The sequence below is a fragment of the Patiria miniata genome, unplaced genomic scaffold (genome assembly GCF_015706575.1).
Source record: "Patiria miniata isolate m_02_andy unplaced genomic scaffold, ASM1570657v1 HiC_scaffold_2, whole genome shotgun sequence".
Lineage (NCBI taxonomy): Eukaryota > Metazoa > Echinodermata > Asteroidea > Valvatida > Asterinidae > Patiria > Patiria miniata.
In genome coordinates this window covers 2074255-2200453 of record NW_024037058.1, presented here as the reverse complement: position 1 = coordinate 2200453, position 126199 = coordinate 2074255, and the positions used below count along the sequence as shown (strand labels likewise).

The window sequence follows — 126199 nt, the reverse complement described above, 5'->3', positions numbered from 1 at the left end:
AAAGGGTTATTTTTGGAATTATTCTAAGCATTGTGAACAACCTTTAACTGTATTAAACACTCTAAAAAGTGACTGTAAAGGACAAACATATAGCATAAACACTTATAAATTGCGAAAAAGCCCTGTGTTCTGTTTTCAAACAGACATACATCTCTTGTTGTTTTTTTTCGTTTTTTTCTTTTTCAGCCCAAGCCCATAGCATTTGTACACGTTTTTTTTGTTACCGGCACTTTGGGCACTAAAATCAATCTGATTGCCTTCATACCTGGCACTCACTTTGACCACCATCCACAGATGTGTGCCTAACATTGCCGTCATCATGACGTCATCACGAGTCACGTGACGTCACAATATAGGTGCATATTTTGATAAAGGCCCATATCTCCATAACGACATGAAAATTATTATAAGATGGAATTTTTGCGCCGGGGTGATATAAATCAAATTAGGTTTTGCCCTTCACCAACGTTTTTAAACACTGTATACCCAGTGTGTTACCTCCCGAGTGAAAGTTGGAAAAAATCACTCGGGTGGGACTCGAACCCACGACCTCCTGCTTTCTAGTGCAGATGTCTTACCACTCGACCACACGGGATCGGTTGGCCAGTTCGAATCTCATCGTGAAAATTGATGTGACGTCATCATGACGTCATCACGTGACATGTGACGTCATAATTCAAAGCCCTATGAGAATGAATTCACATATTACATGTATATGCCACCATTTATTATAAACAGAACTACACATCCTTCCTGGATGGAACTTATACTTGAAACTTTACATGTCGCAAAAAAAGTTACCGAAACAGCCCTGTGTTTGTCCACAAACATAAGTCTGGTAGCGCCAGTATCACAACACGAGTGATACCACTTATGACAATTTATGCGGTGAACAGTTGCGTCTCAAACTTATGAATTAAGTACATCCTGGCTGCCCGGCCCGCGCGTTCATATACAACTAGATGTACAATGCGGTACATTGTTGTACATTGTAGCTCTATACAACTAACACACATGTGCACACGGCGACGTCCCAGCACGGTCACATCACATGTGGTTTGGTACGTGCCGGCTGTATCTAGTGCCACTTGGAGGCTGTACCCACTACCCAAATTGGGCCACATATGGGAGATTCGCGATACGTTACTCCACACGTACATGTGGGCACGTGTGGTCTAGCAGTAGAGCATTCGCTCGCACCCCCCGCCCTGCAAACAGGACGCTAGGAAGGGCTGACGAATTAACGCTCTGATTGGATAGATTTTGCGTGACCTGTGACCTGCAAGTCATCACGACCTTGACCCTGCAAGGTTTGAAACGGCCGTTAAGACCATGGAGGTTAAGACTGAGTCATTCATCACTTTTTTATTCCCGGCCCATTCATAAATGCGGCGCCCTTTTTTGGTTGAAAAGCATAATAATAAAATCTGTAAAACTTATCTTTTTTGTAAATTTTCCACTCCCATCATTTGCTCAGGCTCCGTTTCGAATTCACGAAGGGTCGAAATGCATTTCCATTACAGAAAATACCTCATCTCTGTTTACCTACATTTGCATATCAGCGCGCATGCGCACAAACATTCGCTGAAAAGAATAGCGCCCAAGCCACACCCTCATTGTCCACTGCATGCCCCAAGCCCACAAAGGACCCTGTAACGTAATAGCTCGTCCTAGTTTTTCAGCGACGCATAGCGTCAACACGTACAAATTAACAGTACTCGCTGTGCCTGTAAAAATTATGGCGGCCTCCGCAAAAAAAACCCCAAAAAACATATTGCTATTACTGTTAGCTCAAGTCGTTCTTCTAAAGGAAATTAAATCACCCTCCATCGTACACTCCAAGCGTGATATTTCCGCCACTACGACCGGATTTAATTCCCGGGTTCCACGGTAGGAAATACCCCGGGAATAGGCACGTCTCTCCAGCGAGAGTCACTGCAAGATTCCCGGAAAATCCCGCCACTACGACCGGATTTAATCCCCGGGTTCGACGGTAGGAAATACCCCGGGAATAGGCACGTCTCTCCAGCGAGAGTCACTGCAAGATTTCCGGAAAATCCCGCCACTACGACCGGGTCTAATTCCCGGGTTCGACGGTAGGAAACACCTCGGGAACAGGCACTTCTCTCCAGAGAGAGTCACTGCAAGATTCCCGGAAAATCCCGCACATTCGACAGTCTACTACAGCACATGCAAGCAGCAGAATCAGAGATCGCCACTCATGTGCTTGCGGGTAGGCGAGGCTTGGCGTTCGAAACCCAGAGGTCCCTCGGTAATTCGACCAGCCCGCCCGGTCACAGAGGTGGGGCACCACCCACCACCGCCTTCTTCATCAACACTACACGCAAGTACACACGTACACCATGATCAAGCTTTCCGGGCGAGCCCGAGATTTCTCCATCGCCTTCGACAGAATCAACATCAAGTGGACCTTTTCGTGTATTTTAAATATTTTATCATGTTCTTACGCTCAAAATACGGTTTGATTTACTTTATTGTGAACACTGGACTTAAATGAACTGAAATTTCAAATTTTGAGAACATTTACAAGGACAGCTTGCACTGCACTGGGCCCCCAGATCCTGGGGTTGCTGTCAGTGTAAGCTCCGATAACCCACCTATGCCGGGCCACGATTGGGCGCCCCAGATATCGCAGGTGAAGATTTCTTTACACCTGTGTATGAATTTGGGCACCTCTGTTCAAGATGTTCCTGACATACATGTAGATAATGCTCACCCCCATTCCACTCACTCACAAGACGTGTGTTCCGGGGATGAAGAGGTCACCGACCTTGGTAATTTTACACCATTTGAGACTCAGTTGACACTGGTTCAAAAATATATGGTTCGAGTACTGCAACTGCCATAGAGCAGTATTAAGCCAGAGACCACCCGTCATTCTTTCAAACGCCAGACTGGCACGGAGGAACCTTGCGATCCATCCTTTTTCGCTATGCCAGTGGATCGTTTATGCGCCGATCGCATCCAATGCATCGCCGATGCAAAGAAATGAACTGCCTTCAACACAAGATCAGCAGCCTATTTCCAGTTTCCAGAAAAGGACTGAGAAGATTTCTTTACAGTTCCTCTTAATCCGGATACTGCCAAAGACAAATTGACTGGGTTTAGCGGCAAGGCCCCAACCAAGTCAATATTTGTTAATAAGGCTAGAGCTAAGATATAAGATACAATGAAGAAAGTTGATAGGGCAGCTAGATTTGGCTCAAAAACAAGTGCATTTTTTATAATATATTATCTGTGCATGTGAGGAAGATTCACGAGTCCCGGCCGATATGTTAGCAGCAGCCTTCAGATCTGGACGAAATACTTTTCGAAGTGACGAAATGTTTTTCCTTTGATCAGTTTACGAGAATCTCTCTTTTGTCAACCAGATCATGTACATAGAAATGTACACAAAAGTGCTAAGAAGCAGTTAGAAGACCTTCCTCTTATGGGCAAAGACCTCTTTGGAGACAAGGATTGACGCCCATGGCGTCATGTAGATCAATGAAATTTTTTTTAGAAACTCAAAATCTCAGTGGGGGGTGGGGGGCGACTGGGGGGGGGGGGCGACAAGGTTTCATGGGGGGGGCTGTCGCCCCCCCCCCCCCCCCCCCCCCATGGCTACGCCACTGATTTCAAGGAATTTTAATTGGTCTATTATTATTATTTAGCTTATATGAATGGAGAAAAAAGTTTGTGCGTGGCCGATTCGTGTGATATCGCTGACTGAAACTGTGTGACCTGTCTATAATACGTGTTCCGTGGCGTAAGCGACCAGTGCAGTGGGTGTTAATACGCATTTTAGATTATCATTATGCGCTATGTCACGCCGGTTGTCGGCTTACTGGTCCGCGGTCGCCGGTCGAAGGGTCGTTTCTCAGTGGTCCTCATGTGGATCATTCGCGACTATTTAGATTTAGATCAATGATAATTTTTTTAGAAACTCAAAATCTCAGTGGGGGGGGCGACTGGGGGGCGACAAGGTTTCATGGGAACATCGGTTCCGACAAGCACAAACACCTAACTCTCGAGCAAGAGATATCGTCCCTTATCGAGAAGAGAGCATTCCACTTGGTGCCACCAATGGAGCAGTTCACAGTCTTTCTGTCCTTCCTAACACCAAAGAAGACGGCTGGCGAATGGCAGCCGATCATCGATCTGAAACTGCTCAACAAGTTTGTCAGACCCAAGCATTTCCGAATGGAAAGTCCCAATATACAAAATGTTGTTCTAGACTCATTACTAACACCAGCTTGGGGTGTTTACCAGGGTTGTGCGGGCAGTAGCATCACTTCTCCAGCACAAGAACATCATTATTTTTATGTATCTTGATGACTGTCTGATAGTGGGGAAATCAAAAGATGAGACTCTTCTGAATTTGAGGGACACTTATACGTTGACGATGAGTCTAGGCTTCATCCTCAACGAGAAGAAGTCCCAACTTATCCCGTCCCAGGAAATCATCTTCCTGGAAGCGGACATCCTTTGCAGGGGTATAGCCGTCCCCACAGGAGAATGTATTACCAGCCTGGGGAAATGGGTCAAATTATTTCCATCTGCTCATGTCGCTCCAGCGTGAGCTTGGCTGAAACTTCTGGGGTTCATGGCCAGCTTAGTGGATCTGGTCCCCTGGTGCAAACTGAGGATGCGTCCTTTGCAAATGCACCTTCTGACACATTACAGACCCCAGACAGATCCAATCTCTCTATTGGTCTCGATCGACGAAGTCATTTTACACACCGTCGGTGGTGGCTATTGGAACAGAATATTCTGTGCAGATGGAGCTTCCCTAAGGGGGAATCCTCATGTCATAATCTCCACCGACGCTTCCAACGAGGGCTGGGGAGCCTCCCCTCCCCCTCAACAAGCTACAGGAACATGGGACGACAACGTTTGGTCCCTACACATCAATGTTCTAGAGCTTCAGGCCGTAGTCAATGAACGCCTTACACCACTTTCAAGCAGACGTAGTGGACCGGTCTGTTCTAATCAAAACCCACAACATGATGGCGGTAGCACATATCAACAAGCAGGGCAGTACAGGATCACCCCAGCTATGCGACCTGACGTGGGAGATGTTTCAGTGGCTAATCAGACACAAAGTCGATCTACATGCCATCCGGATATGGAAAACGACATGGCAGACGCTCTCTCCAGGGGCAAAATAATGCCCATGGAGTGGTAATTAAACAAGAGGATCGCAAGTACAATCTTCTCGATCCTGGGTCGCCCACACATCTGTTTGCCTTAGCGATCAACACCCAACTCCCGGTGTGCTGCTCGAGATCCCATCATTCTCAGGCATGGGCCTCGGATGTGCTATCAATAGACTGGACAAATATGTTCGCCTACGCCCTCCCTCCGATCTCGATCCTTACAAAAGTCATCGAGAAACTGGAGAGAGAGATTTGGCATGCACTAAACCACTGGGGGGTGGTTTCACGCAGCCTTTTTTATTACAGCAACACAGCCACATGGCCCCGACTCAAGGGATACCATTGCGTGTGGGTAGTCTCAGCAATCTAATTTGCTAACTCGGACTGGCCGTCCAAAAGGATGTTTCTGTCCAAGGTCTTGTCTGGGCCCATGACGTACGTGCCATAGCGAAGTCCTGGGCATTTTTTAGGGATCCCTATCTCAGAAATTTCACAGGTAGCATGCTGGAAGTCGGCCTCGACATTCACATGCTGCTCCCTACGTGACATACTCCAGACCGGAGGTACATGTAACACAGGGAAGACGATACTGACATCTCAGCAGTCCTCGTCTAAGAACCCTACCCTGTACAGTGGTCCTCCCTGGCTTTGCCAGGAGACCAACTTAGCAGGTAATACACCATGCTTTTTGGCATTTGTATTCAATCTAAATGGTTTAAATCATGATGTATATAAACCATTTATGTTTTAAGGGAGTGTTGCCTACCCAGCCACCAGTTGTCGGTGCCACTCTATGCATATGTAGTAGCTATTTGGGTAAGTGAATGAAGTAGACTCCCCCCCCCCCCCCCCCCCAGAAGTGTTGGATGAGTCTACGATTGATACTCACCCAAATAGCTTCCTGCCCCCCTCCCCACTCTCGGCTCACGTTACGATGGTTTGTCACCTTTAGGGCACAAGAAAAAAAGAGGACGTATAATGGCAGATTCATGACGTGGCATAATGGGTAGGCCCCGAGAGGGCGCTCGGTGGTTCATTAAATCTTTTAGCGTTTGAGCCTGTCGGCTGAATAAATATGCATATGTAGTAGCTATTTGCATAAGTATCATTCGTAGACTCGTCCCACACTTCTTTGGGGGGATTACTGTTCCTTAGGTTCCTACCATGACTTGCTAGCCTCGTAGGGGGAAGTATTGAGTTGTTCTTGAATTAGTGCCAAGTGCATTAGCAAATTTTTAAGTGCCCATGAAATGTAGTTTTTTTTAATGCAATCCTTTAAAATTCACCTTTGTGTCTCTTAACCTTATTTTCAATTTTCATTTTGCCATTTTCAAGGGTAGTTTTGTGCCTTTTTGGTTTTTATGCTAACAAAAATTTCCATATTCATGAGCAAAAGTGTGATGTCATATCAGGCAGAAACCTCAATGTTGCATTTAGTTTATGCACAAAAAGTTGCCAACATTTTGGATATTTCGCTGTCGTAAACTTTCTTTTCATTAGTGGTTTGTTGTGTCAGTTCATAGCAGTAAGTCAATGAGCAAACTTGTTTTCAATGAGCATTTTTTATTGGATTTACACTATTTCAATAGAAAACCGCCCAATATGAACAGTGCTCCCTGAAATGACATCACGACAACAGCGCCCTCAGTTGTCCGGAAAAGCATGGACAATTTTTAATGTTTAAAGAAGTGCACTTTTAAACAAAATTAACCAAAAAGAAATATCAATTTAATGGTTTTCATACACTTAAGAGGATTAAAAAGAAGCACAAAATATGTTTCTAAGAAATATTCACTTCATGAGCCCTTTAAGCAATGTCCTACTCTTTTGCTATCTAGTGCATCCGAGTTACATAGCTTGTAGGACCATCATGCAATGGTCCTACAAGCTCGTTTCTGTATCCTGTCAAGATCATCGGTTTATTTTTTTGTAGAATGCCATATCACATCCGCATACTCAACCATAAGTCTGACATAACTGTTGTAAACAACCAAAAGTTCCTCGTGATCAAAGCCAAATCGTTTTAGTGATCTCAACATAATGAGGCATTCGTTTGCTTGTTTTACCATGTGATCAACTTGGGCCTCCCACTTAAGATCAGCTTGAAACCAGAGGCCCAGAACCTTAGCTTTGTTGACATACTGGAGCTGTTCAGAACCGATAAACAATTCAGTATGAATTGGGGCAGATTTACTGAAGCACACTTCAAGAACCTGGCATTTACATGGGTTTAATTTCAGGTGATTATGTTTTGCCCAATCTGTGAATTCATCCAAATCATTTTGTAAACTGGTCATGCCATTGATTTTCCTATTTTCAGCAAAGGCAAGATCATCAACATATTTCCAATATTTGGAATTAGCACTCAGAGCGGCATCATTAATCATAATTTGGAAACCTACAGGTCCTAAATTAGTGCCTTGAGAGACGGCTCCAAAGCTCCATTCAGAAAAACATAATCAGAAGTACCATTGTTAAACCTGACACATTGCTCACGGTTGTGAAGAAAGTTACATATCCAAGGAATGATACTTATGATGCACTCCAATTTGAAGAATTTTGCTAATGAGCACGGAGTGGTCAACAAGATAAACTCAAATTTTAATCTACAACAAGTGCTTGGAAAAAACACCTTCCCACTCCATAGAAAAATTAGATTTTTCACCAGTGTTTTAGTAGAGACCTCCATGTCCGAGACTGAGGCATTCGAGACCGAGACCAGCTCTTTCGAGACCGAGACCGGACTTCCGAGACCAAGACTTTTGAGACCGAGACCGAGACCAAGCATAAAGAAAAAACAAACAAAAGAAATCTCACATTTCCAAATATAGTATTGGCAGGTTGAAAAAATTCACAAATATTTAGGATGAGTTTCCTACCAGTACCCTATTGATTTTTAATGTAAATATAACTAACACACTATGCAAGACCTTGCCCCGAAAAACAGCTTCTGAAATGTTGTCAGTCAGGCGAATTCCAATTTTAAAATTAGGCCCTTTAAATTACTGCCTAAATTGCAGCCAACAAAGTTTAGTGAAGTCGGTGTACAACTTGCTGCAAACAAAGGTAAAACTTTACTTGTAGAAGGCTTATTGTTGAACGTAAAGTCTTGCAAATTCTCCCTAAATGTCGGAAATGAAGCACAAGAACGTGTAACATTTGCACGTGCAAGCGCTGGTGATCACGTCTAGGACAGTACAATGTGTACCAGTGAAATACGTTGGCAACGTAACTGTGCACCGAATTGACAAGCTGAATTGACTGGTCTTTATTCCAGCTTCAATCTCATTCTTCAGCATGAGACTTACATTTTGTACACTTAACAAATTCTTTTATGTTTGGAATAAAGACTAGACTTGTACTCATTTCAGTATGCAAATAAATAAAGCCATACGTAAATGGTGCATTTTGTTGTGGTCTTGACAGGTCTCGGGGTAAAACCCGAGACTTTGGCATCCGAGACGGAGACCGAGACCAGAGCTTTCGAGACCGAGACCAGCCCTTCCGAGACCGAGACTTTGATAGGACAAGACCAAGACCGAGACCGAGACAGCAAAAAAAGGTCTCGAGACAGTCTCGAGACCGAGACCAGGTCTCGAGACCTACAACACTGTTTTCACATGTAGTTTGTACAATTATTTGATGCAATCACACATTGAATTGAATTTAGAATGTTGGGTTTGAGAGATATGGTGATAATCTTCATACCTTCACACGTGACCAAACTTTGATGACCACACCTAATATTTTGACACAATTTGTGAAAGTGGAAACTGCACTCTGATGTACACTGATTCAACCTGATTGAATCAGTGAAAGTAATATAATTGTCAGATGTAGTTAACAAGGGGTAAAGCTTCAAAAATCAGACAGGCCCAATTTTATGTCACCCAGTGACCAAAGATTGGCCTAACTTTGGGGAAAGGCCAAAAACATTAACAAAAACAAGAGCTCAGGGTGAATCTCGGGGTGGATGGGGGTCTATATCCCCCCCCCCCTTTTTAGACCAGGGGGATGGGCTATTGAATCATCCCCTCCCCCAAAAAAACTTTGTCGTGATGGAACAAAAAATTGTGAATTTTGAGGTATTTTGCAAACATCCCAGTAACCAAAATGTGTTAAATAGCTCTGAAAAGTTGAGAAACAAACTACACAACTTTTTAAATGCGCCGTTTTGATGTAAGCGCCATTTCTCGAATTTTCACGACCAGGCAATTTGTGGATTATGGTCATCCCCCATCCCCCCACTCGCCAGCACACATTTACACTATTGCAAGAGCTGTTTCAGCTGATTTGCCGCAACAGCTAAAAATGCTTTTCATTTTCAGCCGTCAAAGTGCAACTTGACGAAAGAGCCAAAACAGTTACACAGTTTGAAATGACAGTTGTCTACGTTGTGTTATTAGGTCCATGTTCAAACTTTACTGATGACTATCCTTTGAGCTGGTCTATCCCTTGCTACTGGCCATCAACAAAGAGGAACAGCAAATTAAAGGTGAGTACTGATAAGCCTCAAATTGATGCAAAAAAAAAACATTGTATAAAAAGTATAAGACTTTCTTGAAAATGAAGGGATTTGATGTGTTTTCTAGTTGTATACCTCTGGATCCGGGATGAACATTTGAAGTTCTAATTTTATGCAGTGCAGCTTTGGGAAGAAAACTAATGGAGACTTATTGTCCAGATTTAAACAAACGGTATATTGTTTGTACACTGTCAAAACAGTTTACAAAGCTGGGCTTTGTCCCCTGATGCAAACTGTCTGCAACCTGTTTTCCTTACTACAAGTATGTGTGTGTCCCTTTTTCCCCTTTTATTTAGCCAATAAAACAAGACATAATTATACAGTCAGAGTTGTAACGAGTCACTGAATTTTGTGACTTGAGTCAAGTCATTTTAAGGCAGGAACTCAAGTCGAGTCAAGTTATTAAGCCAAGAAGGTCGAGTCAAGTCATAGAGTGTGGTCGAGTTGAGCCACACCGCACACTTGGTGACAATGCACACTGGCACACAGGTCTCACAGCCTCAGGCACCTCCAGGGCGGCCCCCCCCCCCCCCCCAAGAACCAAAGGGCTGACCATAACACTCTGGTGAGGGACATACAAGACCTGAAGGACTGGTACTCAAGCAGTTTGATACAAGTGCTTGCCTACACTTTAAGCCAGATACCAATTACCAAATGGATGATTTACTGCGTTCAATTAGGGCCGAACTGCAAATCCACGGAAGTTTGTATGTACACAAAAGCATTTCACAAATGTACATGTAGGCCTACATGTGTATATATTGTGTTATTTTGCAATCTACTGCGTTATGTTGCAATACAATTGTGTTATTTCGGTTTTTTTAGTATTACACGTAAGTTATTTTAGTACGGCAGCTTAGTTTCTGGATGATAACTTGAGTTAGAAATGTTGTTTGGGTTGTAACTTTGGTAGGGGGTTGCCCTTGGGTGTTGGCAAGTTGGGATTGTTTTGGGGTCAAAAGGTCAAAGGTCATCGTGGTGAGTTAAAGGTAAAGGTAAATGGTTTCTGGATGATAACTTGAGTTAGAAATGAGATTTTGGTGTCTAAGTATGGTAGGGGACTGCCCTTGGGTACAGGCAAGTTTGGATTGGATTTGGGGTCAATAGGTCAAAGGTCAAGGTCACCGATGTGAGTTAAAGGTAAATGGTTTCCGGATGATAACTTGAATTAGAAATGAGATTTTGGTGTCTAACTTTGGTAGGGGGTTGCCCTTGGGAGTAGGCAAGTTGGGATTGGTTTGGGGGTCAAAAGGTCAAAGGTCAAGGTCACCGTGGTGAGTTCAAGGTGAATGGTTTCTGGATGATAACTTGAGTTAGAAATTAAATTTTGGTGTCTGACTTGGGTAGGGGGTTGCCGATTGGTACAGGCATGTTGGGATTGGTTCTGGGGTCAAAGGTCAAATGTCAAGGTCACCATGTTGAGTTAAAGGTTAATGGTTTCCGGATGATAACTTGACTCTGGCTGAGGGGTTTCAACAGCAACGCTGTTATTTTTACACCTTGCACAAATGGGCCTCCATACTGACGGTGTAAATGAAAATGCACCTGTAAAAAACTTGAAGAAATGTTGGCTCTGAGTCAAACTCTCAGGGTCCATTCTTTGAAAAAAAAAATGCATAATTTGTTCCTCAGACGATGTTCATTTTTGGACCCCTGTTTTAAACATCTTATGCAAAATAACAGCGCATGTGCACTGGTGGAAACAAACAAGCTGTTCTGAAAACCGTTAATCAGGTGATGCAACATACCGGTACATGTGCAAATGCATTGGCATGCATAGCACTAGGCACCAAGTGACCAGTTGTCTGTAAGGATTGGTCGATCATGGCCATTCACGTTCAATTGACGACGAGCACTTTAGATGCAGCAAAGCTACAGCCTTACAAGCTGTACACGTTTGGCTTGGAAACTGCAGTACATACAGAAACCAGACAAGCTGCGTCATGCACGCGTGCAAATGCACCCAAGACGTCCTTTGCGGCGTGGCTTCTTGGCGTGTATAAACTTTTTTTGTAGGTACCCCACTTTGGTGAACCACTATGTTGACCATTTTAGCCGATTTTCGGCTAACTTTGACATATTTTTTGTTAAATAACTAGTTTGATAGAAAATTTGACAGAATGGGTTTTTGGGGCAGATTTCTGTCAGACTTCTGCAAAAATGGTTGTTTGACAGAAAATCATAGCAAATTTGAAAAAAAGTATATTTGTTTACAAAAGCTTCAAACATTTTCAAACAAACCCTTTCATAGTGGGACAGGTTGGCTGGTCTATAGGTGCTGAGGTTCACTGGGAACCGGACTTCTGCGTTTTGGTTGAAATTTATGCAATTTCATAACATATTATGTAGATTGTTTATAATGTAATTTGAACCTTAATTAAGGCAACACTACAAAATTTGCATGTGATTTTAAGTGTTTATAGTGTATTTCGGGTAATTCTGTGGAATTTGGCAGATTTTTGATGAATCTGACAGATTTTTAAAGTGGATTTAGCAGAATTTGGCCATAACCTTACGGTCACCCTGTGAACCACTGCTAAGTTCAATAACCCATGAATGCTGATACATCTCACCGCTAAGGATGTCATGCAACCAAAACTATGCTGTGGTGTGCAGACAATTAATTTACCTGAAAATCCACAAACTCATAGGGTTTTAAACACATTGTGCTGTAAATCAGGTGTGTCCTGGAGCAGATGGTCGTCTCCACTACTACACCATGTGTCCTGTTAATGTCACCCAAGTGCCTGAGGGAACTCTTCCGGACATTCAAAGTACTGAATATGCCATTTCTAGTCTGAAAAGTTTGTCTTCAAAAGGAGGGAAGAAGCTGAGCCACCATGTCAAGCCATCATTTATCAATCCAGCTCCACACACTCCATTTTTTATGGCAGTGGGGTACCATAAACCACACTTGCCATTCAGGTAATGTCATTCAGTGTATTTGTCTCTGCTCTTAAGAACTTGCTTTTTCTAGCTAAATCTGATTTCAATACAGAATAAATCAACCTTACTATGAAAAGTCTGGCAAACCAGCCAGCTGTTCTGATTGTTGGCGTCCCCTTTCGGCCAATAGTCAGGTAGTGCAGCAGAACAGAGGACTTTTCCAGGCTTTTAATTATTGACCTTTATATAACACCCAAGTAAATCCTTGTCATTTGATTGAAGGATGGTAGGTCACGCGACGTTCATTAATTGAAGCATTGCACGGCCTACATCATAACCGTGCATTTTTTGTTCCATTCAACTCGGCTTTGCCTCGTTGAATGGAACATTCAATCTTTCAACTCATGAAAATATTCTCGCCATTGCACTCATAAACATTCATTATTTGTATAACACATGATGATGCTGATTATTTGGGTTTTGGGGGGTTGTTTACAAACTAGTGTAAAAGTTATACAATTATTCATTAAGTTCTTCATTTGTCTAAGATTTGTTCGTAGTTTAGAACAAATGTAGAGTATCTTCAGTCTTCTTGAGTTTGATTATTTTTTCACGTCGTTGTAAACATGAGTTTTAACCCCAAATTTCTTTAAGCGACAAGATAACATTCGTTGATAAAAAAATATTGTCTTGGAGTTCATTGACCCGTAACGTGGAATCGGTGCTAACCATGGGTACTACAGCTCCCTCAGTGGGTGAGTCTAGGGAGAAGTTCTCCTCCCAGGGACCTAACCCAGACTATGAACCTGCCCGGAGAAGTTTTCCCCTGAAATGCAGGATCAACCCTGACGACCGAACCGGGTGTGGGCATCCCCACAAGAGTTGCAGTGGGCCAGAGTGATCAGACTGTCTTGCCGCCCATGGCTATCGGGGTCAACATGAAGGGAGCCAGTAAGAACCGTTCGAGCAGGGCACAAAGCCATACTTTCTGTAAACCTCCGTTATAGCCAACACCAACAACGTTAAGTTGGACAATTAAACAATGTTAAATACAAACATTTTTAATTGGATGTGCCTTATCTTTCCCAGTCTCGCCACTGCCAACAATAATCACATATCAATCAATAAACAAGTACAAACTTTCAACTGGCAAAGATGACCTTTGACCTGGATGGTAATCCAGGTCATCATTTAATGCGCTTGGTGGTGCTGTTACTGTGTTGGGGTGTTGGCAAACTACAATTTCTGTAAACCTCCATTATAGCCAACACCAACAACAATAAGTTGGACAATTAAACAATGTTAAATACAAACATTTTAATTGGATGTGCCATAATAGAGAGGAAAATTAACAGTACTACCTACATACATGTACATGTACCGGTACTCAAGAAACATACCCCATAATAGCTACAGACATTGACGCTAGTGATAAAAACACAGATCTTGTTTTTCAGCGACCCTGATGCATAGTAATTTCTGGATCATGACCTAGATCTATTGCAGCTGTTGCACCAGTGGGCCTAAAACTTTTGACGGAAAATCCCAAATTTGCTAGGCCAGCCAATTGAATGGCTTCATTTAGGATGCTTGAAACAGTAGACGCACTGATGGGACCATGTGGGGGCAATAATGACAAAAATACTGGGTTTCCCTTGGGTCGAACCAATTGGGTCCGTACAATGTAATCACTGAGAGCTTGCACCGGATTTAATTTAGTATTATTTACCGGTTGCATTAGAACCTGAAACCCTAAACGAGCTGTGTCATTCTTAATACCGTGGAACACAATCTCATCCACACCTGTATCAGTAAATATTACATTATCAGTTGAAAATATAATAATAATAAAATATAAGATGTACCAAGTGTGTTTGTATCAAACTGTCCGATGGTCAGAGCATAAGAGTAAGAGCCATTAAAGTAATAGTTTTCAAACGCAGCTGCTTGATACTGAGTGATTCACTGTCCTGCCAGTGACAAAATAAGTCAGAGAATGGCTCAACCGGAATCACTCTGGATTTAGTCATTGGTTTCTGTGTGCCAGATTTGACGAGTGCTGTGATTAGCAGTTGGATTGGAACCAATTCCAGAGGGTTGTGCAAACCGTATGCATGATACATATGTCCAAAGGCAGCTTGGGCAATTATTAGTTGTGACCTAGGCGTATCAGAATTGTCGGCAATTGAACACAGAAAATCAGCTATGATATCTGGCTGCATGGGAGGGAAATCCAATTTCCTGTCGTGGCAAAAACAGTGGAGCTTCCGAATCGACCTGTTGTAAGCAGCAAGAGTTGTCGGGGCTAGACATAGAGGAAGTTGTAGAGTGGCTCGTTTTGACCACCGTTGTGCACTTAGTGATTGCCTCCACATACGCGCCCGGCATACACTGTCCAGGGTTCTGGTTGTCCGCAATTTGGAATGAATATGTTGCACTTTGGAACTTTTAGCGGAGGACAAACTAACGTGCTTGTAAGGCGTTGAAACCACGACTGTGCTGGCCAGTGCGGTGCAATTATTGTTGCCCATGCTCGAGTCGCTTCGATGACATTTAGTACCTGCGGCAGCAGGTGAAATGGTGGGTTGCAAAAGTTGTTGTTTGTGGACCAGTCTTTTTGTGCGAAGCGTCCAGTCTACTTCATTCACTTACCCAAATAGCTACTACATATGCATATTTATTCAGCCGACAGGCTCAAACGCTAAAAGATTTAATCAACCAACGAGCGCCCTCTCGGGGCCTACCCATTATGCTACGTCATGAATCCACCATTATGCTTCCTCTTTTTTTCTAGCGACGGCATGGTGCAGAAGCAAAAAATTTTGCTCTCGCCTTTTGACGAGTTTTTGTACGATTTTCGCTTTAAGAGTTTCTGTTTTATAGAATTTATCAACTAAGTGAGTTGTGTAAAATACTGTAGAGTTTGGTTTGAGTTAAGTAGTTCTCATTTGGAGTCATTTTGGAGTCATTTTGCTTTCGTTTTTCTTTCACGTGGCGTAGCAGGCTTTTCAGCCTTTGTCTGACACCGTGTGCGGCGGGCCAGGTCGGCACCGCGGGACTAGCCCAGTGCCGGGTAGGCATCATGGGTTCTCCCTTTGGGATCGAGTGCAATCCCCTTTTAGCCGAGTCGGCTTTCCTGAGTTATTATTATTATTTCTGTTGTACAGTTATCTAATAATAATATTTCTTTGTCAAAAAAAAAAGAAAAAAAAAAAGCAGTGCATTTCGTTTATGACTCCATAGACGGACGAATCCGTAAAGACCTTTAGGGGAGACAGTGCGTCGTATATCCCCGGAGAGAAGTGCGGTTATTCTCCACAAGGTCTGCTAGTCGCCCCACACGTGGGGCCCCTGTTCCGGAAGTCAGACTTTCGGCCGTTCAGGGGACTAGCGTAACGTTTCGAAGAATACAGCAGTTTCGGCCGTTCCCTGTTCTCCGTTCGTTTCCCCTAAGCTCGCGGTGAGCTAGGGCCTAGCGAGACGAGTACAGTGGAGGTATATCGACAGAGGTTGTTCCCTTGCCCCCTGACTGTTTCAGCTAGCTCGGGAGCTAGTAAGCTAGAAAAGGACGTTTCGTTGGGTATATCGACAGAGGTCGTTCCCTGCCCCTCGCCCGTCCTAAGCTATCTCGGCAGTGCGGCGACAAACGAGATAGCGGCGAGATATTCGTGGGTATATCGGCCGCTGGCTGTTCCCTTCCCTCGGCCGCCTCGCCCGGCGTCACCTAGCAACCCGGCGTCGATTTCCCGTGGTTTCACGGGAATTTCTTCACCTCGTCCTCCCGGTCTGCTGGCTCCAGCAATCCTCGGGGACGACCAGTCACGGAGTGGTAAAAGGATTCAATCCTCACCGGTCCCGTCTGCGCGTTCATCGCGCTCCGAGCTTCCTGCTTCCACCCGTGCGGAATGGGCAGGACTCGCGGTGACTGACTTGCCTCCTCCCCCAATTCGGGCCACAGACTCGCAGTCAACATCATTCTTTGATCAATGCTCCGGAATTCCCAGGATATTATCGGAGTTTTCATCCAGTGAATCAAGTCACCCAAGTAAGAAAAGGAAACACAAGGCAGCGCCGTCTTCTTCAGGGGATTCCCCCCGTTAGTCGACGCATCGGAAAAAGAAAAACAAAGGTATATCCACGGAAATCTTTCTAAAAGCTTACCAGGACATCAACGTTTCGCTAGCAGCCCTCACTAAACAACAACAATGGAGATCGGCCCCAGCGGTGACTCAGAGGTCACTCCCGGCGGCCACATTTCCGGACCAAAATCCGGGTCTAATCCTGCTGGATCCGGGTGTGATCCGGCCGGATCCGGGTCCAATCCAGCCGAATCCGGGCGCGATCCGGCCGGATCCAGGCTTAATTCAGCCGGATCCGGGCGCAATCCTGCCGAATTCGGGCGGGATGAGAGGGGAACACACTGGGCCCCCAGATCCTGGGGTTGCCATCAGTGTCTGCTCAGATAATCCACCTACTCCTGGCCGCGATTGGGCGCCCTCGAGATCACAGGCGGGAATGTCTTTACACCCATCTATGAATTTGGGCACTTCTGTTCAAGATGCTCCTGACATAGATGTCGATGATATTCACCCCCCTTCCACTCACTCAAAAGATGAGCGCTCTGGGGATGATGAGGCCACTGACCCTGGCAATTTTTCGCCATTTGAGACTCAGCTGAGGCTGGTTCAAAGAGATATGGTTCGGGTACTGCAACTACCAGAGAGCAGTAAACCAGAGACCACCCGTTGTTCTTTCAAACACCGGACTGGCGTAGAGGAACCTCGGGATCCAGCTTTCCCAACTATGCCAGTGGATCGCATACAACGCATCGCCGATTCAAAGAAATGGACGGCTTTCAACAAAAGGTCGGCAGCCTATTTCCAATTTCCAGAAAAGGACCGAAATGATTTCTTTACGGTTCCTACTATTCCGGATACGGCCAAGGACAAATTGACTGGAGATAGCGGCAAAGCCCCGACCAAGTCAATATTTGTCGATAAGACTAGAACAAAGATGGAGGATACAATGAAGAAGGTCGATGAGGCAGCTAGATTTGGCTCACAAACAAGCGCCTTTTTACTTGTTATCTGAATATATCGTCTGCGCATGTGAGGAAGATTCACAAATTCCAGCCGATATGTTAGCAGCAGCCTTCCAGTGTCTGGACGAAATACTCCGTTTCTCTCTTGACCAATTTACGAGAATCTCTATGCTGTCTGCCAAGTCACGTAGGACTAACGTGATGGATGCACTTTACATACCACACGAGGGCGCTAAGAAGAAGTTGGAAGACATTCCTCTTATGGGCAAAGACCTTTTCGGAGGCAAATTCCAGGAAGTTCTGGAAGTTGAAGCCAAACGAATTGAGACAGCAGACAAACTGAGCTTGAAGAAGCCTTCAGCCACCAACAAGCCCAAGTTCTCTGGGAAGAAGGCAACGAAGGGTGCTCTCTCGTTTCGCCCTGCCCTTAAGAAACCATTCAAGCCCTTTCGCCAACAAATGGCCAAGGCATCAGCTGGTGCAATGGTTTCAGCTCCACGCCCCTACTCTGCCCTGCACGCCAACTTAGCGGCCAGGGACATGGCGGTGGGCAATCAGCCCCCCGCTCTGGGTGGCGGCAGTGACGCCCCTACCGAGCCGACCCCCACACTGGGGCCCGTCGGGGGTCGCCTCAGAAATTTTGTAGGGCCCTGGAGAGAGATCACCTCCGATGCATGGGTGCTTTCTATAGTCAGCCACGGCTATCAACTAGAATTTACAAGCACCCCTCCGTCGGAAATATGTGTTTGCGAAACACCGGTTCCGACAAACACAGACAAACAATTAGCTCTCGAACAAGAGATCTCATCCCTCATCGAGAAGAGAGTGGTCCGCTTGGTGCCACCAATGGAGCAGTTCACAGGCTTCCTGTCCTCCTTCTTTCTAACACCAAAGAAGGCGGCTGGCGAATGGCGGCCGATAATCAATCTGAAACCGCTCAACAAGTTTGTCAGACCCAAACGTTTCCGAATGGAAACTCTCCATGTAGTTCTAGAGTCATTACCCACACCAGCGTGAGGAAGCGTCATTAGACCTAAAAGACGCGTACCTACACGTCCCCATCTTCCAAGAGCACTCCCGATTCCTTCGTTTCCGGTATCAGGGGCGCACTTACGAGTTCACTGCCCTTCCCTTCGGGCTATCAACCTCGCCAAGAGTGTTCACCAGGGTTGTGCGGGCAGTTGCATCACGTCTCCAACGAGAAAATATAATGATTTTTATGTATCTCGACGACTGGCTGATAGTGGCAAAATCAGAAGGCCAGACTGCTCAGAATTTGGGAAACGTATACGTTGACGACGAGGCTAGGCTTCATCATCAACGAGAAGAAGTCCCACCTAATCCCGTCCCAGGAAATCACTTTCCTGGGAGCAGAGATCGATCTACGCAGGGGCATAGCCGTCCCCACAGGGGAACGTGTTACCAGCCTGCGGAAGTGCCTCAAACTTTTCCTATCCGTTCAAGTCGCTCCAGCGCAAGCTTGGCTGAAACTTCTAGAGTTCATGGCCAGCTTAGTGGACCTGGTTCCATGGTGCAGACTGAGGATGCGTCCTTTGCAAATGCATCTTCTGGCACATTACAGACCAAAGACAGATCCAATCTCTCTATTGGTCTCGATCGACAAAGTCATTCGGCCACACCTTCGGTGGTGGTTATTGGAACAGAACATTCGGTGCGGACGGAGCTTCCCCAGAGGGGATCCTCACGTCATAATCTCCACCGACGCCTCCAACGAGGGCTGGGGAGCCTCCCTTCCCCCTCGACAAGCTGCAGGCACTTGGGACGACAACACTCGGTCCCTACATATCAATGTTCTAGAACTCCAGGCTGTAGTCAATGCCCTACACCACTTTCAAGCAGACGTAGTGGGCCGGTCTGTTCTAATCAAGACCGACAACACGACAGTGGTAGCATATATCAACAAAAACAGGGCGGTACAAGATCACCCCAGCTGTGCTACCGGACTTGGGAAATGTTTCAGTGGCTACTCAGACACAAAGTCGATCTACTCGCCATTCACATTCCTGGTGCGGAAAACGACATAGCGGACTCTCTCTCCAGGGGCAAAGTAGTTCCCACGGAGTGGTCATTGAACAGGAGGATCGTAAGTCAGATCTTCTCGATCCTAGGTCGTCCACACATAGACCTGTTCGCCTCAGCAATCAACACTCAGCTCCCGGTGTTCTGCTCGAGAGCCCATCAGCCTCATGCATGGGCCTCGGACGCACTATCAATAGACTGGACAAACATGTTCGCTTACGCCTTCCCTCCGATCTCAATCCTTACAAAGGTCATCGGGAAACTGGAGAGAGACAGATGCAAGATCCTGCTGATCGCCCCCTTTTGGCCGCGTCAGCCCTGGTTTCCCCGACTGGTGAGGCTCCTAGTGGGCTCCCCTCTAATCCCTACATATCAATGTTCTAGAACTCCAGGCTGTAGTCAATGCCCTACACCACTTTCAAGCAGACGTAGTGGGCCGGTCTGTTCTAATCAAGACCGACAACACGACAGTGGTAGCATATATCAACAAAAACAGGGCGGTACAAGATCACCCCAGCTGTGCTACCGGACTTGGGAAATGTTTCAGTGGCTACTCAGACACAAAGTCGATCTACTCGCCATTCACATTCCTGGTGCGGAAAACGACATAGCGGACTCTCTCTCCAGGGGCAAAGTAGTTCCCACGGAGTGGTCATTGAACAGGAGGATCGTAAGTCAGATCTTCTCGATCCTAGGTCGTCCACACATAGACCTGTTCGCCTCAGCAATCAACACTCAGCTCCCGGTGTTCTGCTCGAGAGCCCATCAGCCTCATGCATGGGCCTCGGACGCACTATCAATAGACTGGACAAACATGTTCGCTTACGCCTTCCCTCCGATCTCAATCCTTACAAAGGTCATCGGGAAACTGGAGAGAGACAGATGCAAGATCCTGCTGATCGCCCCCTTTTGGCCGCGTCAGCCCTGGTTTCCCCGACTGGTGAGGCTCCTAGTGGGCTCCCCTCTAATCCTCCCAGATCGTCACGACCTACTCGTTCAACCTCAGTCCCGGTTCCGACACCCATCTCCGGGAGATCTCCACTTAGCGTGCTGGCCACTGTCAAGCGTGCTTACCGAGCAGCAGGTCTTTCTGAAGACGCTGCAGCCCTGGCCGCAAAGGGACGTCGTCTCTCAACACGACGAATCTATGACAGTCGACTACGACATTATAGTAGGTGGTGCGCAGAACAGACTGTGGATCCGCTCTGTGCTTCTTTAAACTATTGTTCAGAATTTCTACTGTTATTGTTCAGAGCCAATTTGTCCCATCCTGGGATCTGGGTCAGGTCCTGAACATTTTGGCCAAGGCTCCATACGAGCCCTTGGGCCAAGCACCCCTTATTCATGTATCTATAAAGTTGGCCTTCCTGCACGCCGCGGCTACTGCTAGGCGAAGCAGCGAGATCCATGCGCTGACTTTAGATTTGGGACATATCCGCTGGGAACCAGGTGGGGTCCGCCTGATCCCAAAGTTTTAGCCCTCCTGATATTTTCCTCCCCAAAATAGAGTCGACCTCCTCTGTCCCCTCAGACAAATTATGGTGCCCGGTGCGCGCCCTAAAATGGTATCTGGCACGCACTAAGGTAAATGCATGCAGCTCTTTATTACAACCATAAAGCCACATGGCCCCGCCTCAAGGGACACCATTGCGCGTTGGGTAGTAGCTGCTATCAAATTCGCAAATGCGGACTGGCCATCCAAAAAGGATGCTTCTGTCCAAGGCCTTGTCCGAGCCCATGACGTACGTACCGTAGCGGCGTCCTGGGCATTTTTTAGGGGGGTCCCTATTTCAGAGATTTCTCAAGCAGCATGCTGGAAGTCTGCAACGACATTCACATCCTGCTACCTACGTGACGTACTCCAGACTGGAGGGAACACGGGGAAGACGGTACTGACGCAACACCAGTCTTCGTCTATGAACCCTACCCTGCGTAGTAGTCCTTCCCGGCCTGACCAGGAGACTAACTAAGCAGGTAATACATTTCCATGTATATTCAATCTAAATGGTCTAAATCATTATGTATATATATATATATACTGTTGTTTAACCATTTGATTTCAGGGCGTCTCGCCTACCCAGCCACCGGTTGTCGGTGCCACTCTATGCATATGTAGTAGCTATTTGGGTAAGTGAATGAAGTAGACTCCCCCCCCCCCCCCCCCCCCCCCCCCCCCACAGAAGTGTGGGACGAGTCTATGAGTGATACTTACCCAAATAGCTTCCCGCCCTCCTCCCCACTCTCGGCTCGCGTTGCGATGGTTTTTCACCTTTAGTGCGCGAGGGAAAAAAGAGGAAGTATAATGGCGGATTCATGACTTAGCATAATGGGTAGGCCCCGAGAGGGCGCTCGTTGGTTGATTAAATCTTTTAGCGTTTGAGCCTGTCGGCTGAATAAATATGCATATGTAGTAGCTATTTGGGTAAGTATCACTCGTAGACTCGTCCCACACTTCTGTGGGGGGGGGGGGGACACCTGCTGAAAGTGGTTCGGCGAACCTGCTGTTGAATACTGGCAACTGGGGATTTGCGAGTGTTGCAAATCGGGCCACTGAGTGAGTCGCCCCCCTGCCTCACTGCCAACTATCTACATTCTCTCATCAGTAAAATTTTTCTGATTCAGATGAAGATTTGACAGTAGGAGATGTGAGATCCACATAGCCCCCACGTGGCGGTGGGAATTCCACTGGTCAAGCTGAGGCATGTTCCAGAGACCAAGGTTCATCTGATGAAGATGTTATTGATGCACGACATCTCTCTCCCTTGGAAACGTAACTCCGTCTGGTCCAACAGGATGTGATCCGTGTTCTTGGCATACCAGACACAGGCAAAGAGGAACATGAGCCTCCACCTCGGCAATCCTTTAAGCGCTGAACGGCACCAGGGCCACTACCTGGAAAGCTTCACCCTTTCCAATTTTACCCTTGGATCAATATTGCACCAAGTACATCCAATCTGTGGCCGAAGCTAAGAAATGGAAATCGTTTGACAAACAGTCAAGCTCGTATTTCGCTTTCCTACAAAATATTTTGAAAACTACTTGTCTGCCCCTGCCGTTCCTCACCCAGCCAAAGATAAGCTGACTACAGACAGGATAGGATCAAGTTTCACAAAAGTACTTTTAGCCGACCAAACCAGAAATAGCTGGAAGACACCTTGAAGAAAGTGGATTGGCCTTCTTGGTTTGGATTACACACAACATCCTTCTTCTTAGTTCATTCAGAGTATCGTGATAAAACCATGTGCATGTCCATGAAACAGGTTGCTCAGATCTCGTACAGAAAAATGCATGGAATCACTCCTTCTTCTGCAGAGATGCCATTTTTTTGGTTTTAACCGGAATTCAGGTTTTTTGTTTAAATCTCACACAATTCCAGTTTTTCCGGCCGTCAAAATAAATCGGAAAAAAGAGAAGAAAACCTGTGGAAATGCGTTGATTTTTACCTCGTTAGCGCTCTCGATTTAGTACATTTAGGTGCACACACGGCACAACGTCTTTGTTGTTGCTGAGCCTGCATGCGGTACAGGCAGGCAATGTACTTGCACGCAGTATACAACGGCGCCTCGCGTGTGCTTCACCACCTGCGGGCGTGTTGTGCGCTAAGCACAGGTAGCATTCAGCCTGGAAATCAAGTCTATCATTTCAGTTGTCAGTGGTTTCCGATCAGTGTTGTGGAATCATGCATGTTTCATGTCCAATATTACTTGGAAATTCGGTAGGCAAAATTAATATTAGGAATATGGAAAAAGTCAAAGTGATTGAACAAACCGACAGCTTGAACGCCATAGAAGCAAAGTTAAAAAATAAACAGAACTGGGCTTGGCTGGAAGATAAAGATGAAAACAGGGACTTTGTGTTGGACTCGGAGTGGCTTTTTCACACACACAAAAAAAGTTACTTTTTTTTTTCCAAGCAGCCGTTCCTGTTTTTTTTCAAGCAGACCCAGTTCCTGGGTTTTTTTTTTCAAGCAGACCCTCAGGCATCTCTGCTGCTGGGTCCCGATTTTTTTGCCGGGAAGTTCCGGTTGCCAAGCAGGACCAGACTCGACGAAAACCAGGTAATCAACGGCGACTTTCCGAGTCCGTATATGCCATGCCCCAGTCACGGAGCACTTTCATATCAACCAAGCAGTACCATGAAAATTAATCCGCTAAACCAAGTGGCCAGACAGAAAAGGCCTCCCGGTTTCATGGGGGATGGTGAAAATGACATCTGTAGCTAGCTGGACCCATTTTTCGTTTTCGTAGATCCACGGGAAGAATCACCAGTATGAGATTTTAGGCTTTGCATGGTGGAGTATCGGTATCGTTTCGGTTTGCGGTAACACCATGTGGTAATAACTACTGCTTAGAAGATATTTAGTTCTGAAATGAACTTGTCCTGTTTATTATCAACTTTCGCTATGTAGTTTTGTTCTGATAAGAACAGTCCTGCTTTAAGTTCTAAAAGAACTTGTCTTTGGTCTCAACGTTTCCACTAGCCTGCTCTATTCATCGTCAGGAGAATGAAGAGAGTTGTGGGCTATATTAAGAGAAGTACGCTGTGTTAGGATTGGGAGTGCTTATGTTGGTAGATTCTGATTGGTTGTCTATTGGGCATTGTGTTGGGAGTGGGATGCCCTGCTCGTTCGGGTGTGTCAGTTGGCTGTGAGCACTGTGCATTGTGTTGGGCTGGGATGCCCGCTGAGTGTCCTGCACCTGATTTCATCAAACTTTTTGTAACTTATGATGCATCACAGCGATGCGACGCGTCGTATCTCTACGATGCGACGCAGCTGGACGTGCCCTGCGATTCATTTCATAAAACACGTCGTAACTGCGATGCTTCATAGGTGTATTTATAGCACAACTCGATGACTGTTTTATGTATTTAGTCAGCGTACAGTAAATAGTCGTCAATATAACAAAAATTCGTCGGATCTCAGCTGGAAATTTGTTAAAACGTAAAACAAAATGGCGGCCGTGCGATGCAATTTTGAAGGAAAACAAGCTCTCATTGGACTGTATACAGGCATGCAACTTTTCCTCGGATCAGCTGATTTCCTCTTTTTTTTACCTCCCATGTGTGCCATTGAAAATAGAAAGTCTGGGAAAAATTTGAATTTCCTCTTTTTTTGTGATTTCCCAGTTGCATGCCTGTGTATAGGTACTTTGAAATTTCAACTCTAATATTCCGGTCTCATTCATAATTATTCAATTAATTTTCTATTTGCAACTTTACACACATTGCCTCGCTATTATAATCTCGTTTATGTGATGTTTATGGCTTAAAACTGTCTTAGAAAAATGACTCTTCTTATTTTGCGATGACCACTAGACACGTCGTAACTTGCAACATGTTTTAAGCCGTTGTCAAGGAACTTACGATGCGTTCAACACATCGCGACTTTCGTGAAATGGATGATACGATGCGTCGCGAGTTGCGGCGTGTTACACGTCGTAACTCGAGTTGCAACTCGGCAGCGCTTCGTGAAATCGGGTGCTGCTTGCTCAGTGTGTCAGTTGGCTGTGAGCCATGAGTGTTGCAACTTGGTATTAGTGAATGCCATATGTTGCTAATGAAATAGCCGATGTCTTGTGGTACAGTATCATGTTTGTGGATCTCAATAGCTTCTCTGATACGACGGGTGTACCAATGTTTCACTGGGGCTATGATTTACGCTTGTTCCCAATCAACAACATGATCTAAATCAGCAGAGTGTTTGACAAAGGCAGATTTGTTAAGTTCCCCTCTGCGCCCGTGAGCTAGGTATGTGTTCTTTAAGCCTGGTAGTAAGGTCTCTGCCGGTCTTCTCAGTGTACACTTTGCTAAACGAGCAAGAAATTCGGTAAACTCCTGCTTGAATGCTCACATTGTGTTTGTCTTTGTGGGTGTACAATTTCGTTTCTAGTTTATTGCGGGTTCGGTAGTAGACCTTAATATCCGCTTCACGGAGGGAACGCTATATCTTGTGTGATGCATGGCCAATGTATGGAAGGATGGCAGTCAGCATGTCAGATGTGTTCGGGATCTGAGACTAGTTAGCATTCGGTGCGAAGTTTTGATTTTTAGGTCTGTACCCATTGTCTCTTAGCACTTTATTGAGGAGGCTTCAATTCGGATGGTAGGTGTTCTGTGATGATGTGTGCCCTTCGAAGTAGGGTGCTGTTTACCAAGGTTTTTACTGACGGTGGGTGGAATGAATGAGCATTAAGGTATCGGTCTGTATGTGTGGGTTTCCTGTACACAGAGTGTCCAAGTGAACCATCGGCCCGTTTGGAAATTACAGAAACATTTACATTTACATTTACTATATTTCTCGGGATAAACAGTAAAAACCAATACCTACAAATTAAAGGACAATAACAGAAAACCAAAAAAACCTAACAGCTCCCGAAGGATTTCCCAAAAGAGACAAAGTCTCTGTCAAGGGGCTCTCCTGACTAAAAGGTTCACACACTCAAAAATTAAATTACATTAAATCAATCCAATTAAATTAAATAAACAAAATTAAAATTAAAATCTTCAAAGAAACCTCAAAAACAAACTGAGTGCATGTACATGTATTAAAGGGAAAATACAACATTTGCAAATACATGTATCAACGATAAAAATGATCAAATTATCACGAAACACCTTACTGGATTGTTAGGGAATGACAGTCTTAGGCATCCTGTAAAATCGTGGCTCCTAGTGTGCTGACATTTTTAAGAAAAATTGTATTTTTCCAACAATGGTCGGCCGACCAGCGTTGGAGAAAACTAGCCTTTTTTTTCTCAAAAACTGCTCCTACATTTGCATATTTAGTTATTCTGCATTTCTGCTCTTTGCAATTGATTACACACCAGGCTGTGAAGGGGTACAAGCCTGCTAGACTGATTCTCTGACCTTTCAATTTCCCAAAGTCTATAATTGCTCCGTTTCATCTTAATTGGGGTCAGGGAACCAGACTACAATAGACTATGGGCCATGGGATCAATACGCCTCTTGTTTTTTGATTCAGTGGTCTACATCTGGGGTGGGAGGGAAAAGGGTAGGAAATGAAAGCCCATAGTACCAGGAACAACATACTACTTTTCACAAGTGGTAATGTTGTACACTACTGAGAACCGCTTGCTCAAACCCGCAACATACACCAACTACACGTTATTAAATAAAAAGAAAATCACAACTCAAATAACACAGAACGAATGCAATTTATTTTAAAATACTTATTGTACACTTTTTTATTAACCATAATAATCCCAAATTCTCCATTTTCAATACATTTTGTACACGCTCAAGGGAGTTATGGTTTTTACTTGACATAACAAGTCAACAAAGCTTTTACAATGTGCAAGTAATGTGCAGTTCATGTATTATGTGATAAATACAGGTTCTTGCTGGTCTATACCCATAAAAAATATCAAACAGCTTAATGCTGATTTTAATGTATAATTAAAAATAATGATGAGAACAAGTTAAAACTTGCTTGGAGCATCAATTGCAGGTGAATAACAAAAAAATAACACGATAGCATGATCAACATCAAGTGACGTCATAACATACCAGGTAGTTACCCCGCAATGTCAGTTGCTCCAAGCCTATTTTTATCTGGTTGCCAAGATTTCGTTTCTAATTTGTACCATTTTGAAATTAATATTTGTGAAACTTTGTTTTGCCCTCTCCCCCACAGGTATATTGTGGCTAAAGTTAAATGGTTTCTCATTTCTACGAATCTTAAACCTTACAAACGAGATTACGAGCAATGAATGCAACATTAGGAAGTCAGTAACAAACAACTTTTGAGGGATGACAAAGACAATTCTGATAAAACCACTGCTGTACTGAATTTATGATAATATAATTTAAGATGTCACAATGTCAGAGACTTAATTTAATTGACTTATGTATTCCACAGAAAAGATACATGTATGGCTTCCTTTTATCTACAAATTTTATGCAGATCCAGTGATCACGCCCTTATAAATAGAGCTTAATTTGTTTAAAATGTACATGCTGGAAGTAATTTGAAGAAAATTTTTCTGCTTAATCAGGGAATTTGACCTTGCAGGCACTGGAGGTCTGCCCATGCTGGAACGAAGAGCTCTTCTCTTTCTGGCTGGTTGAGGACTTTCACCAATGTTGTGTTCATCATCAAGTTGTGATGTGGTTGCTGTTTTTTCTACAAAATAAACACAAGAAAGAAAACAATAAGAAAAAATCATGGTTGCATGATACATGTACATGAACGACTTACGAGTACGAGTGACTCGCCCCTTACCGACTCGCCCCCTGACCGACCTTGCCACTTACAAGCTAGCACCCTGTCCGACTCACCTCCTAGCCGACTCGCCCCCTCGCCAACTCGCCCCCTGACTGACTCGCCCCCTGACCGACACGCCCCCTGGAAAATGATGCACCATACGGGGACATCGTGAAAAAAAAATAATAAAGACAGTGGAGGGTAACACAGAGGGTCCAGCAAATCAGCTTCATTTACCTTAGTTTTGGGATTGAACTTTTACGATTGCCGGGATGCCCAATTCAATATTTGGTTCTGCCCTGGTTTTGAAAGTTCCATTACGAGCCTCTTTTATAACTTTTTCAAAACCGTTCAGTATGTTTGATAAGAACACCACTAAACCAAAAATACCCCAAAAAACATACATGTAGGCCCTACCTCATTTATTCTAAAAATATTTTTTAATGAAACTGAGGACCCAGAGTCGAGATTAACAAGTTATGTCAACAAACGGTGAATGATACCTTCCGCATGCCGGCAGTCACCGTGAATGCTACGTGCACAGGCCCAACGCGGGCAGTGTGCCGCGCCATGGGCACTCTGCGAAAAATCATGCTGCACTATATCGGTAAAGCTGTGCTAAGTTGTTTCCCAACACATATAATTTTTTTTCACGATGTCCCCGTACGGTGCATAATTTTCTAGGGGGCGAGTCGGTCAGGGGGCGAGTCAGTCTGAAGGCGAGTCGGCTAGGAGGCGAGTTGGCGAGTCAGCTAGGAGGCGAGTCAACCAGGGGGCGAGCTTGTAAGGGGCGAGCTTGTAAGGGTCGGTCAGGGGGCGAGTCGGTAAGGGGCGAGTCGGTCAGGGTGCGAGTTGACCTGCAATCGAATAGGCCTACTCACTGTTCATGTTCTTTAATTTATTACATGGTCACAACCCTAGTTAGAAAGTAACTTACGAAGTGGCTATTGTTAAGGCAGCCGTTGTTTAGCGCCCTCTACGATACTTTTTGATACGCACGCAGGTATATAATTATTTGTTTCCCCACGTTTTAGCGAGCAGTGCGACAGCTCAGTCGATAGAGGGTAGGATTTTGCACCGCAAGGTTGCGGGTTTGCATCTCAGTTTTGCACTCAAATTTTTTTCCTTTTCTAACCTAAGGCCAAAAAAAAAAAGTCTCCGGTTTCTGGTATGCGCGCGCTTCGCCGTAGCCATGCACGTCGGCAAAATGAAAAAGTTTTTTTCAATGAAAGATGATGTCTCAAAACCGCCAAACTCACTGGTTTGACTGGAATCCAGCTGCTGCACAATTTTAACGTGTTTTTAGATTGGGTTATGGTCGAGAATAAGTTTTATGTGGCCTCTCTGGACTCCCATATATTTGCACTAAGTTTAGTCGGGCACCATTTGCAGTCATCAGCACACATATGAAGCAAAAAAATTAGGTTTAAAAAAAAAAAAGCCGCGTCGCCGCACCACTTTTTGGGCAAGCTCCATACCAGAAACCAGAGACTTTTTTGTTTTGGCCTAACTAGGCTTTGGAGGATTTTTTTTAAAAGGGAAATAAAGTCCGAATTTCATAACGTTCAAATTCACTTTTTCCTTCTAATTTTATATTTTCTTCTCATGTTTTTATAAAAGTTGCAGTACTACCGTAACGATAGAAAATGGGAAATACGTTATGGCTGCCGTAACGATAGCCACTGCGTTATTATTAGATAGTGGATATTTTGCCGGAGGTAATGACGGCAAACTAACGTTTACTCAAGGTTTGCCGGCGGCAATCCATATCAACAGAGTGCGCTGTACTCTTTAAGATAGGGCTGAATTATAAGATGTATTAAATTCCCACCAAAAGTTGTGTAGCACGTTTGGTACAGTGGTTAAGCAAAAGCACTAGTGAGCGGGATGACTCAAGTTCGATCCCGATCTCCGCCACATTTTAAAAAAAAATTTTCCCATCTCCAAATAAATAAGAATATTCTTCTTTTATTATTTTAACATGTCTCAAACATTTTATTGCAGAGTAATACATTTTCTTTTTCAGATTTGTGGCTCTGGAGGATTTTTTTTAAAAGGGAAATAAAGTCCGAAATTATAAAATGGTCTGAATCCCATCTTGTGAATACGAGGTTACAACGAAAATATTGGCATGGAGCCAGACTAAAATTTGTTCACGGAAAATGTTTAAGTACAAAAAAACAGTAACTGCGCATGTTCAGTGCATATTCAGCAAACTAACCTGCTAACGTTTACTAAAGGTTTGCCAAAATATCCACTGCCTTATTATTACTCCTTGTGTCCTTGAAATTACTGAAATCATGCTCATGATTATTAAGAGTTTATTCATTTTAGGACTAGTATCAGCAAGATTTAGACATTGGCTTGATTGGGCTTATGACATGACATGGACAACAACAACGACAGAGTTTGAGTTTTGTTATCGAAATTATCGACAGTAATTTAGTAAAACTTCAGTTTACCTGTTTACATGATGAAGTTTTAAGCTTTCTTAACATGCTTAAAGAAATATTGAGCTCACCTGTAGAAGCTGCTGCATCGGCTTTCTTTCTCATGCTTTTCGTTGTTCTTTCAATGCGCTGAGAATCTGTAAATCGTGCGTAGCAAGTCGTGTGGTATCCACCGTGTTGTGGTATTGCTGCACTACAAAGTTGTGCGAAGGCCTGCCACTGCTGCAGCTGCCGAGTTGTCGGCGGCAAAATCTATCACAATTTGTGCTTTAGGACCATCCAAATCTTTCCATTTGATGACGTACTCTAGGAAGCGTGTCCATGTTTTACCAGAGAACGCCGTCATTCTGCACTTTTTTGACGGGGAAATGCACATAAAACACGATATTTCATGTGTATTTTCGTCGCTTGAAGACGAAATGTCTTCCTCACAGGAAGCCGCCATGTTGTTTCGACGCGATATACTGGACCACTCCACTACCGCGATTGTGATTGGCCAATCGACTATGATCAATAAAATATGTCTTCTGATTGGCTAATGTGCGTTCGAGGCTGAGCGGTATATTTTGAACATTAAAAAAATTTGAAAAAAACAATATTACTAATTAATGTAACCAAATCTCGCGGGTGAAAAGTAACCGAACGTTTCTTGGATTTTTCCCTGCAAAACCATACCAAAATCATGCCCACCCCATTTGTAGACCAGGTAGAAGAGAGAAATGTGGCCATGGCCTAGGCTCTACGAGAACATGATTGGTTTTCTTGGTTTTTCTAGCATCTACAAGCCCAAAACTTGAAACAAGTCTGTTTAGCAATATCTGCTATAGCATGCTAATCCTCCTTATCCATTTATTTCTGAAAATTGCAGCAAAAGCAAATGTTGTACATTCCCTTTAAAACTAAATTAGATTAAATTAAATACATTAAATTAAACTAAGAAAAATAAATTGCTAAAAGAACGATAAATAAAATTACCAAAAAAAGCGAGTTTGCAGCCCTTCTATTTGGGCATTCAACATCTCCCTGGGTCTAGGGATTGCGAAAGCCTTAGGTGCTGCCCTCTACAGACAGAATATCATGGTGTTCATGTATCTGGACAATTGGCTGGTGGTCGGTCGGTCAAAGCAGTAAGTCAGCAAAGCATTCAATTTGACCTTGCGTATGGCGACTCAACTTGGATTCCTCATCAACGAAACGAAGTCGCAACCAACTCCCACACGGACCCCAACTTTCCTGGGAGTAGTGATAATCTCACAACAAGAACTGCCTTCCCTACAGATATACGCACCCAAAACTCCAACAATGTGTAACATTGTTACTCAAAAAAATTGTGGTCCCAGCAGCAGCATGGCTAAAACTACTGGGATTAATGGCAAGTATGGTGGACCTGGTGGCTTATTGTCGACTTCACATGCGCCCACTTCAACTCCACCTCCTTGCTCACTATCAACTGAGACATATCCCAATCAGCCTCATGGTACCATGTTGTCTACCTACAGCCACACCTTCTATGGTGGCTAGATCCTGTCAAATTGACAAGCAGCCTAAAATTCCCAAAACGGCTACCAACAAAAGTCCTAACCACAGATGCCTCTCGGTCAGGCTGGGGAGCCACATTTGCTTCTCGTCAAATAGCAGGATGTGGCTCCAACATCAACAAGCTTGGCACATCAATGTCCTAGAGCTGCAGGCAGTTTTCAATGCTCTCAAATATTTCTAACCAAGCATTCAGATTTGGATGGTCTTGATAAATGCCACAACACCACAGTTGTTTCAAACATCAATCGCGAGGGAGGCACTTGGTTGGGACAACTTTGCCTCCTCACATGGGAACTACTCCAATGGTGCCTGAAGTTCAACATTTCATTGATAGCCACGCATCTTCCAGTCAAGTACAATTGTATCACCAATGCATTGTCCATTGGGATCATCCGTCCAACAGAATGGACACTGCAACCCCAGGTAGTGCCACCGTTTTTTTTTGCACACATAGACTGACCGCATATAGATCTGTTTGCATCAGAGAAAAAATCACCAAATTCCGGTCTCTTGCACCAGATACCCCGATCCACAAGGGTTGGACACAGACATTCTATCATAAAGGGTGTACTGATGGCTCCTCAGTGTCTAACAATCAAAACTTTAATCCAAATCCTCTGTGGGATGTTCATCCAGAAACCTCCCACTCAGAATCTAATTCCATCATGGGGCCTCACTCTTGTTCTAGGAACACCGTCACAAATGCCGTATGAACCAATTGGGCCACTATGCTCAACCTGTCAATTAAGCCTGCCTTCCTATTGGCTGTAGCAATAACTCGATGACGTCGCAGCAAGCTATATGCCATGTCAATTGAACCTGGCTACATCATATGGGAACCAAATGATGTTCGTCTAATCCCCAACATATGACAGAAATGTATCAAATCACCCAGTGTGAGGAAATATTGTCATTACAGTGGGACAGAGTGAACAAGTGTGCATGCATGCCTATATCACACACATTGTTTATTTTTCGTGTCATTTGATGACGATTTAGGGATCACATTCATATCATTAATACTTAATGAGTATTTCGGAAATCAGGGAAAATCTGTTTCACTGTGGCCCTTGTGTGAGAAATATTTCCAGTGTAAATAGGACAGCTGTGGTAATTTTACATGTTGAATTGAGGAATTGGTCTTGTCAACCACATTCTGTTTTGGTTGCTCTTTAAAATTAAACAATCAAAGAATGACATCAGTATAATGTCACTTCTAAAAAGGACTACAGAAAAGAACAAATTGGAGAACAAAATTTAGCTGAAAATATTAGTAATGTCTTTTCTAGGTTTATTTAAGGGAAAAGCCAAACTCAGCCCCTTCAAAAAACAGCATTTTATACATGCTCTAGAATTTTAGAAATATTTTTTCCAGTAGCAGTACTTAGAGCTGAAGTATGTTGTGTTCTTGATCCTTAGGTACCCAAAGGAATACAAATCATTGTACCCTTTGGATTCAATGAGTATGGCCCCCAACCCATACTACACCAAAGGCCTGCCCCCGCCAGCCTGGGAACATTGGAATGATGTTCGAGTTGGTGAAGATATTCCACTTTCCAAGGACAAGCCATACTATGGACCGTTGCCACCCAAATACCATGTACGTATATTTTCTTCCTCTTGTTTTCTCAACTGAAGCTTTAGTTACAAAGAAAATGACAGCATTTGTTAGCACTTTAATTAGTGGGTATCACATGCAATTAAAGTGGAACTTATCATTAAATCTATTCAAACCCAATGCTGAATTTGGTCAAATGATTAAATTGAGAATTGTGTATCAAGTCCACATCCCACCATTTGTCATTAATCATGACTGAACTAAACAAAAGTATTCCATATTTGACAAAGCATTGATTTCCTCACTAATGACTAAGGCCGCGGTCGAATCACATGGCTACAGTCAGCAATAAAAGTTGAGTCAGTAGGAAGTGGCTGCAGCCATTGACCAGTGGCTTCGATATGTGCGTATGTTTTTTCAGGCCCAAGCAATGTGATTCAGACGCAGCCTAATAGTTGACCTTCAAGTAAGACTGCAAATAAGCCTGGGTCTCCAAGTACACTGTTTCTGTATTGATAAAAAAAAAAACCACTTTAACATGCATCTGAAGATCAGTAAACCCTCGAGAGGACTAAGCAGCTCAACTTCATGATTTGTTTTCATGGAAATTCCAGGTCTACTTCACTCAATTTACTTGTAGAGCAACCTACTTATGCATATTTCCCTAAACCGGCAGGTATTTATGCTAAGAGTTTACACGATAGCGCCCTCTGGTGTCCTACCCATAGTGCCTTGCGCTCTTCCTCTTTTCTCTTAGCGGCCGGTCGGGTAGGATGTGCATAAAATACGCTCTGTATTTCTCGTCAATTTCTGCTACCCTTATCACTTAAGAGAAGATTTTGATTAAAGAATTTATAGTAGAGTTATTGTATCGTCTTGTTGTGTGATATTGCATAGTAATAAAGCGTTTGGAGAGAACTGGCTCTCCCTCAGAATGGACCAAATTCTCGGGGGACTCTGCCGTTAACGCTACATCGTTATTGCGGCAGCGGTCTCCTGTCCAGCATCCCCAGCCACTGCCGGCTGCGGGCTCTGGCAGTTCCGTTGACCAATGAGGGAACCATCGGTTGCCTTCTCCGGTCAGCCTAAGCGGAACAGCCAAACGAAAGGGGTGCTCCGGGAAGGTTCCTCCAAACTTATCTCATCTGCCGGAGCCAAACCTAAAAAGGGTTGACATGGTGAATGAGGCTCGGGTCCGGGCTTCACTACACCCTCTGTCCCATCCCCAAACACGGGGCAGCCCGAGGGGACTAGCCTTCACAGTTCAGTGGGCTTGAGTCACCCATGTCCTCCCAACACAGTGCCTAACACCACTGAGTGCCTGGATGGACTATTGTACAGGCCACCGGACAACGCTCACACCCAACCCAACCCATGGGGCTTAAAGCGCTGACGGCCAGGAATGACATGAGCAATGCAGAGCAAGCCGCCTGGGGGACCGTGGACCGGCGGGCTCCGTATTATCTCGCTCTCAGGGACCCCCCTTGTCGGATTTTATCCGTTGTTCGGGGGTTCCGGTGCCCCTAGTGTCATCCAACTTTTCCTTGGGTATACCCCAGGGCCACTTCAAATAAAAAGAGCAAGAAGAACTAGAAATGTGTTTGTGGACAAACACAAGCTGTTTCGGATATTTGAAATACTCTGTGCACGTGATGAACACTTGATGAAGTCACTTCGAATGTCATCTGCCAAGTGAAAAGTCAATCAGACATATAGTGCCAAAGTATGATTTGAAGAAAAACGTGTACAAACCCTATGGGGAAAAATGCATCTTAAATGTGAAGTAACCTTACACCTGATGATGTCACGATCACGAATTTCTTCTAGGACCATCTGTAGGTGGTAGTCTAAGTGTGTACCAAGTCTAACGTCGATCAGATTTACGAAAGTGCCAAAGTAGAATGTTTTAAAACGTGTACAAACCCTATGGGGAAAAATACATCTTTAATGTGACGTAATCCAACACCTGATGACGTCACGATCACAAATTTCTTCTAGGACCATCTGTGGGTAGTGGTCTAAGTATGTATCAAGTCTGAGGTCGTTCGGATTTACGAAGAGGCCAAAGTGGAGTGTTTTAAAACGTGTACAAAACATATGGGGAAAAATGCATCTTTAATGTGACGTAACCCGACACCTGATGACGTCACGGTCACGAATTTCTTCTAGGACCATCTGTGGGTGGTGGTCTGAGTATGTATCAAGTCTGAAATCAATCGGATTTGAAAAAGTGGCAAAGTGGACTGGTGGAAGAAACGTGTGTTAAACCTATGGAGAAAAAGTCTGAAAAAGGAGGGGGGGGAAAAAAAAAAAAAAAAAAAAAAAAAATCTTAACGAAAACAATAGCTGTTTCGGTGAGTCACCGAAACAGCTAATAAGGTGGGTCGTCGACCACAACATTATACCTCAGACTCGGACGACTCCTCAGATCGATTCCACCGGGACAAACGCTCCAGGGGTGAGGATCCGATTTCTAGGGCAGGTTTTTTGCAAGCCTTTCAGTCTGACTCGGCTTCATTATCGGCCCTGTCTGCCAACCACCAGATGGGCCCAGTTGGCAACCCCTCTGAGGCGGCAGGCCAAGCCCGCAACCCTCAGTCGTTGGTCAGGGATGGGCGGCTCAAGGACAAAGGGACATACCGCACACGGTTAGCCATGCTTCAGTCTTCCCACCTGCAGTGAGCACTCCGCAGTTGTTACAGTGCAACCAAAAAACCTAGATTATTTTACCTCATCTGTGTGCTTATTGTGCCGTGCGAGTTGTTTGGTTTTTATTAGATACAAAATGTATACGTTACACCCCACATTAAATAGATCTGTCATAAAGTTTTTAACCAAAAACGTGTTATTCGATTCCCTCGTAGACTTTCCGCAACCGCTTACAACCTAGGCGTGGTCGACAGTGTTGGAGGTCTCGAGGCCGGCCTCGGCCTGGAGGCCGATTTTCATGGCCTTGGCCTTGGAGTGCAAGGCCTCGGCCTTGGCCTCGGCCTCGGAGCCTTCCGGCCTCGGCGAATCGGTCGAGGCCGGCTCGAGGCCGCCCATTTTGATGTGTTTTCTATTCTAATTAATTTAAATTTGTTACCTTATCAAACCCTTGAGTTTCTGCCGCAGTGGGTTCCGTGAAACGAACGCATATAAATGTACGCACGATCGAATGAACACACTGGTAATGGTTGCATTGAACGTACGTACGTAGCATCTTCGCCTAGCCTGCGCTTCAGCTTTCCACGTGCGTGCAAGCGTTATAACTGTTACCGTGTGCCAGACTACATAAGTCTGGCACCAATCTCATCCGGTAGTAGACTAGTCTGGTTGCAGTGTTGCATTTCGCCTCTGTACCCCGACCTTTAAAAATGATTTGCCGCAAGGTGCCGCAAGCTTAACCATTCCTTTTTATATAGGCCACTATTTTAATAAAAGTCTGAACTTTCTGGGTGCTATCGAGTGTACTAGTCTGTACCATTTTCTTTTCATAAAGATATGATAAAAACAGTTACGATTTATCAAGTAGATTTTATTTTTACACGGTGGTTTAAATGAAAGTTCCGGCTCACACGGTAATGTTTGGCGCAATTGGTCGATATGGAAAGCGCGATTTCAGAATTCGTTTTTCCATCAAAATGAATGCAAAGTTCTGAATTAAGTCAGTATTCCTCGTGGTACCAGGATACTTGGTATTTTTAGAGCCATGTTGATACTTACTATATGTATTAGCACGGTTTGAAATTGACTAATTTTGCGTGGTTACAGATATACGGCCAAAACCACTGGACTCTTGCCATGAACTTAAAATTCTTCGAAGCCATTGGATCCCAATCGGATGATCCGAGAATTCGTGGGCATTTTGATGAACTGAATGATATCATGCTTGCATGTTCCGTGTTGCCGTGTTGTTTGGAGCGGGATCGGCCATTGCCAGACTTTGTCTTGCACCGCGGTATTAACAGTGATAATGCGTGGATACTTCTTCCGTTGTGTGGAGTGGGATTGGAACTATACTTTGCCCGTGCCTAACGGCAGGCAGTCTGGCACTGTCTGGTCGCATCGCGGTGTTTGCTCGGCGCGCGCCTGGACAGTGCGAAGGTCCAGGGGGGGGGGGGGTCGTAACTTATGGTTATTAGTGGTAAAAACATGATTCAAAAATCAAGTTGTTGTTTATTTAATGGGGATTCCTATGATATTAAATATTGTGATAGGTTTGGAAAATAACATTTTATAAAACATGCTAAAAGTAAATAATGTAAATCTTACAGAATAGAAACTCAAAATTTGGCCATTTAAATTGTATCTCCAATGAGGCTGATTCAAATGCCATTGATTTTGTTGTATAATTCGCTTTTCAGTGTTACAAAACTTGAGATTTCTTTCTTTAGAAAAATTAATTCGCCAGACTCCCTACAAGAGGAAACACATTGCAAGCTGTAAGCCAGGCACTCCAAAACTCAGTGAATTCATCTAAAAAGATGTTAAAACTCCAACATAATCTTAGCCTTGTTTTAGTGATTTATATCTTATTACGTGTTTTAATAGTCGGCCTCGGCCTTGGCCTCGGAGGTGGTGGCCTCGGCCTTGGCCTCGGCCTCGCGGTTGTGGCCTCGGCCTCGGCCTTGGCCTCGGAGGTTGTAGCCTCGGCCTTGGCCTCGGCCTCGGAGGTTGTGGCCTCAACTACAACACTGGTGGTCGAGTCGTGAATACCCCATCCCATCTTACATAAGAACTCTTTGTACATAGGCCATGGTAATTGTGATAGAAAGCTCTTCTTAACAAAATCGCACCAATTAGTAGATAATAGATAGTATTGTATTGAACCGAATGCAGCGTTTAGGACCTATGATCGTGTGTTTCAGAGACCGGTTTCAGCTTGCCCTGAACCTGAAATCTAATGACAGCAGATTTAGCTCTTGGTCAGTTTGATCCGGGTCTGTTTGATCCGGTTGGAAAATGGAAAGTTCAGTTTTGTTTCCCAGAATTTGGCAATTCCGTGGTCTATTATGCGTGAACAGATTAGCTGATTAATTAGGCAAGACCCCGCCTCTTGACCTCCTAGATTTTGACCAATCAGCGGGCGCTATCATTGCGCGTCATAGACAATGGATAACAAAAATTGTCACGCTCTCTGTATCATGTTACAAAATATCGCGCCCCCGCTGTTGTTGTATTACAAAACACTACATTCGAATTGACCAATCAAACCATTTAGTCCTGATTTAGGAATGAAATGACGTCACGATTTAGTAAAGTCGACTCCAGTTGGCTGGCAGGCAGCTTGCATATATGTACATGTATATGTCTAGACATATCAGACGTTATACGTGAGACTTGCTCTGTGGATAACGGGTGATACTCAGACTAGCCAAATTCTAGCGTCATCTAGCGTCCCGGGCATCTTGACATCTGTTAGCAATAGTCGGCCTCCCCAAGTATTCGCACAGCTAAATTATCCGTAAGTGTCGATCAAGTTGTTGTTATGGAGTTTTGCATAAATCTTTATTGATGCCCTATGGACACAATATTGAGTGATCTTTAAGATTTATGGTGTTTAATTGATTTTGAAATGAAGATTTGATTGATGTTGAGAAGATATTGTGTACCAACATGATTTTAAAATGACCAAGAGAAGTAAAAATTCATAGAAATGTAGATTTCTACGTAGATCATTAACAAAAATCTTGAAATCGACGTTAAGAATTACTTTGACGCCGAGAATTTTGATTGAAGATTTCGGTAATGGAGAAGTCAGCGATTTTAATTGAGAATTTTGAAGTTAAGGATTTTGAGTGCTTGAGGATTTGGAAAGCAAACCAGATCATGTAGAGATGGTGGGGATTTTGAAATTCATGCATAACGAGAAAACATGAATGGTTTTGGATCTTATATTTATTTTAGATGGCCTTTTTGGGTACTGAGTGATCCGTCGGCACTAACACCAACTGAAGAGGAGTCTTCCATTGGCTAGCAGCAGCAGTAGACAAGGCTTTTCATGAAGCAGGCTCATTGAAGAGTGGTACTGATGAACGTGGGCATCTTTGGGACTTTGCCTGCCATCTCAGAATTTGGAGAGTATTTAAAATAAGCTTTAATGAAATCTGTGAATCACACGATAAATAAGTACAACTGGTGGAGTTTAGAAAACTTTAAATAACGTAACACAGAACAGCAAATTCCTCATGTAACTGAAATTATCCTGAGCAAATTAGACTACTGAAAAATTAGTTTGTGAACAAATAAGAATATACTGGAAGGGGAACCCAATATTGAATCCTTTGATAATTGCTGGAAATAATAATTTTGAGCAAAAGTGTAAATAAGAAATTAGAGGAATTGAATTTTAAGGTATTTGTTGTATATATGTGAAGAAGAATATTTGAAGTTTTTTTTTAATGTAATAGAAGAAAGTAAGAAGTTGTTTTCATTCCCTGTCTTATAATTTGTCTGTTGGTGTGTCTGTTGGGCCAAAAAAAAAAATATTCGGTCTCTGGTCAGACCAATGTTCCGGAATTGACGCGGAGATGCGGCTTCTTTTTTTTTTCTTCAAGCTTGAATTGTACAGACAAGGTGGGGTACTATTTTGCTTTTTTGGTGTCCTCATGTACATTGGTGTCCTCCATAATTATCCTTGGTGCTTTCGATCATTTGCCTTGGTGCAATTTCCCATTCCTTGGTGCTAATTGGTAAAAAGAAATGAGGAGGTGCGGCAATAGAGGCCACTGTTGGAGCTACCGCGGAACATTTTGGAAAAAAAAGAAGATTGACGCGCATGATTAAAATCGACGCGCGCGCTAATCAGAGACTGACTTTTTTTTTTTTTGGCCTTGGGGTTGCCATTACACTTTTACAACAGACCCGGCAGTTCTGGTGGACATGCGGACCGCTGCTTTTCACTGTCTTGACCACGGTCTTGGCTCAGTGCTTGTCCAGTTTGAACGAGTGATGACCTTAGCAACCTCCACCTGCCAGGGTAATGTGCTCAATGCACTTTTTCTCCCGTCACAGGGTGCCCGCAAGAGGTTCGAGACCTTCTTTCTAAAGGGCAAGGATCTCTTTGCAGGGAAATTCGAGGATTGCATGCAAGCTGAGGCAAAGCGGTTGAAGGCTAGTAAGAAGCCATCAACCCCAATGTCCAGGGCAGCGTGCGCCAACTCAGTCATTTACCGGACAAGCACGGCCCCAACTCGGCTGCGGTTCCCAGTCGCCTGCTCCCCTTTATCCCGGGGGCTGACATAAATACTTCCCCACTCATAGCGGCCTCCCACCATCGGACCCGTGGGAGGCCATCTTTGAGAATTTGCGGGGTCCCGGGTGTTAATTACGTCCAACCAGTGGGTGCTCGATTTAATCAGTCGCGGTAAATACTCACTCCAGTTCTTGAGCACGCCTCCCCCCCCCCCCCCCCAGGCATGCTTGTTCAGCCGACACCAACCCAACGAAGCACTGCTCCCTCGAGGGGGAGATAAACTCGGGTGCACCCCCAACTTTTTTGATGGGGGTGCAGGAATATGCTAAAGCACCCCCTACTTTTAGTGGACATGAATGCACATCTTGTCATAACAATCATCTTTCGACTTACCTAAGCAGCCACAAAATGAAAAGTATCTGAAAAAAGTAATTATATTTCCCGTCATGTTGGCACTGTCGCCCTAATTAATGCAAGCTGCGCGCACCCGCCCGCTCACCTGCCCACTCATACTGTACTAAACTAGCCAGTAGCCACTTAACCACTGCGTCAGTTTAATAGTCTGGTTACAGACCTATCTCGCTTACACAGTAAGTAAGTAAACCTTCGTTGTTTTTAAGTTCACTTCACGATGACAAGTTTGCAATTCAAAACACGTGTGTAATGCTCAGTGCAGTGATGACTGCTTCCTGCCACGCCTCCAAAGGGCCAAAGAAGGCACAATGGAAAAGCAGTAACCGGTAATCTATTCATGGCCGCGGTGCACGGTTGCAGCATAGGTACGGTCGAATTAGACATCGTAAAAATGCCAAGAAAACACCGATGGAGAAAGAATATTTTTTGCAAGTTAATTCACAGAACTTGATCTGTCATGTCTGTGTATGTATTTTCCGTGTTCATGAATTTATTTTATTTCGAGGTTGTGACGTACTACTCACAATTTGATGCAGCGTGTTTTCCCGAAGTTAAAACGAGGTTATCTATGCTTATACCGCGCGCGATTTATGGACAGTGTTGGCCATGCAGTTTCCCCTTTTGACTAGCTTTGTACTTATGGTGTGCATGACCTGAATTTTCAATTGTTTAAAAATATTTATCGACTGTTAATACTCTAATAATTATTAAGGTAATCTTTACTTTTTGTGGCCATTTTCGTATAGCCTTTCGTAGTGCAATGGAAATAGTCCAGGCTGAAATTCGCATATGACTGAATACCCCATTCAATCAGCACAAAAAATTGGCAAAAAGAAAAATTTCCGACCTACCGACCCTATTTTTTAGAGGTATGCGGAAGCAGAAATATTTCTTTTTGGCCTTTAATAGGGAGTCCATTGAGTTTTGGCCGAGTAAGCTGTAAGGCAATTTCAAACCGTGCTAATATGTAAGTGTCAACATGGCTCCAATATCGACCGATTGTGCCTAACATTACTGTGTGCGTCGCCACTTTTGTGTAAACCACATGTAAACTAAAATCTATTTGATTTAACGGTTTTTGTCAGAACTTTATGAATATATATGATTCTATATATAGCTCAGCCATGATTCAATGACTCCGAACTCAAAAATGTTAAAATGATCTTTTTAGCTAAAAAATAAATTGATTTTAGTGGTCAGAAATTGCCTCAGATTGCACCACAGAGCGTTTAGGGTCCAGATTTTTATGCCCCGCGGCGAAGCCTTGTCCTTCCGTGTGTGGGTGGGTGGGTGGGTGTGTGTGTGTGTCCGGACAAATCTTGTCAGCGCGATAACTTGACAAATACTTAACATATGAACTTCAAATTTGGTTTGTGTATTGTTCTTGGTAATCCTAAGAACCCTTTTGCATTTGGGGCCGAAAGGTCAAGGGTCAAGGTCACAGTGACTAAAACAAAAGAAATTTTGTCAGCATGATAACTTGAGAAATACTTTACGTATGAACTTCAAATTTGGTTTGTGCGTGTATTGTTCTTGATAATCCTAAGAAGCCTATTGCATTTGGGACCAAAAGGTCAAGGGTCAAGGTCACAGTGGCTGAAACACAAGAAATTTTGTCAGCGCGATAACTTGAGAAATACTTTACATATGAACGTCAAATTTGGTTTGTGGATTGTCCTTAGCAATCCTAAGAAGCCTATTGCATTTGGGGCCAAAAGGTCAAGGGTAAAGGTCACAGTGGATAAAACAATAGAAATCTTCTATTTATTCTGAGATCATAGGGATTAGGCATTAATTCATATAAAACCTACAGAAGACACTAATGCTGTCAATGAACGTTCCATGTGACCAAGGTACATGTAAAGTTGATGTTATGTCACGGGAACAGTCACGGTTGCGGGGCATTTGTGTTTGTAAACACACCTGACTTGTTTTGGGGGCCCTTAAGCGGGCCCCGAACCCCACACCATTAGGGCTTCATGCTACGCGCTCACATTACTTCTTATTCCAGGTATCAAGGTATGTCCCCCCACTTTTGAGAAGTGATTGACGCCCTTGGCTAAATATTTTATTTCAACAGCACTTTATAGTCTTCTACAGTTTTGATAAACAATGCGTTGGGTCAGTTAATAAAATATTCACAAAAAGTGCATAATGGAAACAATAATTATTATTGGGTTTTTTTACATACATGTACATGGTTCATTCTGGTGTAAACTTTCTTCCCCCCCCCCCCAAAAAAAGGTGAAATAGTGCCAAAAAGTGGCCCCCGGACCCGGACCCATGCCGAAATGGCTTCGCGCTTTGCACTCGCCGATTGTCTTAAACAAATTCCAGCACCCCCTGTCAAAAATTTGATCTGAACAGATTTATTCATCCAAAGTGCTTCCGTATGGACACACTCAAGACTATCCCGAGTCAATACACAAGCCAGCATGGGGGGCCAGCCTAGACCTGAAGGACGCATACCTACTCGTTCCTATCAGGTGGGAGCATTGGGAATTCCTTTGGTTCCAATACAAAGACATCTGCTACAAATTCATGGTGCTCCCATTCGGCCTTTCTACCTCGCCCCGAGTCTTTACCCGATCCTAGCACGTGGCAGAAGGATGCACTGATGATACGGTGGGATGGGCTGCTTGTCTACACCTTCCTCCCGTACGGGTACTGACCAAACTTGAGCAGGTGGACTACAAAGTCCTCCTCATAGCTCCCTTCTGGCCCGCCAACCATGTTGCCCAAGGCTAACCAGACTCCTGGTTCACCGGCCAATGGTACTTCAGCGGAGAGCGGACATTCTGTTCCAGCCCAGCTCGGGTTTTCTTTGCCCAGCTCTGGGCAACGACAACCCAACCATATCGGCTGCCTTCTCGCTACACAATCGCCCATTGGTTAGTTACAGCCATCAAGTCAACCGTGGACGCATCACCGGCAGGGGCGGCTTCCACCATTTGGGCCTTCTTTAAGGATGTCTCTTACATCACGCAAGCGGCATGTTGGAAAACTCCCAACACATTCACCGAGTGTTACTTGAAGGACGTTCTCCTGACAGAGGGCAGAACAGGGAGAGCAGTGCTGAGGGCAGCTAGCTGAACCTTGTCATGGTCACAAGACCATCTCCAACCGAGGACCTCTCTAGCATAGATGAGTCTCCTTACTCTGATTCCTTATTTTAACCTTTTTACATATGATAGATATGAATTATGTCATAATGGTTTTGCCTATAGTGATCATTTTTGCCCCACCGTGCACTTATATTATGTACCGGTGGGCTGTGGTTCAATATTGTACAATTATACAAGAGCATCTCGCATAACCCACCGCCTAATACCTGGTGCAAGTCTGTGCATAAGTAGATTGCTCTACCCTCGGTTAGTTGAGTGAAGTACCCCCCCCCCCCCCCCACAGAAGTGTGGATGGGGTCTACGAACAAAAATTTACCTGTAGAGCATCCCTTCCTCCTACCCCACTATTCTCGATCTAGAGAAACATGGGTGCTCCGACTTAGCGCTCGAGAATTGAGAAAGAGTGAGGGGCACTATGGGTAGGACACCAGAGGGCTCTTTTGTGTAAATCTTAGCGTAAATACCTGCTGGTCTAGGGAAATATGCACAAGTAAGGTAAGTGTTTGTTCGTAGACCCAATCCACACTTCTGAGGGGGGGGGGACTTTAATACAAGGCTATATGCTTTATATCACTTACAAGAATCAGTATTGACAACTTTTGCCTGTGCTTTGTCCAACAGCTTCTGATGCGGCAGTCATACTTTGCAGCTACTTCCTATGTGGACTATGAAATTGGCCGTGTTCTATCAACACTGGAGGAAGAGGGATTTGCGGATAGCTCAATCATTGCATTAGTTGGTGATCATGGTAAAATCAAGATTATTATAACATTTTTTTTAATTCTCTACACATTAACAAAAGGTCATAAAGAGGAAGAAGAAGAAACCTTGTCTTCATTTATGTGCTAAGTGCTTGTAACAGTATACCCCAATAGCATGGTATTGTTGAAACAAAATTACATTAAAGCTAAATTGGTTTGGCCTACAGTAACAAGCAATTTTGCCAGGGATTTGTCTAGTATTATTACACCCATTACAAACAGAAACATACTTCTCTTATGCTTTAGGGAAATAAAGTTGGCATTATGCTTAGACTCAAAGGAAAACATACCCAACCATTTCTTGTGTTTAGGCATATGACACAGCCAAAGAACTAAAACATATGGGCACACCAGGCTTGAAACATATGGACATATCAGACCCAAAACATATGGGCACACCAGACCCGAAACATATGGACATATCAGACCCAAAACATATGGGCACACCAGATCCGAAACATATGGGCACACCAGACTCGAAACATATGGACATATCAGACCCAAAACATATGGGCACACCAGACCCGAAACATATGGACATATCAGACCCAAAACATATGGGCACACCAGACCCGAAACATATGGACATATCAGACCCAAAACATATGGGCACACCAGACCCGAAACATATGGACATATCAGACCCAAAACATATGGGCACACCAGACCCGAAACATATGGACATATCAGACCCAAAACATATGGGCACACCAGATCCGAAACATATGGGCACACCAGACTCGAAACATATGGACATATCAGACCCAAAACATGGGCACACCAGACGCGAAACAAAAGTAGCAAACATCTACTTAAAAAAAGTAGCAAACATCACTTAGTTTACGTCTTTCCAGATGCCCGACAAGGTACACTTCAGCGTGCATTCAACTTCAATGCCGTATAACAATGCGCACACACAGTATGTACATTGTACAGCACGCGTATTACACGTACATGTGTGTGCATGTATTGCAGAGCATGTGCATACATGTGGTGCAAAAGTTAGCAATTCCGACTTGATAAATCTGCCATCAGCACCCCCCCCCTCGCGTGCACGAGCCTGTATTCATCGATGCATATGCAACACCATCTCTATGCATATGCAGCAACATCGCTTGACCAATCAAAGTAACCACTTTTTGAAGACTCGTTTATTATTTTCAGTACGTATGGAAGGCTGGATAACAATCTGCAAAAGTATTAAAAACATAAACTTCATCTTGAAATGAAGCCACATTAAACTTCATCTGTAGATTTCAAACACAGTATATTTGGATGATAATGCTAAGATCAGCTGCTCTTGGATTGAATTTATAAACAACACGACCATAACCCAATCTAAAAACACGTTAAAATTGTGCAGCAGCAGGATTCCAGTCAAACCAGTGAGTTTGGCGATTTTTTTCATTGAAAAAAAAACTTTTTCATTTTCCGACGCGCATGGCTACGGCGACGCGCGCGCATACCAGAAACCGGAGACTTTTTTTTTTGGCCTAATAGTCACATAATGTTGATTTCTGATTGTTGAAATACCAGTGTCTACTTCACTCAACTTACCTGTAGAGCAATTTACTTATGCATATTTCCCTAAACCTGCAGGTGTTCACGTTATTAAGAGTTTACACAATAGCGCCCTCTGGCGCCCTACCCATAGTGCCCCGCAGCATGTATGCTTCGCGAGCCTCCACTTTTCTGCTTGATGCACTTTTTCTCCCATCGCCGGGCACCTCCAAGGAATTTGAGACCCTCCCTCTAACAGGCATGGATCTTATGCAGTAAAATTCGAGGATAACATACAAGCCGAGGCAAAATGGTTGAATGCTACTGAGAAAATCGATTTCAAGAAGCCACCAACCTCCACGGCCAGGCCTGAACAGAGTAAGAACAAACTGTCTTGTGTTATCCCCCGCTGCAAACCACTGAGGTCTAACTGTGGTGGTTTTTGTAGCCCTACCGCGCAGACTCAGTCATTCGTCGGACGACAATGGCCCCAACCTGGCCATGGTTCACTGGCACCTGCACCCCGTTAACCTGGGGGCTAGCGTAAATGACTTGCCAAACTTGTGTCGACCTCCCGCCGTCAAACCCGTAGGAGGCCGTCTTCGAGACTCTAATTACGTCCAACCAGTGGGTACTCGATCAATCAGATCCAACCTACCAAACAAAAGGCTGCTCCCTCAATGGGTAGATCAATTCCCACCTCGAAAAAGGGGCAGTATGCGTACTTCCCTCGGGGGAGACGCGATCAGGGTTCATGGTGTCCAAGAAGGAGGCTGGCGCCCCATCCTAATCTTTAAACCCCTGAACAGATTTATTTGTCTGAACCTTCTTGATTTTATTTGCGTGTCGAACTTTCGTCAGTGCGTGTTCCTGTTCCTTCCGGCAACAGTGGCCCCACTCAAACCTGGCTCAGGCTGCTAGGCCTCATGGCCAGCTATTTGGACATCGTAGATTTTTGCCGGCCTAATCATCACCACATATATCATCCAATGCCAACCACGTCCTGGCTGATACCGCACCTCCGGTGGTGGCTCGACATTGTCAACCTCTTTCACAGACCCCGGCCATTGCTGACCGTCATAACAGATGCGTCACTTTTTGGCTGGAGGGCCAACATCCACCCGCGCCAAGTTGTGGGTCGGTGGGGCCCAGAACACCGCTCAAGTCACATGAACATACTGGAGATGTTGGCAGTCTCCAACGCTCCTAAATGTTTTCGGGTATCAGTAGTGGGCCAAGCAGTCCTGGGTTTCGATGCGACAATGCCACCTGGGGGGCATGCAGTCTGCCCAACTGTGTGCACTCACATGGGAACTCCTCCATTAGTGTATGCGCCACAATGTCACGTTTTTAGCAGTCCACCTCCCAGGTGAGGAGAACGTCGCTGACGACCCCCTCTCCAAGGGGTCAGTCAGTCCGCAGCCTACTCGATAATGAGCCACACAGCGAGATTTTATTTGCAGCGAGTTGACCATCTGGGACCATGCGAGATTGCACGAGGTTATGCGAGTGTTCAGTAGTGCCCCTGGAAAATCGGACAGGAAACCCGTTTCGTAGCAGTGGCTGACTAAAGGAGTGGTCTTGTTATTGTCCTTAAATGAGTACCTTGTGGGCAGGGTATGGAATTTTTTTAAGTACATGAAATATAGCAAGAAAGTGTGTACATGTACATCCTAGAGCATAGTAACCTCACACTTTGAAGAAAGTTTGGCTTAGTTTTTAAGTTCACTTTTTTAAGTTGCTTTATATTTATAATTGAGTCATTCTATTTTTTTCAGAAACTTTCTTTGTAAGCAATGTTCTTTGAAAGTGCAAGTGGTTCAAGTATTCAAGTGTTTTAGTAAAATCCAGCTCAAAGTATTTAACTTTGGACTTCTGATTTTATGAATAAATCATTTTCCAGAATTTCAGTCAAGAAAAGGGACATATCTTTGATTGTTTTTTTTTTTATTTTCATTTCGACAGATAAAAAGCATCATGAAAATATTGCCAAAAATAGTGATTTTTTACATGAATTTAACCCATAACGGTCTGGAAATAGGAACAGCATTGCCAGCATATTAATGATTTATATTTCTGGTACACCTAGTTATTGAAACGAAGAAAACATACAAAAGAAATGAAACTGGCTGCCATAAACTGTGTTGTTTTGAGAGAGGACACATCGCCAGTTTATTTTCTATAGTCGGGCACATTTAGTTTCAGATTACACAATATCCATAAGCATGCATGGAGCGGGGTACCCGACATACGGAAGCCCCCGTGTGCTGTTAAGTGATTGTTAAAACACGTGCTGCTTGTAGGTCTTGCCCAATGAGGAATGTACACTCATGCCATACACGTGCTTACACTTGCTTCCAGAGTGTCATTTTTACCCCTCAGCCGAGAGGCTCGAGGGGTATTGTCATCGCCTAGGGCGTCCGTCCGTCTGTATGTCTGTTCTGACCATACCACCCTTGTGGGGTGATGTTCCTTTCAGGACACATCACCCCACTTTTTTCACAATAGAAAAACATCACCCCAGAAGGGAATCTTTAGAAAAAGGGATAATGGGAACACAATGCTATCACCCCACAATTCCGTCTGGCTGGAACGTCCGTCCGTCCGGGTAGCTTAGTTTCCGGATGATAACTTGAGTTAGAAATGTTGTTTGGGGTTGTAACTTCGGTAGGCGGTTGCCCTTAGGAGTAGGCAAGTTGGGATTGGTTTTGAGGTCAAAGGTCAAGGTCACCGCGGTGAGTTAAAGGTTAATGGTTTCCGGATGATAACTTGAGTTAGAAATGAAATTTTGGTGTCTAACGTTGGTAGAGGGTTGCCCTTGGGAGTAGGCAAGTTGGGAATGGTTTTGGGGTCTAAAGGTCAGAGGTCAAGGTCACCATGGTGAGTTAAAGATAAATGGTTTCCGGATGATAACTTGAGTTAGAAATGAGATTTTGATGTCTAACTTTGGTAGGGGGTTGCCCTTGGGAGTAGGCAAGCTGGGATTGGTTTTGGGGTCAAAAGGTCAAGGTCACCGGTGAGTTAAATGTAAATGGTTTCCGGATGATAACTTGAGTTAGAAATGAGATTTTGGTGTCTAACTTTGGTAGAGGGTTGCCCTTGGGTACAGGCAAGTTGGGATTGGTTTGGGGGTCAAAGGTCAAGGTCACCGTGGTGAGTTAAATGTAAATGGTTCCAAATGATAACTTGACTCTGGCTGAGGGGTTTCAACAGCAACGCTGTTATTTTTCTTGATTGTTATGTAATGTTATGCATCAATGAACTTAAACCTACAGCTGACATGACTAATCAGACAGCTCAATAAAAGTTACCAGGTCAAAACATTTCATCGGCAAGGTTTCTAATGTTTGTGAACTACAAAAACGTCCAATTTGCATAGAATAACACGTGGACAAGACTGATTTTGGTGACTTGTATTCCAATTAGTGTAACATCACTATTCTTGCGACTTTTACTAAGCTTTTTCCAACAGGCATTGTTAAAGGGATAAACTTAAATACTTTGTGAAGAAACAATTGAAATAGGTTAAAGTAGGTGAAAATTGCTGTCAGAAGTGGATTTACTATATTTTGAACCACCCTGTAGTTGGACTTCATTCGAAATATGACTGTCCCCATCATGTCCTGTAATAGGCACTTGCGATCAAAGCAGATAATATGGCTGATTGATAAAACAGTGAACACTTGGCCAGAAACAAAGGCATACAATGGTATGTGGATGTGGAGGGCTTGTAGCTGATGGTTTCTGATTTATTTCACAATCAATATCTTCACGATATTCACCACTATTTATTATCACTAATGCTGTTGATTTAATAAGGGAATCAGTGTGTGCTTGGGATGTGTAAAACACTATGTTTAAGACTGGTTGAGTCTGGACATGCTGGAATGCTGATATATACCCAAGATCAGTTTGTATATCAGGTTGCATGTGCATATAATTTTGCAATGATGCTTTTAGTCCACGATTGCTATCATGATCAGTATGTAAGATTTTCCCCCACAATTATTAATACCAAATTATTAATCCCTGTTTAAATTTATTTAAAATTTATAAGTCTGATATTTTTTTTTTAAATTCAAATACTGTCTGTATGCTGTGTGAAATGTAATTCTGATTGTTGGTTTCAAGAGGGCATTCTTAAATTTATTTTTTGTTTGTTTTGTTTTTGTTATGCTTCATGACAGGCTGGCAGCTTGGAGAGCACCAGGAGTGGTCAAAGTACAGCAACTATGACTCTGCAACAAGAGTGCCTCTCATGTTCTATATACCTAAGGTTACCGACAAACACTGGCCACATCAGCACAAATTCCGTCTTATTGACCCACTTGACAGAATCCATCAGACTGAACAACAGGATGCATTTGACAATGTCACACCACAGTACAATCAATCACTAGGGTTTGTAAGCAATGCTTTAGTTGAGCTTGTTGATATTTTTCCAACACTGTCAAAGATTGCAGGGATTACTGTGCCCCCAGTGTGCCCCATAGACACCTTCCATACTGATTTCTGTGCAGAGGGTGTTAGCCTTCTCCCTGTTATATGTAATGTCACTGCAACAGTGAATTGTGGGTTAATTGTTCGATGGAAGAATGCAAGTTTCAGTCAGTACCCTCGACCAACTTTCTTTCCTTCCCATAAAACTAACACACCCAAGTTGACTGAGATTAATTTAATGGGATATTCTATGCATACAAAGAAGTATCGATATGTGGAGTGGCTTTCCTTCAACCATACAGATTATGCAGTTAATTGGACAGAACCTGTGGCAAGAGAGCTTTATAGTTACAAAGTTGATCCTCTGGAAATGCAGAACGTAGCCAATGCATCTCAATATCGGAACCTCATCAAAGAGCTCTCTCAACAACTTAGGAGTAACTGGAGACATGCATTGCCAGTTCTGAAAAAGAAAACAAATACAACCGAGTAGAAGCAAAACAATATGAGAAATGACAAACTACATTATTTCAAAACAACTCAAGTAAAGGAACGTTTTAGGAAACATTACCAAATTTGTCATTTTAATAAAAAAAATTCAGGTTTCAGGTTTCAGGTTTATTTCCATACTATATGGTAATTAAGTTGAATAATATACATCAGGTAAACATTTTAACGAAACTTTGAAATAATAGTATGGGGAGGCCAGACAAGAAGCCGAAGCTTGTACTAGGTCTGCCCCCTTCACAAAGAATACATGTAGTTATACAATTCATGAATAATCATAGGATATATCAATAATATGTGATTACATTAAATTCACGAGCTCATGCAAAACTTTACAAAAAAAGAATAAGTTACTTGAAGTAAATTTACCATCCTTGGCTTTACATGTGTTGTTAATAATTTTACTTGGCAATAAAGTAATAATTTTGCTCTTAATCACCATTGATATTAGCCGTAGTGAGAAGTAGTTTTTTATAATACAATTTACATGCTCTAATTGAGGTCATTGGGCAGAGAGATCGAATTTTATTCCAAAGGAGGGGCCCCTGGTGTCGTACAGTTGAGAGGTGTAGGGATGTTCTAACTTTATTAAGATGAAGCTTATTTGACGATCTTGTGTCGTAATGATGAATATCTGTGTTCATTACAAAAAACGATTTAATATTCAAAGGCAGTATGTTTTTTTCAAAATTATACATTAGAGCACACAATTTATATTTATAAAGATCATATACAGATAAGGTGTTGAACTTAACAAATAGCGGGGCAGAGTGATCCTTAAAACTAGAACCATTAATCAGTCTTAAAGATTTCTTCTGTAAAACGAGCAATTTATCAAGATAGGTTTTATGAGTATCACCCCAGGCAAGTATACCATATTGAAGATGAGGCAAGGATAACGTATTATAAATTGAAAATAGAACACGGGATGGGACAAAATATCTCAGTTTTCTAAGAATACCAAGGTTGCGAGATATAATTGTAAGGACTTTCTGACAATGATTTTTCCACGTTAACTTATCATCAATAATGACCCCCAAAAACTTACAGGAATCAACCTTTTCAATATGATGATTGTTAAAACGAATCTGAATACTTTTATCTACAATTCAATTTGTAAAAAACATCGTATGTGTTTTCTTAAAATTCAAAGATAATTTATTACATACAAACCACTCAAATACATTAGTTAGCTCATTGTTCAATATGTCAACAGCATCATTCAAATGTTTACTACTGTAAAATATATTTGTATCATCTGCAAATAAAAGAACGTCAGAGGTCGAGTAGAATTACAAATATCATTAATATAAATAAGAAATAAGATAGGTCCTAGGATTGAGCCCTGAGGTACACCACATGTGATTGGTTTGTAATTGGACTTTTTATTTTGCCAGACAACAAATTGTTTCCTATTTCTCAAGTAATCTTTAAACCACTCGAGTTCAGTACCTCTGACACCATATGTTTGTAGTTTATTAATTAGAATATCATGATTTATGGTATCAAATGCCTTAGAAAGATAAAAAAAAAAAAAATACCAATTGTATGTTCACGTTTGTCCAGACTAGATGTTATTTTATCAACTAAATTAATCAAGGCAAGTTCAATTGAATATTTGGCCCTGAAGCCATACTGAGATTGTGACAGTATGTTAAATTTAGCAATATATTTTTCAAGACGGTTTGCAACTAACCTTTCTAGCAATTTTGAGAAGCATGGCAATACAGATATGGGGCGATAATTAGTGACATTGGAACGATCACCATTTTTGTAAACTGGAGTAACTTTAGCAGTTTTAAGTTCATTAGGGACCTCTCCGGGAATTAAAGAGTGATTAAAAATATCTGTTAAAGGGTGAACAATAAAAGGAGCAATATTTTTTATCAAAATATTATCAAGTTCATCATGACCAGAGCTCTTCTTATTTGGAAGTTTACTGATACAATCAAATAGTTCTTCCTCGGTGACTGGGCTTAAGAATAGAGAATCGGGAAAGTTACCTTTGATATATGTTATCGGGTCAGAAGTACTATGTTGTATCTTAGAAGCTAAATCTGGACCAATGTTAACAAAATGTTGATTGAAATGCTCTGCAATCATTTGAGGGTCGTTAACATCATTATTGTTTATTTTGATCGAGTTAACTGGCTTGATGTTTTTGCGCTTTTTATTTAAAATTTCATTTATGATTTTCCAGGTATTTTTTATGTTGTTTTTTTGTTGCTCAAAAGACTCTGAGTAATATATTTTCTTGGAGGCTCTAATAACGGTGGTTAATTTGTTTTTATATCTGTTATATTTGAGTTTGTTGATCTCAGAAGGTTTTGTAAGAAATACTTTATACAGTTTATTTTTCTTTTTTATAGACTTGAGTAGACCTTAGAAATAAAATGAATTTTATAAAATGGCTTGAATCTACCATCAATAAGAATACATTACTTTTTGACAGAGGTTGTGTGATGTAAACAACTTCATTTTACAAACACTGTATACTCAGGTGCTTTCCAAGTTAAAAATGATATTTTCCATGTTACAATACATACTGAAGTAGTATACTGTAGTTGATGGTTGCAACAACACAAGCTGCTTCGTATGTTTTTGGAAGAGCTCTGTGACATGTGAAGACGAAGTGATTCGTCATTATGTCAATATGGTATAACACTTTAACAAGAAACTACAACTGAATCGGACCTTTAGTTCTGTAGATGTAGGTGTCAGAAAACTATGGCCTTTTGGGGAAAGAGCAATAAGTTGTTTAAAACACTGCAATTGAAGAATAACAGGAACTTTCTCGGGAAAAAACTTTTTGGAGGTCGCTAGCTATGGGTGCACCCAAGTAAATAGGCCCAAAATGTTTCCGCTGAGCTCCTGAATTAAAGTTATACACTTAAATTTTCTGTATTACAGAGTTCTGAGAGCCAAGAAATTGGGGCTTCAAATTCAGAGCATATTGGATGCCATCGGGCCCGAAAGTGGCGCTATTTAGCCATGTTGAGGAGGGACCCTTTTTCAAGATGGCTACTTTTCCACTTTGGGAACATCACTCATTTTAGGGGGCGTCTTATTTGGGTGAGAATTTCTCGATCGGACATCAGTCAACCCACCAAATATTGAAAAGAATATGAAAGATGACATGTTGATCATCATTGTCCTGTGCAGCCTGAACACCTGTGAGAGTTTTGAGTACTTTTTAAAAACAATTTTGAAGTATGGGCATTTATCACTGCTGTATATGGGGAAATATTTGATTGGGTGCACCCCTATTGTTTACGGTAGCATAAAAATATTCGAGAGTAGAGCGAGTAATGAATATGCATGACTATGACGTCACTAGAAGCTCACGAGTAATATATCACGGTACGTGTATAGATGCACTGTATGTACTGCATGCAGCGTGTTCATTGTTTACGGCCACCACAGAGTTCAGTCAGGACGAAAACGAGCAAAACCCCTGTTCAGCGGTTTATAAGGGGCGGGGGGGGGGGGGGGAGCCCGGACCAACAGTGAGCGTCAAAGACTCGGAAAACCAAATAGGGGTGTTAGGATGGTGTGAGACCATCCTCCCCCCGAAAGAAATAAAATTAAACTGTACATGTACTGTCGCCCCACTTAATGTATGTATTCGCGTTTAGTGGAGTCCTCTTTCTACTGTCGCACCACCACCCTCTAGTGTCGCCCCACTTACCGATGATCATCACATTTAACAAGTCCTTTTTCTACTGTCACGCCACCACCCTCTAGTGTCGCCCCACTTACCGATGATCATCACATTTAACAAGTCCTCTTTCTACTGTCGCGCCACCACCCTCTAGTGTCACCCCACTTACCGATGATCATCACATTTAACAAGTCCTCTTTCTACTGTCGCGCCACCCCCCTCTACTGTCGCCCCACTTACCAATGATCATCACATTTAACAAGTCCTCTTTCTACTGTCGCGCCACCACCCTCAAGGCCCATAAGTCCGACGCCTCATAGGTCCGACGCCTCATAAGTCCGACGCCTCATAGGTCCGACGCCTCATAAGTCCGAAATTTCGGACTTATGAGGCGTCGGACTTATGAGGCATAACATTTATTTATTCTGCCTCATAGGTCCGACGCCTCATAAGTCCGACAACGGAAAAACGAGGCGTTTAATTTGTCGGACTTACGAGGCGTCGGAGCTATGAGGCGTCGGACCTATGAGGCGTCGGACTTATGAGGCGTCGGACCTATGAGGCGTCGGACTTATGGGCCTTTATTTGGTTAGGGGATACGATTTTGTCGGACTTATGAGGCGTCGGACCAATGAGGCGTCGGACTTATGAGCGGACCCCGTGCCGCCACCCTCTACTGTCGCCCCACTTACCGATGATCATCACATTTAACAAGTCCTCTTTCTACTGTCGCGCCACCACCCTCTAGTGTCGCCCCACTTAATTACCGATGATCATATTTTCGCGCGAGTGTGACGACACGAATATGGCTGTGATGACGTCATGGTATGCATATTCATTACCCGCTCTACTCTCGAATCTTTTTATGCTACCATTGTTTACATTGTTAATCGCGCCTGCAAAAAAAATTGTTTCCTTCATTATTTTCCTTAAAATAACACCCTGGAGTGCTGTGGCCTCGTGGTTAAGGGCACTGATTCGTGGTCTGTGGGTAAAGCTGCAGGTTGTGGGTTCGAGTCCTGGCAGGGTCATGGTGCGTGTGCCCTTGAGCAAGGCACTTTGTCACTCATTGCTTCTCTCCACCCAGGAGTAAATGGGGTACTTATGAGGGCAGTGATGGTTATTGTGATTGAATTAGCTTCTTTGAGCCCAACAGGCAGCATCAAGCTGTGTACTCCCCAGGGAGCCGAGATGGTATATGGAATGTTTAATTGGCCCAATGATTAGGGGTAATAATAATGTAAATTGCTTTGATCTTAGTTAAAAGCGCTATATAAGAACCTGTTATTATTATTATTATAACACCCTCAAGGAGGAGTATGTGCGTGGTGGGGTTTTTTTTACGTTATTGTGTAATCAGTGTACTATAACAAGGTAAAGGTTATTAAAGTTAAATTTGGAATAAAGTCTGTATCTGTCCTGTCTTGACTTTTTTCCCTGGACACCATTTCAATTACATGTTGGGCACTTTGCTCGCATTTCAGGAAAACAAATTATTGACTTCTTATTTATCAAGCGATGCAAATAATCTGAATACCTCATCTAGTCACAAACAAACTGTAAAATCATATTGCTCAATGGTAAAATTAGTTTGAGCGCGTGCTCAATAGGACGCAACAATGGAAAAAGGACGGGCACGCAGGCGATACCATGGGCCAGTATGCGTGAATAGCACTGCATACCATGTCGTGCCACATCACGTAAGTGAGCGTCTGCACAGGCATATGCATTTTGCATTCGACTCAGCAACCATCACACCAGTACCCGCTGCTATGTAGCCTTTAGTCAAGTCCCACGTGCTTACCCGGACACGTGACGCACCCTGGATGCTGACACGTAAAAAGACTAGCACGAGCCTTTACCATCTCGTGGAGAACGCTTATGTTTTTCTTTACATTTGTCTACCGATTTGGTAGACATGAATAATGCATTACCGTTGTGAATTGACCAATGAAAATGCAGAATTACCAATGTAAATCAGCTGTCGTCTGGCGCCAGACAGCACGCGCACCATGCTGTTGCTGGTAGCGGCAAACCACCGTTAGATGATTGGTTTATATTGCTTGATTTATATTACGTGAATAAATGAATAAGTGATTAGTTCCACAAGATAGTAAAGGCCCTCCCGGCTTCGCCGCTCTTGCTAGTCTTTTTTACGTGCCAGTGTAACCTGGAAAAATGGATCACTAGATCACTTTGTTGGGAGAGCAAACAAAAAATAACTTCACACTGGTTCACACTACTCTTATCTACTCAGGAGTCTATGTTGTTACTTGAGAACCACTGGGGAAACCACATAGGGGTGTACTTTGCTTAAAAAAAAATAAGTTAACCAGGGGGAGCTACATCTTTTCAAGTGCAATTAAGTAAAAAACTAACTAATGAATTTCTCCTCCTTACACTCACCACTGGTTAAATCCATTGTTGTCCTCAACAATGCTAAACAGTCACTATAAGCCACTTCTCGGCACCAGTTTCCTAGTCTATTGGGGAATTTGATATTTCTCCTAAGATTATACGCTGCTGGAGGCGGTTCGTCATCAGTACTTGAGCTGTCAGATTCATCACTTGCTTCATATTCACTTGCGGTATCGGGCACAGACTGGCGGGTTGCGCTGCTTTCCGTCCCAGACTGCAGAGGCTCATCTTCAGTCGACACCTTGGTGTTTGGATTGCAGTCCCCAGGAAGACCCTCTGACTTGGAGTGACTCAGTGTGGGGGCTGCTTCTGCAATTTCCTCTGGCCGTGTAGACTTGGATTCTTCTTCAGGCACATCGAATGGGCACGCTGTGATTATGTCACGATGAAGTGTGCGCGTCTTCCTAGAGCCCATCTGACGGACTGTGTACACCGGGAACCCTTGGAGCTTCCGTATAACCACGTAAGGGATTTCCTCCCAGTTGTCTCGTAGCTTCCCCTTTCCACGTGGCGTCTTGTTGGCGACTAGCAATTTGCTGCCCAGCTGCACTGGAGCTTCTCTAACTTTCTTGTCGTAATTGACCTTCTGCTTCATGCGTGCCTTTGTTGCCGCAGTGTTGACCTGTTGGTAGGCCTCCAGCATGTGCCTCTTCAGTCGCTGTACGTATCCATGGTGAGATCCATCTGCTTGAGCTGTGTCTGGGGACTCTACTGGTTCAATGATGAGGTCAGCTGGCAACCTCGGACCTCGCAGGAACATGAGATGAAAAGGGGAGTAGCCAGTTGAATCATGTCTTGTGCTGTTATAAGCGTGTGTCATGGACTCCACGTACATGGCCCAGTCCACCTTCTTGGTTGGCTCCAGAGTTCCCAGCATGGAGAGTAGTGTGCGGTTAAACATCTCCGTCATGCCGTTCCCCTGTGGAGCAGTGTTTCCCCTGGCTAATGAACTGAGCGAGGTGGTAACAATTCAAGTTGATGATTGAAACGAAATTTACAGTCTGCAAACTGAAAAGAATGCAGCGCTCACAAAAATGCGCGATGATTAAAAAAACACATCGAAATGTGAGTTCTTGATACATGGAGGTAAAGGAAAATGATCATATATTACACAAAATGAAATTTTTTCAATTGATATTTCCTTTTTTTCCAATCTTCACAGCGAGGTGGTGATATTGGCAAAAATTGAGCGAGGTGGTCACTGAAAGTAGCGAGGTAGGCCACCTCATGTTTGAATGGGCAGGGGAAACACTGCCTGTGGGTGATACGGAGAGGTTCTGCTCTTCTGAACACCTAGGAGGTCACACAATCCCTTTACGACTTCGGCCTCAAAGCTCTTTCCTTGGTCTGAGTGTACTCGTTCCGGTATGCCATAGTTGATGATGAACTTTTGCCACAGGAGCTTGGCAACAGTGCTGGCCTTCTGGTCACGTGTAGGATAGGCCTGAGCATATCTGGTGAAGTGATCTGTGATCACCAAAACATGCTCAAACCCTCCTTTTGACCTTTCGAGGGAGAGAAAGTCAAGGCAGATCAGCTCAAGGGGTCGAGTTGTGCAAATGTTAAGGAGTTCCGCTTACCTCCTCGTGTTGGGTAGCTTCCGCAGGGTACACCTCCTACACCTTCTGACATACCTCTTTACGTCTGAGTAAAGGCCAGGCCAGAAGTAGCGATCTCGGACCATTTCTGAAGTCCTCTCAAAACCCAGATGCCCCATGTCATCGTGAAGATGGCGTATGATCTGGAAACGCAGTGCCTTCGGTAGGACTGGAAGAAGACCCTTTTTGCCGTTATCTGCTTTCTGGTAGATGAGCACAACATCCTGCACCATGAGGTAGTTCCATGATCTTAGCATTCGCTGGACAACCTTCGACTCCTTTTCTAACTGTCTTCTACTGGGCTTGACCCGCCTGGATGACTTCAGCTCGATGACCCGACTGATGGTTGGGTCTGCCTGTTGCAACCTCAAGGTTAAGGCCATGTCCACACTTGGTTCCAGTTACAGCTCGCTGATCTGTTTGGTCTCTGGTTCTAGACTGCAGGCTTTCACTCCAGTATCACTCGTACTACTAGCTTGTGGCATCTGCACCTGTATGGTGGGAGGCTGGATAGGGGCGGCCGCTGCCGTATCTACCGGCTTTTCCTGCAGCCCCACTGACTTTTCCTTCCCTCGTCGTTCAGGTTCATCCAGGATACGTGCCACCTCATCCCTAGCTATTCTCGACAGAGCATCCGCATTGGCATTCTGTTTGCCAGGCCTGTAGATGATGTCTAACTCGTACTGAGAGAGGTCGCTTATCCATCGATGGCTGTGGGCATCAAGCTTTGCATTCTTAAGGACGTAGGTCAACGGGTTATTGTCTGTCATGGCGGTGACCCTGTTGCCATAGAGATAGTCCTTAAATTTGTCTGTGATGGCCCAATGAAGAGCTTTGAACTCCAGTTTATGTGCTGGGTATTTTGCTTCTGCTGCAGAGAGTGTCCGGCTGGCATAGGCTATCACCCGTTCCTTCCCATCTTGCTGCTGGGATAACACCGCACCAAGGCCCTCACCGGATGCATCCGTCATCACTACAAAGGGGAGGTTGTAATCTGCATACCCGAGGATAGGTGTTGTCGTCAGGCGCTCTTTCAGGTGGTTGAAGGCTAGTTGACACTCATCACTCCACGAGAACGGAGGGTCCTTCACTTCTCGCTTGCCACCAATCAAGGCAAACAGTGGTGAGGCTATCTTTGAATAGTTCTTGATGAAGTGACGATAGTACCCTGTAAACCCAAGGAAACTGCGCACGTCTTTCTTACATTTGGGAACAGGCCATTCCTTCACTGCTGATGTTTTCTCAGGATCAGTGGCGATGCCTTCGGCAGACACGATGTGGCCAGGGTACTATACGCTCTCTTTGAAAAGATGGCATTTGGTTGGCTTCAACTTCAGCCTGTGTTCTCGAAGGCGAGAAAAGACACACTGCAGCCGTTGGACATGCTCCTCCACCATTGAGCTGAAGACAACAATATCGTCAAGGTAGAGTAGAACACTCATGAAGTTAAGATCGCCAAACACTGTCGTCATCAGTCTTTGAAAAGTTGCTGGAGCATTCATTAGGCCAAATGGCATCCTGGTGTACTCAAACAACCCCATGGGTGAAGTAAATGCCGTCTTGGGTCTGTCTTGTTCTGCAACTTTGACCTGCAAGTACCCTGATGTCAGATCCAAACGAGAGAAGAACTTCACACCCCCAAGAGCATCCACAGACTCTTCTATCCTGGGAAGTGGGTACGCATCTCGAACCATCTTTGGGTTTAACCGCCGGTAATCGACGCACATTCTAATTGTACCATCTTTTTACCTAACAATGACTATTGGAGATGCGTAGGGACTAGCACTTGGCTGGATTACTCCAGACTTCCGCAAATCTGCAATGTGCTCCCTTACCTCCTGAAACTGCCCTGCTGAAATTCTTCGGTACAGTAGTCTAAACGGTACATTGTCCACAAGGGGGATCTCATGTTCTACTGTGTCAGTGAACCCAATGTCTTGGGAATCTCTTGAGAAGACATCCTTGTTTCTCTTGATGAGCTCCTCAACCATCTTCCGGTCCTCAAATGACATGCTGCCATACTCGACATCAATGCTCAGGGCCTCTGGTTCCTCTACGGGGACTTGTTACAGACAGCAGAACCACAGGAATTACTTTGGGGACCACTTTGTTCTTCTAGTCTACAAACCTCCCGAACTGCCGTTAGGGTCGCAAGATGAGTATATGGCTTTATGGTTATGGCTCGCTGAGACAAGTTACCAACTCGAATAGGGACAAAGCCTCTTCAAACATCGGTGAGGGTTCTTTCTATTCCAAACCGCCTTCAGCATACTGCTCTGTAGGTTCAACTAATGCCCGGAAGGTTCTGCCTCGTACATGTATAGGGACTTTGGTCATCACGTCCATCATCATTCCTGGTTGGATCGCGACGTGTTTATTGTTGACATACCTCAAGGCACCTATCTCGCCATCCTTCTTTGCCAAATCAGTGCTGTCAGTATTCATGCACTGGAACGCTGAATGCCAGGTATCTGACTTCCTTTTTGCCCTGGCCATGAACCATCTGCCGTGCTTTGTATGCACCGAGTTTCGAACAGCCACTATTACGTTGGTCCCGAGAAGCAATGGGATGGATTCCCTAAACTTCGTCACCGGTACTACAAATACTGGCACATCCTTCAGTGTTATCTAACAGCACGTAACCCAGATGAGGAACACTCTGTCCTCCAGCTCCATCAATCACGATGTCTGTCTTCTGTAGGGTTTGTCGCTGCAAAACTGGATGCCTCGCCACATATTCATCGGTGACGGTCGTCACCTGGGAGCCTGTGTCTAGGAGAACTGTACATGGTTTCCCTGAAACCATTACTTCAGTGCTGCTCACTGGACCAACGAGCTGTCCCTTATCCATGGTTGATTTACCTGGCCCGGCTGGAAGCGAAGCTCCTTGATGGCTCTCCTGTATAAATGAACCCACTGATTGCCCTGCATCAGTAGGTCGGCCTAGTTTAACTGTTGTCCCTCAGCTTGGGTACCCTCTGACTCTCTGCTGCGGTTGCATTCTCGTGCGAAGTGACCAAATCCCCCGCAAGAGAAGCAGCGGCCCTCTTGTCTGGCATTCGGGTAGCGTCTTGGTGGATTCATCCTTCCTCCTTGGTGGTTTGGGTGTTGACCCCGCTGTGCGATGCAGTTCTCCAGCTGCTGCACCCTGAAATCAAGTGACTGTTGACCGTGGAAAACATTGTCTATAGGGTACACATCTGCTGATGCATCAACACTGTCAACTCCTCCAGTCAATCTGGCTTCGGTGGCGATTTGGTATGCCCTTCTGGTGGGCTGGATTTTCGTCCCACATTGGTTTCGGGCAATTGGGACTGCTTTTTTTCTGTCGTCTGCTGGAGTAGCTGATAGTGGATCCTCCTTGCCTCCTTTGCCTGGCGCGCCTCTTCACTGATGATCTTCAACTCCTGCCGCAGTGTTTTGAAGGTGGTGAGTGCCTTGAAAGGGACTGCTGGGGTACTGATGTTGGACTGAAGATGGTCTGGCATTCACCACTGGTTGAATATCAGGGTGATAGAGGAGTTGATCCGGAAACTGTTGGGCTGCTGGCATCCTTCGTAACTCGTCACTGGCTGCAGGATGAGGACCGGGATTGTGAATGGACAGCATTTGTGGTAGCATTGGGTCGGGAGTCACCACTGGTTGGAACTGTGGGCTGTCCTGGAGCAAAGGTAGGTGGGATCCAGCATGCAGCATCTGGGGTGTCAGCATGGGTGGATACGGTTGTGATGTAGAGGATACATGTGTGAAGATCCTCTCATTTCCAGTGGACCACTTGGAGAAGTCATCATGCACTACTCAGATCTTTAACTCAAAGCACCGTGTTTGTTCAATTTAAACAAAATGTACTTACTTTTAAAACAAATGGCTAATTTCAAAAAAATATAATCCTCCCGGGTTTCGGCACCAAAATTTTTTTTTAAATGTAACCTGGAAAAATGGATCACTAGATCACTTTGTTGGGAGAGCAAACAAAAAATAACTTCACACTGGTTCAGGAGGATTAGGTTGCGAAATGCTTAAATAAGTAAGGACCAAAAAAAATTAGTCCTTCCGATATATGCTCAAAACAAAGTATTTTATTGATCAAAGACAACTTGAAAAAAAAACTTGTAAATCAACCAAAACAAAAATCAATTGAATTGTAGAGAATCAGAATCAACGAGCAGATCTATGAACAGAATTTTACCGATACTTCCACACAAAAAAATGTGAGTGAACAAAAAAAACCTTTTGAGTCAGCAAAAACCTTGAACCAAAAAAAAAAAAAAAAAAACCTAGTAAGAAACCAACACGGCACTGAAAGCAAATCACTTCGTAATACAATCAAACCATCCAAAGTGGTCCAGCAGACTGGCCCATCTAGGCAGGTTGGGCAAGGGAAATTTTGGCTGGCTCCCTCTTCACTGCCTGTCAGCTGAATGGAGGGTCTATATCTTCAGGGGCACAGAGCACACCGGATGGGGTCATTCCTTTGTCTTATGTAACACTAGGGGGGAACTACTCTTATCTACTCAGGAGTCTATGTTGTTACTTGAGAACCACTGGGGAAACCACATAGGGGTAGGGGTGTACTTTGCATAAAAAAAATAAGTTAACCAGGGGGAGCTACATCTTTTCAAGTGCAATTAAGTAAAAAACTAACTAAGTGAATTTCTCCTCCTTACACCAGCATCTGGGGTGCGTTATGTGTCCGGATGGTCCGGGTATAGGCGCGTGGGACTTGACTAAAGGCTAGCTGCTATGTACATCAGATTCGAACCAAGACTTGGCCAAGTCTAATGAAGACATTTATTGCCTGGCTGCGCGCGTAAAACGGTCTGTGGATTGGACGGAGATTCAGGAATACACTCGCTGTGATGACGTAACGACGGAGGCGGAGTCACTTGGAACTGTCCATTTTTTGGTGGGCAAGAGATTGGCATAGTTGCGTTCGGGAACATTCAGAAAAGCAGATGGCCACATTTGAACCACGGTGACAATGAAATAGTCTGGTTCCCAGACCAAAAGATTCTGACTACTATTCCTGATGAATCTTAGGTCAGGTAGCAACCTCGTGCCCCGTGGGTACGATCTTGCAGCGCCATGTTGTTTCCCATCATGCCTTGCGCGATCGTAACCCCTGCTGGAATTGTGTAATTTAAATATACCAAAATACGGTATATTATAATTAGGGCTGCAGTTTATCCATTTTACGTGCCGACGCCATCTTTAAAATGTTAAAAGTTGTGATTTTGAAGAATCAATCCTTTCAAACACAACGTTGTGTTAATTAGCAAAGATTTGTATTAAATGTACGTACCCCTTTCGTGCCTTTACAACCACAGATACAGGGTTTTTTTAGCGAAAAACGCGGCTGACATAATCCATATCATACAGGCATCGTGACTTTTGAGTCATAATTTTTTTTCGTACGTGACGTTACGTGCAAAGCTAAGCACGCGAGCACGAGCGCATTATGGGCGCGCCCGGCGTGCAATCTTCGAAATGCCCGCGCAGTACGCTGTGAATAGCCATTCAGTGTCATTTACGTCATCATCACAGCCAGGGGTTAGTGTAAGGAACGAGCACGCGCCCCTGGAGTCGAGGCTGGTCAGGTAGCCTTCGGTAATACATTGTATTACAAATATACGCTACTAAAACGGGAGGAATTCCTCCTTTTCCGGAAATGTCCGAAGTTTGCCGAATTCATTTTGTCAAAAATCGGATAGCGCCGGAGTATTTCTGAGTATAACATAAGTTTTATTAACTGCTAATTGCTTATTAAAAACGTTAAAAAAGGAGTTGATAATTAATATTCAATGGTTTCATTTAGATACTTGAAATTCAACGACGATTTTACGAGGGGCGAACTTTTTGCTGCTATTTTGAATTTTACTGTTTTTAATTAGACGACCGTTACCGTGATTTTCCAAAACTCGGCGTGGTCTCCATTCGGCTCCGCCTGCTAACAGTGCTATTTAGGCACCTAACTTTGAAGATTCCAGGTCAACATTAGTCAACATTTTCTTACAGAAACATCAAACTATATTATTGTATGATATTATGCAGCAAGTGATTTATTTACAAATTAGATCGGAGCATTAAAAGCTATAAGTTATAAAGCGAATTCGGAAACGAAACCGAGCTTTGAAAAAGGGTCGTCAATGTCGTCTTGTTTATTTTTAGCCACGGAGGCTGCCTGACCTCAACCTCGTCCCCAGGGTGTCGAGCAGTACGCGCCCACCACAACCTGCTCTCACCCTGGTATTGGATCATTTGCATGTGCAAGATTTTTTAACACGTTTGCGAATGAGGAATAGTCTGGTGCCTGCCTGTGCATTACATTTCTGTCTACTATTGAAGGAAATTGGAGTTCGGTGCGGGTCTTCGATAGCCATTATACGCAAATTTTGACGTGAGACATAAATGTAAGGAAATGAGGGCAATTTCAATCCCGGGACATACTGTTATTCCGTTTTACTGTTTTGGATTTCCTCAAAACGAACCATTGACCGTTTTGTTGCCTGCCTGTATTGCGACGTCACGTTTTATTTTATTTTATTTTATTTTATTACCTTCATTGCACAAATACATTAAAATGACATGTGGTGCAAAAGGGAAACCCCGAACAGGCACACAGGCCCACTAAATGGGGACCCTTCAAAAAAAAATTGGTTTCGTTTTTTTGGGGGGGGGGGCATGGCCCCCTTTGGGCCCCCCCCCCCCCCCCCCGGATCCGCCCTTGAACGCTTACCGTATTCAAAGGGCCCATACAAAAGTAACTTTTCAACGCAAACCTTGAAAATACATCTTTGTGTAACATTTAACCTTAATCGCAAGTTTTATTTTCCATTTTGAAGGGTGTTTTTTTTGTGCCCTCTCCATTTTTATGCTAATGCATGCTTTCACACAAATGTTAGCAAGTTTTGGATGAATAATTTGAAAGAAGAAACCCCTAAACTGAACAGTGTCTCCCTGAAATGACATCATAGTGACAACGCGCTCATAGGTAGTCCAACAAAGCATGGAAACTTTTAAATGTTTAAACAAGTGCACTTTTGCAATAAAATTGACCAAAAAATGTTGTCAAATGTGTAGTTTTTTTACATAAGAGTTGCACAAAAAGAATACCTGAGAACAATTCATTGCACATACCCTTTAATTAAGAAAAAAAAAGGCATCTACGGATTGAAGACATCAAATATGATTTACGCTAAGGAATACGGACACGTATGAAGTCTTAAAAGATGTTTGAGTTTGACAAAATGTGAAATATATGTTTGCCCATTAATTAACATGAATGCCCGATCAACCCTTACTGCTGGTTAAGACGAAATTGAATGAACGCGATACTTTTAATATGAATACATCTTTGATAGAGACGAGTGAAGATAAAAGGCGATAGAATGCTCAGATATTGAAATAGAATGATTCTTTTTCATTGTCGAATGCCGATCTTCGTGATCTTTCAATTTCAATCTAAATCGAATGAGCCAGGCGGTAAATTGAATGAAAACTTGGTGAAGTTGGCCGGGAAAACCTATATTTACACATGGCACCTCATACCTACTGTCGAAACACTAGAATTTTCAGTTAAAATGCGACGAGGCGACGGTACGACGCGACTATGCGACGGCACGACGCGACTATGCGCCGTTGACGGCGTAAACGGCTACGGCCCCAAGCACCATTGCCCCACTTGCGGCGCGGAAATGGCAATAATGGAATTCCTAGACACATTCTTCTCCGGAACTGTTTGGAAAAATGAAAACATATATGTACTTCATTTGTCAATACATGAATGCACAATCCACTGAAGATGTGCTTTTTTGTGATTACGTCATTATGACGTCGTTATGGGTCAAGTGACGTCACTTGAAGTTTAATCAATTCAATTTTTGAAATTCATTATAAAATCAACCGTGAGAGACTGGAACTTGAATTTTGCGGGAATCGATATAATAATACATGATCTTCAGTTTGTGCGTGAAATCACGTGACCCTTCCTTCCGGTCGAAACCGGCAGTGTCTAATAATTTAAAAGTGGAAAAAGATATAAACTTGCTTTCCACGATGTCCGTGTCTGACTGGGTTGAACTTTCGAGAAAAAAAAGTATTTGTGACGCCATGAAATGTTAGAGCGCCCTCTAGCGGCAGGTTAAAAAAAAAAAAAAAAAACACGTATTTTCACTTGATGTCTGTGGGGATCGAGGTTTGCAGTAATCGCTTCAAAATTAATGTACATGATGACCATAAGGCAGACAAGACCTGTGCGCGGAAAAAAATTGATTACGTCATCAGACCGGAAGTTACAATAAAAAGACCTTTAATTTAAACCTTAAAAATTGCTAACAAAAACACACCGTGATATATATAATCAAGATTTGGCTATATATAGCACAGTTACCATAGCTCTTGAACTTTCTGGTAATGACGTCACAATGATGTCATCAAGTATCATATTACAAGCAATCAAAGATTTCTAGATTTAATCGTTGAAAATCTATGTAAAATCAACTGCTACAGATTTGATTTTGTTCTTTTTGGCAATCGAAAGAATATTGCTGGGTCGTAATTTTCGGTATTAAGTGCAAAATCATGTGACCCTTCCTTCCGGTAGAAGCCGGAAGTGTGTAATTATTTGAAATTGGCAGAAGATACGAACTTGCTGTCAACGATGTCAGTGTCTGCCTAGGCTGTACTTCAAAAATAAATTACACGTGACGTTATAAAATGTTAGAGCGCCCTCTAGCGCCAGGTTTAAAAAAAGTCAAAAACCCATTTCCACTTGATGTCTGTGGCGAAATTTGCAGTAATCGCTTCAAAATTAACGTACATGATGAACTTAATGCAGACAAGACCTGTGCGCGAACGAAAAAAAAAATTGATTGCGTCATATCATCAGACCGGAAGTAACAATAAAACGACCTTTTGACCTTCAAAAATTGCTTAAAAAAATCAACCGTGATAGATATAATCAAGATTTGGCCATATATAGCACAGTTACCACAGTTCTTGAACTTTCAGGTAATGACGCAACAATCACGTCATCAAGTATCATATTACAAGCAATCAAAGATTTTTAGATTTAATCTTTGAAAATCAATGTAAAATCAACTGCTGCGGATTTGATTTTTTTTTTATGGCAATCGATACAATATTGCAGGGTCGTAATTTTCGGTATTTGGTGCAAAATCATGTGACCCTTCCTTCCGGTCGAAACCGGAAGTGCCTTATTATTTGAAATTGGCAAAAGATGCGCACTTGCTTTCAACGATGTGAGTGTCTGCCTAGGCAGTACTGTACACAAATATTACAGGTGACGTCATCAAATGTTAGAGCGCCCTCTGGCGGCATGTTGAAAAGGTCAAACATGGATTTAAACATGCATTTTGAGTTGACGTGTGTGGCGAAGTTTGCGGTAATCCATACCCCAACACCGTGTGGTTGTTCCGACAACCTCTAGTTGCTACTTATTTTTTAAGATACCGACTTAAAGCAATTCCAACTTGAGTCAAGTCGCGTAAAACGACTTCTGTGGATTGGACGGAGAATCGGGCATAAGCTGTGATGACGTAACGATGGAGGCGGAGTCACTGGGAACCATCCATTTTTGGTGGGTACTATGTTGGCATATACTTGCCGTCGTGAACGTTAATCTGCTCAGTTTCTGTAGCAGAAAAGCAGATGGCCACTTTTGAACCACCGTGACAAAAGTTCAATCTGCTTTTCTGGTGGCAGAAAAGCATATGTCCCATTTTGAACAGCCAGTGAAGGGCAAAAAGTAAAACATGCTTTTCTGGTAGCAAAAAAAAACAGGAAAGCAGTAGGAAAACGCACTTTAACAAAACGTTCAATCTGCTTTTCTGATATTTTGATAGCAGAAAAGCAGATGTCCATTTTTGAACCTCCATACCCGCGGGTCGCGTATTTTTTTTACGTTCTATTCCACTAATATATAATTTATGATGGTACTATCCATTGGCCACCGTGGCAGCTCGACGAGAGCCTTAAAAATGCTAATTTGATTAACGGTTAATGAAAAAGAAACCCCTAATTGTATCTGGTGCCGATGGCATTAAACTAAAAGTATGGTGAATGTTTGAAATCGCCCTCTAAAAGCGAAAAAGAAAACTTGTAAACGAATCTGAATGGACCTAAACGAAAGGTGCTGCTCAATCACTTCATTGATTGAACTGAAATGGAATCGAATGCTCTGGTAGCGAAAATGAAACGCACGTTCAGAGCGTTTCTCAAATTCAGTTGAAAATGAATGACGGATTTTCAGAAGTGAATGAATTGGCCGGAAAAACCTAAACTTCGTGCAATGCTAACCCTTGATGAATAATGTTATAAAATTGTAAACAACTAAAAACCGAAAAAAATATGGTTTAACACGTGGACTGTTATACTTCATGGTGTCAGTGAAGTATTAAGTAAAAGTCAGAATATACAAACCTGGCCTTCACGCTGCTGCCTACGGAAGCGTATTTTACAGTATATTACCATCCGACTTACTGCGTTACTGAGATAAAATATCTTGGAAACATAGAGACCACCATAAAATATCTTTACAACTTGGAATGCAGCGATAGCCCATCATGAAAACGGTAGCTTTGGTCAATGCTCTCGTCGTTATTCGTCCCGTACGTGGTGAATCGTCGGCATATATCCTGCCTCACGCGCTAGGCTATGCACATGCATGTAAAAAATACAGCGCGAACAGCGACCTCACGCGGCCACTATTTTTATGTGCAAATCAGTTGGGGACGATCGAGAGCCTTGGTTCAATTGTCCATGTGAGGTTTTGGGGGTGATGCTCATTATGTTAATAGCCTTAGCTGACCTTAAATGTCGTTTTCTTATTGGTCGATCGTTGCGTGGAAACTTACATAGTGAAACGTGGCACCACATAATCCATACACGTACACGTTGTGTGTCTCTGCACACGGCACCAATGCACAAAAACTGTGGTTCCTGTCACGTCCGCAAAAGGCGAATAGCTGCAAATAATTTGATGACGTCCGGATTTACCAAGGTGTGATTGGACACTCCACATATTAGCCCCGCCTACACTTATCTGTATTCGCATACGAGGTCGTGCGCTAGAAATCCAGCGCAAAATAAAGACAAACATAAGCTTTTGCCGACGATTGAACCAATTAGGCTCTCGATCGTCCCCAACTGATTTGCATAAAAAAAATAGTGGCCGCATGAGGTCGCTGTTCGTGCTGTATTTTTACATGCATGTGCATAGTGCGTAAGGATATATGCCGACGATTGACCGCGTACGGGACGAATAACGACCAGAGCATTGACCAAGGCTATGAAAACGGTGCATTCCATGAAAGCCTATTATTGAAACGTGGAAAGTCCGTGGTAGGTTATCGTGGAAACGTGGCATTCCGTGATAGGCTATCGTGAATAAGTGGAATTCCGTGATATGCTATCGTGGAAACGCGGAATACTGTGATAGCTTATCACGAAAACGTGGAATACCGCAATAGGGTATCTCAGAAACATATAATTCCGTGATGTTTTATCGTGGCAAAGTAAAATGCCATGATATCGTTAGCCTATCACAAAATTCCACGTTTCCACGATAGCTCGTCACGGAATTACACGCTTTCACAATAGTCTATCACCGTTTTCTATGTTTCTGTGTTGGGCCATAAAGATATTCCACGTTTCCGTGATAAGCTAGCACAGTATTCCACATTTCCATGATAGCCTATCACGGAATTCCACATTGCTGTGATAGGCTATCACAGTATTCCACGTTTCCACGATAGCCTATCAAGGAGATTCAAAGTTTCTGTGAAAGGCTTTCACAGTATTCCACATTTCCACGATAACCTTTCAGGAAATTCCATGTTTCCAAGATATTTTTTTGGAGTTTGCTAATTCGTTCGCATGAATTACTAATTCGTTCGCAGGAATTACTAATTCGTTCGCACGAATTACTAATTCGTTCGCACGAATTACTACTTCGTTCGCACGAATTACTAATTTGTTCGCACGAATTACTAATTCGTGGGAACGAATTAGTAATTCGTTCGCACAAATTAGTAATTCGTTCGAACGAATTACGCACGAATTAGTAATTCGTGGGAACTTTTTCGTGGGAACGAATTACTAATTCGTGGGAACGAATTACTAATTCGTGGGAACGAATTACTTATTGCTGTGATAGGCTATATCACAGTATTCCATGTTTCCATGATAGCCTATCAAGGAGATTCAAAGAATTAGTAATTCGTGGGAACGAATTACTAATTCGTTCCCACGAATTACGAATAGGAATTCGTGCGAACGAATTACTAATTCGTGGGAACGAATTACTAATTCGTTCGAACGAATTACTTATTCGTTCCCACGAATTAGTAATTCGTGGGAACGAATTAGAAATTGCTGTGATAGGTTATCACAGTATATTTCACGTTTCCACGATAGCCTAACAAGGAGATTCAAAGTTTCTGTGAAAGGCTTTCACAGTATTCCACATTTCCACGGTGACTGCTCTATGTTCCGACACCCCTATGTTCCGACAACCTAGATTGTGTTACTCCCGGTTAGGGTTAGGGTTAGGGTTAGGAATAGGAATATGTGCAGTCGGAACATAGGGGTGTCGGAACATAGAGGTGTAACCAATTTCCACGATAACCTTTCAGGAAATTCCATGTTTCCAAGATATTTTTTATTGGAGTTTGCTAATTCGTTCGCACGAATTACTAATTCGTGCGAACGAATTAGCAAACTCCAAAAAAAAATCCACCCTGTCCCTTCCCGAGCTTCATACGGATGGTCATATACGCTTCCGTAACTGCCGTAGGCCTATACTATGAGGCGCCATGTGTAAATAACACGGCTTGCGCTCTCATCGAGCGCAGGCCCCTTTGTGAAAGGTCACACCGCGGTCACACATTGAGTGTCGAGATGGGCGAAGTAACTTGAGTGCGCGCTGGGAGTCAGCTAGTGGTGTCTGGTCTGCATCGGTTGTCAGGCGGTCATGAGGAGTTCATTGCTCAAGTTGCCAGAGCGCGCGCAATGCCAGAGCACTGGCACAAAGACCGCTCAGTTTCGGTTTGGTTTTCGCTTGATACAGTCAATGATTGTCGGGGCTCTCGTTCACGCTATGTGTTTCAGGATTTTAGTGTCCCAGAAAATCGACTTATTTAATTGCTACTCTTTAACTGTAATCGGAATGACAACAGCAATAACATGGAACGAGAATTTGCCCGACTTGAGGTAGTTCGATAAAAACGCAGATCGCCCCGTTTAATCGCTTAGACGACCGCCCAACTGGGAGGAGGTGGAGTCCCAGACGTATCGAAACGTTTTGGCCGAGGCGACGATTCCGAAAGCTTGACATGATGATGATCTGGTCTGGAACGATATTGCGTAGGGGCTAGACGAGCGAGCATGGGCTAGCAACGCCGACAGAGAGTTGTTGGCTGGACGGACCGGCCAAACTCCGGAGTGGGTCAAGGTACTGGACTCGGACATCACGACATCGAGCTGCCTTTAGCAGTGCAGTGTGCTTTCCCCTCCCCGGCCGAGCATGGGAACCCAAGACAAACGGGTTGCTCACCGTTCCACCGGAATCGGGCGTGACCGGACCACGGCGTTACTTTGACAACCGGCGGCGGGCCACATGTCCTGAAGTCCGTGGAGTGTCTTCTCATGCATACCGGGTGAGCAGATTCCTTTACCACTGTGTAATACCTGAAGCTCAGATAACAATGGGTGTTGGGCCGAGTTGACTGGGCATGTTCGTGAGTTTCCGAGTGTCCTAGAATTAGCGCACACTCCAATTAATTAGCAACAGGTTCAGACCTACCCTCCTTTTAGTGGAGCTAGGGAGCGTTTTGCATGCAGCTTTGCTTAGTACTTGCTGGTTCCCCCGTTAGTGTCTTGTCGAAATTCCAGGTAGAATCAAGGATTGTAAATCTTACCACAATCAGAATAACGTAGAGCAGACGTTAACATGAAGGGGATTGTGGGGATTTTATTAGGCCATGTGAGCGCTCGTAGTCGTAAGTTGTAAGTGTAGGCATGGAGGAAGGAATCCTTCCTCCATGGTGTAGGGCAGACCAACTACGGGTAATCCCTATAGAGAAAGGCGTAGGTTTCAACACAACGTGAATGCCGCATACCAATGTATGAGACATACATGACATAACGTCACCAAAAGTTACACTTTATCAACGACGATGAGAAGTGAAAAATTGTAGAGCATGGCAAGTTTGAGAATGAGGGGGAGTTAGATGGACACAACTAAATGCCAGGTTCCATAACATTAACACTTTACTAAGGTAGTACCTAAGCAAAAACTGCCAGCAACAAATTGGTTTGGTTGTCGGATAGTTGCTGCAGGCAGGCTTGGGGGTTGTAGCTTGGGGCTGCAAGCCACAGAGAGCAACCGTTTCTCACTAGGTACCATTGAGCAAACGGTTGGGAGCATAGTCTGATAGGGATGTATGCAGAAATAAAACGCGTAAATAGCACAATGTCTGCCCATTGATGCCGCCTCAACACCATCAACATGGTTTTGTCAGGGAAAGCAGGACATTATGTGTGTGGGGAGAGAGCTCAAGAGGGGCACATTTAAAAAGAAATAAATTAATTAATTAGTAAATAAAAGAAAGAAAAAAAATGTCCCCAACAGGGATGCCGAAAGCTTTCGCGTGCAGTTCTTTGAGGACTGCCTCAAAAGGTAGCAGAAGAATTAATTGATAAAACTATTGTTGCCAATTTTATTGCTATCATAATTGCAAAAGCCATGGTGCCAATGGCGTAGGCTATAGGGAGACGGGAGGGGCGCCACCAAACACGAATACGTGTCACTTTGCCCAGTTCCTGGCTAGTAGTTTCAGATGGAAACAGGCACGCGGGAGCCCCCGGCCCCTTCCCTTTGGTGGGTGAAATCCACGGTCGCAGAAGATTAACTACATAAGTACATAAATAGATAATTAAATAAATGAATCAATACATAGGCCCTACATACGAGCAATTGTCATTAGCGTGTGCACATTTTGGCGCCACTCACGTGTCAGTCAAGGTGCTGCCTAAGCAAATTAATGGAACAGAGTATTAAAGTGAGTAGGGCACTGCAACCGGCCATATTGTGGGTCATAGTCAACGATGGGTAATTAAGTGTTAATCTGTGACAAGATGTGAATTGCCGTAATGGTTACTAGGTCCCTCACAAAAGCTCTGTTTTTGATCCATATACAGGGTGCACCCCGAGGATATGGCAAACGCCTGGCAGCCTCATCCCGATGAGTTAAGGTCGGCGGGGGCGGCCACAGGATCGGTGACCTGGGAACCACTAGTGCAGTCTGCAGATTCCTTGCTTTGGAAGGAGTGGTGGGCGTGTCACCAGCACTTTACACAGAACTTGCAGACCAGGCTGTGGGGAGTCGAGGCAAAGCGTTGCCGTCAGATTGTCGGACATATTTTGTGCGGACAGTATTGTGTCGTTGCCCAATCGCCACATACACGGTGGTTTTCGAATGTCGCGGGCGATTGACGGACAGCCCCTGCCAAAAAGCCCCGGGGCTTAACCGGACATGTCTACGGAGGAGTTGGACATTTTTCATCACGGTTTGATTGGTTGCACGCCGCGCAACAAACCCTCCTCAAGTCGAACTCTTAAAGGGGCTTACGGACTTGTGCAGCCCATGCGACAGACTATTACATAAACTGTTTTAGCCCAAACACGTCCGGTACCCTTCAGCACCGGCAAATTTGGGGCACAGTGAAGGGGACATTGAACAAACCAAAACAGGCAATTGTTATTCCGTAATTCAGCGGTTGGTAACACTCTATACGGAGTATCGAATGGTTGTTGAATGTAGGGACAACGGGGTGTCCATGGGGTAACTTATATTTGTTTCAAGGCTAACGTGTGCTAAAGCAAGATCACCCACACACACACTTACACATCACAGGACGGGCGGTTGAACCGGCTATTATGTTGAAGCCTTACGATTATTGTAAATGCAGGAATGGTGGTCGCATCCAATAGTGTATGAAGCCCAAGCATGGCGGTGAGCCGCCCGGTCGAAGTTCGTTGACTGAGATACATGTAGTAGCTTAAGAGGTATATAGGGGCGATATGGAACTAAATACTTAAGACTATTACCGCACACGTTCATTAAGGGCATACAGTCACAGATATTCACCAGATTGTCAATGCATATAGTAGCGGCATCATACGAGTATATGCCACATGTTATTAACAGTATTGTGGGTTGCTCCCGAAACACGTAACCGATCATGACTTAGGGGTTAGGGGTTGTCCCCAGTTGAAGTAAAATTGCAGTTAACGTCAACGCATGAGTTATCATATGAACCATACTTGTGAATGGGTGCCTGCAGTACAGGGAATGTACATCATTGGCTTTTGCTGTAATTTTCAGAAATGAACTATTTGAGGGGTTAGTATAATAGATCAATTATTGTTACACTGATAGGTTTGAAATTTTGTGTTCGAAAATGCTGGAAAAACCAAGACAAACAAAAATGTTCAAGTAGTCTGGTTCCCTGACTCCACTAAAGATAAAATGGATCAGTTTATAGATGCCAGAAAATTGTAAGGTAAGGGAACCAGTCTAGATGCTCTGCACCCGTTAATGAACATGTAACAAATAGCAAACACAATTTAGACTGAAAAAAAAGGTCAATTTGGAGCAGTAGTTGAAAACTAGTTAGGTTTTTCCAACGGTGGTCGGCCGACCACCGTTGGAAATGTATACAAAAATACAATTTTCTTGAAAATGATTTCACACCTGGTGCCATAATTTAACAGGATGCTTTAGACTGTCATTTACCAACATCCTAGTAAGGTATTTTGTAAAAACTTGGTAGCTTTATTTTTCGATGTTTGCAAATGTTGTACAAGTCATATGTGCGGGTTAATTAAGTGTTGTCTTCAATGGAGTCACATACTCACGTTGTAAACGCACACAAGGTTGATTGCATTACTGCTTGTAGTCGATCATTTATGGATACCAGGTTGGTTAGAGACAATTCGTAGTGTAGTAGGGCATATGACTATTGAAGGGATTATACTTATTTTGCTACTGAATTGTGATTAATTGGCAAACCAGCCGATTGGCGACAAAACATGGTAGTTGATCATGCGGAAGTGGTATTACTAACAAGAGGTGTAACACATAATTGCATTTGCAGTCGATCGTGACCTAGTGGTAAACCAGGTTCAAGTTGTAGTCAATCCCGACTTATTGGGTAAACCCAGGCTTGTTACGCCATCAATCGAGCAGGTATTACGGTTACACTTGCTGTCGATCATTTGACTGATTAATGAATTATTCGGAACAGTCGTTCAGGATTTGATGGCAAACCAAATTATAACAAAATTGTATTCGAAGTCAATCAGGAGGCATTGCTGAACCAGGTTGGTTAAAAACAAGTGGTACGTTGCCGTTCAGGCCTTAGGGGTATTGGTTGTTATACAATATTCGGTATCCGCTCATGTCGTAATGGTGAAGTGGACAAGGAATTTCATAAAACACAACCCGATCAACTCCTGGCTATAATTACATATCATGCGGTTGAGCGCCTTCGATGACTTATCAGTATAGTTGTTTTTTTCCCGGATTTACGATTGTATAGGCGTTCTGGTTCTGGCGTGAACTGCACTTCACGTTGGCTTGCGCCACTGAGGGGACACCCATTTAAATTAGACATAAAAAGGGTCATAGGGAAAGTAACCTCGTAATGCAGTCGGTAAATGGGAATCCAATCTTCAGGTTGGCATGAGATAGCAAGCTTGGGGCCAAAAATAGGTTCTCATTTTTCTCAACGAGTTTTGAGTTCTCGTAGCCGGCGACTATATCTCGATTGGCTACCCGAGAGTTACGTGAGCGGGAAGAAAAAGGCTGGAAAACTGATGTGGATTTTCAATGATGCGAAGGTTTAATTAATCCCAGACACGTGACATTGTCAAGTTGGCAAATTAGATAAAGCAAAGTTTGTGTTAGTAATTATCCACAGTAGGCTGTAACATATAAGGACCCGTGGTGCGAAATCAGACACCAGCACGATCCAAATTATTGGATAATGTGTATATTATTAATTTCCTAGATTTTGGGTTTATCCAAGGATTTAGTTGAGAACAGTATTTAGTTGATCACATGTCTTTGTTTTCGTATAGCCTCCAGTAAATTACCAGTCGGCCACAACTGGTTCACCAGGCCACAAAAAAAAAAAAAAAAAAAAAAAAATAATGGAGGTATGGGTGTTTGGATGGTTTGAGCCCAGGGAGAGAGAGGTGAGATGGTCCATTTGTCAAATTTTGAGTGGTAGGCCAAGGGTCAGCACAAACGGACGAGCCACTATCGCCGGGGGTGCTGGCTCACGTCCATTATCCTTGGAATGATGGATCTCAACCAATCTCCCTCCATGGGCTCTTGTGCTGCGGATAAGTGATTTATCCGCAGCGTTTATCAGCTTGCGAAAAGCGATGGCGCTTCTAAGTGTGAGAAGCGATTGCGCTTATTTTTGCGACAAGCGACTGCGCTTCTAAATGTAGGGACATCTATAGTCCCCTGGGACTTGTGAGAAGCGATTGCGTTTCTAACTGCATGTACGGATATCCGTAGTCCATTGGGACTTTTGGAGAAGCGATTGCGCTTCTAACTGGACGGATATCCGTAGTCCATTGGGACTTGTGAGAAGTGATTGCGCTTCTAAATTAGTGTAGGGATAGCCGTATAGTCCCTTGGGACTTGGGTGAAGCAATGGCGCTTCTAGGTGTAGGGATAGCCGTAGTATTGGAATGTTATAACTGTTAGCATGTAAGTGGTAACTATGGGAATTTATTTAGCCATGCTGGTAGTTACATGGACCTGTCATTTATTAGAACTGGTAGCAGGTAAATTGTACATGTGATTGTTGAACCATGCTTGTTGGACTGTTTCAAGCGAATAAATGGTTGCCGAGTGACCACAGTGCTTTTCTCCGGTGTGATTCTCTTCACAAATTATCTATATATAATTCATTATTTATTATATAATTCAGTTTCCCGGACAATTATATGTAAATAATTGTTTGGCAGTTTGCATTATATGTAAATAAATTTATTTGCCACTGCATTATTTATATATAATTTTTTTTGCAACCTAATTATTTACATATAATTTTGGGCAAACTAGAATTATTTATATATAATTTATTTGCAACCTTATTATATATATATAATTTTTTTACACTTTTTTTATTTATATATAATTTATTTGCAAACTTATTTTTTATATATAATTTTTGCACACTTTTTTTATTTATATATAATTTATTTGCAAACTTATTATTTATATATAATTTTTGCACACTTTTTTTATTTATATATAATTTATTTGCAAACTTATTATTTATATATAATTTTTGCACACTTTTTTTATTTATATATAATTTATTTGTAACCTTTTTATTTATATATAATTTTTGCCCACTTTATTTATTTATATATAATTTATTTGGTACCTCATTATTTATATATAATTTTTTGCCCACTTTATTTATTTATATATAATTTATTTGGAACCTCATTATTTATATTTAATTTTTGGCACGCTTTAATTATTTATTATATAATTTATTTGGTAACTTATTATTTATATATAATTTTTGCACAATTTAATTATTTATTATATAATGCATTATTTATTATATAATGCATTATTTATTATATAATGCATTATTTATTATATAATGCATTATTTATTATATAATGCATTATTTATTATATAATGCATTATTTATTATATAATTCATTATTTATTATATAATGCATTATTTATTATATAATGCATTATTTATTATATAATTCATTATTTATTATATAATTCATTATTTATTATATAATTCATTATTTATTATATAATTCATTATTTATTATATAAATCATTATTTATTATATAATGCATTATTTATTATATAATGCATTATTTATTATATAATGCATTATTTATTATATAATTCATTATTTTTTTATATAATTCATTATTTATTATATAATTCATTATTTATTAAATAATTCATTATTTATTATATAATGCATTATTTATTATATAATTCATTATTTAATATATAATTCGTTATTTATTATATAATTCATTATTTATTATATAATTCATTATTTATTATATAATTCATTATTTATTATATAAATCATTATTTATTATATAATTGTGCGCCCGAAGCGAACGAGGCTATGATTTAAAAATAATGGTTTTCAGCAAACCAGGGAACCAGACTACAGCAAAACTATTATATATTATATAATGGTTTTCTGAGCTAAATAATGAAACTCGCATGCAAATTAACTTCTCTAGGACACGCCTATGTTTTAAATATTCATATCACATAGCGCACCAAAACACCGCACTTGCTATAAAAAAAACACGCAGTATTGTGTATTTTGGGAATTGTGGGTCTGAATTTTTCTAATTTGCGCCCCGAAAGTATTGGAAATGACTCTCAAATTCTGTAAACTTGCGTATTTCAGGTCAACGATTCTTAAAAATTACGGAGAAATTAGCTATGCACAACGCTCGCGCTAGTACTACGACGATGGCCATCATGATCTATCCCGCAGTGCTGTCATGTTAACGCTGATATAAGCGCGCCTGAGCTGACACTGCGTGCACCGTGGAGGTGTAGCGGGTATCGGTAACGAACTGGCTGCGCACGGCAGGAAGTTTCGGGAAAACAAGCTGCTGCAAGTACAAGCGGTACAATCAGTACGCCCCGAAAATAAACAATAAATACAAATGAATACATCAAAACGGAAAAGGTAAACCACGGAAAATACATAATTACACATAATTGTGTAACCGAGACCGAGTTGACTCGGACCATGGAGCTATACCGAGTTGCTTTCGAGTCAACTCGACGGTCCCAAATCAACTCGGTCCCAGGTCAACTCGGTCCCAACTCGGTCCCAGCTCAACTCGGTCCCAGGTCAACTCGGTCCTATGTCAACTTGATTGGGAGAAACTGATCTAGCAAGGAACCATGGACAAAATTCAAATTGTGCCATAATAGGGGCTGTGCCTTGTTAGGGTACATCATTAATACACCGTTAAAGTGGTTACGTCATACACCGCTGAGGTCATGCCTTACCGAGGTCACACGTTCCACACCTACCTGGCCTTACGTAGCTTTAACATGTTGCCCACTTGTTACTTTTTTTTTATCTGTTGAAAATGATTTTAAAAAAGCCCTCAGTAGTATGGTGCCCACAAAATGATAGCAGATTGTTACAAATGCCGTGATTTTTTTAAACCTTTTTCAGTGATGGATTGATGCGCCGTGCTATATAGCTATGTAAGGCCATGAATACAATCTGCCGTCATTTTGTGGGCACTATGCTTTAACTAGGTATGACATTGTTAAGTTGACACTGCGGGATAGATCATGATGGCCATCGTCGTAGTACTAGCGCGAGCGTTGTGCATAGCTAATTTCTCCGTAATTTTTAAGAATCGTTGACCTGAAATACGCAAGTTTACAGAATTTGAGAGTCATTTCCAATACTTTCGGGGCGCAAATTAGAAAAATTCAGACCCACAATACCCAAAATACACAATACTGCGTGTTTTTTTTATAGCAAGTGCGGTGTTTTGTTGCGCTATGTGATATGAATATTTAAAACATAGGCGTGTCCTAGAGAAGTTAATTTGCATGCGAGTTTCATTATTTAGCTCAGAAAACCATTATATAATATATAATGGTTTTGCTGTAGTCTGGTTCCCTGGTTTGCTGAAAACCATTATTTATAAATCATAGCCTCGTTCGCTTCGGGCGCACAATTATATAATAAATAATGATTTATATAATAAATAATGAATTATATAATAAATAATGAATTATATAATAAATAATGAATTATACATGTATAATAAATAACGAATTATATATTAAATAATGAATTATATAATAAATAATGCATTATATAATAAATAATGAATTATTTAATAAATAATGAATTATTTAATAAATAATGAATTATATAATAAATAATGCATTATATAATAAATAATGCATTATATAATAAATAATGCATAATATAATAAATAATTAAAGTGTGCAAAAATTATATATAAATAATAAGTTACCAAATAAATTATATAATAAATAATTAAAGCGTGCCAAAAATTATATATAAATAATGAGGTACCAAATAAATTATATATAAATAAATAAAGTGGGCAAAAAATTATATATAAATAATGAGGTACCAAACAAATTATATATATATAAATAAAGTGGGCAAAAATTATATATAAAAAAAAATGTTACAAATAAATTATATATAAATAAAAAAAGTGTGCAAAAATTATATATAAATAATAAGTTTGCAAATAAATTATATATAAATAAAAAAAGTGTGCAAAAATTATATATAAATAATAAGTTTGCAAATAAATTATATATAAATAAAAAAAGTGTGCAAAAATTATATATAAATAATAAGTTTGCAAATAAATTATATATAAATAAAACAAGTGTGCAAAAATTATATATATATAATAAGGTTGCAAATAAATTATATATAAATAATTCTAGTTTGCCAAAATTATATGTAAATAATTAGGTTGCAAAAAAAATTATATATAAATAATGCAGTGGCAAATAAATTTATTTACATATAATGCAAACTGCCAAACAATTATTTACATATAATTGTCCGGGAAACTGAATTATATAATAAATAATGAATTATATATAAATAATTTTGTTAAATAATTTATTTACACATGGCGCCTCATACTATACTACGTTTGTTCAAAACGAAGGAACCCTATTATTATATAGGTTTTCCCGGCGAATTTCGGAATTTTTTCTAATCAGTTTCATTATCAGCCATTCAATTTCGGGTGAGTTTGGCACATGTGGTCAAATTGGGGTTTCTTTATCATTTTGGGTTCATTCAATTTCATTTTTAGGCAGCCAAGATTTTGCTCTGAATGTTCATTTTCATTTTCGAGCCGGTGATCCTATTTCGTTTTGCTGCATTCAAGACTTAAATTGTAGCAGTCTTAAATTTAGTCTTTGCAACCTTTTGACGGTTGACACATTCAAATTAGCGAACATCTCTGCGCTTATAACGTATAACCATGCTTTTCGTTTCTTTTTCGTTTATGGGCAATCGCTTTCATCGTTTGGTCATTTTAATTAGTAAGGTTTTTTTAATCGATATATTTTCCTAGTTTCCTCCGAGGTTCACCCCCCCCCAAACAATCTTGATGACTGTAAAATTTACAAAGTTACATATTAACTGATATGAGGGAAGCAAGATGTAACAATATAATTAATTGAAAGGGACTAAGATAATTTCTTTTTCACTGTTGATCTTTTCTACTTGTTTAAACGTTTGGGCAAGGGGCATATTTACGTTGACGACTTCTTGAAGTGCAAGACATCGGTACGTTTGGCAATGGTTGTATCATCGGGAACACTTCTCTTGTGTTATTTCGTAAATGTTTTCTTGCGTATGTCTGACCGAACACTTACCGTATTTAAAGGGCCCATTTAAAGTTAGTTTTCAATACAAACCTTGAAATATACACATATGCCTTCTCCGTTTTATGCTAATGCAATCTTAGTTTCACATTCATTAGAATACCTGTGATGGCATTCCGGGCATGATTAATGTTACATGGCTATTTAAGCATGATTAATGTTACATGGCTATTTAAGCACAAAAAGTTGCTAGAATTTTTGATATTTTGCTGTTATAAATTTCTTTCATTTGGTGATTCTTTGATGTGTCAGTATGCATGGCAGTAAGCCAGTGAGCAATCCTTTTCCACAAATGTTTTCAATTAGAAAATTTTGGATGAATAATTTGAAAGAAAACCCCCAAAACTGAACAGTGTCTTCCTGAAATGACATGACAGTAACAGCGCGCTCATACGTAGGCCTAGTCCGGAAAAGCATGGAAACTTTTAAATGTTTAACCCTAAAACTTTAAAAGGGCTGGTTGTTTTGACCATCTGTCAGCCGGGGGGCAGATTCCGCCCCCGGTCCCTTTAGGGTTAAAGAAATGCACTTTTGCAATAAGATTAACCCCAAAATATGTTGTCAAATGTTAGTTTTCGTATATTTCACAGTAGTAAAGAGTTGCACAAAAAAAATACCTGAGAAAAATTCATGATTTACGCCAAGGAATACGTATACGTATGAAGTCTTAAAAGATGTTTGACAAAATGTGAAATATGTTTGCCCATTAATGAAAACGAATGCCCGATCAACCCCTTACTGCTGGTTTAGACAAAATTGAATGAACAACGCGATACTTTTAATATTATGAATGCATCTTTTACAGGGAGGAGTGAAGCTAAAAGGCGATAGATTGCTCGGATAGTGAAATTGAATGATTCTTTTTGATTGTCGAATGCCGATCTGCGTGTTCTTTCAATTTCAATCTAAATCGAATCATCGAATGAGCCAGGCGTTAAATAGAATGAAAACTTGGTGAAATTGGCCGGGAAAACATATATTGTTGATGTACCCTAACGTGGCGCGGCCCACCTGGCGCACTTTGATTTTTCGCCTGTAGCGCCTAGCTAGAGCAAAAGTTTTAACTGAAATTTCACAGAAAGTGAAATTTCATCAAGTTCTAAAAACTCCCGTTCATAAATCGCGAGTTTATTTACCCGTTACAAAGTTAAAAGAAAAAAATATTTTGGCATGAGTTTCCGTTTTTATTTTCAAGTGCAAAGTGAACCCTTTGAAAATGCCCCGAAAAATAAGAAAATAATTTTCTGACAAACATCTGGTGGGGTTTGTAAGTAAAGATAATAATGATTTATCAGAATTTATCAAGTTTACTGAAATTCTTAAATGTTAATTTGGAATTTTCTGAGATTTATTCAAGTGCGCCACGTTAGGGAACACTCCGCCAATTTGTGCCCAATTTCCGGACGCGACCGTTTTTGCATTTCGGATTAAATTTTATGAAACCGAAATTGTTCACAGAGGTTACATAGCAAGCATTAAAAAGGAAAAAGTACCAGTATTTCACTGCATGAATTTGAGGTTTATCAACAAAGAGGTTTGGCAACACTACACGAGGAAAGTTGGGTACGCTTCGAAGTGCGCCACGTTAGGGAACACGACTATATATTATGGTTAACTATGCCGTTTACAAAACTTCGGCTTCGGCTCAGATCCGGCTTCGATTTCTGTGGCTTCATCTTCGTGCGGCTCCGCGCCAAAACCTCACAGCAGCTCAAAGCTTCGGAACGCGGAAGATTCGACTGGCTTCGACTAGCGGCTCCAACCATTCGCGATGCTTCGGCACCGTTTGTCGTTGCACGTTGTATATTGAAATTGTCGGGCTAGAAGGACAATTAATGATCTTGAAAATTTAGCGCCAATAAAATAATGGCTTTATTTACGCCATTTTGAGGGGGAAAAACGGGCCTTATAGTTGCCATGCAGAAATCACCAAAAGCGATATTTTGCGTCCGCCTTGAAATACTTGGGGGGGGGGGAATACAATGGGTATTATATCCAGGCCTAAATCAACAAATTTGATTTATTTTGTTTGGTGAATACATTTTCGACTTAAATTTTTTATTTTTATTTTAAAACGTACAAAAAATCCGTTGCCATTTTGGAAGTTTGCCACCATTTTTGCTTGAAAAATAGCAATCATTACAATAGGAATCTATTTTGTTCGGGATGATAATCGAAACTAAAGTTCATAAACTGCTCGCCCAACGAGAAGCGCTCTATCCAACTGTGACCAGTGTCTTTGTAACATCATAAATATGCATGTTTCAAAAGAGCTCGTCTGAGAGAGGCGTGAACACAACAACTTGAAATCATGTATAATGGCTTCGTCGCCACAGTGATATGCATCATAGTAGGTTGGAATTTAGGAATTAAGCGGGTAAAATATGTAGGTTGGGTTGCATGGCTGCCGACACAACCCTATTACATGCATGACAGAAAAGAATATACAAATTAGTTTTCCAAAATAAGTAATGAAATAATGTAAAAAAAAAAAGGATAACTATAATGTTTATAACTGCTCGACCATTTTGAAAGTGTAGTTGACGAGGAACGCGTTTGACGGTTTGTTTCATGACCGCCCCCCCCCCCCCAATATTTCCCTTCCCTTCCCTTCTCTTCCTTTCCCTTCCCTTCCCTGCCCTGCCCTGCCCTGCCCTGCCCTGCCCTGCCCTCTCCTGCCCTGCCCTGCCCTCCCCTCCCCCTTTTTTTAATGAAAAAAAATAAAAACATGTTTTACATTTTAAATCTTTGCAGCCCTGTTCAGTGTATTTTTTTTTATCTCTAATTCTCAAATTTCATATTCCTGACTTATTTGGTTGTCGAGTTATTTCAAGTTTTTCATTTTTCAAACGCATGTGAAAAGCAATATAAAAAGATAGGAATTCTGGGAAGGTTTCAAACCACCACGATACTGTGGATGTTGTGTGACATACAGTGCCAGTGACTGCTCTATGTTCCGTCACTTAAAATTGTGTTACTCCTGGTTAGAGTTAGAGTATGTGCAGTCGGAACATAAGGGTGTCGGAATATAGAGGTGTAACCGCAGCGCCACACTCTCCACAGACTTTGCCCACCCAAAAATTTGTATCCTTGTGGAGACATTTCTTTGTTCTCGTGTAGTAAAGTGTTAAATTTTGAAAGTGAAGTCTCAAAATGCTCTTATTTTAACCAGAATTAGTTTCCTTGGCTGAAATTTGGAATTAATATCCCTTTTCTAAACAGATCAACCCACCTTGGAAATTCCTAGTTTTTGAGTAAAACCCATATATCTATTTCGTGAAAACCTTGTGGAGACCTATTCATCTATAGAAATTGCCCTGTGGAGACCTTTACAATGTTTTGTTCCCTATTGTGTGTGAGTCTCCACATGGCTACGAATTTGTGGTCACAACCGCAGAAGTGGTGTCTCAATACTGCATTCCTTCGGTCTGTCATAGCATGCAGCAGTGCCACCTGTGTAAAGACATGTGTTCAGCCAGATACTCTGCCGTGGATTAAAAAGTACGGAGGCCAATAAATAACACTACTCCTGTGATTAATTTTTGAGAGTTTTGTGGATTAATCTACTGGCATTAACTACTGTTTCATGTATTGTCTTGACGGCTGTTTAATGTAATTTTTCGGCAGTGTTAATGTCAAATGTTCATAGTTGTTTCTCTTACATTCTTTTGCCGATCTCAGCCACATTTAGCAATGATCACCTTGTGGTCAGTGCGAGTCTGTATTCAGACAAACCGATAAACGGCAATTTAGGCTGATATCCGTGCTTCGGGAAGCACATTAGCTCTAGTTCTTTATATCAGCCGTGCGAAGCACGCTGGTATACTGTGATCGTCCGATTTCTTTCTTTATATCAGCCGTGCGAAGCACGCTGGTATACTGTGATCGTCCGATTTCTTTCTTTCTTTCTTTCTTCGGGCAAACGGTCACGTGACCAATATAAAAATGGCCATAACTCCTAAACCATTCAGCCGATTTCAAACAAACTTGGCCAAATTAAACCTTGTCACATGCCCTACCTAGCCATGTTCGTAAAATCCGGCCACTGGTCATTAAAGGGGTAGTAGAGGTCATTTAATGAATATTTACAAAATGCTTCTTCTCCCACAGTCTTAACCCAATTGATGTAAACCTTGGTCAGTTGTTTCTTTAGACCAAGCCTCACAAAATTTGTTCACAGAATTTGGCCAGTGGTCACCTATTGGTCAGTAGGGGTCATTTTATGAAAAAAAATAAAAAGCTGTTTTACATTTTAAATCTTTGCAGCCCTGTTCAGTGTATTTTTTTTATCTCTAATTCTCAAATTTCATATTCCTGACTTATTTTGTTGTTGAGTTATTTCAAGTTTTTCATTTTTCAAACACACATAAAAAACAATATAAACACATAGGAATTCTGGGAAGGTTTTAAACCACCACGATACTGTGGATGTTGTATTGATACTGCATACTTTTGGTCTGTTATAGCAGCAGTGCCACCTGTGTAAAGATATGTGTTCAGCCAGATACTCCACCGTGGATTAAAGAGTACGGAGGCCAATAAATAACACTATTGCTGTGGTGATTTTTTGAGTGTTTTTATGGATTAATCTACGGGCATTAACTACTGTTTCATGTGTTGTCTTTACGGCTATTTTTTGTAATGTTTCGGCGGTCTTAATATCAAATATTCATAGTTTTTTTCTCTTACATTCTTTTGCTGATCTCAGCCACATTTAGCGCAGCTTGTGATCAGTACGAGTCAGGATTAAAAAAAAACCGATAAAACGGCAATTTAGGCTGATATCCGTGCTTCGGGAAGAACATTAGCTCTAGTTCTATACATAGTTTTGTTATTGTTGTTTTTTGACTTGTATAGATTCCTGAAGAAGAGCAGTTTTACTGTCTCGAAACGTCGATTAAATCCACTCCAGCCAGCAATGCATTGGTTCTGTGTCACCCTCTCTTTTTTGCTATAGTAGAATGATGTGTTATGGATAAAAAAAAATCGCCGGCCGGCCGGTAATTAAAATGTGGACGCATTGGTAGTATTGCGCATGCGAGATTACGATATTAATATGCTAGGATGGGAGAGTGACCTGTGTTATGTGAGAGGGATTAAGTAGACTTGGTGCCAAGTCGGCTATTGTTCACGTACGTACGGTACCGGGTCCACGCACACAAAATATCACTGCAATGCACGAAGCCTGGTTCCCAGACCAAATGATGCTGACTATTGATGTTCAAATTAATAACCGACTTGGCGAAAACGTCTTCTATTTTGTACACAACATATGGGAGTATTTTGAATCGCTAGCGAATTCTATGGGTTTTTTTTTGGGGGGGGGGTCAGATTCTAGCGTGTATTCTAGGCCGCAACGGAAGGTCATTCTCATTACGTCGAGGGTTTGTGCTTTGTGTTGTGAAACATTCCAAAATTCATTATAGGGTAATAGGCCTACACGACTCAAATAAATCCAGTATATCACAATGATACATTTTATTTCTATACACAAGCTGAGTGATTTGGCCGTTAAAACGTCGCCCGATCTTCAAACATGTACCGACGTATTGAGAAGAACTCCCCATGTAACGGAATGAACGAGTCTTCATTTGCATTGCGGTGCGCCTTTGGTCACACCGCAAAAATGCACTGCATGTATTGCGCTTCACGCATAATGAATAACGGTGGGAACGTAACCTTCAAGTCGTCAGATATGTTGCAACCATTGATCTCCATATATATGGAGATCAATGGTTGCAACCATGGTCAGTACTAGTCTTATACCAGCCGCGCCGATATTGTTCGACTGAAGTTCATAGACAAATACGACTATCTAACGACTTGTCAATCAAGTCTAGGGAAAAAAAGGGTCCGATTTTCATAGGAGCAGGGTGACCGTAAGGTCATGCCCAAATTCTGCTAAAATGCACTTCAAAAATCTGTCAGATTAATCAAAAATCTGCCAAATTCCCCAGAATCATTCGAAATACAATATAAACACTTTAAAACGCATGCAGATGTTGTAGTATTGCCTTAATTAAGGTTCAAATTACATTATAAACAATCTGTAGTCACATAAAGATGTTATGAAGTCAGTGCGTAAATTTCAGGCAAAATCCGGTTCCAAGTGCACCTCAGCAGCTAGACCAGGCAACCTGTCCCATTATGCAAGGGTTTGCTTGAATAGATTGAAGCTTTTTTTAAGCAAATGTACCACTTTTGTTTTCAAATTTGCTATGCAATGTAACAACCGTGATTAACCTTGTCTCATTTTACTGCGTATTAATCTTCTTAATTATTTATATCTTTGTAATGTTTTTATTGCTTGTTCTATTTGTATACTATTGTATGCTTGTTGTAAATGCTGGGCACCTTTGATAAACAGTGTTCCACTGAAAGGTCTCCCCAGGATAAACAATAAATAAATAAATAAATAATTAAATAATTTTTTCAACCGTTTTTGGAGAATTCTGCCAGAAATCTGCCAAAAAATCCATTCTGTCAAATTTTATGTCAAACTCGTTTTTTTACGAAAAATTCTGTCAAATTTAGCTGAAATTCGGCTAAAACGGTCAACGTGCATAGGAGTCGGATTTTGTGCCCCCGGTGTCCCATAAGGAAAGCACACGTGTAAACAAAGTGTGACGTCATCTTTAACAGAGGGATTTCAGGGTGCTGCTGTCAATAGTGTCATTTTTATGTCAATGTCATGTACTGCATGCATCTGCTTTTATTTTAAACCGATAGGAATAGGAGGATCTTCGAAACGGTTCGCAGTGTCACCGTACACTGTGTCAACACTGCCACTGTTGTGGTGACGGATGATAATCGACATTGCTGTACCTAGTTTTACCTGTATAGTTTCAAACGAATCGGGAGTTTTAACTTTATCGTGTCCAGGTGTCCAGGAACGGTTACTTGAGGCTGAGTATGAGGGGAGCTCTCTGACGGGAAATTTCACTTTCCATATGATTGTGTGTCCAACCGAATCGTAAGTTAACAATGGAGTGGCCCTAGCTTTATTTCTCCATGACTTACTCCAGTGCTTATCGCAAATTAGAGCTGGAGGCACAACTACGTTAAAAAAAAAGGCAGTGTATATTTTGCCGGAGACGGCAAACCTTTAGTAAACGTTAGTTTGCCGGATATGCACTGAACATGCGCAGTTACTGTTTTTTTTGTACTTAAACATTTTCCAGTGACAAGTTTTAGTCTGGCTCCATGCCAATATTATTGTTGTTACCTCGTATTCACAAGATGGGATTCAGATCATTTTATAATTTCGGACTTTATTTCCCTTTTAAAAAAAATCCTCCAGAGCCACAAATCTGAAAAAGAAAATGTAATACTCTGCAAAAAATGTTTGAGACATGTTAAAATAATAAAAGAAGAATATTCTTATTTGGGGATGAGAAAAAAAACCCTTAAAAGTGTGGTGCGGTCGGAATCGAACACGAGTCATCCCGCTTACTAGAGCCTTTGCTTAACCATTACACCAAACGTGCTACACAATTTTTGGTGGGAATTTAATACATCTTATAATTCAGCCCTATTTTAAAGAGTACAGCGCCCTCTGTTGATATGGATTGCCGCCGGCAAACCTTTAGTAATCGTTAGTTTGCCGTCATTACCTCCGGCAAAATATCCACTATCTAAAAAAAACCTAGATCAAGAGGCCCAAAATCCAGCACCCAATTTGACGAAGCGCTGCGACGCGTCGCAACTCGAGTTACGACGTGTAACACGTCGCAACTCGCGGCGCGTCGTATCTTCCATTTCACAAAAGTTGCAATGTGTTGAACGCATCATAAGTTCCTTGACAACGGCTTAAAACACGTCGCAAGTTACGACGTGTCTAGTGGTCATCACAAAATAAGAAGAGTCATTTCTAAGCCAGTTTTATGCCACAAACATTACATTAACGAGATTATAATACCGAGGCAATGTGTGTAAAGTTGTAAATAGAAAATTCATTGAATAATTATGAATTAGACCGGAATATTAGAGTTGAAATTTCAAAGTAGCTATACAGTCCAATGAGAGCTTGTTTTTCTTCAAAATTGCATCGCACGGCCGCCATTTTGTTTAACGTTTTAACAAATTTCGAGCTGAGATCCGACGACTCTTTGTTGAATATCAGACGACTATTTACTGTACGCTGACTAAAGACATAAAACAGTCACCGAGTTGTGCTATAAATACACCTACGACGCGTCGCACTTACGACGTGTTTAGTGAAATGGATCGCAGGACGCGTCGCAGCTGCGACGCATCGTAGAGATACGACGCGTCGCAGCGCTGCGATGCATCGTAAGTTACGAAGAGTTTGGTGAAGTCGGGTGCAGGACCGTATCCTAGTCCGAGTAACATTCATGAGTCTAGCCCCACTAGTGTGGCCGTCGGTATGCTGCGCTGAACCTCTGGCCACACATCGTGGTACCGCGCGCTACTGAGGACGAAATTTTCAAAAAAATTACGCTCAGTTTCTTACATTCTCAGTTTCTTACTTTCTTATGGTTGTATTCAATGATGTCTCGTCTATCACTTCTGGGATGCTTAGGTGTAATGATGTTCAATTTTCCGAGATATTCTTGAATTTTTCTGGACTGAGCCCATATGCACTCGTAAAACGTCTGGTGATGGCAGCCATTTTGAATGTGTCAATAGATGACCTCAAGCTGTGACGTCGCGTTTATGCAAATTGCTTGTCGAGCGAGTTGCAAATACGACGGCTGTTTCCTTTGCCGTGGATCTGAATAGAGATCAGTGCACGTGGCCCCCAGACGATAAATGCATGGTACAGAAAACAGCCGTCGCATTTGCAACTCGCTCGACAAGCAATTTGCATAAACGCGACGACACAGCTTGAGGTCATCTCTTGACACATTCAAAATGGCTGCCATCACCAGACGTTTTACGAGTGCATATGGGCTCCAGAAAAATTCAAGAATATCTCGGAAAATTGAACATCATTACACCTAAGCATCCCAGAAGTGATAGATGAGACATCATTGAATACAACCATAAGAAAGTAAGAAACTGAGAATGTAAGAAACTGAGAGTAATTTTTTTGAAAACTTCGTCCTCAGTAGCGCGCGGTACCACGATGTGTGGCCAGAGGTTCAGCGCAGCATACCGACGGCCACACTAGTGGGGCTATCATGAGTCATGTGAGTAACTAGGTCTAGGACTCTACAAATCACTTTTTTAACATTTGGAGATGGTCAGGCGATAGTAGGGTCCTAGGATCTTAGAGTACATGGCGATGTTACGCCCCAACTATCATGACTATGGCATCGATCCCAACTATAGTTGGGACCGTCCGGACGCATCCCAACTGTAGTGCGACAGTTGGGTCGGCCAACTGTAGTTAGGACGCTCGCCGTGTGGCGCTGGATGAAACGGCCAACATCAACAGAGCTCAGAGCTGTTGGGAAACTTGTACCACAGCAAGTGTCCCCACTATACATGTAGATGGCCTCCAAGTCCAACCATAGCTAATTTCATTGATCCCCCAAGCAAAGTCAAACGTTTATCAGAGCTGTAGGGAATGTTTTTTTTTAGTCGTACAGCAACGTAAACTATAGTCAGATAGTTAAGACCGAAAATTCAAAAAGATTGGAATGGCCCAACGATAGATGGGCCCCACTCATAGCTAATTTCAATGGTCCCAAGTAAAGTCAGACGTGTAACAGAGCTGTAGAGAATGTTTTATAGTCGCACAGCAACGTAAGCTATAGTTCCGACCGCAAAATAAAAAGATTGTAGTGGCCCAACTATGATGGGCCCACCCGAAGCTAACTTCAATAGTTGGGACCGTCCCAAATGTAGTTGGGCCAGCCCAACTGCAGAACTACAGTTGGGACTGTCCCAACTATAGCTGGGACGATCCCAACTATAGTTGGGACCATTACCATAGTTGGGGTGTAACAGCGATACCAATAACCCATATTGACCATTTTCACTTGTACCCCCTATCAAAATCTTCAGATTTCACCCCGAAAACAGTCCTCAAACTGCCTGATGCGCCCCCCCCCCATCTCCAAATGTTAATAAAGGTGATTTGTAGAGTCCTAGTTACTCGGACTGTGTGTTTATGTTAGCCCATAAATGTGGAGATTGTGTAGTTTAGGACACCTTTTTCTGTTAAGTTCTTATTAAAGTGTTTTAAACGTTTTTAAATAACTTCAAGCAACCTCAACCTCTTAAGCAACCTCAACCTGCAACCTCAAGCAATCTTCTTTTAGCTCCAATAAGCCTAGTTTTCACAATGTTCAACAGTTCTTTGGTTACAAATACGACTATATCATTGTTGTCATGCTTGTCTTAACCATCTGCATCATCGCAGTCCAGCAACGTCACATTGCACTGTAGCCTGCATTGCACATGCTGAAGCCAATTTTATTTTGCAATTACTTTCTCACGATGATGGTGCTTTTATCGCCTGTGTTGTAATTTCGCTCCAAAATCAAAACCCTAGATCCTCTCTCCACCATATTAATTCTTCCACTAGTCCCACTAACTGGGGGGCTAGAACTCCTTTTTTGACATTCGGGATGTTGGTCTGTCGTACTAGCTGGTACGACAGACCAACATCCCAATAGGCGCATAAGCATTTTCACATTTAGACTGCGTATGCAGTTCATTTATGCTTTAAAACAACACTCACCTACTAACAAAGATAAAATAAATCTTAAAATAAATGTAATAAAAGATAAAATAATGCGCAAGGATACAACTCTCCAGTTTTTGTGTCATTTCCCGGTTCCTTTTTGGTATCCGTTTGTGTGTAACTCAATTGCACCATGTTCCAACTAAACAATGCTCTCGCGCAATATACAGGGATTGTTCACCTGTCAGTCACGAATGCCCCGTAGTCTTGGCCCAAGACCGGCTTTGTCTTACTGAACGTAGCTCCCTCTACCATTGATGTTGTTTGGCTGCGCTTGCGCGCACGCTGGCACCAACTGCACGTAGACAAAAACCATCCAAAGCCAGTCTTGGGCCAAGACTACAGGGCATGGGGCGTGCCGCGTGACTGACGGGCAGAGTTGTAACCAAGTCATTTTTTATTCCAAGTCAAGTCCCAATTCAAATTTTAGCAAGTCAAGTCAAGTCTTAAGTCAAGTTTTGTCCAAGTCAAGTCAAGTCTCGAGTCAATTGTTTACAAGTCGAGTCAAGTCCCAAGTCAATTTTTTTCAAGTCAAGTCAAGTCTCGAGTCATTTTTTTTGTTTATGTGTTTGACGACGGAGCCAGAGTAGAGATTGGAATAGGGTTCATCAAAGCGTGCAGCATGTAAGGATATTAAAAAAATCATACTTTTCAAACATCTTCTCTCAAACACCTTATTTGTATCTAAAGAGTCTAAAACGCAGTTTGATAGCTCAGGATGCCCAGCTATCGCATGCTGGTTGCTAATTTGCTATGTATATCTGCATTCTTTTCAACCGATTATGCTAGTGCGCACGAACGCCTAGAGGATTGTGTTTTTTTTAAGAAACATGGTAATGTCAGCAAGTCAAATTTATTCGAGTGAAGTCACGTCACAAGTCATATTTTTTCAAGTCAAGTCCAGTCTTAAGTCATTTTTCCCCCAAGTCAAGTCAAATAAAAAAAATAGCAACTCAAGTCCGACTCAAGTCCGAGTCAGCGACTGGAGTCAACAACACTGCTGACAGGTAAAAGATCCCTGTATATTGCGCGAGAGCATTGTTTAGTTGGAACATGGTGCAATGAGTTACACACAAAGGGATGCCAAAAAGGACCGGGAAATGACACGCTACTGGAGAGTTGTACACTTGCGCATTATAAGGTGTTGGGCCATGAGCCCAACACCTATTGTTCTTGTAGGAATTTACTAAATTGTAAGGTGTTATGTTGGGCCTTGAACCAACACAGTTATTCTATGAATTTACTATTCCTCTTCTTGTTATTATTCTTCTCGCCAAATTCTTCTCCAGAACTGTTTGTCAAAATGAAAACATAATACGAACTTCAATTGTCAATACATGAATGCACAACCAACTGAAGATTTTTTTTGGGTCATTACGTCATTATGACGTCATCATGGGTCGAGTGACGTCACTGGAAAGATTAATAAATTTAATCTTTGAAAATCAATAAGAAATCACCCGCAAGAGACCAGTACGTGAATTTACGGGAATTGATGTGATAATACATGATCTTCATTTTATCTCGTGCACGTCAATTCACATGACCCTTTCTTTCGGTCGAAACCGGAAGTGTCTTTTAATAATTTGAAAGTGGAAAGAGAACTTGCTTTCAATGATGTTAGTGTCTGGCTGGGTTGACCTTTCCAAAAAAATAATCAGTGACAACATGAAGTGTTTGAGCGCCCTCTAACGGCAGGTTTAAAAATGTCCAAAACGCATTTTCAGTAGATGTCTGTGGCGAAATTTGCGGTAATCGCTTTAAACATTAAAAAATTGCCAAAAAATCAACCGTGAGAGATATAATCAAGATGTTGCTATGCACATGTAGCACAGTTAACGTAGCTCTTTAACTTTCTGGTAATAATGTCACAATGACGTCATCAAGTATCATGTTACAAGCAATCAAAGATTTCTAGATTTAAAGGGGAAATACAACATTTGCAAACATCAAAAAATAAAACTACCAAATCATTTTGAAATACCTTGCTGGACTGTTTGTGAATGACAGTGTAAAGCATCCTGTAAAATCATGACACCTGGTATACTGTCATTTTCAAGAAAAGTGGTATTTTTGTATCAATTTCCAACGCTGATCGGCCGATCAGCGTTGGAAAAAACTGGCTTTTTTTCAAATACTGGCCCCAGTTGACCATCGCACTTGTTTGCAATCAATTACACACCTATGAACGGGTACAAGCCAGCTAGACTGGTTCCCTGTGACCTTACAATTCCCCAATATATGTAAACTGCTCTGTTTCTTCTTAAATGGAGTCAGGGAACCAGACTACAGGAAAATGATTGTTTTTCTTGGTTTTTATAGCATTTTCGAACCCAAAACCTCAAAAAAAGTCAGTGTAACTATATTTGCTATATATTTCCAACCCTCCAATTCCATCCATTTCTGAAAATTACAGCAAAAGCAAATGATGTATATTCCCTTTAATCTTTGAAAATCAATATAAAATCAACTGCAGATTTGATTTTTTTTTTTTACATCAGTCGATACAATATTGCAGTACAGGGTCTTCATTTTTGGTATTAAAGCCCGAGTCCATCATTTGCAGCTATCCAAAAAAGTAACTGGCGTAATTATTGTTGAAAAACATACTGGTTGAAAGATAGTAAGGGGACTAAACTTCCTGTGAAATTATCCTTTCTGGCAAGCTCTCATTTTGAAGAAATCAACGAAAGAAGGCATTTCCAACGGTGCGTCTTAAGAAGCACCGTAGCAAAATTTAAATTAGTAGTTCGTTTTGTTATTCGGCGCAGCGCGCACAAGCATTGGAACGACGCACAGGCGCGCGCGGTTGCTATAATTCGTCGGATCAGTGCGCAACATCGCGTAAAGCTGCAATTCAAAACAATTCGAAACATGATTTAGCAACTTTTTATTTGAAATTGAGATCCTAGAATGCTGTTTTTCTCGGAATATAAAGCTGAAGCTGAGCTGAAACTTCATCAAGTATAAAGTTGTTCAGTATCCTTCATTAGATTTTGAACACTTTTGTTGCTTCAAACGAACAAAATGCACTAATTACAAATGATGGAGTATAGCTTTAAGTGCAAAATCACATGACCCTTCCTTCGGGTCGAAACCGGAAGGCCTTATTATTTGAAATTGGCACAAGATGCGAACTTGCTTTCAACGATGTGATTGTCTGCCTAGGCAGTACTGTACAAAGATATTTCAGGTGACGTCATAAAATGTTAGAGCGCCCTCTGGCGGCATGTTGAAAAAGTCAAACATGCCTTTTTAGGTGATGTGTGTGGCGAAGTCTGCGGTAATCGCTTCAGACATGATGGCCCAATGCCGTGTGGTTGTTCCTACTAAGAATTTACTATTATTCTTTACAATCTTTGTTTTTATTATTATTCTCGCCAAATTCTTCTCCAGAAATGTTTGTAAAAATGAAAACATGTATACAATGTATTAACTTCAATTGTCAATACATGAATGCACCACTGAAGATGTGCTTGGGCATACTGTTTCAGCCTTGTCCGTCCGTGTGTGTGTGTGAGTATGTAAACACCGGCAATCGTGGACGTACGACAAAAGAATTGGGGCGCAAACAATACCGGTACGTCCACGATTGACCGAATGTCCACGATCTCAAATTGTGTACAAAACCAATGAGAGCTGTCGCTAAAAAGTTAGTACAAACAAAGGGAAGAGGGTTAGGGACAATGGGGCGTCCACGATTGCTGGCATTTACACACGTAATTGTGGGTGTGTGTGTGTGTGTGTGCGTTTGTCTTACAGTCACTATGTGGACTTGTGAGCAAAAGATGTCCACATAATGCAGGTTGTGTTGTAAGCCTGTTGCGGGTACCCGGGTACCCGCCCGCGGAGGCCAAGAACCGGTTCCATTTTATCGGGTCGGGTACCCGTAACCGAATTTATAAATTTCGACGCAACGTCCGAGACAAAAAACCACAAGTACGTGCATTCAAATATCACCAACAGAAGATTTACAAAGTTCAGAGAGTTTACCGACGATTCCAAAACTCCATTTTGCGGTTTATATTTTGTTTTCAGTTTTATTTAGACTATCTTAGATGCGTCTCCAGAAGCCCGAAAGTGGCGAAACACGATAGTATCAACCCATTGTTTGTGTTTGTAATAAAGCTTCTTGTAGCCGCTAGCCAGGAAATCATATTCTTTGATGCGCCGCAGATGGCGGGTAGTACCCATAACAAGTCCGTAACCTAAGATTTACAAAGTTCAAAGTGAATTACCGATCATTCACTGAAAACTCCATCTTGCGGTTTTTAGTTTGTATTCAGTTTTGTTGACTATTTTTGAAGTTTGAATTGATGTGTCTCCAGAAGCACGAAAGTTAACCCATCATGTTTTTAATAAGTTTCTCGTAGTGGGCCGCCAGGAAATGATCTTCTTTGATGCACCGCAGATGGCGGAATAAACAAACGTAGTCTAAGTGATTGGCATTTTAATTGCAGTCACGAACAATGAAAAAAGATGACAAAATGTAAGCCCAAGATACTTTGCTGTGTCTGTGTGATTATTTCTTGTCCCTGACATTCCCTGTCTCATAACCTTGCTGTCCGGTGATCATCATGCCACGTTCAGGAAGTAGCCACGTTTGGTCACATTTTGAGAAAAAGTCAAAACTGTTTGTTAATTAATTGTTTTTCTTTAACCCGATTTTTTCTGATGTACGATGTCTTAAAGCCTGAGAAAGTTTTAAGGGCATTTATAATTTCCTATGATCGAACAAAGGGTAGATAAAAAATATACCTTTAACAACAAATGATATAATAAAAAAATAACTGCGCGCCAATATTTTCTGCGGAACTGGCCAATCACAACGCACGTAAGAAGTGCAACTTGACTAGTGATTAGCGTAGTACAAGAGTACAGACGCATGCGCCGGGTCCCTATGATAAAGCACGACACCATTTGTGCACGTGCTTTCACTTACCGTTAGTACTGACTGCCGTGCCGGTGTAGCATGAATTTAGGTTTTATGAAATACGGACTCATTGGTGGTATTGCGCATGCTTATGCATAGATAATTAGGAGAGGGACTGGTCACGTGAAAGGGTTTAACCAATAAAAGGGGAAAAGAGTCCGATTTTCATACGAATCTGATTTTCATATGACACCGGTCGTCGTACGCCCGCATGCCTAGCCGAGTAAGCCGACCACGCTGCGCGCGCTGCATGCATGCTACAACCAGCGCTGCAGTCAGTGTGGGCCACCTGGGCTGAGGTACGGTGACGGCAGGATGGACTCACTGAAGAATACACAACGGGGAGCTCTTGGAAGTTCGCCGACTTTGTCATCGATGTCTTCTCTTTATTACACAATGGGGTATTTAGAAACGAAAGCACTTACTTCCGGGTTGGCGTTATAAATCAAAACACTTACTTCCTGGGTTTTTTTTGGGGGGGGGGGGTTTAACGGGTACCTGGGTACCCGACCTTGACCGGGAAAGGGTACCCGGTTCCAGTCAAAACCGTAAACAGACAGGCCTATTGTGTTGGCTAATGCAGATATGTGGACTAAGCCGTGTCCACATAACGTTTTGCCCTCTCTGGAAAACAGGTTTAGAGGCATTTTCGGGTTAGGTTTATCCGTGGCAAAATGAAGAGAAACACTAAAGGGAATCATAGAAAACTAGAGATCTGCTGTTTGCTACAGAACATACCGGTAGGGCTTTTCCGCATTATGCTCTTTTTTTTTTAATCAATAACACGTCCCAGACCATGCATGTACAACGTTTCAAAGTATATGGTACAGTATTTTTTAAAATTTAGCATGTAGCATAGAGATATAACATCGTCCTAAAGAAATACATCCATATTAAATCAGACGTGTCAGACTACCTTCGTACGCAATTTTGACGTATTTGCACTGATAGTTTTTTTCAATATGAGACATGCCCTGCAATGACGTCATCCTGATAACACTTGTCAATGCACATTTTCGCATTGTGGTCTTGGTTTATATCAAGCTTGAAGTCAATCCAATGAAAGGAAGTGTTAAATTTTGGAAGCGGAATCAAATATAAATATTTTTAAAAATCATAAAAAAATCATGCGATGACGTCATGGTGACGTCATTTCGGATTTTGCATACCAGGACCATTATCTAGCTATCTACCAAGTTTCATGACAATCGGACTTTCTCATATGTGTTTAAAAAAACCGCATTTTTGATGACGTCATGATGACGTCACACATTTTTCAAAATTTTGTGCAAATAGGCTACCTATTACCTAACATACATAATACAAAAAGAATGTTTAATTTTGCATGTTGCGTTTGTGAGATATGGCTTAAAGGTCCAAAAATTCAAAAAATCATATAAAATCGCACGATGATGTCATTATGATGTCACCTCAATTTTTACCTATAACACATCCTGGTCTATCTACATACCGAGTTTCAACCCAATTGGACTTACAGTTCTGTATCGACAACCAGCTTACCTTTTCTGAGCATATCCGCAAGACCTGCCGATCAGCATCCTGGGGAATTGTCAAAATCGGCAAAATCAGGAAATATCTGACCAGTTACTCATCAGAGAGACTGGTCCATGCACTCATTACATCTCACATTGATTATTGTAACAGCCTGTTGTCCGGTTTGCCCAAGTCAAACATCGCTCCATTACAACGTATTCAAAACTCCGCTGCCAGAATGGTCACTCGGACTAAGAAACATGAACACATTACACCAGTCCTTCGGTCTCTTCATTGGCTTCCGGTTCACGAACGCATCATCTTCAAAACACTTCTCCTTGTTTTCAAAATCATTCACAACCTTGCCCCGTCATACCTCCAGAAGCTCGTATCTACCCGGTCCACAGCCATTTCATCTACATCCCGCCACCTCCGATCGCATTCTACAGCCCATCTTCAGTTACTGCCTGGACCTAAAACCCAAACCCGCTATGGCGACCGTGCCTTCTCTGTTCTAGCCCCGAAACTCTGGAACTCTCTTCCCATCCACATCCGTGAAACTGATTCATTAGACTCGTTTAAGACAGTACTTAAGAGCTTTCTTTTTTCACAAGCCTTTGATCAGTAAATTGATAATTGTACTAGAAACTACTGTGCGCTTTGAAACATGGTGGAAAGCGCATTATAAATGTTGTAAGTTATAGTTTATAGTTATAGATATAAGACTTAAAAATATGCACATTTGTAATGACGTCACGTGACCTATGATGACGTAATAATGACATCACTCTTCGCGGCATATCTATGCTATAAGGACTATGCCTATGCTGACTTTGAATGATGTACGACAAAGATTAATGGCAAAAGTGGAGGCAACAAAAAGAAGAAGAAAGAAAAACTATACATTTGTTTGTGGACAAACACTGAGCTGTTTCGACCGTTTTATTAACGTATGCGTATTCTATACAAAAAGTGTCCATCCTATGTAAAAAAAAACCAACATTTTTCATGACGTCATGATGACGGCACACATTTTTTGAAATTTTCTGTATCTATCTACGACCTAACAACCTTTTGCAAAAAGAATTTCGAATTAACCGCGTTCCATTGATGAGATATGAGTAAAAGGCCCCAAAATTAAATAATTCATATAAAATCACATAATGACCTCATCGTGACGTCACTGCAATTTTTGTCTATAACACTTCCTGGAATATTCCAAAAATTGAATAATTCATATAAAATCACATAATGACGTCATCGTGACGTCACTGCAACTTCCTGGAATATCTGCATACCGAGATTGAACCCAATCGGACCTCAGGTTCTCTAGATATAGTGACTTAAACTATGCAGTTTTAGGATGCCGTCAAGTGACACGTGATGACGTCATGATGACGTCATGTTTCAACCTGAATCTTCAGATGGTGGTCTATAAAGTGTGTGCAAGGTTTGAAGTCAATCGGACCGTATTTTATATAATTTTTGCAAAATTTGAAGAAAATATTAAAATTTGAAAAATTCATAAAAAATCAGACGATGACGTCATGATGACGTCACTTCAGATTTTGAATGCTTTTATCTATACCTACCTACCCACCAAGTTTCATAACGATCGGACATACCCTTAAATGTGAATCACAAATTCACGTTTTTGATGACGTCATGATGACGTCACACATTTTATGAAATTTTGGGCATCTATCTTTCACCTAACAAACATGTTACAAAAAGAATTTTGAATTTACCATGTTCCATTGATGAGATATGAGTAAAAGGTCAAAAAATTGAATACTTTATATTAAATCACACCATGATGTCATCATGACGTCACTGCAATTTTCTTCTATAACACGTCCCGGAATACTTGCATACCAAGTTTGAACCAAATCGGACTTCCGGTTCTGTAGATATAGGGCCTTAAAGTATGCTCTTTTTGGATGACGTCATGTGACACGTGATGACGTCATGATGACGTCATGATTCGGCGCATATCTTCAGATGGTGGTCTATTTAAAGTGTGTGCGAGGTTTGAAGTTGATCAGATTTGAAAGAAAGCCAAAGGTGACTTGTAGAACGAAAACACGTGTTATCCTATGAGAAAAAAAGTGGGGAAAAAAAGAAGAGAAACTAGAAATGTGTTTGTGGACAAACACTGAGCTGTTTCGACAGTTTTATTAACACGTCCCAGAATACTTGCATACCAAGACTGCCGTAAAGGAGTTTCATCCAGGTCGAGTGAACATGTACGCGTATTCTATACAAAAAGTGTTGATCCTATGTAAAAAACACAAACATTTTTCATGACGTCATGATGACGTCACACATTTTTTGAAATTTTCTGTATCTATCAACGACGAAACAAACCTTTTGCAAAAAGAATTTTGAATTAACCACATTCCATTGATGAGATATGAGTAAAAGGTCCAAAAATTGAATAATTCATATAAAATCACATAATGACGTCATCGTGACGTCACTGCAATTTTTGTCTATAACACTTCCTGGAATATCTGCATACCGAGATTGAACCCAATCGGACCTCAGGTTCTCTAGATATAGTGACTTAAACTATGCAGTTTTAGGATGCCGTCAAGTGACACGTGATGACGTCATGATGACGTCATGTTTCAACCTGAATCTTCAGATGGTGGTCTAAGTGTGTGTCAGGCTTGAAGGCGATCGGACCGTATTTTATATAATTTTTGCAAAATTTGAAGAAAATATTAAAATTTGAAAAATTCATAAAAAAACAGACGATGACGTCATGATGACGTCACTTCAGATTTTGAATGCTTTTATCTATACCTACCTACCTACCTACCCACCAAGTTTCATAACGATCGGACATACACGTACCCTGATATGTGAATCACAAAATCACGTTTTTGATGACGTCATGATGACGTCACACATTTTATGAAATTTTGTGCATCTATCTTTCACCTAACAAACATGTTACAAAAAGAATTTTGAATTTACCATGTTTCATTGATGAGATATGAGTAAAAGGTCAAAAATTGCATAATTTATATAAAATCACATGATGACATCATCGTGATGTCACTGCAATTTTTGTCTATAACACGTCCCGGAATACTTGCATACCAAGTTTGAACCCAATTGGACCTCCGGTTCTCTATATATAGGTCCTTAAAGTATGCACTTTTAGGATGACGTCACGTAACACGTGATTACGTCATGATTCGGCATACATCTCCAGATGGTGGTCTATCAAGTGTGTGCAAGGTTTGAAGTCGATCGGACCGTATTTTATATAATTTTTGCAAAATTTGAAGAAAATATTAAAATTAAAAAAATTCATAAAAAATCAGAACATGACGTCATGATGACGTCACTTCAGAATTTGAATGCTTTTATCTATACCTACCTACTCACCCACCAACTTTCATAACGATCCGACATACCCTTATATGTGAATCACAAAATCACGTTTTTGATGACGTCATGATGACGTCACACATTTTACGAAATTTTGTGCATCTATCTATGACCTAACAAACCTGTTACAAAAAGAATTTCGAATTTACCACATTCCGTTTATGAGATATGAGTAAAAGGTCCAAAAATTGAATAATTTATATTAAATCACACGATGATGTCATCATGACGTCACTGCAATTTTCTTCTATAACACGTCCTGGAATACTTGCATACCAAGTTTGAACCAAATCGGACTACCGGTTCTGTAGATATAGGGCCTTAAAGTATGCTCTTTTTGGATGACGTCACGTGACACGTGATGACGTCATTAAAGTATGCTCTTTTTGGATGACGTCACGTGACACGTGATGACGTCATGATGACGTCATGATTCGGCATACATCTTCAGATGGTGGTCTAACTGTGTGCCAGGTTTGAAGTCAATCAGATGTGAAAAAAAGCCAAAAGTGACTTGTAGAACGAAAACACGTGCTATCCTATGAGAAAAAAAGGGGGGGGGAGGGGAAAAAAGAGAGAAACTAGAAATTTTGGTTGTGAACAACCACAGAGCTGTTCCCAATATTGATTATCTGTTGGACCCATAGACATATAGGTAGAGATCTATGTCTGTTTGCAACATAAGATAGGGCTTTCCGCATTATGATTTGTTTTAATCAATGTCCCTGACTATCACTACGAATGAACATAAAATCTGTCAAAGTTAGCCGGAAATCGGCTAAAACGGTCACTGTGGACAGGATTTGACCTCAGCAACACGTGCGCTGTGCGCGGGCTGACTGACATACGATATGTACAACGTACAATATACGTGCATGTACTGTACATTGTGGACGTCCTGTGCATGTTTTAAAGCAGAGGTATTGTCAACCTGAAGTTTTAAGCGTGCGCGGGGCATATCCGAGTTTGCTTATTGCCTCGAATGTTTGAAACGTTTTAGACCTACCCTTAAATAGACAATTAAGGTAAAAACTAATATAAAAACTGCCATGGTTGATTTTTCAGGAATTTTCTAAGGAAAAAGAGTCTTTTCATTATAACTTCCGGTCTGATGACGTCATTCACCTTAAACTTCGCACACGTCTTAAGTGGGTCAAGGTCATCATATACATGTACACCAATATTTAGGCGATTCCGACAAACTTCGCCACAGACATCTATTCAATATACATTTTTGAAAATTTTCAACCGGTCGCTAGAGGGCGCTCGAAGATTGCATGACGTCATCGGTAGATGATTTGAAGAATACTATCAGCCAAGAGACTAACACCGTTAAAAGCAAGTTCATATCTATTACCACTTTCAAATTATAAGCCACTTCCGGTTTTGGCCTTTTTCGACCGGAAGCAAGGGTCACGTGATTTCACGCACACTGAATGAAATATAGACCTCAACCTACTCTACCACTTGCTGGCAACAGAATGCTGCGGACGCGTACGATTGATTTCTTATGCATTTTTAAATATTAAAAGTGTAACAATTTAATTGCCTATAAATAAACACCGGATGACGTCATAATGACGTCATCATTACACAATGTTGTTTGAATAAGGGTCTTTGCTTGGACAAAGATTGGTGTAAATGAATTACTGGCAAAGAGTCGAAAATGCCCTCTGAAAATTGACATTTTTTTTTAAATTTCTGTGTACAAAGTCTATGGGAAAAATTAAATATTCAAAATTCTATAATAAATCACGTGATGACGTCAGCATGATGAAAAGTTTCGGCATACATCCTCAGATGATGGTTAATAACTATGCTGAGTTTAAAGTTGATCAGATTTAAAATAATTGCCAAAGTGGCTTGTAGAATAAAAACGTGTACAAAACCTATGGGGAAAAGTGGAAAAAGAAAAAAAAAGAAAAAAAAAAAGGAAAAAAAAAACTTTAACGAAAACAATAGCTGTTCCCAATTGAAATTGGGAACAGCTAAAAAATAACAACTAGAGGTTGTGGTTGTGAACAACCACAGACCTGTTCCCAATATTGATTATCTGTTGGACCCATAGACATACATGTATAAGTAGAGATCTATGTCTGTTTGCAACAGAAGATAGGGCTTTTCCGCATTATGAGTTGTTTTTATCAATAATACGTCCCTATGCATGAACATAAAATCTGTCAAAGTTAGCCGGAAATCGGCTAAAACGGTCACTGTGGACAGGATTTGACCTCAGCAACACGTGCGCTGCGCGCGGGCTGACTGACATACGATATGTACAACGTACGTGCATGTACATGTACATTGTGGACGTCCTGTGCATGTTTTAAAGCAGAGGTATTGTCAACCTGAAGTTTTAAGCGTGCGCAGGGCATGTCCGAGTTTGCTTATTGCCTCGAAGCTTTGAAATGTTTTAGACCTACCCTTAAATAGACAACTAAAGTAAAAACTAATATAAAAACTGCCATGGTTGATTTTTTAGAAATTTTCTAAGGAAAAAGGGTCTTTTCATTATAACTTCCGGTCTGATGACGTCATAGGCCTAAAACTTTGCACACCTCTTAAGTGGGTCAAGGTCATCATACCGGTAGGGCTTTTCCGCATTATGCTCTTTTTTTTTTGATCAATAACACGTCCCAGACCATGCATGTACAACGTTTCAAAGTATATGGTACAGTATTTTTTAAAATTTAGCATGTAGCATAGAGATATAACATCGTCCTAAAGAAATACATCCATATTAAATCAGACGTGTCAGACTACCTTCGTACGCAATTTTGACCTATTTGCACTGATAGTTTTTTTCAATATGAGACATGCCCTGCAATGACGTCATCCTGATAACACTTGTCAATGCACATTTTCGCATTGTGGTCTTGGTTTATATCAAGCTTGAAGTCAATCCAATGAAAGGAAGTGTTAAATTTTGGAAGCGGAATCAAATATAAATATTTTTAAAAATCATAAAAAATCATGCGATGACGTCATGGTGACGTCATTTCGGATTTTGCATACCAGTACCATTATCTAGCTATCTACCAAGTTTCATGACGATCGGACTTTCTCATATGTGTTTTAAAAAAAACGCATTTTTGATGACGTCATGATGAAGTCACACATTTTTCAAAATTTTGTGCAAATAGGCTACCTATTACCTAACATACATAAAACAAAAAGAATGTTTAATTTTGCATGTTGCATTCGTGAGATATGGCTTAAAGGTCCAAAAATTCAAAAAAATCATATAAAATCGCACGATGATGTCATTATGATGTCACCTCAATTTTTACCTATAACACATCCCGGTCTATCTACATACCGAGTTTCAACCCAATTGGACTTACAGTTCTGTATCGACAACCAGCTTACCTTTTCTGAGCATATCCGCAAGACCTGCCGATCAGCATCCTGGGGAATTGTCAAAATCGGCAAAATCAGGAAATATCTGACCAGTTACTCATCAGAGAGACTGGTCCATGCACTCATTACATCTCACATTGATTATTGTAACAGCCTGTTGTCCGGTTTGCCCAAGTCAAACATCGCTCCATTACAACATATTCAAAACTCCGCTGCCAGAATGGTCACTCGGACTAAGAAACATGAACACATTACACCAGTCCTTCGGTCTCTTCATTGGCTTCCGGTTCACGAACGCATCATCTTCAAAACACTTCTCCTTGTTTTCAAAATTAAAACAATTCATAAAAAATCAGAACATGACGTCATGATGACGTCACTTCAGAATTTGAATGCTTTTATCTATACCTACCTACTCACCCACCAACTTTCATAACGATCCGACATACCCTTATATGTGAATCACAAAATCACGTTTTTGATGACGTCATGATGACGTCACACATTTTACGAAATTTTGTGCATCTATCTATGACCTAACAAACCTGTTACAAAAAGAATTTCGAATTTACCACATTCCGTTTATGAGATATGAGTAAAAGGTCCAAAAATTGAATAATTTATATTAAATCACACGATGATGTCATCATGACGTCACTGCAATTTTCTTCTATAACACGTCCCGGAATACTTGCATACCAAGTTTGAACCAAATCAGACTTCCGGTTCTGTAGATATAGGGCCTTAAAGTATGCTCTTTTTGGATGACGTCACGTGACACGTGATGACGTCATGATTCGGCATACATCTTCAGATGGTGGTCTAACTGTGTGCCAGGTTTGAAGTCGATCAGATGTGAAAAAAAGCCAAAAGTGACTTGTAGAACGAAAACATGTGCTATCCTATGAGAAAAAAAGGGGGGGGGGTGGGGAAAAAAAGAGAGAAAAAAATAACAACTAGAGGTTGTGGTTGTGAACAACCACAGACCTGTTCCCAATATTGATTATCTGTTGGACCCATAGACATACATGTATAAGTAGAGATCTATGTCTGTTTGCAACAGAAGATAGGGCTTTTCCGCATTATGAGTTGTTTTTATCAATAATACGTCCCTGACTATGCATGAACATAAAATCTGTCAAAGTTAGCCGGAAATCGGCTAAAACGGTCACTGTGGACAGGATTTGACCTCAGCAACACGTGCGCTGCGCGCGGGCTGACTGACATACGATATGTACAACGTACGTGCATGTACATGTACATTGTGGACGTCCTGTGCATGTTTTAAAGCAGAGGTATTGTCAACCTGAAGTTTTAAGCGTGCGCAGGGCATGTCCGAGTTTGCTTATTGCCTCGAAGCTTTGAAATGTTTTAGACCTACCCTTAAATAGACAACTAAAGTAAAAACTAATATAAAAACTGCCATGGTTGATTTTTTAGAAATTTTCTAAGGAAAAAGGGTCTTTTCATTATAACTTCCGGTCTGATGACGTCATAGGCCTTAAACTTTGCACACCTCTTAAGTGGGTCAAGGTCATCATATACACCAATATTTAGGCGATTCCGACAAACTTCGCCACAGACATCTATTCAAAATACATTTTTGAAAATTTTCAACCTGTCGCTAGAGGGCGCTCGAAGATTGCATGACGTCATCGGTAGATGATTTGAAGAATACTATCAGCCAAGAGACTTAACACCGTTGAAAGCAAGTTCATATCTATTACCACTTTTAAAAAATAAGCCACTTCCGGTTTTGGCCTTTTTCGACCGGAAGCAAGGGTCACGTGATTTCACGCACACTAAATGAAATAAAGACCTCAACCTACTCTACCACTTGCCGGCAACGAGATAAAAGGAAGATCTTGGATTAATTCCTGCAAACATAAAGTTCGGGTCTCTCACGGCTGATTTTATACTGATTTTCAAAGATTTAATCTATTAATCTTTAACGTGACGTCACGTGACCCATAATGACGTCATGATGACATCACACTTCGGGACATAACTATGCTATACGGACTATACCTATGCTGAATTTGAATGATGTACAACAAAGATTAATGCCAAAAGTGGCACGGAGAAAAGACGTGTACAATGTCTATGGGATTTACAGTTTAAGAAAAGTTATTTTTTTGTACCGAGTTTTCTTAACTACACGAAAACAAAGGAATGTCCACATAGCATATGTAAAACAAACATGGGTGTTTGTGTGGGTGTATGTAAACACCGGCAATCGTGGACGTAGGACAAAAGTATGTGGGCGCAAACAATACGTCCACGATTGACCGAACGTCCACGATCAAACAAAGGAAAGAGGATTAGGGACAATGGGGCGTCCACGATTGCCGGCATTTACACACGTGGGTGTATAATTTCTTGTTTCGTTGTTGTGGGGACCAAAAATGCTATGGGGACAGCAGAAAGTCCCCATAACTTGGTCCTAATTTGCCTAACAATAAAAAACTTCCCCATAACGCGGTGTATGCCTACCTGTGTGTGCACTTATGCCTATTGCAGTACTATGTATGGGTTGTGCGTGCGGGGTGTGCGTGTGTGTATGCGTGTGCAGTTGGTTCCACAGGGATATCTGGATTGTATGTCCATGTATGTCTTGAACCTTGATACAATGAAGGTAGCTTGCTGGTATACATTGTAACTTAAAGAAAATGAATAAGTTTGGACCCCATACGACAAAGCCAAGGTCATTGGGATTAAAACAATAGGATTTTATTTTATTTTTTCTTATTTTTTTAATTTTTTTTTTTACCAAACCAGTATACATGTGCAAATATTATCACTCACTAAAATATTAGGGGGTCTGTACACATGTTTTTTTTTTGTATAATCAATGTGGCTTCTCCGCCCATTTTTCTTGGACAGTCCGGTACATTGTATTTTAAATTGAAATAACAGAAACAGTTTTCTCAACAAACACATGTACATGTATTACTAAAACTTGAGACTTGCACCGTAGTACTGCAGCTCCGTAGGTTGTTCTTAGGATTTTGAGTCACTTTCGGACCCCATAGGCCAACTGACATTCTCATTATTAAAAACCAAAGACATGATGTCATGATGATAACTCAAGCTTACTCAAACAACCATATTTGCTTTTGATTATTTAAAAATTCTTATTTCCATGTAGGCCTTGTAAATGCTCAAAGGATTATGCTGAAAGGATTTGCCTTTGAGAAATGTCTTGCTTAAGATTGAAAATATCCATTCAGTTTGCTTAAATCACATACAATGACTTCCCAACAGAAAAGCAAAAAACACAAATTCATTTATGGGATCATAGGCATCAATACATTACATATATAACCTAAAGAAAACAATAACGATGTCAATGAATGTTCCATGTGACCCAGGTAAGTTGATGTTAATAGAGTGATGTTATGTCATGGAAATAGGCATGGTTGCGGGGCATTTGTGTTTTTTAACACCTTCTTTTCTTGTTTGTAATTAGTCATTATGACGTCATCATAGGTCACCAGATGTCACTTGAAAGATTAATAAATTTAATCTTTGAAAATCATTAAGAAATCAACCGTGAGAGACCGGAACTTAAATTTTGCGGGAATTGATATGATAATGAACTTGCTTTCAACGATGTTAGTGTCTGACTATGTTAACCGTTCTAAAAAAAATACTTGGTGACGCCATTAAGTGTTGGAGCGCCCTCTAGCGCAAGTTAAAAAATGTCAAAAATGCATTTTCAGTTGATGTTTTTGGCGAAATTTGCGTTAATTGCTTCAAAATTAATAATCATGATGACCTAAATGCAGACAAGACCTCTGCGCGAAAAAATTGATTACGTCATCATTGATTACGTCATCTTTACAATCAACATCAACAATCAACATCAACAATCAACATCAAAAATCAACATCAACAAGCAACAATCTACAACAACATCAACAATCAACATCAACATCAACAATCAACATCAACTAATCAACAATCAACATAAACGATCAACACACAAACATGTGCTAGCCCAACACTGTGTTTGTACCACCAACTCTAGTTAGGTGTTGGGCCTTGAGCCCAACACCTATTTTTTTTTTTTATTCTCCAAGACACAATTCTTCTCCGGAACTGTTTGGAAAAATGGAAACATATGAACTTCATTTGTCAATACATGAATGCACAATCTACTGAAGATGTGCTTTTTTGTAATTACATCATTATGACGTCATCATGGGTCATGTGACATCACTTGAAAGTTTAATAAATGTAATCTTTGAAATTCCATATAAAATCAACTGTGACAGACCGGAACTTGAATTTTGCAGGAATCAACATGATAATACATGCTCTTCATTTCATCCTGTGCGCTTAAAATCACGTGACCCTTCCTTCCGGTCGAAACCGGAAGTGCCTAATAATTTGAAAGTGGAAGAAAATATGAATTCGCTTTTAATGATGTTAGTGTCTGCCTGGATTGACCTTTCAAAAAAAATGATGGGTGACGCCATGAAGTTTTGGAGCACCCTCTAGCAGCAGGTTAAAAAACGTCAAAAACGCATTTTCACATGATGTCTGTGGCGAAGTTTGCGGTAATCGCTTCAAAATTAATGTACATGATGACCATAATGCAGACAAGACCTCCGAAAAAATTGATTACGTCATCAGACCGGAAGTTACAATAAAACAATCTTTAAACCTTAAACAATTGCTAAAAAATCAACCGTGAGAGATGTAATCAAGATGTGGCTATTCATATATAGCACAGTAAATATAGCTCTGGAGGTTTCTGGTAATGATGTCACAATGACATCAAGTATCGTATTACAAGCAATCAAAGATTTCTAGATTTAATCTTTGAAAATCAATGTAAAATCAACTGCTACAGATTTGATTTTGTTCTTTATGGCAATTGAAACAATATTGCAGGGTCGTAATTTTCGGTATTAAGTGCAAAATCATGTGACCCTTCCTTCTGGTCGAAACCGGAAGTGCCTTACTATTTAAAATTGGCAGAAGATACGAACTTGCTTTCAACGATGTGACTGTCTGCCTAGGCTGTACTTCAGAAACATATGACAGGTGACGTCATAAAATGTTAGAGTGCCCTCTAGCGGCAGGTTAAAAAAATCAAAAACGCATTATCACTTGATGTATGTGGCAAAATTTGCGGTAATCGCTTCAAACTTAATATAGGCCTACATGATGAACTTAATGCAGAAAAGACCGGTGCACGAAAAAGATTTGATTACGTCATCAGACCGGAAGTTATAAAGTAAAGACCTTTAAACCTTGAACAATTGCTAAAAAATCAACCGTGAGAGATCAAGATGTGGCTATATATAGCACAGTAAATGTAGCTCGGGAGGTTTCTGGCAATGACGTCACCATGATGTCATCAAGTGTCATATTACAAGCAAATAAAAATTTCCATATTTTATCTTTGAAAATCAATATAAAATCAACTGTTACAGATTTGATTTTGTTTTTTTTGACAATCGATACAATTTTGCAGGGTCTTCATTTTTGGAATTAAGTGCAAAATCACGTGACTCTTCCTTCCGGTTGAAACCGGAAGTGCCTTATACCGGTAATTTGAATTTGGGAAAAGATGTGAACGTGCTTTCAACGATGTGAAGTTCTGCCTAGGCTGTACTTTACAAAAATATTACAGGTGACGTCATAAAATGTGACAACGCCCTCTAGCGGCATGTTGACTAAGTTAAACATGGATTAAAACATGCATTTTCAGTTGATGTGTTTGGAAAAGTTTGCAGTTGTTCATGGCCCAACACCGTGTGGTTGTTCCTACAACCTCTAGTTAGGTGTTGGGCCTTGACTATTGTTATTGTAAGAATTAACTATTTTTTTAAATTTCTTCAAGACACATTCGTTTCCAGAACCGTTTGTCAAAATGAAAAAACAAATACAGTGTATGAACTTCAATTGTCAATACATGAATGCACAACCCACTGAAGATGTGCTTTTTTGCAATAACGTCATCATGACGTCATCATGGGTCACGTGACGTCACTTCAAAAAATAATAAATATAATCGTTGAAATTCAATATAAAATCAACCATGAGAGACCGGAACTAGAATTTTGCGGGAATCAACATGATAATACATGATCTTCAATTTATCTTGTGCATGCAAAATCACGTGACCCTTTCTTCCGGTCGAAACCGGAAGTACCTAATAATTTGAAAGTGGAAAAAGATATGAACTTTCTTTTAACGATGTTAGTCTGTGGGTGGGTTGACCTTTCCGAAAAAAAGATCGGTGACGTCATGAAGAGTTCGAGCGCCTTCTAGCGGCAGGTTAAAAAAATGTCCAAAACGCATTTTCAGTTGATGTCTGTGGCGAAATTTGCGGTAATTGCTTCAAAATTAATATACATGTACATGATCACCTTAATGCAGACAAGACCTGTGCGCGACAAAAAAATTGATTACGTCATCAGACCGGAAGTTACAATGAAAAGACCTCTTTTCCTTTGAAAATTGCTAAAAAATCAACCGTCAGAGATATAATCCAGATTTGTGCTTTAAATGGCACTTTAATAATAGGTCTAAAACTTCCCAAGGTTTCGTTACAATAAATTCACTAGAAGATGCCCTGCAGCCCCCTTTGAAATTTGAAGTTGAACACGCCTACGCATTGAAACGCTCATTTAATGCCACGTACATTGTGTGTACAGCGACTGGGGATTATTGCGTACAAAAGGGAATGTCCCGAAAAAACAGCGTGCTATGATTGCGTACAAAAGGGAATATCCCGTGCTCGCTTCTTGAGTGTCTGGTTTTACGACTGTTGTATGTTAACTATTGAGCTACATGTAACGGCTGTTTGATGCACCAATGTATTTTAAGTGTTTACCAGTGTTTTGTACACGTTTATATGACAACTTCTTAAACGCAAACACATTTTTTACTTCTGATGACGTCATATGATGCTCAAAAATTGGGCTGGCAACAGCGCCCAATTGGGCGCTTTTTTTCAATTGGGCGCTTTTTTCTATAAACATGTACATTGGGGTAAAGAGGGTATTGCTAGGAATATTTGTATTGCGCCAATGGTGTGCGACCTTTACTTTTAGAGATATGAGCTATTTCATGAGTTTTTGTAACGATTGTAAGTTTACAGTACAGCAGCATACGTGCGTGCAGATCCTCACCTGACTCTTTTAAACTATCCTCTGTATAATAACTACACGTGCTATTTTTTCAACCCTCAACATCAAACATCAACATTAACATCAACATCAACAATCAACAATAACATCAACAATCAACAGCAACATCAACAGCAACATCAACAATCAACATCAACATCAACAATCAACAACAACATCAAGAATCAACATCAACAATCAACATTCAACATCAACAATCAACATCAACAATCAACAATCAACATCAACTATCAACAATTAACATCAACAATCTGACATTCAACACCAATAACCAGCATCAGTAATCAACATCAACAATCACCATCAATAATCAACAATTAACATCAACAATCATTAACAAAAAACATCAACATCAACAATCAACATTAACATCAACAATCAACAACAACATCAAGAATCAACATCAACAACAACATTCAACATCAACCATCAACATCAACAATCAACAATCAACAATCAACATCAACTATCAACAATTAACAACAACAATCTGACATTCAACACCAATAACCAGCATCAGTAATCAACATCAACAATCACCATCAATAATCAACAATTAACATCAACAATCATTAACAAAAAACATCAACATCAACAATCAACAATCAACATCAACAATCATAAACAATCTATATCAATAATTGTTAATCAGTATCAACAATCAATTATCAACAATCAACAATCGACATCAACATGAACAACTACAATCAACTATAATCAACAATCAACATCAACCTCAACAATCAACATCAACATCAACATCAACAACCAACAACAATAATCAACAATGCGAACAAGCCAAACCTCTAGCCCAACACCGTGTGTTTGTCCTCAAACTCTAGTTGTTAATATTGTACTCCAAGACAAATTCGTTTCCAGAACTGTTTGTCAAAATGCAAACATGTATGAACTTCAGTTGTCAAAACATGAATGCACTACCCACTGAAGATGTGCTTTTTTGTAATTACATCATCATGACGTCATCACGGGTCACGTGACGTCACTTGCAAAAATAGTAAATTTAATCTTTGAAACTCAATATTAAACTAGAGTTTGAGGACAAACACACAGTGTTGGGCTAGAGGTTTTGCTTTTTCGCATTGTTGATTATTGTTGTTGATTGTTGATGTTGGTTGTTGATGTTGATTGTTGATTGTTGATTGTTGATGTTGATTGTTGATTATAGTTGATGGTAGTTGTTCATGTTGATGTCGATTGTTGATAATTGATTGTTGATAATGATTAACAATTATTGATGTAGATTGTTGATGATTGTTGATGTTGATTGTTGATGTTGATTGTTGATGTTGATGATTTTGTTAATGATTGGTCATGTTATTTGTTGATTGTAATTGTTGATGTTGGTTATTGATGTTGAATGTCAGATTGTTGATGTTAATTGTTGATGTTGATTGTTGATGTTGATTGTTGATTGTTGATGTTGATGTTAATGTTGATGTTGATTGTTGATGTTGATTGTTGATGTAGATGTTGCTGTTGATGTTTATTGTTGATGTTGATGTTGAGGGTTGATGTTAATGTTGATTGTTGATTGTTGATGTTGATTGTTGATGTTGATTGTTGATGTTTATGTTGATTGTTGATGTTGCTGTTGCTGTTGATTGTTGATGTTGATGTTGATGTTGAGGGTTGAGGGTTGAGGGTTGAAAAATAGCGCGTGTAGTAATTATACAAAGGATAGTTAAAAAGAGTCAGGTGAGGATCTGCACGGGCGTATGCTGCTGTACTGTAAACTTATCTAGTACAATTGTTACAAAAACCCATGAAATAGCTCATATCTCTAAAAGTAAAGGTCGCACACCATTGGCGCAATACAAGATATTGCTTGCCATACCCTCTTTACCCCAATGCGCATGTTTTTAGAAAAAAGCGCCCAATTTAAAAAAGCGCCCAGTTGGGCGCTTTTGCCAGCCCAATTTTTGAGTATCATATGACGGGAAGTTCCCTTTTACGCAATCGCAGCGCAATGTTTTTCGGGATTTTCCCTCTGTACGCAATTATTCCCATTTGCTGTACACACAATGTATGTGGCGTTAAATGAGCGTTTCAATGCATAGGCGTGTTCACTTTCAAACTTCAAGGGGGCTGCAGGGCAACTTGTAGTAAATTTATTCTAACGAAACCTTAGGAAGTTTTAGACCTATTATTGAAGTGCCATTTAAAGCACAAAACTGGATTATATCTCTGACGGTTGATTTTTTAGCAATTCTCAAAGGAAAAGAGGTCTTTTCATTGTAACTTCCGGTCTGATGACGTAATCATTTTTTTTTCGCGCACAGGTCTTGTCTGCATTAAGGTAATTATGTATATTAATTTTGAAGCGATTACCGCAAATTTCGCCACAGACATCAACTGAAAATGCGTTTTGGACATTTTTTAACCTGCCGCTAGAGGGCGCTCGAACACTTGATTGCATCACCGATCTTTTTTTTTGAAAGATCATCCCACCCACAGGCTAACATCGTTGAAAGCAAGTTCATATCTTTTTCCACTTTTGAATTATTAGGCACTTCCGGTTTCGACCGGAAGGAAGGGTCATGTGATTTTACGCACACGGAATGCCTGATAATTAAAAAGTGGAAAAAGATATCAACTTGCTTTTAACGATGTTGGTGTCTGTCTGGGTTGACCTTTCCAAAAAATGATCAGTGACGCCATGAAATGTTCGAGCGCCCTCTAGCAGCAGGTTAAAAAATGTCTAAAAATAGCATTTTCAGTTGATGTCTGTGGCGAAATTTGCGGTAATCGCTTCAAAATGAGTATACATGATGACCTTAATGCAAACAAGACCTGTGTGCGAAAAAAATTGATTACATCATCAAACCGCAAGATAGAATGAAAAGACCTTTAAACCTCAAAAAATTGCTAAAAAATCAACCGTGAGAGATATAATCAAGGTTTGGCTACACAAAGCACAGTTAATATAGCTCTTGAGTTTTTACCCCTCAGCCGAGAGGCTCGAGGGGTATTGTCATCGCCTAGGGCGTCCGTCCGTATGTCCGTTCTAGCCAGACGGACGGACGGACGTCCGTCCGTCCGTCCGTCCGGGTAGCTTGGTTTCCGGATGATAACTTGAGTTAGAAATGTTGTTTGGAGTTGTAACTTCGGTAGGGGGTTGCCCTTGGGAGTAGGCAAGTTGGGATTGGTTTTGAGGTCAAAAGGTCAAAGGTCAAGGTCACCGTGGTGAGTTAAAGGTAAATGGTTTCCGGATGATAACTTGAGTTAGAAATGATATTTTGGTGTCTAACTTTGGTAGAGGGTTGCCCTTGGGAGTAGGCAAGTTGGGATTGGTTTTAGGGTCAAAAGGTCAAAGGTCAAGGTCACCGTGGTGAGTTAAAGGTAAATGGTTTCCGGATGATAACTTGAGTTAGAAATGATATTTTGATGTCTAACTTTGGCAGAGGGTTGCCCTTGGGAGTAGGCAAGTTGGGATTGGTTTTGGGGTCAAAAGGTCAAAGGTCAAGGTCACCGTGGTGAGTTAAATGTAAATGGTTTCCGGATGATAACTTGAGTTAGAAATGAGATTTTGATGTCTAACTTTGGTAGTGGGTTGCCCTTGGGAGTAGGCAAGTTGGGATTGGTTTGGGGGTCAAAAGGTCAAAGGTCAAGGTCACCTTGGTGAGTTAAATGTAAAGGGTTTCCGGATGATAACTTGAGTAAGAAATGAGATTTTGGTGTCTGACTTAGGTAGGGGGTTGCCCTTGGGTACAGGCAAGCTGGGATTGGTTTTGGGGTCAAAAGGTCAAAGGTCAAGGTCACCGTGGTGAGTTAAATGTAAATGGTTCCGAATGATAACTTGAGTTAGAAATGAAATTTTGGTGTCTAATTCGGTAGGGGGTTTTCCATCGGTTTTCCATGATAACTTGACTCTGGCTGAGGGGTTTCAACAGCAACGCTGTTATTTTCTGGTAATGACGGCACAATGACATCATCAAGTATCATATTACAAGCTAATAAAGATTTCCGTATTTAATCTTTGAAAATCAATATGAAATCAACTGTTACAGATTTGATTTTGTTTTTTATGGCAGTCGATACAATATTGCAGGGTCTTCATTTTTGGTATTAAGTGCAAAATCACGTGACCCTTCCTTCCGGTCGAAACCGGAAGTGCATTATAATTTGAAATTGGCAAAATATGCGAACTTCCTTTCAACGATGTGAATTTCTGCCTAGGTTTGAAGTTTCCCGTTTTGTAAAATCATAATTCAGTTTTCTTTGGGTTTCTTAAAAAACAAACACCATGATCACACACAAGTTGACACAACACGGAAGTTTTGCTCCAGATGTCCAGAAAGAAAGAATTGAAGACTGGCACTATGAAAACTGTTTACTAGGTTCTGTTTCAAGTTTTCCTGTATCTTTTTAGCAGTTAATATAGAATTCCTTGGATTCCGTGTTGTCCTTATTTTCCGTGAAATTCCATCCGTTTTCCATATGGGTCATTCCACCGGGTTGGGAAGCAGTGCATGTTACATCCATATATTTGGTTATATTATTAAAAGTATCAATGCATTCTAAACAATTGCTCAACATAATATTTGTCTTAAGGTGTTTCAATACTTGAGAAAGTTTGAAATCATTTGAAAGTACTTGGACAAAAATATGAGCAAAAATGTATTATTTCGGATGTAACATTGACACTGTGTCAATGTTACATCCAAATATTTTTTTTTTGCCATTTTTTACATGTATGTAAAATATTACCCAAACTAACATGGCATATTTACAACTGGACACCTAAGCACCAAGAAAAGCTTTTGTTTTGGTATAGTCAGGGTACAAATATAGCAGAAACAATACCTCAAGTGTGGCTGTAACGGTGTAAAAATCACTCAATGGAAGTGTGACATTGGGTTTTACACCGTGTCAATGTTACATCCACACAACCAAGCTATCATTTCTGCTCCATTTGATACCTGATTACCGTAACAAAAGCTTTTCTTATTGTTTTGCATGTATAGAAATACACAAAGTGAATTTGGGTGATGTTTCGCAGAAATTTTAAAAAAAGGTACAAATGTCACATTTGGACGAAACACTGACACGGTGTCAATGTTACATCCAAAAAGACAGTTTTTGCTCATATTTTTGGCAAAATACATTGAAATCATTTAAAACTTTCTGCAGTTGTGAAACACCCAACAACAAATATTATGTAGAGCAACTGCTAGCAAGGCATTCATGCTTTTCTTAATATGGTCATATGTCACACTTTGTTCCCCAACCCGGTGGAATGACCCATATAGCGGAGGACTTCGGACTTTAGGCTAGGCTGTACTTCACGAAAATATTACAGGTGACGTCATACAATGTTAGAGTGCCCTCCAACGGCATGTTTTGATAAGTTAAACATGCATTTTTATTTGGTTTGTGTTACCAATGGCCCAACACCATGTGGTTGTTCCTACAACCTCTAGTTTTCTCTTTGTTATTAACAAGGTGAGTGTTTTTTTTTTTAAAGCATAAATGAACTGCATACGCAGTCTAAATGCGAGTCTTAATGAGGTGGTTAATTATCAGGGTCCCTTAAATACACTTGCAAGTCAGCTAACAGCTCACCTAAGCAGCAATTAATGCGCACAGCTTGAGCAATGCGCCCAATGAAAACAATGCACTGGTAAGTCAACAATGTGCACTAATGTAAACAATGCACGGGTAAGTCAACAATGTACACTAAGTAAACCATGTACACTAAGTAAACAATGTACACCAAGTCAACAACGTACACTAAGTAAACAATGTACACCTATGCAAACAGTGCACACTAAGTCAACAACGTTGCTAATGTAAGTAATACACACCAATGGAAATAACACATGTCAATGTAAGTAACGCACGCCAATGTAAGTAATACACGCTGTCAGCCTTAACCTGATTTACGCTTTACCCATGCAAGCTAGCGTCAGTATCATACAGTACATTCACTAGTACGGCTGCGCGTCAGCATCACACAGCGCAACTTCAGCACAGTCAGGACCAGCGCAATTTACACAGTGCGCGTCAGCATTACCCAAAACCATAGAGCTAGGAACACAGAGCGCGAGCAATATACGACCTTACCGTCCGCTGTCCACAGCACAACTCCTCCGCGCGATAACGTGAATAGCCCTCACGTGAACATGCATACGCCGCACAAACACATATGCATGTACTAAACCTATGGGCCTTAGGCAACCAATAGCGTACGCGCATTCAGCCACTGGGCTCTTACGCTCCGCCCAGTCACCAACACACAGTGAATTTACGTTAGTGCAATAGGGATGACGTTGTAAATAAATTAGCTATAAGTCCCTACACTTTCCGCTACAGTATTCTTTGACATAAATTGGACACCGATTTTCCAATCATCCAACTTAAAGTGTACATGTACCGGTACCTTATTGAACATGCTCAGATCAAGGATCAATCTCTTTTTATTTGAGGTTTGGCAGGCTACTGAAAGTTGACTAACTGTATAAGATGGCTGGAGCTGTTCTATTAACCCTAACCGAACTCAAACCATCAAAGTCCAACAGCAGGTGTTGTTGAAATCTGTCAGAATGGGTACAGTACCCCTAAACTGATGGTCTTTTACATTGGGTTTGGCATACCTCCAGAAACTAAGTTCAACATTGTGCGTGTACAATTTCCCATGTGGGTGTTGGAATTTGCTTGGATGGGTACGGTTCCTAATAAATTATCCTAGGGAGTTAGGGTTATAATCTGCCAGTTTGTAACAATTCAAGAATAGATTCTGACATGAATGAATGCCCTTTTAATGCACAATTGTTGTTGTGATATCTCATTGCTGGGGGTATTCTGACAAAAGGATTTATATCCTTGTTTTATTACTGACAATATCATCTCTGAGGTACATGTATCAATCTCTTTCCAAAAGTGTAAATGCTCTGTAAGCCTCCCTTTTCCGTGAATTTTGTCCTTCTTTAATTCACTAAGAATACTCGTCTCGTAATTATGTAGTTAACCTTTAAGACATCTTTGAATTGTTCTCATTGCCAATGGTGTCAATCAATGGTGTTGTTTGCTGTGCCACTGGAACCTGCTGCTCTGTTAACAGGGGCTGGTCCAATTGCTGACATGAGGGATGGTACGGCTCTTTGGGCAAATGGGACCTGCCAAGGGATTCCTCTGGAGTGGAACTTTGCCACTTTGCTGTAGCCAATGCCTGGCAAAGCATGTGCAATTGGTTTGGCTCTTTGGCCAAAGAAGTTGGGACACTCTTGAGCCCAGTACCTATGCATCTTGCAGGCGTATTGGTAGCATGCATCAACATTTGGCAAGCCTGAGCCAAAGGAACACAAAAATACAATCCAAACAGAAAACATGCTTTGGAAATTAACATCTACTCATATCGATGTGTAACCAACATGCATGTGACAGCCTGCACTAATTCATTTATGCACTACCTTAGCTTATATTTGGAGATTTGCATCATTGGACTAGGAATGCCCTCCTACCAAACAAATGCCAATTTTATACATAAAACCGGTTCATACTTGGCGTGAAAGCAAACATGAAGTCAAATTTGTGACGTGGGGGAATTTTCATGGTGTGAATTCCCAACTCCAGCAAATTTAAACCATAAGTTAAGTTTCATTTATACATTACACACTTAAGGCCGGTTCATACTGCGAAAGTGAACACTCTGTAATGGTCAAAGGCAACATCTTAAGAGCACCAATACCTAGTCACAGCATGTGTCAAGAGCATTGTTTAATACCCTCTCTTTGATAAATTTTCATTTTATCTACGTGCAGGTGAATGAAATTAGTGTATTACTGAGTGTTGGCAAGTCCCCTTTATATCGTGCAAGATGGCAGAAGGAGGATTTGATCCATGTGAATGTGTTTGTTCACATGAAGGTGCAATGCGAAGATTGATAAGTATGGTAAGTTGTTCTTATCTTTATACACAAAACCCTAATTACATACATGTGGGCCCATTTCATGAGAGGGATTTCCCTGAGAAATTTGTTGACTTTTGGTTATGGGACAAAGTAAATATATGTGGTCAAGGAAGGACATGGAGTGCAAGATACATGTAAGTACAGCTGGGAGCAAAAGAATCTGGACTCATGCGATAACCACGCATACAAATTTACAATTTGTCACTAGCTAGGTTTAGCACATGGTTAGCGCGCTAATCACGCGTGGTTAGTGCATGTACACCACAGTATTTTCGTATCGGCACTGACAGACGGAGACGGGCTCCATGCGTGCTCTAGGAAAAGAGAGCCTTGTACAGATATTGACAATGTGTGCACAAATCCTAATGGGACTGCTCTGAAAAATTCTACAAGCATGTTTGAGGTCATTTGATCTTTCATAATGTGAAAGATCAAACGACCTCAAACATGCTTGTAGAATTTTTTAGAGCATTATGTTTACTTGAATCCAGTTTGGAAATTTTTTTAAAAATCCGATTTTAATAAAAACTGGAAATGTGTTTGTGGACAAACACAAGCTGTTTCAGATATTTGAAATACTCTGTGCACGTGATGAACAATTAATGACGTCACTACAAATGTCATCTACCAGTACATGTATAACAGCACATTATACGTATGTACATATCAAGTTACAACCAAATCGAGCATATAGTTTTGTAGATATATACCTTTAATAGCAAAGTGCCCCTTTAATGGACGTCACATGACATTTGATGATGCCATAACTTGAATTTTCATCTGTAACACATCCAGGTATGGGTACATATAAAGTAACAATCCAATCAGACCTATGGTTCTGTAGATATAGGCCTTAGAAAAAGCCGTTTATAATGGGACGTCACATGAAATGTGATGACGTCATGATGACGTTACATCAATTTCCATCTGTAACACATCATCGGGGACCATCTTAGGCTGCTGGTCTTAGTGTGTGCCAAGTCTAAAATCAATCAGACATATGAAAGTGCCAAAGTGTATGGTTTGAAAAAATAACGTGTACAAAACCTATGGGGAAAATGTGCATCTTTAATGTGACGTAACGTGACACCTGATAACGTCACGATCACTAGTTTCTTCCACGACCATCTGTGGGTGGTAGTCAAAATGTGTACCAAGTCTAATGTCGAACGGATTTACGAAAGTGCCAAAGTGGAGTGTTTTAAAACGTGTACAAACCCTATGGGGAAAAATGCATCTTTAACGTGACGTAACCTGACACTTGATGACGTCACGATCACGAATTTTTTCTAGGAACATCTGTGGGTGGTAGTCTTCAGTATATGCCAAGTCTGAAGTCGATCGGATTTACGAAAGTGCCAAAGTGTGTGGGTAGAAGAAAAACGTGTACAAAACCTATGGAGAGGAGTCTGAAAAAGAATAAAGAAGAACTAGACTTATGTTTGTGGACAAACACAGGGCTGTTTCGGTATTTTTTTGTGACATGTGACATGTAAAGTTTCAATATTAAGTTCCATCCAGGAAGGATGTGTAGTTCTGTTTACAACTGGTGGCATATTATATGTGATTACATTCCCATAGCAATTTGAATTATGACGTCACATGTGCCGTGATGACGTCATGATGACGTCACATCAGTTTTCATCTATAAATATATTTTTGTTTGTAGCCATAGCAAGTTCACATCTTTCACCAATTTTAAATTACAAGGCACTTCCGGTTTCAACCGGAAGGAAGGGTCACGTGATTTTGCCCATTATATAAAAAATGAAGACCCTTGATTATTCTATCGATTCCCGCAAACGTCAAGTTCAGGTCTCTCACGGTTGATTTCATATTGATTTTCAAAGATTTAATCTTTAACGTGACGTCACGTGACCCATGATGACATCATCGTGACGTCACTTCAATTTTCATCTATAACACATCCCGGTTTAAATACATACCAACTTTCAACCCAATCGGACCTGTAGTTTTGTAGATATAGGCCTTCAAAATATGCACTTGTATTGTGACGTCACAGGTCACATGATGACGTCATCATGACGTCAAGTTAATTTTCATCTATAAGACATCTTGGTCTAGGTACGGTACCAACTTTCAACCCAATCGGACCTGTAGTTCTATAGATATAGGCCTTCAAAATATGCACATATATTGTGACGTCACGGGTCACGTGATGACGTCATCATGACGTCAAGTTAATTTTCATCTATAAGACATCCCGGTCTAGGTACAAACCAACTTTCAACCCAATCGGACCTGTAGTTCTGGAGATAAAGCTCAATCTGTCAGATCTAGCCGAATTCTGCTAGAAAATGGTCACAGCAGAAAAATGGCATATAATGTGACGTCACGTGACTCATGATGATATCATGATGACGTCAATGTTCGGGGCACAACTGCAGATGCCGGTCTAAGTGTGTGCCGAGTATAAAGACAATCGGATTGATTCTAGTGCCCAAAGTGCCGGTAACAAAATTACGTGTACAAATGCTACAAAATGACTGGAAAAAAAAAAAAAACTAGAAATGTGTTTGTGGACAAACACAAGCTGTTTCGGATATTTGAAATAATCTGTGCACGTGATGAACAATTAGTGACATCACTACAAATCTCATCTATAACAGCACATTGTTTTTACAGCACATTATACGTAAGGTACATATCAAGTTACAACCAAATCGAGCATATAATTCTGTAGATATAGGCCTTTAATAGAAAAGTGCCCCTTTAATGGACGTCACATGACATTTCATGATGCCATCACTTGAATTTTCATCGTAACAATCCAATCAGACCTATTGTTCTGTAGATATGGGCCTTAGAAAATGCCCTTTTAATGTGACGTCACATGACATGTGATGACGTCATGATGACGTTACTTCAATTTCCATCTGTAACACATCTGCTGGTCTTATAGTTTGTGCCAAGTCTCAAGTCAATCAGACATATGAAAGTGTCAAAGTGTATTGTTTGAAGAAAAACATGTACAATACTTATGGGGAAAATGTGCATCTTTAATGTGACGTAACGTGACACCTGATGACTAACGATCACGAATTTCTTCCACGACCATCTGTGGGTGGTAGTCAAAGTGTGTACCCAAGCCTGAAGTCGATCAAATTTACGAAAGTGCCCAAAGTGGAGTGTTTTTAAACGTGTACAAAACCTTTGGGGAAAAATGCATCTTTAATGTGACGTAACCTGACACCTGATGATGTCACGATCACAAATTTCTTATAGGACTATCTGTGGGTGCTGTTCTAAGTTTGTACCAAGTATGAAGTTGATCAGATTTACGAAAGTGCCAAAGTGGACTGGTAGAAGAAACGTGTACAAAACCTATGGAGAAAAAGTCTGAAAAAGAAGAAAAAACTAGAGGTCTATGTCTGTTTGAAAACAGAACATAGGGCTTTTCCGCTTATGATTTTTTTGTACGACTTTATGCTTTCTTTGCCGATGTGCAATCATGTCAATTATAATTATTTTGTTCAAAGTTTATGAGAAGTAATATTGAGGTAGTACCCAATACAACAAATATAAAATAGTTAAGAATTAGTTAATGTAGGGCCAATGATTTTCCGTGATCGCGGAAAACGGACGGAATTCGCGGAATCTGCTCCTCGAAACGGAAAACGGAATTTGAATCAGAAGAAAATAATTTCTGCAATTTTATTGATAAAAAAACATAATTTCGTTAACTTTACTGAGTACAAAACAAATTATTGATGATTGATTGAACAGACGAGCCATACAACAAATGAGCGGTGTTTATATCACGATTTTGGGAGGACAAAAACGTTCAAGATCAGAGCAATAAATGTTACGAGATCATTACCGTAGTACGCGTAGTCATGGGAGTGACAGTCCCGACGCATGCTGTAGCTGTCGGTCAGCGCAACGGTGAAAAACATCACACTCACGGCACGCTCTCGCGGGTCTCTTTTGCTCAATCAGGGTTTATTTTCCTCTGTTCAATCAATCAACCATTCGTATAACATCTAACTTTGGCTCTATTGAAATGCATGTTGTGCTTAGGTCCAAAATCTACCGTGTGTTCTTATTCCTGCATGCGTAAACTATCCTATTTTGTCGCTAACGTTAGCCCGAAAACAAAATGGCGGACATGAATTTCGCTTCGGCCAGCTGATGTGTGTGACGTCATTGGATTGGCCTGTACGGCTATTGCATGTTTCTTGCGTGTGTGGCAGTGGCAGTGCAGTATACGACTTGACTGTGGTGAAGTTAAATACTATGTCTGTACATTGATCGGCCGTTGATAAAATATAAATCTTTTTGGGGCAGTTTTCCCGCGCTCCAACCAAACGACTATTTTATTATCGTCTTGGAATTATTTACTGTGTACATGGTATATGTTTAAATGCCTTTTTATGTATTGAATAAATGTGAAACGGAATTTTTCAGCCTGAAACGGAATTCAGGATTTTTGAAAACGGAATTTGCACTTTTCTGAAACGGAAAATCATTGGCCCTATTAATGACGTCATGTTGTCACTTCGGATTTTGCATATTGATAGTATTATCTAGCTTCCCATCAATATCATGATGATAGGAGCTTCCCTTATGTTTTTGAAATGCATTTTAATGATGTCATCATTACGTCAGATACTTTTCACATTTTTGTGCAAATATGCAATCTATATACAAACACAGCCAAGACAACTACTGCTTTCTTTGA

The 126199-nt window shown here is 41.3% G+C and overlaps 3 protein-coding genes and 1 long non-coding RNA gene across 4 annotated transcripts; 2 read left to right on the top strand and 2 right to left on the bottom strand.

Annotated features, from left to right (window-relative positions):
* The first annotated feature begins 9567 nt into the window (after window positions 1-9567).
* LOC119726990 (iduronate 2-sulfatase-like) lies at window positions 9568-53763 on the top strand. The gene is made up of 5 exons (XM_038198853.1): window positions 9568-9654; window positions 12365-12609; window positions 33284-33464; window positions 44760-44886; window positions 50587-53763. Exons 2-5 carry the CDS (start codon window positions 12404-12406, stop codon window positions 51330-51332), a joined length of 1260 nt encoding a protein of 419 aa, XP_038054781.1. The 5' UTR covers window positions 9568-9654; window positions 12365-12403; the 3' UTR covers window positions 51333-53763.
* Window positions 18816-21801, top strand: LOC119726989. The gene is made up of 2 exons (XM_038198851.1): window positions 18816-19414; window positions 20021-21801. Exons 1-2 carry the CDS (start codon window positions 18822-18824, stop codon window positions 20868-20870), a joined length of 1443 nt encoding a protein of 480 aa, XP_038054779.1. The 5' UTR covers window positions 18816-18821; the 3' UTR covers window positions 20871-21801.
* Window positions 26827-30789, bottom strand: LOC119726991. Its single transcript, XR_005270878.1, has 2 exons — window positions 30397-30789; window positions 26827-27794 (listed from the first exon to the last, which is right to left on the bottom strand). It is a non-coding gene; the product is annotated as an uncharacterized LOC119726991 (long non-coding RNA).
* A 3618-nt stretch (window positions 53764-57381) lies between the features above and the next one.
* LOC119726831 lies at window positions 57382-58335 on the bottom strand. Its single transcript, XM_038198688.1, has one exon. It carries the CDS (start codon window positions 58333-58335, stop codon window positions 57382-57384), a length of 954 nt encoding a protein of 317 aa, XP_038054616.1.
* Window positions 58336-126199: the final 67864 nt, after the last annotated feature.

Bases quoted from the DNA above. Each gene is read 5' to 3' on its own strand.
- LOC119726990 (XM_038198853.1), top strand. From the start codon at position 12,404: ATGTGTCCTGTTAATGTCACCCAAGTGCCTGAGGGAACTCTTCCGGAC. The intron at 12,610-33,283 runs GTAATGTCATTC...CTTGATCCTTAG, and splicing joins AAACCACACTTGCCATTCAG to GTACCCAAAGGAATACAAAT. The intron at 44,887-50,586 runs GTAAAATCAAGA...GCTTCATGACAG, and splicing joins TGCATTAGTTGGTGATCATG to GCTGGCAGCTTGGAGAGCAC.
- LOC119726989 (XM_038198851.1), top strand. From the start codon at position 18,822: ATGATTTTTATGTATCTCGACGACTGGCTGATAGTGGCAAAATCAGAA. The intron at 19,415-20,020 runs ATATCAATGTTC...TCTAATCCCTAC, and splicing joins CGACAACACTCGGTCCCTAC to ATATCAATGTTCTAGAACTC.
- LOC119726831 (XM_038198688.1), bottom strand. From the start codon at position 58,335: ATGACGGAGATGTTTAACCGCACACTACTCTCCATGCTGGGAACTCTG.